The sequence below is a fragment of the Trichosurus vulpecula genome, chromosome 9, assembly GCF_011100635.1.
Source record: "Trichosurus vulpecula isolate mTriVul1 chromosome 9, mTriVul1.pri, whole genome shotgun sequence".
NCBI classification, from domain to species: Eukaryota; Metazoa; Chordata; class Mammalia; order Diprotodontia; family Phalangeridae; genus Trichosurus; species Trichosurus vulpecula.
Genome location: NC_050581.1, coordinates 203,940,583 through 204,082,667, shown reverse-complemented (window position 1 = coordinate 204,082,667; position 142,085 = coordinate 203,940,583). Strand labels below are relative to the sequence as shown.

The 142,085-nt window shown below is 47.7% G+C and overlaps 1 protein-coding gene across 6 annotated transcripts; it reads left to right on the top strand.

The window, feature by feature from the left end:
* Nucleotides 1–45,259: 45,259 nt before the first annotated feature.
* Nucleotides 45,260–138,855, top strand: CRHR2 (corticotropin releasing hormone receptor 2; the record flags this gene model as incomplete). 6 transcript variants are annotated; one of them, XM_036738354.1, is given in 12 exon segments in its annotated part: nucleotides 45,260–45,445; nucleotides 59,883–59,976; nucleotides 80,520–80,639; nucleotides 110,889–110,974; nucleotides 112,742–112,848; nucleotides 113,310–113,427; nucleotides 114,951–115,104; nucleotides 115,663–115,723; nucleotides 121,265–121,337; nucleotides 136,814–136,899; nucleotides 137,746–137,881; nucleotides 138,814–138,855. In XM_036738354.1, coding segments are annotated over 12 exon segments (1,179 nt in total), but the record flags the coding sequence as incomplete, so codon positions are not given.
* Nucleotides 138,856–142,085: the final 3,230 nt, after the last annotated feature.

Genomic DNA, 142,085 nt, shown 5'->3' with positions numbered 1-142,085 from the left:
AAAAAACAGAGCTGAAACATTTTAGCAGATTCTGGGATTTAATCATTAAAAAGTTTGAAAACTGATTAGTTGGAGTTTTGGGAGAGAGAACTCCTGAGACTATAGATCACTCCAGGACCTCTCACTCTTGCTGAAACACCCTCCCAATGCTGATCACTTAGGTGAAGTTTACTTGAGTTACAGTCATTGAGATCTTTCACCATTGTCTTGTCTCTGACCAAGCCAGAGCTGCAGTAAAAGTTAGAGCAGCTAAAACAAACCTCTCTCCTCCCAGATCAGATTAGGAGAAGAGAATGCAGGAGAACTGTAGGGAAAACTTAAATCACCCTTCCCCACCTGGTGAAAAGGAGGAGAAGGACAGAAATTTATGGACTGACAGTATTCTGACAGTCCTGTGCCCCTGGGTACCTTTGTAGCTCATCCTTTTTGGCAAAGTTTGGAATTGTCACCCAGGTCCTATGCATTCTGCCCACTCTGTCCCTAGCAGCTGCAAACCACCCTAGTCTCAGTAACTTCTGCAGTTGTGGGGGAAGGGTGAGGTAGATGGATTTGGACTTTCTGCCTCCCAGAATTGTCACCACTGGGATACTAGCTTCTGCTCTAGGTAACTTCCCTAGGTAACTTTACACTTCTTGTTCCAATTGCAAAACTGTATTTTAATCTCTGTTTGACCTGTTTCCTGATTTGTAAAGGGAAAGTAATAATGATGGTTGTTATGGGATCAAAATGATAATGATTGTAAAATGCTTAACATAAAGTCTGGTATATGTTAGATACAACATTATTATTATCTCTCTCTGATTTAATGTAATTGTTAACTTTTGAAGCGGTTTTTAAATACCAAAAGTAATAACCTGAATAATTTCTATATGTGGAAATCTGGAAATGCAATAGATGTCATCTGAAAATTATTGTTTCTGTATTTCTAAACTTGCACTGTGTTCCCAAAGATTCTCTTAGATTGTGAAATTTGAGAAGACCATTGTGTGGTAAGAAATGATATTATAGCAATTTTAATCTGATTTTGATATATGTAAATTGGGTTTCAAAGGGATGTGATAAAATTTGGAACTGTTATATGTGGTTATAACAAGTAAATAATTAATAATACTGATATTTAACCATGAGAACAAACTTTCTGTGTGAAAAAGTTTTCTATTATGAGAAGACATCTGGTGATTTAAAGTTATAGTTTCAAATAATGATATGAAAGATTCTCTGTACAAGGAGATTTAGAAATGTGTTCACCTAAATTGATAAATGGGTTGTTTCAAGTTTTAAAATGCATAATTATGTTTAGGGCACTGTTACATTTCTAAATCGTGTAATTTGACAAACAGGTGTATCAACAATATTGAAAAATGTGGTCATCTTTTACAATGCTAAGAGTATTGGGCCTTAGAAATTAAAATGTTACCATTAGTGATTATGAATTTAGATTTGATTTGCTCATCCAAGTAAGTTATAGTCTGTTTCAAGTTTTAAATACATGATAATTGCTTGTGGTACTTGTATTTCTAAACTTGTTATGTTATGCAACTTGGTTAACATTGCATTGCCTATGCTGTTAGAAAAATAATTCCTCTTATAAACTGGATGTTGTTAGATTAAGAATTGTAGTTAATTAAGAAATTGAGGTTATTAACTGAAACAAGAACTTTTGAAACCATCTAGTCATGAATTCTTATTAATCTTGTGTGGTTTTCTGTGTAGAGGAATTCTTATGGAAAAAGTTTTTAAAGTCCTGGTAAACATTATTATTGTGATAAGGCTAATTAATTGGGTATGTAATTATAGAAACTAAGTGTCCTCCACATTATAACACTTTTTGACTAAGGAACTTTGTAATATCTAGGAATTCTGGGCAATATTTGAGAATGAGGACATTTGGCACCAACTTAGTTAATGAATTCCAGCATTTAAGGGTTAATTTGCTTTAAGGAAAAAGAAGGAGCTGTCTATCATTTTAAAACCTTCTAAATAATTGTCTTCAGGAAAGTTTAGCGAGCATGCCTTTTAACATCAGGATAAAAATTTTTAAATTGTTTTTAAGAAAGGGAAATAATTCTAGAAATTCTGTAATAACGAAGAATTGAGTTGTTATAATACCTTGAAAAATATAGGGGTATGGTTTTCAAGCCTGTATCATCTAAAGATGTATTTATGTATGTTAATCTGGAGGTTTATGGACTAATTTGTGAATGAATCCAAATGTTTAAAGGTTATTTTGCTTTAAGAAGGGAAAATACTTTTGGAAAATGTTCTGTAAAATCTTTTTGTATAATTTTAGAAGGCCTGCTGAATTTCCACCTGTAAGCCAATTCGTTGCAGTTCAAACCTATTGTGAGTCCTTGGAGTTTCTGGGTGAGAAACGTATTAGAATTATTAGAATCTATAGAAGCCTTGGGAGGGAGGTTGAAGGCCATTCAATGTCTTATTCAAGGTTCTTTTTTTGAGAAAGGAGGTTTGAAACGACAGTCTGAATTCCTTACTCTTCCCCGCCCTTAGTTTAGATAAGAAGAAAAGAATTTCACCTTAGCCCACCTGTCAGAAGGGAAGGAAAGGGGAGGGGCAGCAATAAGAGGATGGTAGGGGCCAAGAAGGCTTCTTAAAAAAAAAACAGATAAGATTAGACGAAGACTGAGTAATGGGTTTGAAAGATTTCAAAAGGTACATTAAGGTTGAGGGAAAATAGGAAAGGCAGATAAGAAAGTTTGGGGACAAATGGGAGCTAGCTAAGCCTCTCCTGTCCTGAAAATGATAGTTTCAGAAGGTCAAAGTAAGTTGGAGATGAGTGTGAGGAAGTATTTAGAAGATGGAAAAGTTACGTAGCTTGATTTGATTTGATAATTATTAGCTCAATGAAATTTGGGACAGTCCTATCTGAAGGATATTTATTTGCTATTTAAGATTTATGGGACTACAACTTAATATTGTTTTAAGCTCTGATTACAGGTATAGGTCACATGAAGCCAGTAGTAGTATGGCAGGCATTACAGGCTGAGAAATTTTAAAAGTGGATATCTGTGCCTGGGAAAAAGTCTTGAAGATGACCTTGGACACAACCTAGGTAGGATCTTCCTGACTCTATTTCCCAATTTTGCTATTTCCTTTCTGAAAAGGAAAATCACCACCTGATTACTCTTAAGCCCTACCTTCAGCACCTGGTGACTATAAGATTGGCTATCAGATATGACTCATGCCTGGAATCAAACAGAGCTAAGGAAGTTCTTTCCTTCTGTTAAGATATATGACATGGTCCGTCTTTTCTTTCATAGCAAATTTATATTATCAAGAAGTTTTGTAAGCACAATGCTAAATCTATTAGGTAATAGATGAATATTGGAATATCTCTGAGTTATTATAATAGGATACAGGAATGAATAGCTTACAATTTTAACCTATGTTCATGACCAAATAAAGATTAGAAGAATATAGAGATAACATCCTCCAAAAGGAGGAAATGATTAGACAAAGTAATAAGGCAAAGATGTAATGTGATAAATGTCTAATTAGATAGGATAGCAAATTTTGAGAAAAAGCAATAGGATCAGATTGATTCCTCTAAGAATTATATACAGATGTGTATGATTGGCTCCAAAAATTTATCAATCATGGAAATTCAAGCTAATAAGTGTGTTTTGGTAATAAGATCTTAATTTTGGATTTTTGCACAAGGAAATTGTATAAGATATTGTTACAAGTGAAATTGTATCTCCTTTGTAAGGTATCTGTCTGATAATTTTAAAAGGAAAATGAGTTCAATTTATGGTTGGACCTTCACATTTTAAAGGATTCTTATACCAGGTATGAAATTTAGGTAAGGTTAGAAACAGTAGATGATATATGAACTGAAATACTCTGAAGTTAAAAAAAAGGAGAGCCAAATTTAAGTGATTGTACTAAGTTATATTAAGTCAGAATTGTTTGAGAATTTCTAGATCTGAACCAGAGAAGCAGAATTCTCTTTCACTATTTAGGAACCAGATAACTACAATCAGGCATCTGAAAAAAATTTGTTGCTTTAAATGGACATTGGAAATATGTAACTGGGATTTAAAGTTACTTTGTATAAAAATTGTGCAATTAATTGCTGGAATTAAATCAGAAACATTGTAAGTTTTGTTAAGAATGGTTTGTGGATTATTTTGTAAATGCCATCAAAGAGACATGGCATGACTAAAGGTTTATAACGATATATGTACTGTGCTACTGGGATACAAGGAAGTTTATGATGTTCAAAATTGTTAATAATGATTACATTACTTTGTATGGTTCATGTTTAAGTTTTCTTGGTTATCTAATGTGTAAATGTAAAACATGTGACATGCAAATTTCCCCCTCTATTGTGAACCAAGTGGTTTGGTCTGTACTTAATGTAATTGTGCAGTTTGTGAATTATGGGAAAAACTTTATTGTAATTGTTTGGACTCAGCCCTGTGTGGTTGGAATGCTGAACCATTTATTGTATTTGTTTGAACTTAGCCCTGCGTGGCTGGGACCTATGTTGTGCTGTTTTTCTCTCAATTATCAAATCATATGTGTTCTGGGATCTCCTGTCAGATCTGACTACTTCTAAAGCTGCCAACTTGTGGATATGGACTCCTTGATCCTTCTGTCACATCTGATGATTGCCTGTGCTCCTGAGTGGACATCTGAGCCCGTAGGGGACCTTGCCCTCCAGTTTCAAAGGAGCCTGAAGGGGACAGCATCAGACGCAGGCTGCCCCTCCCGAGACTCTGGACCAGAACCTGTACAAAGGACAGCTCCCTTTCTGAGTCCCTTGCATTCCCAAGACTGTTTACCCGTACTTTTGGTGTCTTTGGTTTATTGCCCATTGCAACTTGCTCCCCCTGCTTGTTTAACTTTACCCCTGAGGACGATAGAGGTTTTTCCATACCTTAATTCGTCTTCAGGTGAAGCTTTCAGCTTACCTTTGACCAAAAGGAGGAAGTGTGGAAAATATTATACTATTTTATATCATTTCTAATTTCAACCAGACCCAGAGCCTGAATTAATGAGTAACTGGATGAAGATCCAGGACCTGGGCTTCTTTGTTCTCTCTAAAAGTTTGCTCAGGAATTACCCTTACCACTGTCAACAAGGCCAGATACCTGTTAGCCATTAAGGACATTACCCTAACCCCAAGAGAGATTACCTTGCTTCATATTCTACAAGTATATACTATGTTATGGAATGTAATGAGACATAGAGATGCTGGGCTGTAGTTTCAACTGACTTTTGTCAACATCCTTTACAGCTCTATTCAATTAAGGAAAATCCTCTTGTTTTATCATGGTTAAACATACATGGGGGTCATAAAAAATGAGATAATACAGGCTTGCTAGCTCTGCTAAAATAACGTATATAAGTTTTCTCATTGCTTTGTTTAGGCAGTCAGAGTTTACACTCTGACTCCTTGTATGTACAAGTAAGCTAGCTCTGCTAGCTTTAAGGGAAAATAATAAACAACATGGATTTTTCTATCACCTAGCTCTGTTGTTTCCTTCAACCAAATTTTCAGGTTTAACATTGATAACTCTGGCTTCTCTCTGAGCTTGCATCTCCATTAGAAAGTTACCAAGTGGGACAGAATATTTATCCACAGGAAGAAGAAAAGCTATTTGGAGGCTTTGGTCATATTAATCATGATAGTGCCCAGAACTGATCATTTCCAGTATTCCAAGATGAGATTTAAATAGACCCGAATAGTTACAAATCACTGGAACAAACAGCTCTAGCATCTTGTTACAGTCGGTCCGGGGCTCCTCCGGATCCCTTTCTCCACCTTCCTGTTGGCCATAGCTCACATGGCTCCGTGGGTGGGTTGTGGCTGAGGTTATGGAGCCGCAGAATGGAGCCTTTTATTGTACTTTAGCTCCAAGTTTGAAGCTTGAGGTTTAAGCCTCTTCAAGGTGAAGCACTTTGCATGAGGTCACCGGGAATGTTCCCGGCAGAACTAGAGTTCAGACCCCATGAGTGCTTAGAGGCATGCAGCTCTTGCTCCCACCCCGCTTTGCAATTGGTGGTTCTCTCCTTCCCTCTACGCAGGACCCAGTGGGGGCTCCAGCCACACCGAGAGGGAAGCTCGCTTCTGAAGGGCACAGCACTCTCTGCATGGTACCTCCTGCGATGTTGGCTGTTGAGGCCGGCACGTAAAAGTTGTAATTTATCTGAAGAAAAAACTCATAATTTTAACTGCTTTTGGTGGGGATATTAAAACCCATATTGTTTTTCAAGCAGCCATTAGCCCAGGGACGATAGGGAAATGCAATAACACTCAGCCAAGGTGAGATGAATGAAACCTATCAATCTTCTCAGCTTGGCTGATAATCATTAATCATGGTTATTGTTCAGGAAACACTCTGTGCAGGCAGGCTCTCAGTAATGAGAACACAAGCAAAGAACAAGTGCTCCCACCCCCCTGCCTCCACCAGGGCTCTGTAATTACTATGGTAGTAACCCTCCCTCACATTTCCCTTGCAGGGTTGGAAGGTTGGCGTGAGGGAGGTAGGATCTGTATCATTTTCCTGATTTAAAGACGAGGAAACTGAGTCTCAGACAGGCTCAGCCATGGCCCCAGAGTTAATAAGCATCGAATACAGGATTTAAAGCCCTTTCTCTCCCCCAGCCCTTCATGCTGCATCGGGGCTAGCAAGAACAGGCTGCTGGGTGGGGACATGCCAAGGGGATCCCTCAGAGTTGCCCCAGGGATGCACACATATTGTTCCCACACACCCCCACTCACTTCATCACCAGCCTCCTTCTAAAGTCAATTCAATTCGGTTCTGTAACTGAATGGGAAAAGGTTGGGATGCTCCCCTCATTTAACTGTTCCCTTCAGAATGAAGTGAGCCAAGCCATGGCAGCCCCATGTCCTTGAAGGCACAGGGAACTTCCATCTCCTTAGAACAGCTCTCATCCCCTGGCCATCTGACCCTGCCCCATTATACATACACTTCATGCTTGTGGCCTCTCCTCAGGCTAAGCTAGTCTCTTCAATCCTGCCTCCAGGGCTTTGTTCACACTGTTCCCTCCTCCCTCCCTTCTAACTGTTCATCCTTCAAGACAGGGCTCCAGGACCACCTTCTCCAGGAAGCCTGCCGGACCACCCTGATGTCAGCCTTTTCTGAACTTCTGTTGAACTTAGGGCTTGGACCGCCTCCCCAATCAATAGACTAATAAATGCTGATTAAACGCCTCCAGGCAGAAAAAGCCCTGGGCTGGTTACACTTGAACCCCTACTGGCTGGGCTGTGCCTCCCTACGTCAGGACAGGGGACATGTCTTTGCCTCCTAATGCTCTCTGCCCCCTCAATCCCCCTCCCCCATCTTTGCCTCCCCACCCCATCCCCAGTACATAGTAGAAGCTGTGTAAATGCTTCATCATTAAACATCATTAAAAGTGACCCAGTGCATTTGCCATTTCAGTATGGTGTGGGCAGAAACTTTGAGACATCCAAGTCAAATGCTGTGGCCTTGGCATCCTCACATTCTAGCACAGTGCCTGGCACAGAGCAGGAGCTTGGGCAATGCTGATGGATTGGTGAGGAGGCAGCAGGCATAGTTCATTTGTACTAATGCTCTTATGCAAAGGAAGAGTCCAACTGTCTAGGAAAAGAAATAGCTTCCCTCCTTATCTGTGGCTGATCTGCTGTGAGGGCTTCAGGACTTTTGTGATTCACCTAGACCACTATGGGGTGGGGCCACCCTCACTTCTCCAAGTGATGATGACAGACTTTGAATGGCACCTTGGCATCTAGCAGCACCACCTTCCCCAATTGTATAATTCATCATCTCTTTCTTCCAAGAGTTTCCACACCTGATGGTGTAGACACATACATTAGTTCTTGGCACAAGGCACTGATAACCATGTGGAAAGGCCAAAGGTTCTGGAGGTGTAGAGGAATCAGTGAGCACCAGCCATGGTGATCAGCTGCTCCATGTCCTGGGGCAGTTTCTGCAGCAGGAGGAAGACCAAAGGTCTTTTGGCACTTGAGCCAGTGCATGTAAGGTCTTGTTAGGACAAAACTGTTTGATAGGAAGACAAGGCAGCAGCTAGTGCCCCAGCCTGACTTGATTTACCATGACCTTCCATAGTAGCCACAGGAAGCCTCTCAGAAAAATAACGTTCTGAAGATGGCAGAGAAAAGGCAAGGATTCACTTATGCTGTCCCAAATTCCCCTCCAAATACCTTTAAAATAATGCCTCAAAAGGGGCAGAGCCAAGATGGCCACATGAAAACAGCATCTTACCACAGCTCTCTCAAAAGGTCTGTGAGATTCCTATAAAAAAGTGAATTTGAGCAGATTTGAGAGAGTTAGAAATCACGAGCAGTCTGAGTGGGGCAAATTTCCAAGCTGGGTGAGTCTAAAAGGCTGAAGGCATGAATCTGTCGGCTTGGAGAGTGCTCGGCTTGCAGAACTGCTCCAGACCAAAGCAGAAGTGGCCGGCTGGGAAACCCACGTGGGAGACGGGCTGGGAGAAAGCTGGGCGCCCGAAACCAGCAGAGATCCCCAGGCTTCTGTAGCCAGAATGGACTTTGTTTTCTTTGAATGACTCAGCTTGCCTCGTTGAGCTTCCCTGGATGCTGGGGCTTGCTCTTCCGGGGCAGGACCAGAGCTTCCTGTGTGATGAGTCGTGGCGCTGGCTGAGGGGAGGTGTGTTAACGTGGTCTACGCTGGGGGAGGGGCCAAGTCAAGAACCAATCGGCCCTGGTCGTTCAGGCGGCGCTTGATGATGTCAAAAACTCTGTAAGACGGGAGAGGACAGCTTGAAGATCCTCCTTTCCTTTTCCGGTTGGAGCCAGAGATGCCTACAGCCGAAGCTGAGCTGCCGGTAGCAGAGCTGACTAGAGGCTAGTGGGTAATCTTCTTACCGTAGAGGGGAAGCATGTATACGATTTTGCCTTATACCATCTCGCTTCTCTGTGGCCTTTTGGTTACCCTTATAAGGCGGACTTATTGGGCCTGGAAGCTTTTGATGAAAATATCAAAATGGGGACACTGGTTTGTGGGCTTGTTATTGTGGAGTGTAAATACATGCTTTAGTTCTCCTGCCTTCTGCCTAGAGAATTCCTTATATCTTGCGGTTCCGGACCTTTTAGGCACATATGAGATTCTCTTTGAAATCATAAATTCTGCCTTCCTAATATAGCCTCCCAACACAGGACGGCAGTCTGTGGAAGCGACTAGAGGTAGCACAAGGCCACCAGCCATGAAACATCAACTCCTGAGCCTTGCAGCCCAAAGGTATGAAACTTGGCTTCTTGAACTTCCAGGAGACATAATGGCCAGGTAAACGGCTCTAATCCCTCCCCCCCTCACCCAGAGAATTCCTCAAAAAAAAAAAAAAGAACGCTGGAACAGAGGAGATAGAAGTGGGACTTCAGTGGCCAAATAGTAGAAGTTCATTAGTCCCAGAGGGGCAGAACAGGCAGGAGTCAACACCAGGAGCCCAGATGTAATCATGCTCCCCTAGGGGAAGTGCCAGACACCCAGCTCAAACAACAAAGAGCTGAGTCCATTGCTGAAGAACAACAGTGCTGGAGAGCACCCCTAGGGAAAGAGACATCAGGAAGTCAGACCCTTCCCCCATACCTCAGGAAACTGAAGGCTATAATTCACAAAGACAACAACTAGACTCACAATCCCCAGAATAAGAAAGCTTGGACAGAGAGCTCTGAGCCCCAAAGGCGGAAATTTGTCATAAAGTCAGGAAAAGGCTAACCAATATGAAGAAGAACACACAAAAAAGAAAAACCAGAGGACCATTGATTCTTCTTGTGGAAACAGGCATGATCAAAATACCAATCTGGAAGAGGACAGCAATGACACTATAGATACATCTGATACCTCAAAAGGTAATGTGAACTGGTCTCCAGCCCAAAAAGCATTGCTGGAAGAGCTAAAGGAGGACTTTAAAAACCAAATTAGGGAGCTAAAAGAAGATGAAATCAAGTGCCTAAAGAATAAGATTGGCGAAATGGCTACGGAGATTCAGAATCTAAAGAGAGAAAATGACACCTTGAGAGGTAAAATCAAACAATTGGAAAAGGAGACTCAAAAGCAAAATGAAAACACTAACTCATTAAAAATTAGAGTTGAGCAAGTGGAAGCTAATGAATCTATGAGGCACCAAGTAGTAGTAAAACAAAATGTAAAGAATGAAAAAATAGAAAAAACGTGAAATATCTGATTGGGAAAACAACTGACCTGGAAAATAGATCCAGGAGAGACAATTTAAGAGTTATTGGTCTACCAGAAATCCACGATGGAAAAAAGAGCCTTGACAGTATCTTCGAAGAAATTATCAAAGACAACTGCCCAGAGGTCCTAGAACCAGAGGGCAAAATAGTCATTTAAAGAATCCACCAATCACCCCCTGAAAGAGATCCCAAACTGAAAACACCAAGAAATATTATAGCCAAATTTCAGAACTACAAAGTCAAGGAGAAAATACTGCAAGCAGCCAAAAAGAAACAATTCAAATATCGTGGAACTACAGTCAGGATCACGCAGGATTTCTCAGCTTCCACATTAAAAGACAGGAGAAATTGGAATATGATATTCCAAAGGGCAAAGGAGCTAGGACTACAACCAAGGATCAACTACCCAGCAAAACTAAGCATAATTTTTCAGGCAAGGAGATGGACATTCAACGAAATAAGGGAATTCCAGACCTTCCTGATGAAAAGGCCAGAACTCAATGGAAAATTTGATCTCCAAATACAAAACTCAAGAGAGACATAGAAAGGTAAACAGGGGGAAAAACCCCCACAAACCTCATTAATCAATAAGGGCAAATTATTTGCATCTTTATATGATTATATCATCTTATGTATGTTTTATATATATATATATATGTGTGTGTGTGTGTGTGTGTGTGTGTCAGTCTTGAGAATAGTACAGCTATTATGACAATTGAAAGGGATACACATAGATTGTGAATGCCTGTATAAAATAACTGATATAAGGATAAAAAACATAAGGAAGAGATGTAAAGGGAGGGCTATGAGAGAAGAGGTAAGGAGGTAGTAGAAAAGGGCAAATTGCACCAAATGAAGAGGCACAAAAACATATTATAGTAGAGGGAAAGAAGGGAGGGAGAAGAGCAGTATTTGAGCTTTACTGTCATGTGATCTGGTTCCAGAAGGGAATAACATACCCTGATAAGTATATAAATCTAACTTGTCCTACAGGAAGTAGGAGGGGAAGGGGGTGAAAAAGGGAGGGGGGTGGTCAGAAGGGAGGGGAGAAGTAGCAAGTGGGAAATGGTAAGATAAGTGAGGGGAATAAAAAGGGAGGGTAAACTGAGGAAGGCAGCGGTCCAAAGCAAAACTTTGTTGAGGAGGGGAAAGGGAAAGGGAGAAATAAAAGCATAAACAGGGGGAAATAGGATGGAGAAAAAGACACAGATAGAAATCATAACTCTGAACGTGAATGGGATGAACTCTCCCATAAAACCGAAGCAGATAGGAGAATGGATTAAAAACAATAATCCTACAATATGCTGTTTACAAGAAACACATTTGAAACAGGCGGATACACACAGGGTAAAGGTAAAAGGCTGCAGTAAAATAAATTGTGCCTCAGCTAAAGTAAAAAAAAAAGCAGGTGTAGCAATCTTAACCTCAGACAAAGCAAAAGTAAAGATAGATTTAATTAAAAGAGATAAGGAAGGACATTACATCCTGCTAAAAGGCACCATAAACAATGAAGCAATATCATTGTTTAACATATATGCACCAAGTGGCATGGCATACAGATTCTTAGAGGAGAGGTTAAGGGAGTTATAGGAAGAAATAGACAGCAAAACTATAATATTGGGAGACCTCAACCTCCCCCTTTCTGAACTTGATAAATCTAACATCAGAATAAATAAGAAAGAAGTTAAGGAGGTAAACAGAATTTGAGAAAAGGCAGATATGATAGACCTCTGGAGAAAACTGAATGGGGATAAAAAGGAATATACTTTCTTCTCAGTGGTACATGGCACATACTCAAAAATTGACCATATACTAGGGCATAAAAACCTCACAATCTAGTGCAGAAAGGCAGAAGTAGTCAAAGCATACTTTTCAGATCATGATGCAATAAGAATTATTTGTGACAAGGAACCATGGAAAAATAAGCTAAAAATTAATTGGAAACTAAATAATCTAATTCTAAAGAATGAGTGGGCCAAAGAACAAATCAGAGAAACGATAACTTCATTCAAGAGAATGACAATAATGAAACAACATACCAAAACTTATGGGATACAGCAAAAGCAGTTCTTAGGGGAAGTTTTATATCCCTAAATGCTTACATGAATAAAATAGGGAAAAAGGAGATCAATGATCTGGGCATACAGCTGAAAAAGCTAGAAAAAGAGCAAATTGAAAATTCTCAATTAAATACCAAATTAGAAATACTGAAAATCAAAGGAGAGATTAATAAAATTGAAACCAAGAAAACTATTGAATTAATAAATAAAAAAAGAGCTGGTTTTATGAAAAAACCAATAAAATTGATAAACCCTTGGTCAATTTGATTAAAAAAAAGAAAGAAGAAAATCAAATTACTAGTATCAAAAATGAAAAGGGTGCATTCACCTCCAATGAAGAGGAAATCAAAACAATAATTAGAAATTATTTTGCCCAATTGTATGCCCATAAATTTGACAACCTTAGAGATATGGATGAATATCTACAAAAACATAAATTGCCCAGGTTAACAGAAAAGGAAGTAAAATTTCTAAATAACCCCATCTCAGAAAAAGAAATTGAGCAAGCCATCAATGAACTCCCTAGGAAAAAATCTCCAGGGCCAGATGGTTTTACATGTGAATTCTATCAAACATTTAAAGAACCACTAATTCCTACACTTTGTAGACTATTTGGGAAAATAGGTGAAGAAGGAGTCCTACCAAATTCTTTTTATGACACAAATATGGTACTAATACTCAAACCAGGTAGAGTCAAAACAGAGAAAGAAAATTATAGACCAATTTCCCTAATGAATATTGATGCAAAAATTTTAAATAAAATATTAGCAAAAAGATTGCAGCAACTTATGACGAGAATAATACTCTATGACCAGGTAGGATTTATTCCAAGAATGCAAGGCTGGTTCAATATTAGGAAAACTATTAGCATAATTGACCATATCAACAACAAAACCAGCAGAAACCATATGATCATCTCAATAGACGCAGAAAAAGCCTTTGACAAAATACAACACCCATTTCTATTAAAAACACTAGAAAGCATAGGAATAAATGGAGCCTTCCTTAAAATTATAAATAGCATCTACCTAAAACCATCAACAAGCATTATTTGTAATGGGGCTAAGCTAGATGCATTCCAATAAGACCAAGGGTGAAACAAGGATGTCCATTATCACCCCTACTATTCAATTTTGTACTAGAAACATTAGCTGTAGCAATAAGAGAAGAAAAAGAAATTGAAGGAATTAGAATAGGCAAAGAAGAAACTAAATTATCACTTTTTGCAGGTGATATGATGATTTACTTAGAGAATCCTAGAAAATCAAGTAAAAAATTACTTGAAATAATAAACAACTTTAGCAAAGTTGCAGGATATAAAATAAACCCACATAAATCCTCAGCATTTCTATACATTACTAACAAAGCCCAACAGCAAGAGATAGAAAGAGAAATTCCATTCAAAGTTACTGTAGACACTATAAAATAGTTGGGAGTCTATCTGCCAAGACAAAACCAGGGCCTATATGAACATAATTATGAAACAATTTTCACACGAATAAAGTCAGATCTAAATAAATGGAAAAATATCAGTTGCTCATGGTTAGGCCGAGCTAATATAATAAAAATGACAATTTTACCTAAATTAATCTATCTATTCTGTGCCATACCAATTGAACTACCAAAAATTATTTTACAGAGCTGGATAAAATAATAACAAATTCACCTGGAAGAACAAGAGGTCTAGAATATCTAGGATATTAATGAAAAGAAATGCTAGAGAAGGTGGCCTAGCCATACCAGATATTAAACTGTATTGTAGAGCAGCAGTCATCAAAACTACCTGGTACTGGCTAAGAAACAGAGTGGCGGATCAGTGGAATAGGATAGGTACACAAGATGGAGAAGTCAACGACTATAGCAATCTACTCTTTCATAAACCCAAAGAGGCCAGCTTCTGGGCTAAGAATTCACTATTTCACAAAAACTGCTGGGAAAATTGGAAAATGGTAGGGCAGAAACTGGGCATAGACCAACATCTTACACCACATACCAAAATAAAGTCAAAATGGGTTCATGATTTAGGAGTAAAGGCTGATACTATAAGTAATTTGGGAGAACAAGGAATAGTTTACTTATCAGATTTATGGAAAAGAAAAGAATTCATGACCCAACAAGAGATAGAGAGCATTACAAAATGCAAAATGGATAATTTTGATTATGTTAAATTGAAATGTTTTTGTACAAAAAAAGCCAATGCAACAAAAGTTAGGAGGGAAGCAAAAAATTGGGAGAAAATCTTTACAACTAGTATCTCTGATAAAGGCCTCATTTCTAAAATATACAGGGAACTGAGCCAAATATATAGGAATACAAGTCATTCCCCAATTGAGAAATGGTCAAAGGATATGAACAGGCAGTTTTCAGAGGAAGAAATTAAAGATATCTATAGGCATATGAAAAAATGCTCTAAATCACGACTGATTAGAGAAATGCAAATCAAAACAACTCTTAGATACCACATCTCTCCTGTCAGACTGGCTAAAATAACAAAATAGGAAAATGATAAATGCTGGAGAGGATGTGGGAAAATTGGAACATTGTTACATTGCTGGTGGAGTTATGAGCTGATCCAGCCATTTTGGAGAGCAATTTGGAACTATGCCCAAAGGGCCATAGAAATGTTCATACCCTTTGACCCAGCAATACCACTTCTAGGGTTGTAGCCCCAAGAGATCACACAAGTGGGAAAAGAACCCATATGTACAAACATATTTATAGCAGCTCTTTTTGTGGTAGCTAAGAATTGGAAATCAAAGGGATGTCCATCAATTGGGGAATGGCTGAACAAGTTGTGGTATATGAAGGTAATGGAATACTATTGTGCTATAAGAAATGGGGATGATACAGACTTCATAACAACCTGGAAAAACCTACACGACATAATGCTGAGTTAGTTGAACAGAGCCAGGAGAACATTATACACAACCACAGATATACGGATTCTGTGAGGACCAACCCTGACAGACTTTGCTCTTCTCAGCAACACAATTTGCAAAGACAACTCCAAAGGACTCATGATGGAGAATGCTATCTACATCCAGAGAAAGAGCTATGAAGTATGAATGCAGATTGAGGCACACTTCATGCTAGCCTTCCACCCCCCCCCCCCGCCTTTTTTTCTCTTTCTCTCTTTTGTTTTTGTTTTTGGGTTGGTTTTTTTTTTTTTCTGGTCCTGTTTCTTCTTTCACATGATTCATTTCATTGATCACAGTTCTTCTCCATAACTTGACTAGTGTGTAGATTAATTCAATGCGAAGTTATACGTGGAAGCTATATGGGACTCCATGCCATCTTGGGGAGGGAGGGGGGGAGGGAGGGAAGAAAATCTGGAACTCAAAATTATGTAGAACCGAATGTTATATACTAAAAATTAAAAAAAATTAATAAATTAAAAAAATAATGCCTCAAATAAAATTCTGGAGTGGTAGAATGCACAAAAGGACGGCATGAAACAATTTTCCAGCCCAAGACAACTTAGAAGGTCAGCAGGTGGGGGCAGCTAGGTGGCACAGTGAGTACAGCACCGGCCCTGGAGTCAGGAGGACCTGAGTTCAAATTTGACCTCAGACACTTGACACATGTACTAGCTGTGTGACCTTGGGCAAGTCACTTAACCCCAATTGCCCTGCCAAAAAACAAACAAAAGAAGGTCAGCAGAAAAGGTCTGTTGCACCAGGGTGAGAGTGAGTGCAGTCCAGTGCAAACCATGCCAGCACAAACCAGGCCCAAGCAAACCAGGAGCAGGCCTTGGTAGTGATGGGATCAGCAGCATCAGTGGCTGCTTCCAGGACTCTCAGCCCACAGATGGTAAGGGGGTCAGACAACTGGTCAGAAGGAAATTACGGGGGTCCCTTTGCTGGCAGCAGGGGCAGGACTCTGTAGCATTGCCCATACGTGCATGTGGCTCACAGCCACGGATCTAAGTCCCAGGGCAAGGGGAAACACTAGCATACAGTGGCCACAAAGGAGCAGGGACACTGGTCACAGCTCCAGGGCAGAAAAGAGTGCTTGAGATCACTCATAGACCAGAGCACAGGCCAGGGAAATAGTAAACACACCTCTCCTTAGATCACATCACCTTGGAAGAACCAAAAACTTACATGTCCTCAGAATTACCTCTGAAAATAGCTGCACAAAAAACCTGAAGCTTGGAGCATTGCCTCCTCAACTCGGGAAGCAGAATCCCACTTTAGCACAGAGTTAAAAATCAAGAAATAGTCTGGAAAAATGAGCAAATAACATAAGAAGATCCTGATGAAAGTTACTACGGTGACAGGGAAGATTAAAACAAAAACTCAGAAAAGACAACAAAGTCAAAACTGCTACATCCAAAACCTCAAAGAGATATGTGAATTGGTCTCAGGCCATGGAAGAGCTCAAAAAGAATTTTAAAAATTAAGTAAGAGAAGTAAAGAGAAGCAAAGAGAAATGAGAGTGATGAAAGAAAATCGTGTAAAAAGAGTCAACATCTTCATAAAGGAGGCACAAAAAATACTGAAGAAAATAACACCTTAAAAAACAGAATAGGCCACATGGAGAAAGAGGCACAAAAATCCACTGAGGGAAAGAACCCCTTAAAAAGAAGAATTGGCCAGATGGAAAATGAGGTACAAAAACTCACTGAAAAAAATTTCCTTAAAAATTAGAATGGGGCAAGTGGAAGCTAATGACTTTATGAGACATCAAGAAACAATAAAATCAAAACAAAAGAATGAAAATATAGAAGAAAATGGGGGAAAAAACTGACTTGGAAAACAGACTGAGGAGAGATAATCTAAAAATCATTGGACTACCTGAAAGCCATGATAAAAAAGAGCCTAGACATCATCTTTCAAGAAATCATCAAGGAAACCACCCCGATATTCTAGAACCAGAGGGGAAAATAGAAATTAAAAGAATCCACTGATCTCCTCCTGATGCAATCTCCCATGAATATTACAGCCAAATTCCAGAACTCCCAGGTCAAGGAGAAAATATTTCAATCAGCCCAAAAGAACCAATTCAAATAACGTGGAGCCACAGACACAAGACTCAATCTTACGCTAAAGGATAGAGGGCTAAGAATATGGTATTCTAGAAGACAAAGGAGCTGGATTGCGACCAACCATCACCTACCCAACAAAACTGAGTATAATCCTTCGGGGGGAAAATGGATATTCAATGAAATAGAGGACTTCCAAATATCCCCAGTGAAAAGGCCAGAGCTCAGTAGAAATATTGACTTTCAAATATAAAACTCTAGAGAAGCATAAAAAATGAAAAGGAAAGAGAAGTCATAATGATTTCAATAAGGTTAAACTGTTTACGTTCCTCCATGGGAAAAGGATATTTGTGACTCCTAAAAACTTTGTCATTACTAGGACAGTTAGAAGGAAAAAAATAGGATGGAGGGAAAAACCGAGTTTGTAATCATAACTGGATTCTGGTCTGGCCCTGTCCCCTGCCAAGGATGGGACCCATACTTTACCACATGCTGGGCCTGGGAGCTGGTCTGACTCTGGTCTGACTGCTGAGGATGGGGATTGGGGCCCCGGATCTCCCCTCACTCTGAACTAATCTGGCTCTGGTTCTCGTTCTGGCTGTGGAAGGGAATTGTTTGTCACTTCACCTGCTCAGCTTGCCCCAACTCCACCCTTCCACAGGATTCTGGCAGTCTTTTTGCTCAGGCCTGGACATGATGGAGGACTTTATAGCTATTTTGCTTTCATTCTCTGGGTCCTTGTTCCTTCTCATGCACATTTAGCACATTCCTGGAGTGAGGATGGGAGTTGGTGGGGATCTGAGCTCTTCTAGATCCTAACACACCACCTCTTCCCCAACTCTCCAGCATATCTTCTTTTCACAAACAGGATTGTAACCCTCCATGGCAGCAATAGAAAATTACAATGGCAGCAAACCTGGTGTGTGTTTGTTTTTCAATCTGTTCCCAACATTGAAAAATGAGGAACCTGAAAGCTTGTCTCACCACTCCGCGACTAAAATCTGTGCATTTTCTGAACATTGCCTGCCTCCTCGTCCCAACCCTCCCACCCATGCTTGGTTAGTGCAAGGATTTTCATTTTAAATTTCAAGGCAAAATCTGTTTGAATTGTCCGTGGTGTGAAGGTGATGAGAACACAGGAGGCAAAATCTGGAGGAAATTATTTGAGCCAATTTATTTCTCTTTTCCTTCCCCAAACCATTTCCCCAATGTCACTCCTCCACAACTCATAACTGGCAGATTAGAATCTATGCTCATTTTCTTCCAGTGAAAATTCTAACGAAAAATCTTATAACCAGAAAAGCAAGCTGCTTTTTTTAACATGGAATGGTGGAAGAGTCAGTAAGAGAAAGAATTGGAAAATAAGCCCCAAGCTTTATTCCAAGTCTTCCTCTTCTTTGGGATCTTAAGAGGAAACTAGTCCATGTCCTCCAAATCATGTCTTGTCTTTTCTTGGAAGGACTTCCTTCACTTCTGGGCCAAGGGTTCTTTCCTTGTTTGGGTCCTGGACCCCTTTGTACATTGTCTACTGAAGCCTATGGAGCTCTCCTCATAAGAAGGGTTTCAAACACATAAAATAAAATACATAGGAAAGTGTGCTATTGAAATGCAGTCATCAAAAAACATTTTAGACAAGGTCACAGATCTTAGGTGAAGAATCCTCAGCATCCATGTCTTCCTGTCCACCTGCCCACCTGCCCATGGCTTCCTCAAGGATCTTCCTGCTTCCTCAAACAACCTGTAAGGGAAAGAGATTTAGAGCTAAGATGAGTCACCTAACCCCTGTTTGTCTCTGTTTCCTCATCTACAGAATGGAGATAATAGCCCATGCCTCTCAGCATTGTTGTGAGGACCAAATAAGCTAATGTCTCCTCTCACCCCTTCTAGCCTGTCTTCCAGCCTTATCATGCCATTGGGACTGCTCTCTCCAAGGTCACCAAGGACCTCCAAGTTGCCTTCTCTCCATCCTCATTCTTCTTGACCTCTTTGCAGCCTTGGATCATGTGGTCACTCTCTCCTCCTGAGTCCTCTCATCTCTTCTATGTTCAAAGAATGAGCATTTCAGGACATGGGAGGGGGAGCAGGGAGGGCACAGTGGATGTAAGCCACTGCAGCAGAGGACCAAAGCGAGGACCTATGCATGGGAGGAGGTGAGAGGAGGGAGCTGGTCATGTAGAGAGAGCAAGGGATGTCCAGTGGGTGTGTGCCTCATCTTCATTCATGCAGTATCATGGAACCTAGAGGAAAGGCACCAGAATGTTGGGTGGACACCCAGTTTAATGGAAAAGCACGGACAATGGTCACATAGGATGTATGGAGGGCTGCAATGTGCGCTACTGGAGGAAGCGGCTGATGAGTCAGATATCTCACATGGGGAGAGCACAGATTGATTCAATATCAAGGTAGCACTTACCTTCCAGGGTGGTTGTGATGATCAATAAAACATTTATTAAGTGCCTACTATGTGTGACACACTGTGCTAACCACAATGGTTACAAAAAAAGGCAAAAGATAGTGCTTGCCCTTAGGAAGCTTATAATCCAATGGGGAAAACAAACAAACAAGTCTATACAGAGCAAGCTATGGACGGGATCAATAGGAAATAATTAAAAGTGGAAGATGGGGTTGGGAAAGGCTCCCTGTAAGAGATGGAATTTTATCAGGACTTAAAGAAAGCCAGGGAGGTCAGCAGGCAGAGGGGAGGAGGAGAGCGTTCCAGGCCTGGGGGATGCCGAGAGACTGAGGGCCTTGTTTGTGGACCAACCAGGAGGCCAGGGTCTCCGGGTCCAAGAGTAAGTGAAGGACCAACTGAGATAATGTACAAAAGAACTTTGTAGGCTGTGTTGCCACCATTAGAATCTGTGTTATTATTGGGTTGTATTCAGGTATCAGAGATCATCAAATGACATTTAACTCCATGTTTATTTGTTAAGCTCCTACTATGTCAGTCAACAAGCATTTATTAAGTGCCTACTATGTGTCCAGTGCTCCCTTTAACCGTGGGCATACAAAGAAAGCTGAAAACAGTCCCTGCCCTCAAGGAGCTCACAGTCTAATGAGGGAGACACCATGGAAAGAAGTGTGTACACATGGGCTTGGAGAAGAGAAAGGCTGATGCTGGGAGAAGTGGAGGGACAGAGGGTGGGGGCCCAAGCTAGGGCATGGCTTTGTGATAGAGACCAGGGGACACAGGTGAGAGGTTGTGAAGACAGAATCAACTGCCAATGGGCCCTGGGAGGGATGGAAGGTTGGGGGTTGGTGACCTGCACAGAATTAAGAGAGGAAGGGAAGAGCCAGGCTGGTCCTTCTCATCCAGCAAGAGGCAGAGCCCAAGGGCAGCTAGGTGGTGCAGAGAGTAGAGCAACCAGTCCTGGAGTCAGGAGGACCTGAGTTCAAATCCGGCCTCAGACACTTGACACATTTACTAGCTGTGTGACCTCGGGCAAGTCACTTAATCCCAATTGCCCTCAAAAAACAATCAAAAAAAAGAGGCAGAGCACAGAGCCCCGGGAAGAGATTGCTGAGGAGCTGGTGCAGCCTGGATGTCAGGAAGGGTCTCAGCTTCCCCCACCCCTTCATGCCCCTTCTCAATGGAGGGTGTTAGCTGAACAGTCACCTTTGGGAGATACTGTGGAGAGGATTCCTGTTCAGGTCTGGGTTAGATCAGGGGCTCTGGAGGCCCCTTCAAGGCCTGAGCCTGGGGCTCAATATCCCCCCCAGAGGGAGATGTTATCTACCATTCAGGGAACCTGGAAGACCAAGCCTGTCTCTCCTTTCAGTGAGACTGAGGGCATCAAACCCCCCCAGCCACCCCCAGTCCTGGACCCAGGCCCGCCCCATGGAACCACCAGCTATTCTCTGGTCCCCCTCTCTCCTACACTCTGGTGCTTGTGGGGGGAGGGAGAAACCAGGAGGACAATGTGGAGGCAGGGAAAGAGCACATTTCTTCCTGGATATCATTGTCTCCCCTATGAGAGAGGTGGGCTTCTTCTCTGCCTTCCAGAACATCCCACAAGATCTCTGGGCTTGTGTGTAAGCTGGTGGCAGGAGGGACTGACAGCACTAAGGGCATGGGCACCTTGGGAGCTGCCCCTTCAGCAGTGGGGGGCCCTCCAGAGCCTTCACTTCCCCAGCAGCACCCATCCTTCCAATGTCCTGAACACATGTGGAAAGAGGGACCATGCTCCCTTCTAGGATGTCCTGTGACCCAGAAAGCCCCCAAAGAGCAGGGCTTTCTGAACCTGGTGGGCTCCACCCTTGTGCCTTTCCCTGGGACTTGATGCAGAGGGATGATCCAGCCCACTAGTGTCAGGGATGCCTGGATCCTGAGGGCTGCTGAGGGAGGGGCACAGAGTCACTGAGGGCTGCTGGGGGGGCACGGGGATGCTGGGGGGTTCTGGGAGGTGCAGGGATGCTGAGGGCTGCTGGGGGGCACAGAGTCACTGGGGGCTTCTGGGATCCTAAGGGCTGCTAGAGGGAGGCACAGAGTCATTAAGGGCTGCTGGGGGGGTACAAGTATGGTGAGAGCTGTTGGTTGGGGCACAGGGATGCTGGGGGGGGCACAGGGTCACTGAGGGCTGCTGGGGGGCACAAAGGTGGTGAGGGCCGCTGGGGAGGCACAGGGATCCTGAGGGCTACTGGGCAGGAGGTTGAAGGTATGCAGGGCTGCAAGAATTCTGGCCCAGCACCTCCCCTGATTTAGCACAAAACAGGGCCCAGGTAGCAGCCACCTGAAGAAGTGACCCTGGCCACATTCTGGCCAGCTGCCCCAGACCCTCAGCCTTCTCCTCAGCATCCCTTCCTGGGGCATTTGGGGCAAATCTTTCCCAGACGAGGACAGGTGTCCTCTATGGGACCGATTCCCCCCATGTTCATTGTCCAAGGGCAGTCACGGTCATCTTCTAGGCCATCCCTGTGAGCTGATCCATGGGGTCTCAGAGCAGCTTCTTAAAATATCTCCTCAGAACCCTGTGCTCCAGTCCCAGGGGCTGCTCTCCTGCTGGCTTCTCAAGACCAGGAACATGGGAGCAGGGGGGGAAGGAACAAGCACCATTTCCTATGTCTGAAGAGTTGCTCCCCTGGGAAACACTGACCCTGATGTCCGGTGAAGCCCTTTCCTCAGTGCCGCTCCTCCATGTTCTCAAGACTCCCGCAGAGTTTCCCACAATACCATAGTTCCTTGGAGTAGGGACCACATACCATGCATGCTCCATCCCAGGGCTTCTGTTGAAGTTGGTAATGAGATCTTGGTGTCCCACCCTCCAGATGAGTGTCCCTGGGACTTTGGGTGGTAGATTTAAATCATGCAAGATTGAATTCTGGGCTTAGGGGATCATCCCAGAGATAAGCATCCCTTGTTCGGAGAGTGAGGAACTCCAGAGGAACAAAATGATGTCTGCTGACCACTGAGTGTCCTTGGAAGGAGAACGGGAGCAGGTCCAGAGTGGGGTGACCAGGATGAACAGGAAACAAAGTGACTCCTTTCCTCCCACAAATAACTTCGTATTTATTTATTTTATAGTCAATCAACAAACATAAGCACTTGCTATGTGCCAGGTACTGCCGGGAATCAAATATAAGCAAAAAGGTAGTCCCCTTCTTGCCTTCAAGGAGCTTACATTCTAAGAGAGAAGGCAACACATAAAAGAAAACTGAAAAAGGATGGGAAGGGGAGGTTGGGGGGAGGTACCCAGGGCAGGAGCATGATAGAGATGTCCAGAGGAGGAGAGCAACCTGAGGGGAAACCTGGGAAGACTTACATAAACTGATGCAAAGTGAAGTGATCAGAACCAGGAGAACATGGCACACAGTACCAGCAACATTGTAACAACTATGAACTGTGAAAGATTTCACTCCTCTGGTTAACACAATGATCCAAGACAATGCCAAAGGACCTACAATCCCCTCCCCCTCCAGAGAGAGAGCAAGAGTTGACAGATGTTGAAACAGACTTCTTTCACTTTCTTTATTTTTCTTGCTTTTTGTGACATGGCTGATATGGAAATACATTTTTGCATAATTTCATGTGTATAATTGATATCATGTTGCTTGCCTTCTTAGTGGGAGGGAGGGGCTGGAGATAGAGGGTGAATTAGGAGCTCAAAAATTTGAAAAATGAATGTTAAAATAAATAAAATGCAATTGTTTTTGAGAAAGTTGGCAGACCTATAGAAGGTCCTGTAGTTCAATGGAGGATCAGAGGAGCAGCAAGAGGCGGCCTCTCCTATCTTGTCTTTGGGGCCAGGCTTGTTCTTTGAGATTTAGCAGCGTTGGCTTTGGCTTGCTTTGTGGGCCTTGCTTTTCCTATGGACATTGTTAAGGTCATAGAATATACTGTTTCCATGGGAGAAGAGCTCCTTAACAGTGAGCTCTGTCTACAGAAGATTGGACTTTCAAGGGAGACAAAGTGGAACCATCTCCTTAGAAGTGTCCCAGCCGGGTTGGGAGAAGCGCCAATCAGGGATTCTGTAGAAGGGAAGGTTTGATGGGTCATCTAGTGCTTTCCAACTCTAAAATTCTGGGATCTCAAAGCACTGCCTTGGGGTTTCCTGTCAAGCTGTGCTGCCCAGAAGATCAGAGAAGCTACACTGTGATCTCATCCAGGGACAGTTATTACAGGTCTGATATGACCAGCACATCTGTCCAAACCCACCAGCTGGGCTCCTTTGTCACGGAGGCAGAGTTGGACTGAATGCCAAGATTATAATAAACTTTTATGATTGTAATGAATCCAATCAGATGAAACTGAAAAGGGGCAAATATAAAGCCTCGTGGTTGGGACTTCCCAAGTCCAAGATGGCAGATGAGAGGCCAGACAACAAGCAGTCTGTCTGAACCTCTCCCCTCCCCTGAGCCTTCTGTTCCCCCTGCCCCTTAAACCGTCTGGCCCCCATCCTACGGACACACATTCATGGGCACCTGTCCTACACTGTTGTGTCCAGCAGTGAACACAGGGCTCCAAACGGGCTCTGCGCAGGGCGGAGGACTCTGTCGCCTCCTCACCCCCGGGTGCCACGCAGCTCTCGGTATGGGCTGAGGTCGTACTGGCGTGGGCTTGTTTGTTTGTCTGTTGCTATAACCTAGCAGACTCAATTCAACGACCGCCTTCATGCGCCTACTACGGGCCAGCCGCTGTTCTGGGTTACAGAGGCAGCTAGGGGGCACCACAGTGTGTGGTGTGCTTGGCCTGGAGTCGGGAAGACCGAGTTCAAATCCAGCCTCAGACTCTTCCTTGCTTAGTGGCCCTGGGCAAGTCACTTAGCCTCTGATTGCCTCAGTTTCCTCATCTGTAAAAAGGGGGTTATAATAACAACTTCCCAGGGTTGTTGTATAATCGTAAAGCACTAAGAACAGTGCCTGACACATAGTAGGTGATTTATTCATGCCCACTATCATCATCATCATCATCATCGTCGTCATCATGATGCGTCAGATACAAAGATGAAAGCCAAATGCACCACCCCTGTTCTCAGAGAGTTCACCTCCGACCGTGTGGGTACAGAGCATCCTCAGGTAAGGAGACAGCAGAAATCCACAAAGTGCGAGAACTGTCCAAAGTCACCAGGCACAGGCCCCCGAGAGCCCGGGGAGGCAGGAAACACTCCATGAAGGCGGAGGTGCTCGGGTTGAGCCTCGAAGGGATCTAAGCATTCTCAGAGAGGACATTGCAGGCATGGGGCACAGCATGGGCAAAGGCACAGAGGTGGGGGAACTAGGTGCTCCTTTGGTAATGTCAGGCCATCCTCTCTCTTCTTCAGGGACTAGATCGATCATTGTAATTACAGGATGTTCCATTTAGGGGTGAGTGCAGATCTCTGGGGCATTCCACTGGAGACCTCCTTTGGGGTCGACTCATGAAGTTCCACGTCCAGATCTGCTCCTTGGAACAAGGTGGATGAAAAGCACAGCTCAGAGAAGGGGCTGATGGGACAGTGAAGATGAAGGGCGAGGATCCAAAGGCCAAAGGACCCTTCCTTAGCCATGTGGCTGAGCTGAGAGAATCAGAGAAAGGAACTAGCTGAGGAGCAAGGAACAGCCTTTCTCTGCCGACCTCAGGCTCATCTGGTCCTGGGGTGAGGCCAGGCCAGGCCAGGTAGCTGAGGGGGCAGCCCTTGACTGTGCCCTTCCTCCTCCTCCTCCTCTTCCTCCCCCTCCTCTCTCTCCTCCCTCCCTCCCCTCCTCTCCCTGACTTTGTGTCCCTGCCCTGCTGGTACTGCAACCTGTTTGCTCTTTCTCAATCACTTTTATTGGATATCATCCATCTTCTGCCCAGTTAAATGCTACTGTCTGTGTGTCTCTCTGTCTCTATCACTTTCTGCCTCTGTGTCTCTCTGTCTCTTTCTCCGCCCCACCCTCTCTCTCTGTCTCTGTCTCTCTGTTTCTGTCTGTGTCTCTTTGCCTTTCTCTCTCTCCTCTCTCCCACTCTCCCTCTCTCTCTGTCTCTCTCTTTCTCTTCTCTCTCCATCTCTCTGTGTCTCTGTTTCTGTCTCTCTCTGTCTCTGCCTCTTTTCTCTCTCCCTCCTCCCTCTCTGTCTCTTTCTTCTCTCCCTCTTCTCTTTCTGTGTGTCTGTCTCTGTGTCTATCTGTCTCTCTGCCTCTCTGTCTGTCTCTGTCTCTGTTTCTGTCTGTCTCTTCTCTTCTTTCTTTCTCTCTCTCTCTGTCTCTCTCTGTCTCTGTCTCTCTGTCTCTGTCTCTCTCTCTCTCTCTCTCTCTCTCTCTCTCTCTCTCTCCTCTTCAAATACCTGAAACTAGCCAGTGTGTTTCCCTCTCCCCTCCGGGTTCCTCTCCAGCTTAAACATCCCCCCTCCTCCTCAGTGGGCCTCACAAGGCACTGTTCACTGCTGGGAGCCATTTGTGGCCATCCTGTTCTGGGGAGCCTCCTGCCCTGACCCCAGGATCTTCCCTGGGAAAGAGGAAGCGGGAGCTCCTAGTAGGAGCCCTTGGGTTTCCAGGACAAGGGACCCAAAGATGCCCCCGCTGGAGGTGAAGGGGAAGGAACGTTGCCCAGTGGAGGCACCTGGCCTCAGACAGAATGGAGCTCCCTGAGGCCTGGAAGTGCTTCACTTGTCTTTGGGTGCCTAGCACCTAGGGCGGTGGCTGGAACATAGTAGGGTCTCCATTATGGTCAGTCTTGTTAAACTCCTTGATTTTACAGAGGGGGAGACTGAGGTTCCATTGGAAAGTGACTTGCCAAGGAAGGTTCATTCTCCTCTTACTGAAGTTGAGGCTGAGCTGAGGGAGAGCCCAGGAGAGCCCCAATCTCCTCCACTCCCAGACCTCAGAGCGCACCCAGTCAAGCCCCTCACGGTAAGGTCGTAACAAGGGCCGCCATTTCTGCAACACTCTCAGGTGCTCTCCCCGGGAGCCTCACAACAGCCCGGAGAGGTAGATGCCGTGATCGTTTCCATTTCGTACATGAGGAACTGAGACTGGAGTTCCTGTCAGATCTCAGGGACTAGAATCCAGGTCTCCAGACTCCCAACCCAGCCACAGTCATTGGGGTGACTGAGAAATAGCCTCCCTACCCTGCCCCACCCCACCTTCCCCAGTAGCAGCCCCAATTCCACGACTCAGAACAAGCACCTGAGTAAGCAGAGGGGCCTCTCAGCCCTCCAGATTCACCCTGGCCCACCCTGAGCTCACCCCACTCCTCACTTCACTCCCACTCAGCAGGAAAATCAGAGCAGATTAGAAACACAAGGGGACAGGCAAGTGCCAGAGATAAGGAAGACCAAGCATCCCCGGAAAGGGATGATCAATCTTCCAGCAGGGGCTCGGGGACTGGCCTCCTTCCCTTCACTGGCCTGCCTGAAGGACCCCCTCCCCACTGCCCCTCTCCTGGGCCTGAAAGAGCTTGCCCCATCCCCCACCCCCAGGAGCATCCATGTGGGTGCTGTGTCATTTAAGCACTCCGGTGGGGTGGGGGCATAGCTCACCCTTCATTTAGGACATAACACTGAACAACTCATTTCTTTTTCATAGGGATGGATGCTCTTGTCCCCACTCAGCCGTTGCTTTGTCTGCTGAAGAGATGATTTATCTAGAGCTGGGGGTGGGTTTTAGCTGCTGGGCTGGGAGGTCAGAGTGGGTGGGTAGTTTCAAGGGCTGTATTGAGGGCAAGATGAGAGGGCCAGAAAGAACACTGCCAGCTCTCAGTCCCTCGCTACCCTTAGCTCTACCCTCCCCCTCACAATTCCTGCTTCATCCAGTCAGTGGATGAGCTATGCCTCAACGTTCAACCACCTTCAACAAGCAGCCCCTGTGTCCCTATTGTGTGCAAGGGCTGGCCCCAGGCTGGTTACAGAGATGGACAAAAGGAGGGTCCTGCCTAGGGGTTGGGGCAGAGAGGCACACAAATGGAGGTTCAGGTGGTGGATGAGGAGAGCTCAGAAGGATTGGACCAGAGATCATGGAAGGCAAATGATGATGAAGAAAGAACTGAAGAAGCCTCTGGTTGAGCCTGACCTTGACCTCAGTCTCCAATGCTCCATGTTGCTGACATACCCAGGCCATGATCAATCAGTGCTGGCTGGGCCAGAGTCCAGAGGTGGCACCATGTTAGACACTGGCTGATGTTCAGACCATAGACTAATTGGGAAGGACCCTTTGGAGTGGATGAGTCCAAACTTCTCCATGATCCTCCTCTAAGGCATCCCTGAGTGGCCATCCAGACCCTACTATCCCTGAGAGTCCTTAAGCTTTGGAAGCCTTGCCAGTTATCATTGGAAGCCTTGGTATCTTCCCCACTTCGGAATGGGAGGTGTTCCTCCTCTTTATGCCTCCCAGGTCTGTCTTCTCCTCACTGGATTTGGGAAGTCTTCGTGGTCCTCTCTTTAGATAAGCCCAACAGGGCTGAAGATTGTTCTTAGGAATTATATGCTCAGTTTAGAGAATTTACTTTTGATGGATTTGTATGCACTGAGTTAGAAGTTTCCCGTAAAGTCCACTTGCCTCTAGCAAAGTTGTCGGTTTTATTGGGATTTAGCCAAACAAGCATCCTGTTTTCCATTTCCTTAAGGCCATGAGTTACTAGGCGGAAGGGGAAAGGAGGTTCAGTTGTATTCTACCCCCCAACCCCTTCCTAGAGGGAGTGGCTTTAACCCTTAGGACCTCCAGTGTTGAAGAAACATCTCCTAAGTCAGCCATCTATGACTGGGCAGCTCTAACTGTTCCTTCCTATTAAGCTGAAGTATCATTTCCCCTCCTCCCCTCCCCGGTGCCAAGCAGGATGATTCTTTGGTCTCTGCCCCAGAACTTACTTCAGTCATTCCCAAGACCCATGATTTCATTAGGGTGAGAGCTCTTCTCAAAACGAACACAACCAATCCTGCCACGGTGCTGGTCCAGATCTTCTCGGCGCTGGTCCAGATCCTTGAACACTGTGTCCATCCACCGAATGCCACACAGGAAAGGAAAGGAAGAGACCAAAGGGGGCGCTATGACACTGTGCATTAAGAAGATACGTTCACATGCCGAGATGGAGCAACCACAGAGCTGCTGCTGCTGGGGAAGGAGGAATAAGCATTTAATAAGCACTTACTGTGTACCAGGAACTGTGCTAAGCACTTTACTAACATCATCTCGCTCGAGCCTCACAACAACCCTGGGACATAGCTGCTATCATTATCCTCTTTTACATTTGAGGAAACTGAGGCAGGCAGCGATGAAGTGACTTGGCCAGGGTCACACAGTTAGTGTTAGAAGCCAGATTTGAACTTGAGTCTTCTGACTGACTCACCCAGCCATGGTAGAACATGTGGGTCAGTGTCAACAGAGGGAGAAACAGGAGCTATGTTGTCGTCAGGGTAGAGTACAGACCCTTGAACAGAAAGAAGGAATAGATAAGGAGCTTGGGAAATAGACCCCAGTCCTAGCCCAGAGGGTGATCAAATGGTGGTGGGTGCCCCCATTATCTGGAAATCTTCTGGAGCTTCTTCTTGCTGGCCAAAGCAGTGCAGTTAATAACTTATTACTTTGTCCTAAAGATTTGTTACCTCATCTTAAACGACGGGCAGAACTGCTGTTCTGGACTCTATTCTGACCAACGAGGAGGAAGCGATTGGGCCAGAAATGATGGGAACCTTGGGGGGAAGTGCTATTGCTGTTCAGTCAGCTCTGACTCTTCACAACCCCATTTTGAGGGTTTTTTGGCAGAGATACTTAAGCGGTTTGCCATTTCCTTCTCCAGCTCATTTGACAGATGAGGAAACTGAGGTAAACAGGGCTCAGTGACTGTATTGGGAATCAACATGGGCTCTTAGCACTTATTCAACCAAGTGCCCTTTAAGAGTTTGGCCTTTGTTTCCTTGATTAAATTAGGAGTCTTTGATGGCCTCCTTGCCTCAAGGGAAAGCCTAGTTTACATGGGTTTGAGTGACATGTTTGTAATATCAGAGGCTTTTAGATCACATGGGTTTAAGTCGCATTTTTGTGACAATTTTAGGTCACATGGGTGAGTCACCTGTGTAACTCACCCTTGTCCCTGAACAAGATATATAAAACCAGAGGTTGGCTTTCTTTTTTTGGAGCTCTGAGCCACAGCAGTAGTGACATGTGACTCTGAGCCAGCCGTTGTCAAACTCCCGGCTGAACTCAGATGTTGCTAACTATGATTTGTATTTGGTCTGTTTATGAATGTATGTTTGTAATTTGTTTGTGTTTGCTCTGAAGTTCAGGGTGCTGGCTTTTTCCCCTGAACTAAGTGAATGATATTTGAATGCTGGATTAAAGTGAGATTTTTAACACCTTAATGTTGCTTTCCTTAGTAAAGCAGATCAAAAGGACCTGGGCTTGCAGCATTCTGTGAGCTGGTTGTTGTTGGTTTTACACCCTCACAGCAGCTGTTAGCCGGATTGTTGAAACGGTGACTTCCCCTGGGTCACACAGCTATTAAGTGTTTGAGGTGATATTTGAACTCAGAAAGATGAGTCATCCTGATTCCAAGCCCAGTGTTCTGTCTACTGCACCATCTAGCTGCCCTGCAGGGAATTGACCACTTAGGTTAGAATGGGGAACAGATGAAGTGGGATGTAGGTGCACAGGGAGTTCGTTGGCGAGCTGACCCCTTAAAAACCATGGTTAAAAATAGAAGCAGTGATAGGTAATAGAGAAGGAATCCAAAAAAGGGTCACAATATACAATGATGAGGGAGGGGAAGCCAGCATGACAAGCCTTAGCCAACACAGACAACTTGTTTAAATTCTTTGAACCTCATTGTCTTCATCTGGAAAATGGAGCTGACCCTCCTAGGGTCTGTGTTCACGGGGCTCCAGGGTGCTAGTGGCATGAGGGTATGCCATCCTCAAAGTCAGCCCTTAGTATTCATGGGGAGTCATGAAACTGTTCATCTCTGTCAGCCCTGGGTCCCACCACAAAGGCTCTACCCTAAGGATGAAGGGAAAAGAGGCTTCTCAGCACCAAAATCACCCCTGAAGCTTCATTTACAACAGCAAAAAAACCAAATCCTCCAACTCTGGCACCAGCCGACAGACCCAGCCCAATATGCTACAATGTGCAGATGCCAAGGGATGTAATGGCACCAGAAGGAGTAACAAATGCAAAGTATATGGAGGAAGGCAGGAAGACCTATCTTTGGGAGGAAAGCAGAGCTAAGCTATACACCCTTTACAGCTCAGTACCAGTAACCTCAGCAGCCACAAAGTCCCTGAGAATGACCCTGAAGGGGAGCTGGGAGCAGAATGTCTCGTTACCACACAGGTCATGCAGAATCAGGAGCTACCAGAGGGGGAGATGATCCTGCTTTGTCGTGGCTGATGTGAATGTTTGTCTGTGGATAGCCACCGAGTTTAGAAGAACAGAAATCGCTCCTAGGAGGTCATATTTTTGCTGAGTATTCCAAGGTGCACCTGGAGCCAAGGCAAGTGTTCCTGCTCTCCAAAGCCTGGAGCAGACCTAGCCCCTGATTGCTCTTTGCTGCCATGTTCACTCTGCTGAGACTCAGAGCTGCTGGACAGGGTTCTTGACTGCCCAGGGTTCCCACAGGGCTGGCCTGCATGCTAACTTCCTAGACTCATTGTGCTCACTGGCGCCTCTCTCTGATTGCCCCCCATTACTGACCTGCTGCCTCAGCTTGGCCTCTGGTACCTGGAGATCCCCTCATTCCTGGCCATTCCTCCTTTTTTGCCCTACCATATATTTTAATAATATTTTTCTAATTACATGTAAAAATAATTTTTAACTTTGATTTTTTAAAGTGCTGAGTTCCGAATTCTTTCCTCCCTGAAATGGTAAGCAATCTGATATAGGTTAAACATATGTAGTCATGTAAAACATTTCCATATTAGTCATTTTGTACAAGAAAACTCAAACAAGAAGGAAGGGAGGGAGGGAGGGAAGGAGGGAAGAAAGAAAGAAAGAAAGAAAGAAAGAAAGAAAGAAAGAAAGAAAGAAAGAAAGGAAGGAAGGAAGGAAGGAAGGAAGGAAGGAAGGAAGGAAGGAAGGAAGGAAGGAAGGAAGAAAGGAAGAAAGGAAGAAAGAAAGAAAGAAAGAAAGAAAGAAAGAAAGGGAGGGAGGGAGGGAGGAAGGAAGAGAGAGAGAGAGAGAGAGAGAGAGAGAGAGAGAGAGAGAGAGAGAGAAGGAAGGAAAGAAAGGAACAAAGAAAGAAAATAATATGTTCCAGTATATATTCAAACAACATCAGCTCTTTCTCTAGAGGTGGGTAGCATTTTTCTTCATGAGTCTTTCGGGATTATCTTGGATCATCGTATTACAGAGAATCATCCACAGTTGTTCATTGTACAATACTACTGTTACTGTGTAGAAGGTTCTCCTGGTTCTGTTCACTTCACTCTGTATTGTTATATGACTATAGATAGCCCTGGTTTCTTCATCTGAAAACTTACCTGTTCATATTCCTTGACCATTTATCAATTGGGTGTTGACTCATATTCTTATAAATTTGGCTCAGTTCTCTATATATTTGAGAAATGAGGCCTTCATCAGAGATACTTGCTGTAAAATTTTTTCCCCAGTTTTCTGCCTTCCTTCCAATTTCAGTTGCATTGCTTTTGTTTGTGCAAAACCTTTTAAGTGTTATATAATCAAAATTATCCATCTTACATTTGGTAATGCTTTCCATATCTTGTTTGGTCTAAATTCTTCCCTTATCCATAGATCTGACAGGTAAACTATCCCATGCTTTCCTCATTTGCTTATGGTATCACCCTTTAAGTGTAAATCATGAGCCCATTTTGACCTTATCTTGGTATGTGGTGTGAGATGTTTGCTCCTCCACATGTGTCTGGACTTTCTGGACCTACGTTCTGGACCTGTGGACCCTTGCTCCAATCAAAACAGATTCTTCCCTGTTCCTCAGACTTGCCCTGTGTTTCCTACCTCTGTGACCTTGCTCATTTCATTCCTTGTGTGGGGAATGCCTCCCCTCATCTCCATCTATCAAAAGCCTCTCCGTCCCTCAAGGCCCAGCTCAACTGACGCCTTCAGGGGCTGTCTCCTCCCTCCTAGCCAATGCTTCCTCATGCCACTCATCCTGGTCCCCAAAGCCAAAGCCTAGGGCAGGAAAGCCCCACCTGACAACTGCAAGAATATGGATCGCTACCCCTCCCTAGGAATCCCTGACACTGAGGGGAGGGAGGTGGTCACTGGGGAGGTAGCATGGAAAGAGATGAGGGGAGAAGAGCTGGCTTTGGATTCAGACCACCTGGGTTTGAATCCTTACTTAGCCCCTCCCTCCCTGGGTGACTTTGTACTAGATGCTTTGCCTCTCTTGGTCTCAGTATCCTCATTTGTGAAATGAGGAAATTGGACTAAAATGAGCAAAAACGTCTGGGATCTCCTGCCCTGCAATGATTCAGATATGAAGAAAAGGGAGAAAGCCCTTCCTTTGGTGACCACCAGCCTTCCTGACTCTGCTCCATCCCCTAAGGGGAGGGTTCCAGTCTAACCAGACCCATCAGCCAAGCAGAAGAGAAAGGGAGATTTGGAGAATGACGATGAGATTGGGCATTCTAGGCCCCAGCTTGAAGTATGGAAATGTTACACAGACCATCAAAAGGACTGACAAACAAAGAAGTGTGTGTGTGGCACCAAGAGCTGCCCAGTAAGACAGAGGGAGACTGGACCAGCCATTCTCAGGCCACGAGGAGGGTTCCCTCCTCTAGAAGGTTCTCACTAACACCATGTAGAGGAGCAGCGTCGGATCATGAGGAGCTGCTATTTATCACAGGAGTGCACACTGGCAGCCATCCCCAGGCAGTGCACAGGCATGAGTCATGCAGACACTAGATTTGATTTTAATTTATTTGTAGATGAATAAACCTGGAAGCGATTGTAATCTGTTTTTAATTATTCGAGAGGTTATTTACTAAGCCATCAGTGCCATGGAGCCACATAGTATTTGAGCTGGGAATAGAAATTCTTCCCTAGTTGTTTTTCTGAAATAACAGAACTGAGTGGCCGTTTGCAGTGGGCAGTGATGCTCTTGGGGAGGTCAGTGCCTGGCTTGCTGTCTTCCTCACTACCTTGACCCTGCTTTTCTACCTGGAGAGCCCCATGCATATTGATGCCCCTCCAACCTTGGCTGCTCATTTCATGTGCATCCACACCTCCCTCGAGCCACCCTTTCACCCGGGCTTGGTCATTCATACCCCTGACCATCAATCAGCCTTCAGCACCATTTCCACAGCTCTGAACCTTCCATTCCCTCCCCATCCAATGACAACAGCATTTCCTTCCCTCTCTTCCTGTGCTTCCCTCCTCTGAAGCTCACTCTTGTACCCAGGGCCTCTGCCCCTGCTGGAGGCTCCCTTTCTTTCTTTTCCATCCTGCCCAGTAGTGAGCCACTTCAATGAAACACCTTCCTCCGGTCCTGCCTTGCCCACCTCGTCCTGATGTAGTTCTTGCCTGGCCACTGAACAGCCTTATTCCCTCCATAGGGTGAAAGGCAGAGCTGTGGAAAACTTGGATCTAAGGAAGCTGGAGTTTCAATAGCCTGGGAAGCAGAAAGCCACAGTAACTAGACCAGCCAGAATTGCAGAAAAGCCCCTCCCTCATTCGGTCAGAGCCATTTCCTGGGGAGGATGAATCAGCCAAGAGAAGAAGCTGGTGGGCCCAGAATGCAGAAGGCAGAAGAGAAGAGGGGCTTTGGGGGTGGCCATTGTCCCCTGACAGGAAGGAACAAACCCTGAGCCCACTCTTCTTGCCAGTGTCCCATCTGGGTTAGTATTAGAAGTCGAGAGGATGGCCCATATCTGTCATGCTTGGAGCCCATGTGCCAAAGCCAGTAGCTCCCAGGTCCTAGTTCATGGTTTGTGGGGGGATGCATCAAGTTCCTCTTAGGGAGAGTGGAGCTTTGCTGTGCTCATTAGGGGCATGCCTTTCCTCATCATGTCCAACCTGGCTCTGGGACTTTCCTGTTAGAAGCCCAGAGGACCACCATTGCTTTTGTTTAAATATGTTCTCTGTTCAGGTTCTCACATTGCCTGACATTGGGTAGATTATTGGACTATGTGACCTTTGAGTCTTGTCTTTCTCCCTGGTCCTCCCCGGGGTGGGAAGAGAGCTAGCTGACTTCTAATCTTCCTCCCCAGCTAACCTTCCATGGCTCCCCAGAGCCTCTGGCCCCCAGCCAACCTGCACAGGGGCTGAATTTAGCTTCCTCCAGGCCACTGAGGCTCTAGGCCTTCCTTGAAGGCTGTATTTTTCCTTTTGTGAATTCCCATTTTCCTCGCTATTTTGAGCCTCACTGATGGTCTTTGGTGTAACAGAGACCTCTGTCCTCCTCTCCAGGATACATCAGCCTCCAAAGGATGCATGAGCATGCATGTGCTTACCCATGATCTGGAGAAGACAGGCACAAGCCTCCAGGGGAGGTGCTCCTCCGGGCAGCTGGAGGAGGGGGCGGCACAGTCCCCACCAAGGGCAGAGCCGTTCAAACCAGGGATGTGAGCGACACTGCAGTGGGCCGCAGGTGATGCCAAGAGCGTCCAGGTCCCAGGCTTGGTAAAGGAGACCTGCCCACAGAGCTCTGTTCTTGACTGTCCTTGACATTCGGAAGCTCATCTCAGCACAGGATTGATAAATGAGAGCGGGGTAGCAGAGCCAGAGGGAGCTGGCCGGCTGCGGCTGGCAGGGCAGGAGGAGCAGAGGGTGGGGGCAGGGAGTGAAAAGAGACAAAATTAGAACTAGGCTGAGATAGGAATCAAGAAGCACTTTAGATTTAGATCCCAAAAGGATCTTAGGGTGCTATGTGGTCCAACCCCTCCAAAAGACAGTAAAGGAAACTGAGGCTGAGACAAGCAAAGTGATGCCCAAGTAGCTAGAAATCTAGCACATAGTAGGTTCCCACCTCTGCATTGGTGAAGGGAGTTTCCGCACTGTGAGCTCCTCAAAACGATGACAGCCCAAACCCAAAGAAGCCATGATGAGGACAGAACTGCTCTTCCAGGACCCCCACTTACCACCCCCACCCCCACAGCTCCATCTCCCTCCTCTCCCTCACAGCCTGGTCTGACCACATGCTCTGCCTCCCCCTTGGAGACAGTGATAAAACCAGGACTACCTGCCCTGTAGTGGAGCTGTCCAGCTAGGTGGAACTCCAGTGGCCAAGGGCTTCACTCTACAGCCAAAGGAGTTTGTGTTTGATCTTGGAGGAGACCTGGCTGCTGACTGAGCAGAGCAGACGAGGAGATGACCTAGAATGGAGCCTGGCACAGGTGACCCATGAGGCACACAGGAGGGACCCAGGTCCAATGTGAGGAGACAGTTTGGTGGCACTGAAGGCACACCACTTGTCAGGCCCTGGTGGCCTTTGGCAGGTGCCTTGGGCTAGAGGCTCTCTGGAGCCCCTCCCAGGTCTGGAAGTCTATTCCTGTGGTGCCCATTTACTCATCACTGCCTGGGGCTCCTCTCGGTCAATGAATGTTGGGGGCCCGGGATGGACCATCGATCTGTGTATGGAGAGGGAAGATGGAGAATGAATTTTGGAAAGATGGCACACATTATCTTCTGGGTGGGGCTGTCAATACCAAAATAATTTTGAATTTGCCAGAAAAATCACCTAAATTGTTCCTACCCAGAGATCCCACTCCTGAGCACAAAGTCCAAGGAGATCAAAGACAAAAGAAAGGTCCTGTAAGCACCAAGACACTCATAGCCATGCCTCAGGAGTCTGGCCTTAGCTTGGGCTTCTTCCTGCCTGCTCTAGGGTGGGGGTGCAGGGGGGGGGACTGAAGAGACAGTACCCAACCCACCTTAGAACCTTGGAGGGCCCACTGTCCCAGCCACATGCAAGTGTTCCAATCAGTATAATGCCATGGATGGGTGTGCTCTTGAAAGGCATGGCAGCTGGTGAGGAGGAGGTGGAGGGGGAAGATCTTTGATTTCAGCAAATCACTCTCTGAGAGCTGCCTGGGGCTGTAAGAAGTAATGTGACTGGCCCAGGGTCACCCAGCCAGGATGAGTCAGGTCTTCCTGGCTCTGAGGCCAGTCTCCTATCCAGGACACCATGCTTCAGTGGGATATCTTGTATGAAAATGACATGTGCCTGGCATGAGTCCTAATTTGACTTGGGTCAGGAGAACTGGTCAGATGAAGGAGCCCACCAAGGGGGATATCCTTGCACCCTGCCTTACTCTGTGACTGGCTGGCCCATTTTGATCATTTGAAGCAGGAGAGAGCACCAAGGGAATCAAGAAAGACTTCCTGTAAGACAGCATGTGAGCTGAAAACGATGTGGAAGGATGGCATTCCAGCCATGGGACACAGCCTGGGCAAAGATGTGGACTTGGGAGCTGAGTGCTGGGTTTAGGGGGCAACATGTAAGCTGTCATAGCTAGGGCAGAGTGCGTGAAGAGGAACAATTCCGTGAAAAGCTACGCTTGGAGGCAGACTGTGCAGGGCTCTTAGACGTTCAGCTAAGGACTTGGTATTTTATCCCATGGGTAACAGGGAGCCATTGAAGACTCCTGACCAGGGGAGTGACAGAGGCAGGTTGTTCTGGTGGGCAGAATGTCCTCTTTCACCTTCCAGAAGACCCCCAGGGCTTAGTCCCCCACATGAGAGATGTTCAGAGGCTCTCCTCATTTCTGACCTGGCCCTCTGGGCCCGTCCAACAAACCAAGGCAATAAAAGAACACTTGGAAGGTCCCCCTGCTTGTGAACTTTCTTGCTGTAGAATTTCTTCTGGCCCGCCTGGCTGAGCCCCAATCTCTGCACAGGGAATGAGATTTCCCCAAAAGGTCGCCACTCTCATGGGACAGAAAGTTGGACATGTAGCCGTCTCGGATATTTGTCGCACTGGGCAAGTCCTGGCTCCTCTGAGAGCCTGCTTCCTCATTCAAATGGAGCTCTCAATGCCAGAAGAGCCTCTTCTTACCAGCGGGGGGTGGAGGGAGAGCAGGGCATGAGGATCCAGGGGGCTGATGTATGTCATGAGCCTCTCAAGCCTTAAGTGTCTCCAGGCGTCAGCTGCCACCCCTTCAATCCTTGGAGCGGGAGGAAAGATTCCACAGACACATCATTCATGGATGCCTTCAGCACTGGAAGGGCTGATGTGCCAAAGAGGGATTGGCTTTCTTCTTTGTGGCCCCAGGAGGCAGAGCCAGGAATAGCAGGAAGAAGACACTGAGGGGAGGATTTAGTCACCAAAGGTGTCAGAAAGGGGCTGTCCAGTGTCCTTCCTCCTCCTGTCTCAGGAAGTGCTCTACCGGAGGCGAAGAGGTGGGACTGAGGACCCATGAGGGGGTCCTGAGGGCAGGATGGGCACTCAGATACCCATTTTACAGGTAGGGAAGTTGTGGTTCACCCAATTACATAGGAATACACTGAATAAGATGGTTTCTGGGGAGAAGACAGTGCTGTCTCTAACACAGAGCCAGGGATGCAGGAGGTGCTTTCTCGGGGCTTCTTGAATGGTTAAATGAAAGACAGGGAGCCGCCATGGAAAGAGTAAATGACCAGGAATCTGGAGACACTGCTTAGCTGTGTGACCTTGGTTGAGTTATGAACGCTTCTGAGCCTTGGTTACCCCTCTGTAAAATGAGGGGTTTGGAGTAGACAATTTCTCAGGTCCAATCTAGCTGTAGAAATCTAAGACTGAATGAATGAATGAATGAGTGAATGAATGAATAAGTGAATGAGTGAGTGAGTGAATGAGTGAGTGAGTGAGTGAATGAGTGAGTGAGTTAGTGAATGAATGGGTGAGTGAATGAATGAGTGAGTGAGTAAGTGAATGAGTGAGTGAATAAGTGAATGAGTGAGTGAATAAGTGAATGAGTGAGTGAATAAGTGAATGAGTGAGTGAATAAGTGAATGAGGGAGTGAAGTCGATCCAGGGGAAGCTGTGATTTCCATTAAGCAATGAGATGAAGCTATGTGAAAATGGATTCCTCACCGAGGCTTGATTCTCTCTGCACTTCCTTCCTTCTCTCTCCTGTCCTAGCCACGTGTGCCAGACAGCTGCTCCAGCCCAGGGAAGGCTTGGATGCTCCTGCCAAGTGAAATCTGATGAGGCCAGGAGCTCAAAGGGCACCAGGGCATGCCTGGAACATCCAAAGGGCTTCATTAATGCCTATTGACTGACTGACTGATTACCCAGTTGGCCAAGGAGATCACATGCATTCTATTGACCTGATGTGTCGGCACAGTGTCCTCTCTCCCATATCTGGGGGCTGGGAGCCTCCTGGGAGAGCTCCCAGATGACCCTTTAAGCAGAGGAGGTATTGGAGGAGGTGTTATGGGAGCAATTTTCCCTGGAGAGGCAGGGGTTAGGAAGTCCCGAAAAGATACATTCTCTGCTCACTTAGAACAATTTCCGGTGATGATCCTGATAGTTTCCATATGAACAAAACAGCTTTGAGGAGGGGAGGGGAGTCATACAGGGTCACACAGTGAGTAAATGTTGGTGCTGGGATTTGAACCAGAATCCTCTCATTCCTCAAGGAAAGGAAGGGCAAGAGATGAGTGTCCAAGTAAGGGTAGCCTTAACAACATTGCCACCAGACCTTGGTTTGGACCCAACCCTGCTTCCTCCTGCGGAACCTTAGACAAGTCACACCTAGGTCCCCTCTGAGCCTCAGTGTCCTAATTTGTAAAATGGGAGAGTTGGTTCATTATGGTCCCTTCCAGTTGCAGGGACCTGAGGAGTGAAGAAAGATTTCAGAAGGAAACTAGAACCCTAAGCACAGAACCCTAAGGTGAAGAGGGGCGAGATAGTCCTAGAACCATAGACTGTCCAAGCTTGAAGTGACCACAGAGGTCATTCCAACCCACCCCTGAACAAGAATCTTCTCTACAAACCCCCTCACACACAAGAGGTCATTTAGGCTCTGCTTAACGACCTCTAATGATAGGGAACTCTCTACCAATGGAAGCAGCCTTCTCACTTTGGGGTAGCTCTGATTTATAAGAAGGTTTTCCTTACACATAGCATGAATCAGCTTCTCTACACCCTCTACCCATTGCTCCTGGCCCTGCCCTCTGGGACCAAACAGAACAAGACCAATTCCTCTTGAACACGGCAGCCTTTCCAATGCTTTCAGATCTGTCCCCACTAGGGCTTCTCTTCCCTAGCCCAGATCAGTGACCTGGTTGTCTTCCTCTGGGCATTCTCCAGTATTCCTCTTAAAATGAGTTTCGCAGAACTAAGCACAAAGCTCCAGGTATATGTGGTCTGTTCAGGGCAGAGGAGTGTCCCTTTCCATGTCCTGGATACTCATTATGTCCTTGAACCTCCTCTTCTTGTTTATTGAAGGAAGGCCTCTGTCCCAAAAATCTATCTGATTTAGGATTAGAAAGTGCTTGTTGTTGTTGAGTTGTGTCCAATTCTTTGTGATCCCATTTTGGAGTTTTGTTGGCAAAGATACCAGAGTAGCTTGCCATTTCCTTTTCCATCTCATTTTACAGATGAGGAAACTGAGGCCAAAGGGTTATGAAACTTGCCCAGGGTCACACAGCTTGGAAGTGTCTGAGGCCGGATTTGAACTCAAGAAGATGAGTCTTCTTGACTCCAGGCCCAGTACTATATCCATTGCACCACCTAGCTGCCCAAAAGTCCTTGTACTTTCTGCTTCATTCTGTTACAGGGGTCCTGTACCCCCAAGTATACTTTGGTGAAAGTTCTGCCAAAGAAATCCCATAAAAGATACATAGGACTGAGGCACCTCAGTTCTCCTTTAACTCAAGATTCTTTGGGTCTTGTATAAATTTTAAAAAGGAGGAAAAAATAAAAGCTGGGTGGAAAGAAATCTGGCATAAACTAGGTTCAGACCAAGATCTCAGACCATATACCAAGATAAGCTTAGACATAAAGAGTATGATCATAAACCAAGTAGAGGAGCAAGGAAGAAATTGCATTGCAGATTTATGGATAGGGGAAGAAATCAGGACCAAACAAGGGCCAAACAGAAAAGATTACAAGAAAATCAAATGGACAACTTTGATTATATAAAATTTAAAAGATTTTACACAAGCAAAACTAATGCAGCTAAAATTAGAAGGGAAGCAGGTAACCGGAGGGGAATCTTTATAGAAAATCTAAATATCAAGTTTCTCTGATAAACTTCTTATTTCTAAGAAATATAAGAAATGAATTCAAATTTGTAAGAACAAGAATCATTCCTCAATGATAAATGTTCAAAGGATAAGAAAAGATAGTTCTCAAGGTAAGAAACTCAAGATATCTATAGCTATAGGAAAACATACTCCTTATAGCTACTAATTAGACAAATTCAAATTAAAGCAATTCTGTGATTTCACCTCATACCCAGTAGATTGGCAAAAGCTAACAAAAAATGGCAAATGTTGGAGGGACTGTGGGAAAACAGGCACATTGATACACTGTTGGGGGAACTTAAATTGGTCCAGCCATACTGAAAAACATTTTGGAATCATACACTAAACAATGCATGTCCTTTGATCTAGCTATAGGACCATGCTCCAAGGAAATCAAAGAAAGAGAGAAAGGACTCGTATATAAACAAACATTTATAGTATCTCTTTTTGTAGTGGCAAAGAACTGGAAACCAAAGAGGTGCCATCAATAGGTTAATGGCTGAACAAATTATGGAATATGAATGTGATAGAATACTATTGTGATATGAGAAATGATCAAAGGGATGGTTTCAGAGAAATCTGTGTGAACTGTATGAATTGATGCAGAGTGAAGTGAGCAGAACAAGAGAATAATTTGTATAGTAACACTGAAAGAAGGATCAGTTTTGAAAGATGGAAGAAATCCGATCAACACAATCGCCAACCATGACTCCAGAGGACCAGTAGAACCGGTGGTGCTACTTACCTTCTGACAGAAAGGGATGGACTTGAGCTGCAGATTCAGACATATATATGTGATCAATTCAGGAATGTCTTGTTTATCTATGTGTTGTACCAGAAGCGAGAGCGAGACATGCCACAGAGTATAAGTTTTAAGTGGAGAATGTATTAGCCGGTGGCCATTGATTTGTGGTTCCAGTACCCCAATGGCCGCCGGCTAATAAATTCTCCACTTAAAACTCATACTCTGTGGTGTGTCTCACTTGCTTCTGGTACAACATATGCATATTTGTTACAAAGGTTTCATTTTTCTTTTCAAATGGCGATGGATAGAAGAGAGAAAAACGAATTTTTGTTAATCGATAAAAATAAATTTTAATTAAAAAAAGCCCTAGGTGGATCTGAGTGGAGGCATACTCCTCCACACACAGACACAGACATAGACACACACATATGTATGTATGTATACATATATACATATATTGCCTACTATATATGTGTACATATTACAGCTGACAACCAGCTTTCCATGTCTTGAACGGCTCTAAAATAGAATTAGGTAGATTTGGAGTTGAATGGATGGTTAGACCCAAAGATTACTCATGAATGTTCTGTCAACTTGGAAGGGGATCTCCAGTGTCCCTAAGAATGTTCTTGTTTTATACTGCTTACTGTCTTTATCAGTGACTTGGATAAAGACCTATATGGCATCCAATTTTCAGATGGAAAAAAGCTGGGATGGATAGCTAACCCACTGGATTCCAGTCAGCATTCCACCCAAAGTCAAATTAATCAAAGATCTTGGACTGAATCTCATTATATGAAACTTTATGGGGATAAATGTAAAATCTTATACTTGGGTTCAAAGAACGGACTTCACAAGTACAGGATGGAGGAGGCATGGTTAAATGGAAGTTTATCTGTAAAAGATCTGGGGGTTTGAGTGGACTGTATGCTCAGTAGGAGACAATAGTGTGGTGTGGCAGCCAGGTCACTCGAGGTGACTTGAGTCTACATTAAGAAAGATGCATTTTCCAGGAATAAGGAGCCCATGGTGCCTCTGTGTGCAGCCTTAATAAGACCACACCTAGAGGATGTAGTTCTGGCTCCACCATTTTAGGAAGGATATTGAAAAGATGGGCAGCATTCAAGGGAGGGCAACCAAGTTGGTGAAGGGTCTTGAGATCATGCCACATGAAGATCAGATGATGGAACTGGGGAAAAGCTTCCGAGTCAATGTGGTACCTGTCATCCAGTCTCTTAAGGGCTGTGGAAGAGAGATTAGCCTCACCTCTGCTTGGCTCCAGATGACAGAACCAGTAGCCATAGAGAGAAGTTGTAAAGAACAGATGCAGGCTTGAGGTCAGGAATCTCTCCCTGACCGTTCACACTCAGCTGCCCTGGCCCCAGGAAGTGGGCCATGAAGTCTTCGCCGGAAGACTGTGTGACCATTTGCTGGGAAGGATGGTGTGGTGGGCCTGCCTGCCTTCTTGTTCAGAAACTCAATGGACTCTTGTCTCTCCCCTGCCCCAACTCTACCATGTCCCTATTCTGTGAGCAAGGAAGGCATCCTTGACTGGTTAGGGCTTGGGCAGGACTTTACAGGCCAAACAGAAGAGGCGAGGCAAGGGGGATTCCAGACATGGAAAAGAGATGTTTGAGTCTCCTTCTGAGGAACACCTTTCTCCCAGCCTTCTCCTGAGGCCATTTCTTGCTGGTCTTCATTCCTAGGGGTGCCCAGGATGAAGTTGGCCCATGGGGCCTCTCAGGGCATAGACCCAAGTCAAATTAATTACATTCTTCAAATGTTTTCCATGTCGAGACCTAACAACAGCCTGCTGTGCTCTAGTCCTCTCCACATTAAGCCCAGGCAGAGCTGCAGGGCCTCTCCTAACCAGTTCTTTTCTTTCTCTCTCTCTCTCTCTCTCTCTCTCTCTCTCTCTCTCTCTCTCTCTCTCTCTCTCTCTCTCCTTTTCCCTCTCCCTCCCCCTCTCCTTCTCCCTTCCCTCCCTCCTCACCACCCCTCTCTTTCTCTCTCTCTGTCTCTCTCTGTCTCTCTCAATCTCTCTCTCTCTCTCTCTCTCTCTGTCTCTCTCTCTCTCTGTCTCTGTCTCTCTCTCTCTCTCTCTCTCTCTCTCTCTCTCTCTCTCTCTCTCTCTCTCTCTCTCTCTGTCTCTCTCTCTCTCTCTCTCTCTCTCTCTCTCTCTCTGTCTCTCTCTCTCGTTCCACCTCTTCTCTAAGTCTGCTAAGATTTCTGTCTCTGTGTCTTTGACTGTCTCTCTCTCCTTCCCTCCCCTATTTCTACGTCTCAAAGCAATGCCTCAATATCGAAGTGAACAAAATGAGATTAATTCTCTTCCTCCCAGATATTCCCCTTTCCCTCTTCCTCTTTTCCCCTCCACCTATACCTCCCTCACCTCCTCCCTTTCTCTTCTTTCACCTTTTCTTCTTCCCTTCCTGCCCTCCTCCTGCCTTTTCTCTTACTCTTCCCCTCCTTTCCCCTTCTCCCCTTCTTCTGCCTCCTCTCCTCCCTTCCTGGATCATCCCCTCTTCATCTCCTCCCCCCCTTCTTTCTCTCCTTTTCCTTTTTCTTTCTTCCCCTTCTCCTCCCCTCCTCTTCTCTCCTTGGTCCTTCTCTCCTCTCCTCTCTCTGTATCAGGGGCCCCACCCTTTTTTAAACCTGCTGTACCTCAGGCTGATCCCTAGACCACCACCTGGCCATTCCATCTGGGCACTCACTGAGCCCCACCCTCCAGAACCTCCACACTTTCAGCCTTCTAGCTTCTCTCCCTTGGGTCTCCCGGCTTCTCCTTTGCTTCCTCCAGGCCACAATGTACAGGTGGCCTCTTGAAACTTCCTTGTGCAGGGCTCTGATAGTGCTTCTGCTCCAGAGCCTTCCTGGCTCCCCAATCTGGACCCACAGCATTTAACCTGGCATTCGAAGCCCTTGACAAACTAGCACCTTCTTATCTTTTCAGCCTCACTTATCAACACTCCCCTTCATCGGCATTTTACTCCAGCCAGAGGATACCCCACCACTGGCCCTTAAAAAAATCCTGTACTTCCCCACCTCCCCACTTTTGCTTCTACCATTGCCCTCTTCCCATCTCTAACTAATGAAATCCCACTCATTGCAATAGGCCCAGCTGAAATGTTCCCTCCTCCTGGAAACCTTCTCTGAATTCCCTCCTTTAACGCCCCCCTTTGGACTTGTTCAGTCTAAGTGATCTGGGCTGTCTCACCGTGGACCGAATTCATTTGGGGATCACTGTTATTTTGGTTATCACTGCTAGCAGCTTCTGTGTCCTGCCCCTCGCCACTCCCTGGAAGCTGCAAGCTCCCTGCCCTGCTTAACCAGCCCAAGGTTGGGGCCCTTAATAAAGTTAGGGTCCACTGAATCCACACCCAGACCTGGCCCCAAAATGACTCCTGACTGCTGAACCAGACTGATCCAGAGCTGCCTTCCCCGCGCCCTTGGGTTTGGGGCCACGCTCCCCAAAGGCCCGCGGGAGGGGAAGGCAGAATCGGACCGAGGGTGGCACAGGCAGGGTCCCTGGCGGCAGGAGGGCGGCCTGGGGAGGGATGGCCACGGCCAGGGACAGAGCCAGGCCAGGCTCCGGCTATAAATAACTGGCTCCGGGATGGGGCAGAAGGGACGTGGGGCACGCTACCCTTGTTTCTGCCAGCCGGGCTGCTGGGGCGGGGGGAGCACTCCCTGGACACGCCCATCCCCCATATGGGTCCAGTCCCCGCAGAGGGGATGGGGGGGATCTCGGGGCGGGGCAGGGCTCGAGGAGCGGGGGAAGGGGACCGGCTCCCGCCGGGGTCCAGGCGGACGGAGCTATGGCTGCGGCCAGGGCACTGGGGCCCCCCCGACCGAACCTCCATTCTGCCCTCTGGGTCCTGATTCTGAAGCCCCTGGCACTGCCTCTGCTGCTGCCCCAAGTAAGTGACCCGAGGGAGCTGGTGGGACATCTTAGAGCGCAGTGAGACTGGCCGGCCTGGGGAAAAGAACAGGCCAGTCGGGCTGGGTTTCTCAGAGCTCAAAGCAGCTCAGGGGAAGGGAATGTGAGCTGGGGTCTCAGCGCTGTGTAGGTCCCGGCCGAGGGACTGAACACACTCGAGCTGTGGCTCTCAGAGAGCGGTGCGTCCCGGAGGAAAGGGAGCAGGAGAGCGTGGGCATCTCCGAGCGCTATGCGGAGACGAGGGAAAGTCGGGGTGCAGCCGGGGGAAGGGGACATGCGGGGGCTGGGGGAGGCCCGAAGGGAGGGGCACTGCGCCCTAGGGGTCTCGGAGCGCGCTGGAGTTGAGGCGAGGCGGCGCGGTAGCGAGGAAGGGTAGATGGGGTGGGAAGGCGATCTCAGAGGAACTCGCCCGGGGGCAGACAGCCTTCCCTTCGGATTTTCAGAGGTCCCAAAACGTTCTTTCCTTTTCGTGGAGGATGTGCTGTTCTCAAGGAGCTGGGAGCTGCCTTCCCTCTTCCCCTCCAATCCCCAGAGCACCTGGACTCTTCCCATACTCCTGTTGTCTCTGCCTCAGCATCTCCTGCCCCCCTCAAAGCTTCTGGCCTCAGACCCCCAACCACGCCAAAGCTCCAGGTCCCAGGCCCCTCACTACGCCAGTGCTAATGGGTCTGGCCCCTCAGCACCACTCGAGAGATGGGAGGACTCAGATGTACAGATTCAGACTAAAAGAGACACTTGAGTCAAGTATTTCCTTTTCTGAAAATCATGTCTCCCTCTTCTATTTAGAAGGAGCATAGGGGAAGGTCTGTGATATCAAAGGGAGAGGGACTGGACCTGTGATTTCCTGCCCACAGGGAACTCCCAAGTAAGGAAGTCCCGCCACTAGGGCAAGTTAGCTTCTGCTTGGCAACCTAGTCTCAGAGTTACCCCTAGAGCAGTGAAAAATAAAGTGACTTGCCCAGGGCCCCACGGTAAGAAGTGTTAGACTCCAGCCTTCCTCCAGGACTTTCCTGCCTTTGAGGCAGCTCTCTACTGGACCAGGCTGTTGTCATACAGGCTGGAAAGGCAGATATGGAGCCTTGTCTGGAAGCCCAGATGCTGCTGCAGGAGGAGCAGAAGCAGCTCCTGTAGGAGAATTGAGGAAGCTGGAATCATATTGTTTGACTCAATCCAACTGGACATACAAGCAGCCCTTCCCGTGTATCAGGCACTGTGAGTGGGGGGATGAAACATCAAGGCAGAAAGAAAGAAAAAAGCCCCAAACAGGCGCCACCCTCAAGGAAGACCCAATGTTTAGATGATGAGTAAGTGCAGGCAGAACAATCAAGCAGCAAAAGCTAACTGGGGAGTATGTGGGGGTCTCCATTGCAAAGCCTCAGACTCTGTGCTGGGCTTGCTTTTGTTCCGGTGAACATTTTTTGATAAAAGCAGAGACGGAATCTGTGACGGCTGCAGATGATAGAAAGCAGGGGGGATGACAGTCTGACTCCCAGAAGATCTTAACGGAGTGATCGAGATTAGGCTGAATCTGATGAGGTGCCATTTAACAGCGATCAATGTAAATAAAGTCTTACATTTGGATCCAAGAAATCAACCCCCAAGTACAAGTTGGGGAAGGCCTGGCCTTAAAAAGACCTGGGGGCTCTAGTGGGCCTCAAGCTCAGTGGCTGTCAGCAGTGGGATGTGACTCCAAAGAAGCCAGCGTGGTCTTAGGCTGCATTAAGAGGGCCAAACTTCAGAAATAGGGAGGGGAATCACTCCCCTGAACTTTGCCCTTGTTACACTGCATGGGGAATGTTTGCTTCAGTTCTGGGGGCTACAGTCTAGGAAGTACATTGATAAGAGGAAGAGTGCCCAGACAAGGGCAATGAGAATAGAGAAGAGCTTAGAGCTCATGATCTAGCAAAACTACTTGAAGGAACTGGCTATGTTTGAAGGGGACTGGAGTGGTGGGCACAGTAGCTGGCTTCAAGGGTCTGAAGGCTTGTGCTTGGGAAGAAGGGTCAGACTTGTGTTTATTGGCTCAGAGGGCAGAACCGGGAGCACTTGGGGGAGGGGGGAGCTGCAGGGAGGCAAATATAAGTTAAACATCAGGAATGATTTCCTGACACATAGAGCAGTCAAAACGTGGAAGGGGCTGCCTGGGGAAGTAGTGGGTTCCCTCCCCTTGGAGGTGTAGTGTCTGCAGGTGTTAGTGTCTGTCTTCACCCTCCTCTTGCTCTCAGGGATGTACACTTCATCCTAAACCTCTATCTGGCTTTGGATTAGAAAATCATTTTAACTCCTTAATCTCTGATTGCTAAACTGAACCCTATAGAGAGTCATTTCAGGGGATCACTTGTGTCTGACGTCTCAGGTTTTCCCAAACCTAAGCTTTCTTTCTTGCTTTCTTTCTTTCTTCCTTCCTTCCTTTCTTTCTTTCTGTCTGTCTTTTTTTCTTTCTCTCTTTCTTCCTCTCTTCTTTCTCCCTTTCTTCTTTCTCCCATAGAGCATAGTACAGTTTTAAAAGTCCAAAGGATTTGAAGTCTGAGGAACTAGATTCAAATCCAGCCTCCGCCACTCAAGTCAGTGCCTGTATACTTGGGAAATACAAATCACTTCACTCATTGGGCCTCAGTTTCCTCAACCCTAAAAAGAGGGGAAGGACAAGAGGGCCTTGAATGCCTCTTTCACTTCCAAAGTTATGATCCCATGGTTCAAATGAAAAGGAGGGGAAAAGGCAAAGGACAAAACTCCCTTCTACCTCAGTCCTTTGTTCCAAAGGATTCCTGCCTTCAGTTTACTTGCCGCAAAGCTTGGCTTGCCCGGCCTCCCCCCCCCCCCCCCCGTGGTCTTCAGGCAAAGACTGGGCAGCTCCTTGCCCAGTGCCTTGGAGCGAGGGTTCTTGTTTAGGTATAGGCTGGATGAGATGGTCCAGCGTCCCTTCCAGCTCTGAGATTCTGGTACTCTCTGCTTCACTGTTGGAAGGCTTCCTATAAGAGATGGCATCATGACAGATACTTGAAGGAAATTAAGGATATTAAGAGTCAGCTAGGTGGTGCAGTGGATAGTGTGCCAGCCTCGGAATCAGGAGGACTTGACCCCCAGTCTCAGACACTTATTAGCTGTGTGACTCTGGGTAAGTCACTTAACTCTGTTTGCCTCAGTTTCCTCATCTGTAAAATGAGCTAGAGAAGGAAATGGCAAACCACTCCAGTATCTTTGCCCAGAAACCCCCAAATGGGGTCACAGAGAGTCAGACACAACTCTGTGTGTCTCTGTGACAAGAATAATAATTTTAGGATATGGAAGAGAAGGGAGGGTGTGAGGGTCAGTCTATGCAAAGTCATGGAGTGAGAGGAGATATGTGGAATTCAGAGACCAGGTGGGAGGCCGGTTTGGAAACATAAAGGGAGAATTAAGTCTAGAAAGGCCAGCTGGAGGTAGACTGGGAAGGGCTTCAAATCCTGGAATGGGGGCATAGAATGAATGGATCAGGGATCAGGGAACATAAGAATAGAATGCCAAGATAGGGGGGAACCCTCATTTCACAGAAGCTGGTGGGGAGTGGGCTTCATGAAGATCCCACTGTTATCTTCACTGAAGAGCTATTGAATGGTGTGTCAATCCCAGAAGGCTGCCTGGAAGAGGCAGTTCCAACGGCTTGTACCAGCTGCAAGTTGATGAGAATTTCTCTCCTCTCTTCAGAGAAGCTCGGCCGGACTTTACTCTCAGAACGAGGGTGTCTTAAGGCTGGCAAAGTTGTCCTGTAATATGGATAGCCTAACTATCATGTCCCTCATTTTCCAGATGGGAAGCCTGAATCTCAGAGAAGTTAAGGCACTTGCCTGCAGTTAATAGAACCAGTAAGGAGAATGGAGATGGGATTCGACCCCAGATTTTTTTGTGCTTTCTCTACTATGCTAAGCTGTCTCTCATACTGAAGCCAAGCTAAGGAAGTAGGGGAGGGTTCTGAAGCCCTCTGCTTGCCAAGCATGGGTGAGATTGTCTAAAAGACTTGGGTCTGAGTCCTGGTACTGTGAACGCTTGGACAAGTCTCTCTCTGGGGGTCAGTTTCCTCCTTTGTGAAGTGGGGAGGGGTGGATGGGGGGAAGGGATTGCTCGGGCCCCTTCCAGGTCCATTGCCCTCTGTACTTACAGACAGGCATTTCATGATCCTTGTCCTCCTGACATGTTCCCAGATGCCCCCTCCTTCCCCACCCCCACCATCACTCCAAGCAGCATATGTGGTACACGCTGGTAGTGCCGTGGAGACAAAATGGAGACCTATGGAGAGGTCACTTCTGAGCTTCCGACTGCACCGAAAAGCTTGGAGGGTCAATGCAGCCTCTAAGTGAAGGGAGGAAACAGCCATTAAGCGGAAAGACAAGGAGACCCATCATAGCAGATACATTGGAAAGGGGACAGAATCCAAGGCATGGGGGACAGGGTTACCTCACCTCCCCGGGCTCCAGCTTCCTCACCTGTGAAAGAGAATGAGCCTTGAGCCTCCCACCACACAATGGGGGAGGGAGGTGTTATGGCAGCATTGGGTGGAAGGGACCACAGGTCATCAGAATCCTAAGGGACCTTGATGGCTCCTAATCCAACCAACTTTTGGCTGAGCAAAAATCTTCTAGATGAGTGCACATCCATCCTCTGCTCAGAGACCCCTGGGGAGGAGTCAGCCCAGGCCACTCTGGGGCATCTCTTTACAGCTTCCCCCCTCCCCTTGCTCCATGGTCTGTCCTCCATGTGACCAACCTCAAGATACCTTAACTTAGCTCTCAGGTCCCCACCTAGCCTCCCCTTCTCCAAGCTAAGGGGACTTCTCCAGTTCCTTCTTCTCACCCTCACAGAGACTGATCTCAGGCCCTTCTCCAGACTGTTGACTCCTTCTAGATGCTCCCCAAACTAGGTCCTTCCAGAAATGTGGCACCCGGAACTGAGCCTATGGCTCAAATGGGATCAGTAGCAGGATCAGGAGTGCTTTGCAGAGAATAATGTATCACCAGGAGTACTCACAAGGTGCTTGGAGGTTCTGTCCTTTCCCAGGATGTCTCAGGTTTCTAGGAGAGTTCCCATTGGGCTAGGGGTTGGAGGTGGCACAATGCCACCTGCTCCATTTACAGCCTCAGCATTTCTCACCCAGACACTCTCCTTTGAAATTCATCTGCATCCTTGTGAGCAGAAACTTGGTGCTAAGCACGTTTCTTCTCAGGAAGACAGCAGGGGTGGGGGCCCAGGGCCTAACCTGAGCATCGGGAGATCCCAGTTCTCAGTCTGACTCCATTTAATGAAAGATCAGGCTTGGGTCAGCCTGGCTAGGATTCTCAATTTAGAACTGAGACTTCAAGGTCACCTCCTCCAGGGGCCTCACTTTACACATAAGGAACAGAGACCCAGAGAAGGGAAGCAGTCTGCCCAGCAGCCTGGTGAAGACCTGAGTTCAGATCCTACATCTGGTGATTACCAAACATGTGGGCAAATCCATATCCTCACAGGGTCTCAATTTTCTCATCTGTAAAATGAGAAGGGTGCCCTTGATGAGGGCCCTTCTGGTTCTGAACCTAGCATCCTTTATCTCAGGACGCCTCTTCCAGATCTAGCTCTATAATCAAGCCAATAAACACATGGATGGATAGAAGAATGGATGTGTGGACATATGGAGGGAGAGAGGAAGAGATGGGTACATAGGCAGATAGATGGATGGATGGAGGGATGGATGGATGGATGGATGCATGAAGGAAGGGATGTGTGGACATGTGGAGGGAGGGAGGGATAGCTGGGTACGTAGGCAGATAGTTGGATGTATGGAGGGATGGATGGATGGATGAAGGGATGTATGGACATATGGAGAGAGAGAGGGAGAGATGGGTACATAGATGGATGTATGGAGGGATGAATGGATAGATGGATGGATGGATGGATGGATGGATGGATGGATGGATGGATGAAGGAAGGAATGTGTGGACATGTGGAGGGAGGGAGAGATAGCTGGGTACGTAGGCAGATAGATGGATGTATGGAGGGATGGATGGATGGATGGATGAAGGGATGTATGGACATATGGAGGGAGGGAGGAAGAGATGGGTACATAGGCAGATAGATGGATGTATGGAGGGAGGGAGGGATGGATGGATGGATGGATGAGTGGATAAATGGGTCAATCGATAAATGGGTGAATGGATAGATGGATGGGTACATAGGCAGATAGATGAATGTCTGGAAGGAGGGAGGGATATATGAACATGGAGGGAGGGAGGGATGGATGAATGGATGGTTGGATAGATAGATAGGTGCATAGGTGGATAGATGGATGGATGAAGGTCATGGAGGGCACACGAATAGATGAACCAGAGGAATGTGTTAACCTTGTATGCAGACAAAAGGTTAAATATGTTTTGTGGGGCTGGAGCAAGTCTTCTCCCTTTCTTCTATTAGTCTAAGAAGATCTCGTGGAAAAGTTGGCTCCTCAGAGCTGCTTGAAGGGAGGGTGTGACAAACTGAGGAAGGAAAGAAAGTGATAAAAATTTGGTGAACTACTCTAACGCTAAGTAGGTTCAAACACAGAATGTCTGAGTTAGGGGTGCCCAAAGCAGCCTGCTGGCCCAACATGTGCCTGACAAAAATCCCCCATCAGCATTCTCAGTGAGCGGCTGTCCAGCCTCTGCTTGGAGATTTTCAAGGAGGGAAAGCCTCCTCCTCCTCCTCCCCATATGGCCTAATCCAATTCTAGTGGGCAGCATTCACCTTGTTACCCGAGTGCTCATGCATCATCCACACGACAGCATTCCAGATCCTTGAAACCAGCTATCATGGCCCTCTTGAGACTTCCTTCTCCAGGCTGGACATCCTCCATTCCCTCAGGTGTTTTGTGAGGAGGGCATGAGCTCTGGACATCTCTTCAGCATGGTCGCCCTTGCCTAGGCACTCGAGAACTCATCCATGTGCTTTCTCAAACGCCTTGTTCTGGGCCCTCTTCTCTTCTCTCTCTACACTCTCTCCCTTGGTGAGCTCATCAGCTGCCATGGGCTCCATTCCCGTCTCTGGGTCAGTGATTCCCAGATCTCTAGACCAGCCCTGCTCTCCCTTCTGCCCTCCAGCTGCTGCAGCTCAGATGTACCATATGGAAAGAAGAACTCATGGCCTCCTTTCTTACCCCATTCCCCACTGGGGAGAGAGGAGAGAGCATCCTGCTCATATGGGTGTGCCTCACCTGATGCTTTGGTTTTCCTGGTTTCTTTTCCTGGCTTTTGACTTAGATGAGGTTGGTCCTGACCCACAACAGAGAGAAGCCATGTATGGATTAATTATCATTTGAAAGACCCGACCCACAATTACTCTGCCCCCTGCCCCTGCCACAAAGACTTGGCTCATTAAATACCAGCAGAGGTCTCTGAGCCCATTAATTCTTCCAGGTGGGCACTGGGGGTGATGAACTCTCATCTTCATTAATCCTGGCACCAAGGCTGCCATCTCCCTTTCCATGGCACTTCCTAGACCGCTCAGACACAGACTCACACAGACAAGGGCAGAATCAGAGCTGGCTGGACAGGACCTCTGAGGCAGCTGATCTAAATTGTACTGACCAGGAAGCCCCTCTCCAGCCCTGCCCCCCCCCCAGGGCTCATCCAGTCTTCCGGAAGAGTCCTCTGACTTTTAAGCTGTGGGAGGCCACAGAGCCCTTTCTTTGAGCAGGGGCCTCTCCAATCTGGAGTCAGCTGAAGACTATTTCCCTCACTCAAACAACCAGTCACTAAATCTTCTCTGAGCACCTCCCCAGCTTCCCAGAGTGGCCAGCCTTGTGTTGGGCAACACAGTGGAGAAATGTAGAAAAAGTCAGAGAGAGAGGAAGCTTTGGGTCAGTCAACAAACATTTATTAAGCACCTACTATGTATCAGGCACTGTGCTAAGTGCTGGGGATAGCTTTAAGGGGGCTCATTGAGAACATAGAATCATCAAATCGTTTGTGTGACTTTGCCTTTAGACAGAGAAGGAAGCTGGGCACTGAGGATGGGGGAACAGAAGAGACCATTGAAGCCATCTCAGACTGGAGCAAGGACCTCCAGTGTAACACAGCCACCAGGTGGTCTTGGAGACCTCTGGGGAGGAGAGCCCACTATCCCCCAGCCCCGGCCACTGTGCTCTCTGTGATGCCGGACTGGCCCCTGCCTCACTCCATCCAAGGGATGCGCTGAAGCTTAGGTGAACTCATGCCATGGAACCATCCAGAACAATGCCATTTCATTCACTTCACAAGAGCCCTGAGCACCACCTGTTGGGTGGCAGCCCTGGAATGACTGGGTCACCACCCTGCCCGGGAAGAAACCAAGACCTTTGCAGGGAAAGGAAAGTAAACATGTTTCCCCAGAAAAGTTTCTCAGTTTCACCCTTCTCTCAGATCACATGATTCAGGGGCAAGAGCTGACAACCTAGATAAGACAAGGTTCAGAGGGTTGGGTCATGTGGAGGAGGGATTGGCCTGTCTGCTTGGCCCTGAGCGGGGGAAGCACAAAGAGGTCCACTGAGGCCTGGGGTCAGGAGATTCTTCCTGACAGTTGGAGCTATGCACACATGGAGATGGCTGCTCTGAGAGCTCCCCCTCAATCAAAGTCTTCAAGGGAGGCTGGGCCACCACTTACTGGGCATGAGAGGGATGCATTTCATGCATGGATTGGGCTTCATCTTGTATGTGTTTCGGTTATCCCTCCGGCGATCCAGGAAAGCCTCTGGCCCCCTCCTCAGAATCCTGCTTTAAATGTATAAAGTAAAATACACAGGCTCACAAAGCATCCCAAAAAGGGGAGGCCTTTTAGGGGAGGGACCCCAGGGAGCTGGAGCAGGAGGGGGGATTATAGGGAGATACAGTCACTGAGGTATTTTTTTAAAACAAGTTCATGGGCTCCAGGTTAGGAATCCCTGGATGACGTTGTTTCTGAGACTCCTTCCAACTCTCAAAATCTGTGGCTCTGTTTTCCTTTGATATAATCTTAGAAACCTCCCTCCTCCTGACCCCAGCCTGTAAATACGGAGCCAGACTTGAACCTAATGTCCACAGGCACTTATCTCTTTGCAGGGCCCCAGTGATGGCCCAGCATGCACCGCTGACTTTTCACAGATTAATGAAGCTACCGCATCTCCTCTCTGGCTCTGGCTTATGTAACTATCTAAAACCCCAGGGGCTTTGGAAAACGATCCCCTGCTGCTACAGCCCCAGCTGCTGAGGAGAGCTCAGCTCCCAGGGGCCCTCCCCTAAAAGGCCTCCCCCTAAAGGGGACGGTTCCCTTCTTCCCCATGAGCTCAGAGTCGTCATTGTATGCACTGACTTTGGGCACAGAGGGACCACACAGACCCACACAGAACCGGGGAATGACAGATTCTCTGAGTTCAAAAGAGATCTCTAAAGCCACACCGACCCGGACAAGTGTCATCGGGCCTCCACCTCAAGACCATCGATGACTTTGGAAAACCACCAGCATTAGGAAGTCTTCCCTAACATCAAATCAAAACATGCGTCTCATTAACTCAAGCCTTGTCGCTGACCCATCAGCTCAGACTGAGCATTGCCTAGGGACCCTCTGGGTCAATAACCTCATTTTACAGAGAGGGAAACTGAGGCTAGAGATGTCTAATGACTCTCTCAAGGCCACATGGGCACCCTCTGTCCTAGTTTTTCTTCTGGGGCAGAATCAGCTTGGTTCCTCTTACGTAATCGAGCCATTCAAGTGCTTGGAGATCTGCCCCTGTTCACCTCGGTCCTCCCATGCTTCTCTGTCACCCTTTATAACCCATGGCGTCAGTTTGTCGGTAGGAAGCCACCCAAGTTTTCAGCCCTTCCAGATGACATCCTTTCTCCCACTTTTCTTTCCTGGTCCTTCTCCGTTGGGGTCCACCATGATCTTGTTACTGCTTCCCTCCAGGACTCAGCAGTCGCTCCAGTAGAATGTCGGGGGGATCTTCGTTTCTGGGGGAAGTTGAGGGTCATTTGAAGAGGTCGGCCGTTTCCTGAAGGCAACCATTTATCCTTAATAGAGGACGATGAGGACGATGAGGATGAGGATGAGGATGAAGATGATGCTGCTTTAAAGTCTCCCGGGTGTTCCCTAGATCTTCTCTCACTTGACTCCCTGTTTTGCGTTTCCGCAGAGGGCGGGCTTGGGCTTCCCAATGGGTAGGTAGTTGATGGACAAGAACAGACAAAGCCCTCACTCAGAGGGAGAGAGGAGGTGGGGATTCCGCCCCACCCCACTCCCCCTACCTCCCCACCCCTTCTGCCCCCCTTGCCCCCCACCTGCTCCGACCCCCTTGCCCCCCACCCCCGCTCGGGCTGCTGGGGACCGTGGGGGAAGAGTGTGGTGTGGTGAGGCTGCCTCCCTCCAGCCCCTCTCTAATGCTGTTCCGCAGCCCACGTGCATGCCCAGGGTGCCCAGGAGAGCAGCCCTATCACAGAGGGGGATGAGACGGAGGGACAGTCAGTCAGCATTGGTCAGGCACTTCTTGTATGCTGAGTGCCAAGGATACAGGGAAAGGCAAAGACTTGGTTGCCGCCCTCAAGAGGCTTACGCTCTAATGGGAGAGACAACAGTTACTCCTCCTCCTTGGCCTGGGAATGGAGGAATGCTCTCCTGCCCAGCTGCCCCGCCCTGGTTTGGTCTACATCTCTGTCCTCACACGGGAGGGGAGGGAGCAAACATTGACCTACTATGTGCACGGCACTGTGCTAAGCACTTTACCACATTTTCTCACGTGACAGCCCTGTGAGGTAGGGGCTATTCTTCTCCCCATTTTAGAGATGAGAACATTGAGGCAGACATGCCCAGGGTCCCACAGCTGGATTTGAACACAGGTCGTTCTGACTCCAGGCCCAGGCCACTCTGAGGCCTTGCTATCCTCACAGCGCCTGGGCTGGAGGAGAAGGAAGGGCTGACAATCTCTGCTTTTGCCTGTTGCTGGGTCCCAGCATTTCTGAGCTTTCTCCTATGACTCTGAGACCAAGAGCCAGCAGTGAGCAGAAGGTGCAGCCACAGGTTCACCCTCCGAGGCCACCATGGTCTTTGCATATTTGTTGCAGCTTATTCTCGAGCCTCAACTCTTCCAGGAAGCCCTCCCTGACTCCCCCCACACCTCTCTTACCACTCCCCTTGTACTCCTGAGCCCCAGTCACAGTGGCCCCAGAGCCCACATGGCCTCTGCCTGGAAGTCCCCACACTGGGGGAGCCCCCCACCTCCAGAGGCAGACCATTTCACTTGGGGACAGCTCTGACCATTAGCTAGTCTCTCCTGACCCCTCCTCCTTCCCTCCCCCACTCCGAGCCAGGCTCATTTTGCTTCCCTCTGACAGCCCATTACGTGGTCATCCTTCGGTCACCGACACGGCAGGAGAAGTGTTTGTTGTTGTCCATTCGGTGCTTTTTTCCACCCTCTGCCTTCCCTTCTCATCCCAGGCTCCCTCCTCCCACCCTTTGATTATGCTATTCTTGGTGCCCCAAAAGCCCTCCTCTATCCCACTCCCCCCTGCCACGATGGATCCTCTCCTCTGCTAGGGTCTGGTCTTAGCTGCCTCCTCCAGGAAGCCCCCCCCCACCCCCACCCCCACTTCCCTACTCTGGATGCTCATGAGATCTCAGGTTTAGAGCTGGAAAGGAACTCAGAAGCCATTGTAACCCAGCTTGGCAAGTTACAGATGAGGAAACTGAGGCCCATGGAGGGACAGTGACTTGTCCAAGGTCACACAGTTCTTCCTACCGATGCCCAGCTGGGCCTATGGTGGCTTGTTTTCCTCCTCCAGTGGTCTGGAGCTGAGCTCAGAGCAGGGCACCAGGGAGGTGTGTGTTTGTGTGTATCTATGAGTGTGTGTGTGTGTCTGTGTATGTCTATGAGTGTGTATCTTTCTGTGTGTCTGTGTATCTATGAATGTGTGTGTGTGTGTGTGTGTGTGTGTGTGTGTGTAGGGCAGAGGACACTCAGGAAATGTCAGGTAAATGAAACAAAACTGCTCAGTACAAAACAAAGACTCCAAGCAGGCCTGGCCTGGCTTCCTCCAGCCAGGACCTTGGCCAACCTTGGCCAGGCAGGGAGCAGGCCTTGTCCTGTCCTTGTCCCTCCCTCTGTCCATCTGCCTTGGAGGGCAGGAGCCGGTAAACCTCTGAGGCTTAGAGCAGAGCTAAATTTAGAAGTGGGCCTGAGCCAGGCCTTCCCGGGCACCTGCAGCCAGCGGGGCCTGGGAGGGCAGGGAGGAGCCTGGGGTGGTCAGGTTGGGCACTGTCTCTTCCCAGGCAGTCCCTTGATCTGTCTCCTTCTCCAAGGTGGGAAAGAAATCCAGGGTCACCACCACAGGAAGACCCAAGAGGGCTTCCAGGGTGCACACGCATGTGTTTATATGGGAGTGTATGGTGTGTGTATGTGTGTACGTGCATGTGAGTGAATGTGCACAAGTGCAGTGTGTGTGTGTGTATCTGTGTCTGTGTGTGTGTGTGTCCCTTCATCGCTGAAGGGGCATTTCCAGGCTATTTTCAAGCTGCTCTAAGGCACCATATTTCCCACACTCTTCGTGCTGACTTCTACTCTCTCACATACAAACCTCCCAGGTTTGGGGCCCTCTGTGGGTCAAACCCATTCAAGACCGTAGCTTCTGAGCCCCCATTGGTGTGTTCTCTTTCACTGACAGGAAATGCTGATTGACTCCTAGTTGAACCACGTGTGAATGAAGCTGAACAGACACAAAAGCTCAGTAAAGAAGTCACAGTTGTTCTCCCTCCATCATCCCGGATCCTTTCCTTGCCTGTATTATCTGTATCTCTCAGTAAGGAAAACCCAAACCTGGCTGCCTCCCAACCTAAGAATTGAAAGGTTTGCAAAGCACTTTTTGACATTATCCCGGACCTCACAAAAGCCCTGTAGAGTATGTTATACGGGTATTAGTTCTGTTTTATAGTTGAGGAAACTAATGCTCAGTGTCAATGAGAGGCCCAGGATCCCCTGGCTTGTCATTTAGACACAGGGTTCTAACCCAAATCTTCTGACCACTTCTAGCTGTTTCTATAAAAAGATTCTGTCCTGGGTCTTGTCCTCTAGTACATTGGAAAGAGGACTGCCTTCTTTAATCAGAGCACCCACAGTCAAATCCTGACTCGGCTACTTCCTACCTGAATGACTTTGGACAAGTTACTTAGCTTCCTGGGTCCCTGATTCCTCATCAGCAAAATGACAGGGCTGGACTAGGTCATCTCTCAGGTCCCTTCCAGATCTAAATGACTGGGCCTCGGAGCCTTCTCAGCTGCTATCCCATTGCAAAGTATCAGACAAACTAAAGCACGAGAAGATGTTAGGGAGGAAATGCCCTCCCTGGACGGGAATCCCACCCCAGCAGCCCCACAGCCTGCTACTGCCACAGCCCCCTCCCTCCTCCGGCTCCATAGCAATCATCTGAGCCACCCTGATTCTCCTGACCTAAGCACAGGAGCCAGGGTGTCATGGTAGAAAGAACCCCCTGCCTCTGAAACCAGAGGAGTTGGGTTCACATTCTGGCACTTCCCAGGGGACTCTGGGCCATGAAATGAGGGTTGGATAGAAAACTTCCAAGTCCCCTCAGCCATCTTGGCAGGGTCAGGATGAAGGAACAACCAGAAGACTTAAAAGAAAAGCTCCAGGAGAGGTGATCTAAAGAATGGGAGGGAGAGGAGGGAAGTGGGGAGGCCCAGGAACAGAAGAAAACCCCATCTGGGGCTCTCCTGCTTGACCACACGCTCCCCCAGGCCACAGAGCTTGGTGCTCCCCATTCTTCATGGCCACAAGCCTGAATAACAGGAACTCACAGCAAGTAAGTTCAAGAATTGGACACTCTTCTCAGCTGAGCTAGAACCAGGAGTTCTCTTTCCTTTGGTTCCAGGCCTTGAAGGTCATCTGAGATCCCAGAAGTATCTATTTGTGTTGTGGAAGTGAGCAAGCCGTCTGACTCTGCCATTTCATCTTTGGGTGGCCTCAAGCAAAGAAGTCCTCTCTCTGGGCCCAAATCTCTACCTCCATCAAATGAGGTGATTGGACAGCCCTGAATTCCTTTCCTGCTCTATGTTCTCAGAGTCCTGAAGATCAAAGCATGAAGCTAGATCGAGGAGCTGGGGAGGAGCCCTGAGTCAGGGCCTGGTGGTCAGGTGGGAGCAGCCAGCCCGGGCTGGAGCCCTCTCCGGTCTCCCTACCTTTGTAACCCACTTTGATGAGCCACCAGGACTTCTAACAGGATCCAAGCAGGCTCTACCTCTTACGGAGTCCAGGGAATGGTGGTTTATTGGGGTGGGAGGAGGATAAGGGGAAGAGCAGGGACAGCTCCTGCCCCTGGGGCTGGGCCAAGTGGGGTGATCTGGCCAGGCCAAGGAACAGCTGCAGTCTCTGTGGCCCTGCATCCACACCTGACAAGCCCTCCCCCTCCTTCCACCAGGTAACCCCCCTGGGTGACGCCTCCACAGACTTGCCCCTCTTGGAGCTGCTGGGTCACTACTGCCACCTGCTCTCCACCTTCTCCAATCTCACAGGTAAGGTTCAGCAGTGTCTCGGGTGTGGTGGGGGGGGGGGTGACAGGTGAGATGTGGAGGGCACCTGGGCTGGCCATGCAGCCTTGGGAAGTGTCTGGCAAGCTTTGGGTTGGAGTCAGAGGCACATCCTTTGTGGCCTGGAGACCTGCTGCGAGGCTTCTGCTTGAAACGTTTTTTTCCTCCATTTCCTCACCAACCCTGAGCTCCTGGCTCAGGGTGGGGGGGTGGGGGGCAGGGAGGCTGGTGCCAAATGCCCACACAGACAACAAACCTGGGGTTCGGGGAAGGTGGGGGAGGTCCTTGAAGCTTACATTCAAAGCCAGGCTCCTCTTTAATTATGACATGGTAAAGACGAGCCCTCTGTGTCAGGACAGGGTGGCCAGGCCTTGTCCCTGCTTCTCTGGGCTGCTTGTAGCTGCTGCTGCTGTCATCATCAGCATTGTCGGTGCTAGTTATGGTCATTCTCCAGCTGTGACCAGGAAGGGCATTCTGGGTTTTCTGGTGCCTGCTTTCTGTACCAGCCATGCTCAGATCAGGAGAGCTGGCAGTATGTGGCCATCCGTCCTCCTATGACCGTGGAGAGAGGTCTTGAGGAGGGCTGCTGAGGCTCAGTGAAAATTGAGGGTGTGGTCAGCAGGGGCTAACTGACCTTGGATTTGGAACAAGGGCACGTGGGTTCAAGGCTTCATTCTTCTACCTACTGTGTGTGCCCTTGGGAAACCCACTCATCTTTCTGTCAGTCAGTCAGTAAACATTTAGTAAGTACCTACTACATGCCAGGCACTATACCAAGTTCTAAGAATACAAAAAGAGGCAAAAATGGTCTGTGCCCTCAAGGGGCTCATGGTCTAATGGGGGAGACAACGGACAAATATTTACAAACAAGTCACACAAAATAAATAGAAAATAATGAAGAGGGAAGTCATCGGAGCTAATAAAGCCTTCCTGTAGAAGCTGGGATCACTGAGCTGAAGTGTCTCAGTCTGTGAAAGGGCATTGATATAACTTTCACTGCTTACTGCCTTGGGTTGCCATGTGGATGAAGGGGTAGAGTCTGCGTCCCCAGACACTGCACAGTCAGGGGATCTGGCATGATCCCCACACCCTCCATTGCGCTGGCAGGCACCCCGAACTGTGGAGGGGTCTCTGTCATTGGCCCAGGCTCAGTGCTGTGTGGTCCTCCTTGCTTTCTCTAAGTGTAGCCAAGGCAGGAAGGGCTGGAGGGAGGGCGAGCTTCAGAGATTTTTCCTAGTGTTACCTGAGTGTCTATCAAGGACAGGTGGATTCGATTCAGTCTTGGAGACTTACCAATACTGTACTTAGCGATTATGGCTTGGCCAGTCCCATACCCCACCCCCATCCTGAGATTCTTTCTGAGACTCTCTCCTTTATTTCTCTCCTTAGGGTCTGAGACTCTACCCCTGTCAACTACCCAAGGCTTCTAATCAGCATTTAGGCAGAGAATTCAGGACTATAAGGAACATGGAAGGAGTGACTATCCCACCCTTAATCTCTGCTGCTTTAGTGAGGCAGCAGGAAATATATCTCAGCCCAGGTTAGCGGCACTTGTACCCACCCATCCCAGAATGCTGTGGGCTCAGTCCCTAGAGCATTCTGGCCCCAAAAGGGGAAGCTTAAGGCAGTCTCCAGAAGCCTGGCTGTGCCATGACTGCTGGCAGCATGACAGGTCCCACGGTCTTGGTTTCCATGTACCAGCTGTCCCTCCTGCTCCTTGACCCCACTGCCATTCAAATGGCAGCTCCCGTTCTGGCTCAGCCACCACTCCCCCCTTCCGGCTTGCTCCCAGAAGCCTGTTTGTGCACTCCTGTTCTCTCTTCAAGCACATGTTGCTGGGCCTTTCTGGAGCATTTGCCCTCAGCCAGCAGCTCTCATGGCTTCAACAGCAGGCTCCCAGAGGCTGAGGGTTGGGGTGATTAAGACCCAGAGAGAAGGCAGGAAGATGGATGTTCCGGGAAGAGGAGACTTGGGAGCCAGGACACAAGAGGAGAGGGTGGGCAGTGGAAGCCAAGTGAGAGGGAGCCTGTGGTCAAGAAGGAAATGGGGGAACAGAAGAAAGAGGGGAAGGAAGCCAGGAAAGGTGGCAGGAAAGGAGAAGGCCATGGAGGCTAACCTTGCGGCTCACTCCATCGATGTTTCTGCTCCTGACTTTGGTTAGATGGGTATTAAGAAGAGGCACATCTGTTCTCCAGGTGTGTAGGCCCTGGAGCCAATGGTGATGTCATTAACTGGTGCATTGAGGGCCTCAGTTTAACCTGTTAGTGCCTACCCTTGAGTGTAGGTGCTCAGGACTCTCCTACCTTCCTCCATCCTTTATCCCTCTTCCCAAACTTTGTCCCTGAAAAGCCACTGGGAGCCACCGTGCTCTCTGGGGCTTCAGAACCTGCCTGGTTTATGATCAGAAACTTAAGGTTGCCAGGGACCTTAGGGGACCTCTGGTAGCCATTTTACAGGTGGGCAAATTAAGGCCCAGAGAACGTAAAGGTTTGCCCCAAATCACAAGGGTCAGAGCTGAGGCTCTTCTTTGCCCAGCATGTTGCGAAGCTGATGGGTATGAGGCAGATCTTCAAAACTTCGTTATTTTACATTTCCCTAATTCTTAGTGATTTGGAGAATTTCTATGTGGCTGTTAATAGCTTTGCTTTCTTCCTTCCTTATCACAGACCCAGGGAGTGTCTAAGGCTAGATTCAGACCCAATCCCCCACTCCCCCAACCCCCACCCCTCCACCCCACTCCTACCCCTCCCCCACCCCCTTCTTGCTGACCCAAGCTCCGGATTCCTCACCTCTAGTCACCGCCCGTCCCCCCTCAATACACCCTGGGGATTTTGCCATCCTTTCTTTCTGTTAATTATTCCAGGGCTGCATGAGGATGGAGGCTGCTATCTTCCCCCCATCAGCCTCCTTGGGAGATTGTCTCTCAATCAGGATCCTTTAGTGGGGGGGGGGGACGGGGGGAAGTCTGCATTCCACGGTCCCTGGCTCAGCAGAAGTGAGGGCTTTTCCTTTAATTGGACAAATGTTTGTTCTCTCTTGTTGACCTCATCTTTATTTGCATCTCCCTCTGGAGGACAGTAGGGCACACTGTGAAATTGTTTCATTACCAAGCAGTGGCCTTTTCTAACAAATTGTCAGACATCTCTCCGCCTCTCCCATGTCTCATGTACTAGGAAGTCACCCCAAAGACAACCCCACAGCCTGTGCTGACGTCTGCAGCTCTGGATGACACCAAAGAGGCCCATACCCCTCCCTTCGGCCCCCAGGGACTAAGCTGCTTCACATCGTGTCCTACTCATGGGCTGAAGGACTGGGAATTGGGACTGGTTGGGAGAAAGGGAAGTTGTTGGGTAGAGCCAGCCCCAGCATAGAAGGAGTGAGTGCCTTCACTGGCAGATCTAGGGGAAGACCCCATTACACACACATACACACACACACACTCACATGCACATGCACACACCCCCAGATTTCTCCCTTAGCTCTATCACAATGCCTAAGTGGACACTATTGGAGCTTCATCCCTTGGGATTAAGGTCCTAGTGGCTGATTAGGTCAAAATGGCCCTAGGAGGCATCCCACTGTGCATTATGGATGTGGCCCTAAAGCAAGAGATTATTCATCAGATCGCTTTGGGTGGGTTGGGATGAGGGACCACTCTGATGGAGGAAGGCTGGATGGTGATTCTGGGAGGAGCTGTTCTGCCTAAGGGAGGCAGGGCCTGAGCATCTTAGGGTAACCTAAATAGAAGGAGGTACCAAGAAAAGGGGCAGAAGGGCCAAAGGAGTGTTGGGAGGTAAAGGTAATGAGGCAGGGGGAGAGTGGAGTGCTCCTAGCATCACCACTTTGTTGGAGGAAGATCTGAGTCCAGCTTGGATGTCCAGTCATCTGAGCCCATGAGAGTCTGAAGGCTTCTGGGTCCCCACTCAATAATGCCCCAACATCTTCCCTCTACCAAGTGCCTAGTCCTACATTACTTCCTGCAGGAGGCTGAAGGAGATGATGCTGTGTTTGCCTTCTGTTTTCAGAGGGTGCCAGGTTGGTTGGGGACTAGAATCATGCCCCCCGCACACACACAGACAGACATGTGGTCAATATCTAAAACATGGCTAGAACATGAACTGAGCTCAGTCGAAGCAGAATGGCCTAAGGCAACATCAAAGGCTTCCCCTCCTATGCTTAGTACCTGTGACCTTGGATAAGTCTCTGACTCTCTCTGGGTCTCTATTTTCTTAGCTATAAAATGAGAAGGGGTCACTCCATGACCTCCAAGATCTCTCTCGACTTGAGATCTGATTACTATCACATGGCAGGGCAGAAGATAATGGCTCCATAGCCTATGCACTCCAGTGACATTCCCAAGATGGGAGAGGAAGCTGGGTGGCAAACGTGCCCTGTGGATGACCACAAGGGTGGGTGAAGACAAGTGTCACACTGGAGGCATATTCTACAGTCCCTATAACCCGGGGGAACCTCGTCAACGTGGTTGCAGATCCCTGCACGTACCCAAGTAAGGAAAAACTTCCAAACCAAGAATACTGGAGCAGGCTGCCCCTAGAGGAAAGGGCTTCCCATCCTCGGCGGGATTCAGGCTGAGGATGGGATGGAGAGTCTGACTGAGCTCCCTTACAGCACCAGGATGCTGTCACACCCACTGAGGGTGGTGTTCAGGGGTCAGGGGAAGAAGACCAGTGTGGGCTGGAGGAGTCCAGGAAGGCTCCCTGACGGAGGTGGCATGTGAGGCTTGCTGCCTCCTCTTCTCCCCACTTCCCCGCCTGCTCCTGCTTCCTCTCTTGCTTTTCCTTTCAAGCCTGGGCTTCATATCTATCACCTTCCTTCCTTCCTCTACCCACAGTATGTCTCCCCTGGTCCTGCCTCCTGCAGGATGCTTTCTGGGGTTCAGACTTCTTTTCTCATTGCCGCAGTCCCACCTTGGTGAGGTAAGCTTTCCCTGCCTGGGGCATCTCATTTTGGCTGTGCTTCACCCCTCTGGCATGTAGTGCCCGTTGAGTCTGCAAAGGAGAATTCATAAGAGTTCCTTTATTGACTTTGAGTTGATTATTTTCCATCAGCCCAGAATCACAGTGAGTGAGAATTGGAAGGCTTGTTGGTAGCCTCTAGTCCACTCTATATGGACCCCCACCAAAACTTTTCTGATGAGTGTTCAACCCACCTCTTCTTGAAGATGTCCATGGAGAGGTGCTACCTTCCCAGGCAGCCCATGCTACTTGGGGACCCCTCTAAAGTTAGGAAGTTTCTCCTGACCTCAAGCCTCAATCTGTCTCACTGCACAAGGTATCTAGACTCCAAAATCATCTGGGCTTCCAAGGTCCATGGTTAGTGATCGGTCTATTGGTTTCCTTGTTAGAATTGATATAGGGGATACCAGGCCTATGACCCTCAAAGCCTAACCTGGCTTGGCAGGATCCATGGCTTCTCTGTACATACTCCCTACATCCCAGAGCAAGTCGCTGAGAAGCAAAAGAATGAAATGAGTTTCTCATGCCTCCTGTATCTTTCTCTTATATTCCTGATTCCTCACTCTCTGTCTCTGCTTCAGATTACCCAGGGACACATTGGGCATAAGCCTAGGGTCCCTAGGGTATAGTGCTTTAAGTGATACCTTTGGCAAGCAGAAATTAAACTGAATTTAATCAAAAGCTCACCATAGGGCGGGGCATAAGCTTCAGGTAAAGTCCCCTCTGCCACCAGCAGATTGACTCTTCTAAGCCCCAGCCTGGCAATAGACATGCTTCAAGCATGAATGACACTGAGAAGTTGCACAGTTCTCTGGTTTGTCTGAATTCTATCACTACTGAGACAAATCTCCTACTGTTTTTCCTGCCCCCAAATGTTGAGACTGGAAATGAAGCTGAACTTGTCTCAGGTGCCAGCTGAGGCTTCAGGCCCTGGAGAACAGGGAGAAGCTGAGAGCAGAACCACCTTTGTGAGAAAGTCAGCAGCCCCATAGCAGTCATGGAGGGTCAGGGATGGCTGCCAGGGACAAAGGACACCCCCAAAAGGGGCCAGAGGCTGGAGGCAGAACGACAGGGTATAGATCTGAAATGTGAGTGACCCCCACACAAGCAACAGAATTCATGGAGCAGGAGAGGGAGGACACATGACCTAGTTTCAGCAAAATGGTTGGATGCTGGATGAAGGAGGAGGGTCCAAGTTTAGCAAAGACTCCAAGACAATTGTCACACTCACAATCTGTTGCCTGAGATGGAGCCCACCTTCCAGCTTCCTCCAATGGTTTCCAGCTGGCCAGCTCCCCAGAGCTCTCTGACACTGCCCACTGAGGGAAGCTGGCCAGCTCCAAGCAGAGGCAGGTAGATGCTCCTTGCTCAGCCCCAACCAAGCTCACCACCTACCACAGATCAGCAGGCTGCCCCACTCCCTCCAGCAACAGCTTCCAGTGGAGCCATATGAGAAACTCTTCATGTGTGATTTGGAGAAAACACATTCTTTTTGTCCTACTTTGAGAGGGTCGTGATTTCATTGGTGTAGGAACTCCCCACACAGTGAAGCTCATCACCTCCCCATGGCTTCTCATGCTCAGAGAAACACTCACTTTCCAAGTTGGAAAGCCTCCAAGGCCATCTTCGCCGACCCACAGCTGACTCCCATTCCCAACAATTCAGCCTTTGCTCAAATGAGAGAGAACTCACTGCCCCTAGAGGCAGCCTGCTTTCTTCTCGCAGCTTTAGTGTTAGGAAATGTCTCCTTGCATCCAGCCTAAATCTGCCTCTGTGTGGCCAAATGAAATAAACCTCATTTCAAATGTTTGGAGACAATGATCATAATCTCTTCAGCCCAAACATACCCAGGTTCCTTATCCTGATTGACTTCCTCTGGACACTCTTTAACTCATCAGTGTCTTTCTTTCCTTCCTAAACTTCAGTGCCCAGAACTGAACACAGTCCTCCACGTGATGGGATCAACCAAGGCAGAGTATACAGGGACTCTCACCTCCCCACTCCTGGAGACTGCTTTTCAAGGAAGCCTTGTTGACTCACTTGGGACTTGTGGTCCACTATAAAAGCCCACCTATCATTTTAACAGGAATGGCTTTCTAGCCATGCCTCCCCTATTTGTGAGGTTGGTTTTTCTGAACCCGAGTAAAGGAGTTTGCATTTATCCTATCATATTTCATTGTATTAGATTTAGCACTTGTTCAGTCATTTCAGTTATGTCCCTCTTTATGACCCCATTTGGGGTTTTCCTGGCAAAAATACTGGAGTGGTTTGCCATTGCCTTCTCCAGCTCATTTTTACAATGAGGAACTGAGGCAAATAGGGTTAAGTGACTTGCCCAGCGTCACACAGCCAGTAAGTGTCTGAGGCTGGATTTGAACTCAGGACTCCAGGCCTGGCACTCCATCCATTGCACCAGCACTTTCCACTAAATGGATCATGAGAGGGCTCTTGAAGGAGGTGGCCCTTGAAAGGAATAAGAGTTCCAAGATGTAAAAGTGAACACCTTCCAGGCATAGTGGACAGCTTGTACAAAGACATGGAGAGTGGGAAAGGAATTCCTACATAGAGAGCCTTGCATAGGTCAGTTTGGCAGGACCATGGGGTGGACAAGGAATCAACCTGGAGAAACAGACCAAAGACAAATTGAAAAGGACTTTAAACAGCAAACAGAGGAATCTGCGTCTTATCTTAGAAGGGATAGGGAGCCACTGAAGATGCTTGAGGAATACAAGTTTGACATCTGTGCAGAGAATGGACTGGAGAGAGGAGAGACCAATTGGGGGCCACTAACTTGGTCTCTAGTTCCTCACTTCCAAAAAAGTAATGGGATCTCTGGGTCCAAGAGCCAACTATTAAGAATAATTTAGTCACTTTTCCCCACATGATTCCAAATTGTTTTCCATAATGGTTGGACTGCCTTGCAGCTCCACCAATCATGTATCCCTGTACCTGTCTTCCTGAAGTCTTTCCACCATTAGCACTTTTATCTGATTTTTTTAATCATCCTAGATAATCTGATAGATGAGACATGGAAGTCAAGTAATTATTTTAGTTGTGGTTTTGTTGTTATTAGAGAATTGGGCTGTTTTTTTCAAATGGTTACTTGTGTTGAACCTGGAGTCAGTAAGATATGAATTCAAATCCTGCCTCAGATACTAGCTGAGTGACCATGAACAAGCCTCTTATGACTCTTCTCAGCCTCAGTTTCCTCATCTGCAACATGAGGGTAATAATAGACCCTGCCTCACAGGGTTCCCTCTAATGGGGTGATAGAAGTAAAGTGCTTTGCAAACCCTTAATCGCCACCGAGATGTCGGCTGAAGTCGTTACCATCATCGCTCTCCTTTCTGAAGCCCGTCCTGTCTCACTCCTTTCATTCTTTGAAGAAGTGTTTTCTTCTGCTGGCTCACGTTACTCGGCCCTTGTGCATTCGCCGATGCTGCTTGGTGCTAGAATGAGCACGCGCAGAGCCCCTGCCCTGCCCCATCGCACCGTGGGAGTGGGCTTGCTTACTCCAGATTGGCTGCCTTTAGCTTCCCTTTGCTGGCCGTCCTGACTAAAGCTTGTGGCTGACTACCGCGGCAAGCTGGTGCTGTGTCCATCTTGGGCAATGTTCTCAGGGCTCAGTCCCATGACCCCTGAACAAAGTCTTTGGTCAATGATCTCCTCCATTAGATAATGAGCTCCTTGAGGAAAGGAGCTGTCTTTTGCCTTTCTTTGTATCTCTGCTGTTTAGCACAGTGTCTGGCACTTAGTAGGCACTGAATAAATATTTATTGACTGACTGAGTGACTGACCCTGAAGACCTGATTGTCTTCAAAATTCTAATTTTCTTTAATGGCGATTAGGCTTTTTTCCTCAAATTTATTTTTAAAATTATAGTTTTGCTCTAATGTCATTCAGTTATAGCAAACTGACATAATTGTATTTTCTGAATCTAGCTTTTGTTTTACAGCTTTACAAGCTCAGGTTACATTCTCAAAATGAGAGTCATGCTGCATTGATGGCTTACTTTTATAGCCTAATTTTAAAATGTAAATTAAAATGCTAAAAGCAACAACTTGCAAACTAATAGAGTTTTCGGTTTTTTAATGTAAAATTTAAAATGTTTTTCTTTCTGATTTTGTTTTTTAATTACAAACTACAAGGGAAGCCCCAAATGTCTTGGTGCCCAGGAGGAGGTCATATAATTTAGAGCTGGAAAGGACCTCAGAGACCATCTAGTCCAACTCATTCATTTTAGAGATGAAGAAACTGCCTGAATGCACACTTAAGCCCCACCCCCTGCCAGTGAGAACAGAAAATATTTGAAGGTTTGGGGAGGAAACACTTGGGTTCCCATCAAAGTCAGAGGAGGTGGCTGAGGGAGGGATTGCATCACCAGACTCTCTAGCCAATTGGGAACATGCTTTAAAAGGCCTGACCCCCTTTTCAGAGGCTTCTCCTTTGCTTGTCATAGCTTCTGGTCCAGGCCCCAAGGGGAAAGTGCACTCTCTCTCTCTCTCTCCCTCCCCCCTCCTTTCCTCCCTCTAGAGAATATCAGATCCTTCTGATACCTTGGAAAATCCTCACCACCCGGCTTTTTACTGGGGGGGAGCCTTGTCCCTCCATCGTCAAATTTGACCCTCACATCCTCCCTGGTAGGTAGCAACAATGAGAGTGATGATGATGCTGCAGCCAATGATGATGGATGGCTCTGTGGCACTGGGAGGTTTTCTAATGCATTCCCCCTTTGAACTCCCTGGGGTACATACTATTCCCATTTTCCAAATGAGGAAACTGAGGTCCAAAGAGGTTAAGGGACACTGCACTCACACAACGGGATTTGTCCCTGAGTCCTCCTGCCCTCATATCCAGCAGCTCTGTCCACTGGGTCATGATGCCTTTGGGACATTTTGCAGAGGAGCCCAGTGAGACCAGGGCACAAAGAAAGCTTGCTGTTCCTGGCACAGCCTATGGCAGGTCTCATGACACTGGCTGAAGTCACCCCAGCCTAGAAGTTTAGATGACAGAAACTCTGAGCACAGCTAACTCTGGGCACCGGGAAAACCCCTCCTGGAGCCAAAGGCCCAGCCCTGGGCAGCAGCAGGATGCTGGCAGGGCCAGAAGAGGCTGACAAAGGGGAGGGTGGCTGCTTGAAACTCCACAGGGGTCTTCCTCATTTCCCACTCCTACATTCTGGCTATTCCTCTGCCTCAGCTCCAGCCAAGCCTGCTGGGCTGGGACCTGGGGCTTTCTCTGAATTCCTTTGAGCCATTTGCTGCTATGCCTTGTTGTTCCTCAGGTCAATGGCTGACTCTAAGTGGTAGCAGCAGGGTGAATAGGCAGTTCGACTCAAAGTCCCATGTCTGGAGTCAGGGTAGCCATAGGGAAGCCAAAAAAGAGGTGGCCATTGAAACTTTTTTAAATAGAAAGGAGCAAAAGGAAGTTCAGAAAGATGCCCAGACAAGCATATCAGTCTGGAAAGTACTGCGTAATATTTATTATATACTTTTGTATTTAAAAAAAGCCAGTGGTAAGAAATGGAGGTGGGAGGCTTCATAGTCAATCGTCTCTTTGGGTTCTGTTGGAAGTGACCTTTTGGGCAGGGTATCTTACATTAGAATAAAACAAAATAGAAGAAGAATTCAGGGTCCTGACTTCCTTGGAGGCTGAGGAGGGAGAGGAGGAGGAGGGAGAGGAGAGGAGGAGGTGGAAGAGGAGGGGGTAGAGGGAGAGGAGGAGGAAGAGGTAGAGGAGGAGAAGGTAGAGGAAGAGAAGGGAGAGGAAGAGGAGGATGAAGGGTGTTAAACCTGGCAGTTTGGTTGAAGAAGGCAAACAAGCTAGGTGATAGAAAAATCCGTGTTGTTTATAATTTTCCCTTAAATCATAGCTAAGCTAGCGTACTTGTACGTACAAGGAGTCAGAGCATAAGCTCTGGCTGTCTGAACAAAGGAATGAGAATACTTATATACATTATTTTAGCAGACCCAGCAAGCCTGTGTTACCTTACCTCCACGACCCCCATGTATGTTTAACCATGATACAAGAAGAGGATTTTCCTTAATGGAATAGGGTTGTAAAGGATGTTGACAAAGGTCAGTTAACATTCTCCCTTGGGGTTAGGGTCTCATCCTTCAATGGCTAACAGGGGTAAGAACGTCCCTAGGTCAGTCTAATCCGGCCTTGTTGACAGAGGTAGGGGTGTTTCCTGAGCAAACTCTAGAGAACAAAGGAGCCCAGGTCCTGGATCTTCTTCCAGTTACTCATTAATTCAGGCTCTGGGTCTGGTTGAAATTAAAAATGATATGAAATGGTATAAAATGTTCCACAAGGGGAAGAGGGAGAAGAGGAGAAGGAGGAGGAGGGAGTGGAGAGGGAGGAGGTGGAGGAGGAGGAAGTTGAGGAGGAGGAAGAGGAGGAGGGGGAGGAGATGCCGAGCCAGAGTGTGCGGCCCCGTGGGCACCTGGACAAAGTCTGTGCTGATCTGCCTCTCCCTGCCCTGCCTGCCCTGGTTTTTAACTTGAATCACTTCAGGATCTGTGATTCCCCGGGGCTCTACTCAGTAGGCCTGTACCTTTCCAAACCAGAATCGCCCCTCCAGGCCTCAGCTCCCGGGGTAGAATGGAAGCTTCTTGAGGGCAGGGCCTGTCTTTGATCTTGCAGTTCTATCTCCTATGCTCAGCCCAGTGGCCGGCGAGTACTTAATTAATGCTTTTTCACTCATTTGGTTCTCCCTCTGCTCATCCTCTCCATTCAACCTGTCACAAAGCCCTATTGGCTCAGTCTCCCTTATCTATCTCTTCCTTTCATTACCATAGATACCATTCCAGTGGTATTCAAACCTGCGGTACTTCATGCCTGGACTATGGTAACAGCCTCTTAGCTGGGCTCTGTGCCACATGCTACCTCCTTTCTGCGTCCTCCAAACATTTGCTAGGCTAATCCCAGTAAAATAAAGCTTTTCTAAGGTTCTTTCTCATATACCCTCCACGATTCCCCAGTGACCTTCTGAAAAAAAGTGTAGACTTGAGACTGCCCTCCAAGGCCTTCATGGCTCAATATGAACCTGGCTTTTCCTTCTCATCTCTTTTTCCTTCCCAGTAAGTACGATATGGCCCAACCAGTCTGGTGTCCTGCCAGTCTCAGCCTCCTCCTTTCCACCCTAGAGCTGGGGGTGTGCTGCCCTATTCCCCCAAACCTCCATGCTTGCTGTCATGCCGCTCCACCTCCTCTCCTTCCTCGGAGGCCCAGCTCCAACCCTGTTTCCTCTAGGCAGCTTTCCCGACTGCTCAGGCCCATCCTCATCAGCCTTTCTGTACTCATTGCCTCAGCTACACTCTCATCCTGGGTTACATGCTGTCCTGTTGCAGCGTCAGAGTCTCATCTCCCTTGCCAGAGTGGGAGTTTCCTGAGGGCAGGTGATAGAAACACTGTAAAAAGGAGCTTCCTAAACATGATATGTGAGTGCCCTTAATTCTCCCTTTCTCCTCTCTTCCTCCCCCCACCCCATACCCAGTCACCAACATAAGCCAGCAGAAGACTGCCCAGTAAACACTTACTGAGGTAGGTCCACTCATGTCCTTCTGATAAAGGAAAGACTAGTATGACCCCAACTGATGGTTCCCTGGCCCCCTTCACTGCCACCTCCAAAGGACAGAAGACAGGACCACCTACTGACACTCAAACTCTATACCTCAGCTTCTTTAGCCCCCCCTTGGCCATCCAGAATCCTCAGTCAGTAGTATAGTGCCAAAGTACCCTTGCTATAAGTATACAGAGCCTCAGGGTCCAGACCAGAGCCAGAGGAGGAGGAGAGGGGAAATGCTGCTTAGTGCTGAAGAGTTAGAGTAGGGTTGTGGAAAGACCACTGCACAGTAGGTCATGAGTCTCCTAGGTCTGGCTCTATCTCTGTCTCAGGCTCACTGAGTAGCTTCCTCTGTAAAATGAGGGGTCAAGCAAGATCATCAAGTCCTAAGATCATAGATTTTACAGCTGGAAGAGACCCCAAAGGCCACCAAGTCCAACCCCCACATTTTACAGGGAGGCTAAGTGATTTGTCCAAGGTCACGCAGATAGTCAATCACAAAACCAGGATTGGAACCCGGATCCCTTGACTCCAGATTCCATGTTTTCCTTGCTTTACCACTGATAATCTCAAAAGTCCCTTCCAAAATTGACATGCTGTGCCTCTAAGTTGTATCTTGTGGAAAGTGCTCCTTCCAGGTACTATTCTACTCAGTGTTCTAGGGAGTGAGCCTGAGGGGCTAGGACTCACTCAAGAGTCACCACCAGTGCGCTTCTCATTGATTATTAGCCAGTAGCTTCAATCAGCTTTTAGAAAAGGTATTTACTAAGGTGTTATAAAGACACTTGGTACTAAACATCTCAACCAAAACAGGGGTATGCTCTCCTCCTGCACATACGAAGTTCTTGTGAATAGTTGGTTCAGCCTTAATGTACAAAGGTCATGAGGCACACATGGGAGGAGTATATGTGGCAAAGGGGCACTTCAGTAGTCCTGGCACTAAGAGTATTTATCTCCTTTTGTGGAGTCTTCAAGGTTCCCAGCTCTCTGCTGGGTTCTGAGGATATGTCCCTTTCTGAAGTCCATAGCCACCATTCTCTCCACCCTGGGGGGTAGGGTGGAAGTGGCAGTGGCACACTCTGTGAAACTACTTCCCCATCCCTTAGGTGGCTATCTTGTTGTATGTGTGTGTGTCTGTATATTTTTGTCCTTTGTGTGTCTCCCTCTTCTCTGTGTGAGATGCATTGTCTCCTAATGGTCCCCTCTGTCCAGTGACATGGTCAATGAAAGTGGATGAGAGGAGAGGGAAGAAACTGCACAAGAGTGGATCTCCCTGAGTGGTTTAGCTGGAACTATAATCTTCCATTCTGTCTCTCTGTCATGTCTAGAATCAAATATAAATTCCTGTGTTCGGCATTTAAATCTCTTCACCAGTTGGCTCCAATATACCTTTCTAGGTTTATTAATTGCATTCCCTTTCATGGACTCTCTGGTCTGGGCAAATTAACCTTCTTGCTATTCCTCCCAATTGACATCTCACCTCCCATCTGCAGGCCTTTGCACAGGTTTTTCCCTATGTATGGGAAACTCTCCCTCCCTCCTCTACCTCTTAGAACCTTCAGCTCTTTAAGAATCAGCTCAGTTACTCTCCCCATCCAGTCACTGATCCTCCCAGTTGGCAATGTACTCTCAATCACTGCATTTATGTTTTGTAGATCTCCTGAATATGCTTATCTGTGAGCATTCATCCCACTAGTGAATGTGAGCTACTTGAAGGCAAAGGCTTCTGTATTTATAGTCCCAGTGTCCAGCACAGTGCCTGGCACAGAGTAAATGCTTAATGAATGCTTGCTAATGGACTGATTTATGAAGGTCATGAAGCTTGGAGGAATAATTAATATGTTGGATGAAAAAATAGAATTCCCCCCCAAATCTCAACAAGCCAGAACAATGGTCCAAATATAGCAGCAAGGAATTTGGGGGTTAATAGGGTTAAATTTGAAGTCCTGAATTTAGTTTTTTTTAATCAATTGCACAAATTGAGAAGATTGGGGGAGAGGGGAATGGAGTGTGAGTATGGCAAGACAACAATTATATGAAAAAGACCTGAGGGGGTGGAATTAAGTGACTTTGAGCTCAATAGGGATCAACAGTTTGAATATGTGAATGGCACTGTCCCCTCCCCCAAGCTAACAGCATCTTAGAACACATAAATAATAATATGGCATCCAGAACAGATTCTGTAAGGGAGGCGATCAGCACCGTGGCCAGAGGTAGGGAGGGAGAGACTGATACCCTCAGCTGAATCAGCACTATGGCCAGGGGCGGGAGCAATGCTGAGTCCACTCTGTAGCTACACAGAGAAAGTGCATTGTGCTGCAATTGTAGACATGGGGTAGAGAGGGGATGGGGATGTGCAGTGGGATTATTCAAGAGGAAGGGCTGTTATCAACGCTGGCAAATCTAACTGGGCTGGCTGGCTGGCTTTGGTGCCTCAAAATGGTTTGTCTTATTCAAAATGAGAGTTGGATCCAAATAAACCTTGGAGTTAGGGAAGGGCCCTGTTGCTTGGTCTGAATGTCCCAAGGAGAAATGTCCTTGGTGTGAGTGTGTTTCTGAGACTCTTACCTTGTATACAGGGAAGCAGTCAGGTGTGTGTGTGTGTGTGTCTAGGTGTTCTTTCCTAGGAGTCTGATGTCTTGTGGGTGTTGCTTAATAACAATAATAATAGCTAACGTTTATATAATGCCTTAAGATTGGTGAATCATTTTACATATATTATCTCATTTGATTCACGCAACAAGTCTTGGGATAGGTGCCTGGCTAACAAGTGTCTGAGACAGGATTCAAACTCAGGTCTTCCTGACCCAAGTCCAATGTCTTGTCCGCTATACCATGCTGTCTCTGGGCACTTGGGACTCTCATTCATTAGCAATGGTCATTTTTCAAGTAAGCCTATCCCTCTGGCTGCTATGATAGCAGGCAGCAGGATCAAACAATGACTTTCTGTGTCACAGTGACATAAATTTTACAACACAAACTCCGACCTTTGCAAAACATCAGCCTCAGAAGGCACTTATGCTGGGAATATGGAGAAGTAATGGTCTGTAATGAATAGTTCTTTTGGTGGAAAAGAGCTCCCTGCTGAGCAACTTTCAGCCAGGTAAATCAGGAAAGGACTATGTTAGTTTAGCTATAGAAGTGGTCAGCACCATGGCCAGGGGTAAGAACCATCTGAGGACTGGAACTAAGTCTCCACTACTGTATAACAAAGGGTGGTTTGCAGACATCAGTTTTTCTGACGGCCACATGTTCCATGTGCCGTTTATAGTGTGCTAATGGGCTGTGTTACACCTGTGGCCAAAGTGAAAGTGTGCCAAGGTGGTCCTTACTTGGCTGTCCCTTCCCTGGCTGTCTCTTCTCTGGTGGTCCATTCTTTCACAGCTTTGAGTGCATGTCCTAAGTGACGCTTGTTCTGAGACCATCTCCACAGGGGACTGCACTGAGAGCAGGTATAACAAAGCAGTAATTCTCCTACTGGTCAACTCACATACGGAGCACTCTCCAGCACTTTTCACATTGCATTTCAAAAGGGACCTGAGGAATATTTACAGAAAAAGGAACAAGATGATATGTAGGGAATTTGAAGCCATGTCATATGAGAGCTGAGATTGTTTGGTCTGGAGAAGAAAAAGCTTGGGAGGGACATGATAAGTGTCTTCAAATGTGTGAAGGGGATGCCATTGTCCAGCTTTGCCTTGCCAGGGACTAAGACCAACAGCTAGAAGTCATGGGGAAGCATATTCTAGCACTGCATGCCAAAGAATTTCCTAAGCATTGCTGTTCTCCAATAGTGTGGTGGGCTTCTTCAAGTGGAAGTTAGTAACCACTAGTAGGAGATGTTATGTATGGAATCTGTATTAGGGCTGGATGCAGCTCTATGGCCACTGGGACCAATTTGAGTTCAAAATCTATGGTCCTTACCCTCCCTGGCCTTCGATTTCCTCAGGTGGTTGGTCAGGGCCCCTGAGGCCCCTTTCAGCTCTAAATTTATAATCCTTGACCTCCTCAAGCCTCAGTTTCTCCTTCTGTGAGATAAGGGGGTTGGCCTAGATAAAGGGTCTTAACCTGGGTTCTCTGGATTCCCAGTGGGTCCATGGATAGATTTCAAGGAGTCAATGAACTTGGATGGGAAAACATTTATCTTTCTTTTCATTGATCTCTTAGTGAAATGTAGCCTTTCTTTCCATTATAAATCTAGGCAACATTCTTCTGAGAAGAGGTCCATAGGCTTCAACGGTCTATCAATGAGGTCTCCAGCACAAGAACTCCTGGCCTAGATGGTCCCTATGGCCCATTTCAGGTTCAACTGTATGGTCTTTGATCTCCCGGGGCCTTGGTTTCCCCACCTGGGGCATTCTGCCATGTGATGATTCCTATTAGAGAGCCCTTTGTGCACTGAACCCATGCTCCACAGGGCAGATGCATCAGGTACCTGGGGTTTTTTCCATATGGTACCAGGTGAGGTTTGCTGCCCCTGGGGACAGAGTCAGCATGAGTGGCAATGGCAAAACTGAATGAAACAAAACAAACAAAATGCCTCGAATTTCATGATGGGGCGAACAAGCCTCTAGGGAGGAGCCTTCCCAAAATCCTTTAGCTAGTTCTCAGGTAACTGTATGTCTGTCTTGTGCCTGTCTCAAAACCTCTCCAGTTGTATAGAGCCTTTCAGAGCTTGGACTCTGAGATCAGGAAGCACCAGAGTTGGATCTTAGTGCAGAGAAAGATAATTAAGTCTTATTCCCATTCTGAATATGATGTAACTGAGGCTTAGCAAGGTTAAATTGTATGATTTCTCTCTGTGGTCATATGCCTAGCAACTGTTGGAGGTGAGATGCATTTCCAGGGCTCTCCTGACTAAGCCCCAGCACTCTTTCCATGACCCCACCTTGTCAGTGACTGAGAGAGCACGAAAGAGAGACAGACAGACAGAGAGAGAGAGAAAGAGAGAGAGACAGAGACAGAGACAGACAGAGACACAGAGACAGAGACAGACAGAGAGAGTCCCAAGAGCCATTTACAAGGAGCTGGAATGCTGTTGTGCTGAAGAGAAATGGGAATTCTCCTGTGGAACTCTGGAGGGCAAAGTTAGAATGGACAACATCCCTGATGCAACAGGTTTTGACTCAGGAAGAAAGGGCAGTTGGGGACAACCAGCAATGGAAGGGGTTACTTCATGTGTTAGTGAACTCTCAATCACTGGAGGTATCCAATCATAATCATAGTGTTTTCTTTCTAGCATTGGCCATCATTTGATCATTCCCTCAATCCTGTGAAGGAAGCATGTATGCCTCTACATTTCAGAGCTTTAGGGTCCCACTGGTTGGTGTGGGGTTCCCTTTATCACTCAGGAAGAGCCTAGCTTCAGAGGTGATTGGGGCCCAAATATTCACCCATCCCCCTGCCCAAAGTCAGCCAGGATGGTCCTTGGCCAACAGACACACTGTCCATCCCTGGGCCTGAATTCCAGCCTTGCCCACTGGGCAAGACGTGTCAGAACTTAACTTCCATTTGCTTGGCCTTTGAGCAGCCAAGACCACCTCCCTGGCACAATGCCACACCAGGAGGTAGGTACTAGAGGTTACTGTGATCCCCATTTCACAGATGAAGAAACAGAAGCTCAGAGAAATGGAGTGGTCTTCTTTGGTTGCTTCATCACTTCTAGGCAAAACTCTCCAGCTCCAGTATTCCTTCGAGTGTTAGCCTCTGCTCTTCGAAGCTTGCTCTCCAAGCAAAAGTCAAGACCCTGTGTCTGGGCTGGCATCTAGGAGACTCCTGCATTGGGTGTGATGTCAGACCAGACCACTCCATAGAATCTTTGAGCCAGAGTGGACCTTAGAAGGAATCTAGCTTGAAGTCTGAATCCCCTTACTAAGATCCTCATCAATCCATCATTTAACCTCTGCTAAAATGCTTCCAGCACTGTGGAAAATACTCCCTCCCCAGGCAGCTCATTCCATTTTTAGACAACTTTAATTGTCAGGAAGTGTTTCCTTACATGGAATCCAAACCTGCCTCTGCCACTTACACCCACTGGTCCTGATTCTGCCCTCTGGGCCAACACCAAGAGCCAAGTCTGATCCATCTTCCAAATGACTGCCTTCCAAGATCTCAGGGGAGGGCAATTATCAGATTCCCCTAGGTCTTAGCCTCCTCTTCTCCCCTCCCCTCCCATCCCCTCCTCCCCTCCCCTTCTCCCCTCCCCTTTTCCTCTCTCTTCCCCTCCTCCACTCCCCTTCCCTCCACTGCCCTCTCCTCCTCTTCTCTTCTCTCCTCTTCTTTTCTCTTCCCTTCTCTCCTCTTCTCCTCTCCTCTCTTCTGTTCTCAGTGACTCCTAGCCCCCAATGTATGCTCCTACTTCCTTCCACTAGTCCTCTTATGGCTTGGCTTTGAAACCCACCCTCACCCAGCATCCCTTCCTCTTGCCATGCTCCAATTTGGCAATGGAATGCCAAAATTTTACGGTTCCTTCTTCCAGGGTCGAAGTCAAAGATCATTCCATCCCCCGATCCCACCAAGGGCAGCTTTGGGCAGGACCAGTTCCTTTCTGCTCTTAGCACTCAAGCCAAAGACAGGAAAACACCTGGGAGCTGAAGCTGGCTGGCTTTACCCTGCCTCCCAAAGGTCTCTTGGTCCAGGCCTTCCTTTCTCATCTCCCACGTCTCAGGTTAAGAGAGATCTTAGGGGGAATCTGCAAAGGAGGGCAAGACTGCTGGATCTCCAGAAGCTGGGGGCAGGGTGGAAGAGAAGGGAGCCGTCAGGAGAGACCGGGGATCTCCAGACAAGTTGGAGCCCCAGATACCTGGCCCTGCCCATGACTGGCCCTAGCCTGGTCCTCATACCATGCCCTCCTGCCAGGGCGATTGTCCCTTTCACCCTATCGTTCCTCCCTCTTTCCCCTGCATCCGTGGCAGACACACACACACACACACACACACACACACACACACACACACACACACACACACTGAGCATTGAGGCCCCACAATCAGGAAAGGCGGGGAGGAGGAGGTGGAGCGGAAAGAGAGGGGCGGAGTGAGAGGCTGCAGAGGCGGGGGAAGCGCCGGCTACGGACCTGGGCACCGGAGACTGGGAACCAGACACTGGGCTCCTAGAGGAGCCCCAATCCTGCCCTCCTCCTCTCAAGGTCCCCCCTTCTCTTCTCCCGGTCCCGCCCTCTCTCCTCCCGCCACCCCCAGCCCAGCCCAGCCCAACCCTGCCTGCAATTGGCAGCCGGGGCACCGCCGCTTACATCCAGGAGTGCAGTGGACTCCCAGACTCCCAGCCCAGCCAGCAGCCCGAGTCGGGACTCCAGCCCAGCCCAGCGCTCGGTGCGCACTGACTTCCCTGCAGGCTGTGCCCTCAGAGCTGCAGGAACAGGCAGGAGCCTGGGAAGGAGGACAGGGAAGGAAAGCAGGAGGCGAGAGGGGCAGACACAGCCACAGCGGGGCCGGCTCACCGAGGCAGAGACGCACACACCCACACGCACGAAGTCACCTGCGCACACACCACCCCGCACCGACACCCACACACACCCACACTCTTTCTGAGTCTCTCTGTCTGTGTGTCTCTTTCTCCCTCCTTCTCTTTCTCCCTCTCCTCCTTCTCCCTCACCCTCTCCCTCTCCCTCCCCCCCCCCCCTCTCTCTCTCTCTGTCTCTGTCTCTCTCCCCCTCACACACACACACACACGCTCTAGCCCCTAGTCCCCCACTCCTCCACTATGGACTTCCCTCTTTTCCCTCGGTGGCCGGACGATGTGGATACCAACTGCAGTGAGCTGCTGCTGCTGCTGCGGGGCCCGCTGCCGGACAGCTGGGGACCGCCCCTCTTGGACTCGCAGGGTAGGTGCTCCCGCTGTTGTCCTGGGCCGGCCGGGAGGCAGGGGCCCCGGGACGGGGCAGCCCTGGGATACGGAACCCCAGCTTTGCTGTGGGTTCGGCGGCCCCAGTGCTCCTCATCCAGCCCTCCTCTGTCCCGCACCAGGTCCCTACTGCAATGCCACCACTGACCAGATTGGGACGTGCTGGCCCCGCAGCGCTGCCGGGGCCTACGTGGAGAGACCCTGTCCCGAGTTCTTCAACGGTATCAAGTACAACACCACGAGTGAGTATCCCCCCTCCTTTCCTTCCTCTTCTTCCCTTGGCACCCCGGATCTCAGGGCCAGGAGCCAAACAGCCTGAGGGAAGGGGGTGATGGATTGGGTGTCAGAGGCCATCCGGTTTACTAGTTCTGGGACTCTGGGCCAATCACTTTTGCCCTATGAGCCTCAGTTTCCTCATCTGTACGGTGATGGGGATGGAGCTGAGGGGCTTCCATCATCGCCTCAGCTCTAAATCTTGACATCCTATGATCCACACTGCGCCCCCCCCCCGTTATCCCAAGGGAGACTCTTCCCGCTGGATTCAGGCACCCAGAGCTGGGATGGGGGACAGGGAATCAGTTTCCAGATGGGAGAAAGAGCAGGATATCGACTCCTGGAGCCCGCTAAGGGGATCTCTTTATAAAGGGAGGGATGGGAGTAAGGAGTGTTTAAGCATGGGCTGGTGTAAAAGTTCCACTGATGATGGGTAAGGGGGAGCCAGGTGCCTTTTAGAACCAGAAGTTGGAGACCCTCGATATCCGGGGAAGCCTGGGAGAGGGAGGTCACTTTCCCTGGTATCCCACCTCACACAATGGCTGTCTGGCTGTCTGGGAATGAATGAGTGAGTGAGGGTAGCAAAGGCCCCTCAGCCTACCCCACTACTAAAGCATTTCCATTCCTTCAAGGCAAGCTTTACCTTCTCCTGACTCCCCTAAACCCCCACCACCACCACATATTCAACCCCCAATGCCAGAATCGGGAAAGAGATGTTTTTTCCTAGGGAATGGAAAGACTGAAAGGCCAGGGCTCCTAGGCTTTGTGGAAGGGAAAGGGAGAGACCACAAGCTGAGGGAAATAGGACAGGGCTCAGGAATCCCAGGCTCCTTCCCATCCCTCCTTCTCACCTCAGACACCTAGGCCAGAGGGCTTCAGTTTCCTCCTCAGTCAAATCAGTGGGTTGGACTCCAAGAGCTCTAAGACCCTCCACATATGCTCTGGATGCAGCTGGGGAGAAAGAGGGGGCCTGGATTGCAGAGCAGAGAACTGCCAAATTGAGAGCTCGGTCCCACCAGTCCAGAGTCTGCACTAGCTCCCCCTCAGAGGCAGCCATTAATGAGGGATTGGGGCTATCTCTTTCCCTCTGAATCAGGGGTCAGGGTTATCTCTTTCCTTCTGAGTCAGGCAGTGGGGGCTATCTCTCTCCTTCTGAATCAGGGGCTCTGAGTCAGATGCTAGGGGCTATCTCTCTCCCTCTGAGTCAGGGACTGGAGGCTGTGTCCCTCTGAGTCAGGGGCTTCTACACTCCAATGTCTTCCTAGCAGGAAACTATCACAGCGAGTCCTTCCAGCCGCAGGATTCAGAAATCTGATAGGGAATGCAATGAGTCCGTGTGCACAGCACTTCCACGCACCTCAGTGTGTTGTTGACCCATTCTCCCTGGTTCCCTTCTTCCCACTATCTTCCTCACCATTGCCTCCTGCCTCTCTGAGTCCTGGGGAGCTGGTGACATGGCCTGAGCTGCTCCTCCACATCTTGGGGCAGCAAGGCTGCTAGAGGAAGGGACACAGCCAGCTCTTGGTCTTACTGCTCACAATTTGGGCCATTATTTAGATCTTGGAAGGGCTGGTACGAACAAGTGGGATTGGACCGGTTCTCAGCAGCACAGCAAGGGAACATGGGCACTAAAGGGTAGTTATAAGGAGGCAGATCTGAACTCCCCAGAAAGGCTGGCTGAGGTGGAGCACAAAGAGCCCTGAATTTCTGGATTTCAAGGAAGGAGATGTGGGTTTAGATCCTGGTCTTGCTGTGTAAGAGCTCTGGTTCCCCCAGGCACTTCGCTTTCCCTGGGGGGGGTCTCTGCTTTCCATTTTTTAATTATTTTTTATTCTCATATGAAAAAACACCCAGTAAAATTAGCATTTCCATATATGTGGCAGAAGAGAAAGAGAGAGTTGACGTGAAGCTGTAGGTGTCTATTAGGTCCAGGGGGAATTTTCTTTGTAAAAGAATTATTCTTATTCTGTCTCCTCATCTTTCAAAAGAGGGAGCTGGATTGAACTCTGTGATTTCTAACCTCCCTCCTAACTCTGGCTCCTAGAGCTTCCTGAGCAATGAGAATTTCCCCAAAGGGCTGTTCTACCTTGGGAGCCCCAGAGATCTACTGGAGTGTCCAAGCCCTAGCTGGATAACCTGTTGGGGAGGCTGTGAAGGGGAGACCCATTGGGCTCCATGGTTTCTAAGGTCTCATATGTAATAAGATGCCCCCCTAACAGTATGATATTCTCAAGCAGTCAATCAAAAAGCATTAATGATGTGCCTCCTAGGTGCCAGGTGCTGTCCTAGGTTCTGGGATCCAAAGGCAGAAAGGAAAGTTTCTGCTGCCTTCGAGGAGTTAGGATTCTACCAGGCATTCTTAGAGCAATTAGATGAGGATTGTTTCAGGGCACCGAGGCACCAAGTGCTGGGACTTGGGGGTCTTGAAAATAAGAGTTTCAGGTTTGGTCAGGAGACAGTATGATTTAACACTCGACCTCAGAGATCATTTTGTTCAAACCCTTCATTTACAGAAGAGGAAATTAAGGATCAGAGAGACTTGCCCAGAGTCATACACCTAAGAAATGGAACAGTTAACTAGAATTTGAACTCTGATCTAGAGCCAGTGCTCTGGATGGCACATCACCCTTCAAAGCACATCATTCAATTGTATTCTCCAGGCCCCATTGCTCAAACCTTTGGATGTGAGGGAGAAGTACAGGAGAAGGCAACTCTCCTTGGAAAGATTCCCAAAAGGTTCCCTTGAGGCCCCTGCACTGGAAGGGGAAGCAGGGTGCCCAGGGAATGATATGTCCACCCTAGAGGATTGGGACAGCTTCTGTGCATCACCACCATCCTCAGCCTTCCACATGACAGATACACAAAACCCAAGTCTGATCCCTTGTCCCTGTGTCAACTGTTCTAGAACTTGGGCTTGGACACACCAGTGACTCAGGGTGGCTATCCACAAAAGAGGAACTGCCTGCATGGGGCTTATTCCAGCTGAGGAAGGAAAAACCGTGTTATTCCATTGTATACAAGGAGTTTCTATTTCCAAATGCATGACGAAGGGAAAATGGATGAGATGGAAACTGCCCCTGTGGTGAGAGGCACCTGAGGCAGCCTCAGTGCAGTGTGTGTGCCTGGGCCTTTGGGCTTCTCTTTGGCAGCCTAGGTCATCCCAAGGATATAAAGTGAAAAACTCTAAGGCCTTTGCAGTCATAGGAGTAGGAGGAAGACAGTGTTGAGTCTGCCTTCCATACTGGAGGGTGGGGCTTGGTGTGGGTGCCATGTTGGAAGAAGGACATTGACCAGGTGGGGAGTACTCAGAGGCAGGCCATCAGTGAGGACCCAAAGGACTGGCTACACACGGAGGAGGAGCCATGCTGGACCAGGGAAGAGAACAATTAGGGGATCATGACAGCTATTATCAGGGTCAGAGCAATTCATCAGAAAAGGCATCGCCTGGCCAAGCAAGGTAAGAGGCTTTTTGTCACTGAAAATGTTCCCATAAAGGCTGAATCACCTTTCAGCAGTGTGGTAGAAGGACTTTATGTACCAGGCAGGAAATTAGGCTGCAAGACCCCTGGGGTCCCTTCTAGCCTATGAATCTGTATATTTATACTGCATCACATATGAGATTAGGTTCATGGGAAATTCACTCAGTTGTTCTAAGCCTCAGTTTGCACATCTATAAATGGGAATGATAATGTGCACTTTCAACTTCACAGGGTCCTTTGTGAGGAAAGTTCTTTGTGAACCATAGAAGGAACACAGAAATCAAAGAGATGATGGTGATGCTGAGGAGAAAGGTGATGCTGGTGGTGACGAATGGGCTGAAAAGCGTTTGTTTAGTGTTTCTATGTGCCAAGCACTGTGCTAAGTTGTAGGGATGCAAATAGAGGAGCTCAATCTAATTGGGCAGAGACGACATCTAAAAGAAAGTTCTGGTGCAGAGCAGAGGAAAGGGCCAGAGGTTCTCGGTCAGATGTCAGTGCTGAAGGCATGCAGGATGGAAAGGGCTGGGCCTTCCCTCTCATCAGAAAGAGAAGAGCCGGTGATGTCCACTTCATTCAGACAACCCAGAAAGGCTGAGAGAAGTGGGAGGGTAGGGCTCTCCGGTGGCAGAGGGGAGAGGGCCCTATTGAACTGTACAGGGATGACGATGGTGGTGGTGATAGTGACGATGGCGTTGATGGTGATGATGGCGAGGACGGTGACAATGGCGAAGATGGTGACAATGGCGATGATGGTGACTGTGACAATGAGGAAGAAGAGGCTGACCCTGCTCAGGCTCCTCTTTAGAAAGATGTCTCTGTTATGCAATGTGCTCATGCTGGAGCTCAGGCTCTTAACTGGGGTAGTGAATTTGTTTTCTATCTGATATTTTGATAACTGTCTTATAATTGGTTTCCTTTATATTTTGTTTATTTGTATTTTGATTTATACATTTAAAAACACAATTCTGAGAGAGTCCATATGCTGCCCCTGACCATCTGTCCAAGGGGTCCAGGACATACAAAAATGGTTAAGAGCCCCCTGTGCAGGGGGGTGGTTTGGTCTGGGACCTGCATTTTTAGCCATTTAGGGAATTCCTGGTATGGAAACTCCCTTCATCCATGCAGAACAGCAGCTTGTCTATAATAATCAGGAATTGCCTGGAGCAAGTATGCAGGCAAGAAGATGCCTCTACAGGCAAGTCCAAAAAAATTAAGTAACCTGCCTAAGGCCACACAGCTGGGGTGTGTGTGTGTGTGTGTGTGTGTGTGTGTGTGTGAGAGAGAGAGAGAGAGAGAGAGAGAGAGAGAGAGAGAGAGAGAGAAATCCAGGCCCACAGACTTCATGTCTAGTTCTTTTCCACTCTCACCATTTATTTGGCTTCTCTCTCTCCTCCCCCTTGAGTTAGCTGACCTCCCAGCTCCTTTGCAGACAGATAACAGAGCTCTCCACCTGACCCAGAGGCATGGGGCCAACTTCCACCACCCAAAGTGGCCCCTTAACTGATATTGAGGGAACTGGCTATGTTTGGACTAGAGAAGACTTAGGGGAGTGTGATAAGTGTCCCCAACTCCCCCAAGACCCAGGGATTTGAATTAGCAGACTGTTAAGGTCCTGGATGTCCTTTAACCTTGGGAGACATGAGATACCAGTGCTCCCTTTGACAGAGGGGGAAACTGAGGCTATCCCTGATAACTTGTGACTTGTCCATGGTCACAACTAACATGTGATAAAATGGAGGGTGTGTCAGAGTGAGCTAGGAGGGACCTCAGAGGTCACCGGGATGACCCCAGCATGTTACAGAGAGGGACCCAGGCTCCCAGAGATTACCAGAGCCTTGCACAGGGTCCCGCTGCTACTAAGTGACAGAGCCACAATTCAAACCTGGGGCTTCTGACTCCAGACCCAAAGGTCTTTTCCACTGTTACATCCTGTGACTAGGACTGGAACTTGGGTCTGAAGTCCAGTACTCCTCCCCCCTTCCTCCCCTTTGCCTCTTCTCTCCTTTATGAAGGGAGAAATTCATCTTTACTCTCAATTCCTGGACCAATGTTTAAAATTCAGCCCATCCCTGGTGCCTCTGGCCTCAGGCCCAGAGCTGCTGCTACTTCCCATAGATAGAGAAAGAGCCCAGGGGCCACTGAGGGCATCAGAGTCAGGCAACTCCTGCTCCTACTTAACAGTATTTGCAGTGAATGGCTCTATCAGCCACTGAAGCCCACCCTACACTCAACCCCACCAGGAACCAATGGCATTTCTTCCCAGGGGAGACATTGAGTCATTCTTACCTTTTCTTAGGACATCGAGGATACCTCCCATGATCTGAGCCATTCTGGAGAGGTTCATTAATAAGAACAATTGCTAATATTTATATAGCACCTACTATGTGCTAAGCATTTTACAGAGATGATCTCGCTTGACCCTCACAACAACCCCGGGAGGTAGGTGCTGTTACTATATACATTTTAGAGTTGAGGAAACTGAGGCAGACAGTTGAAGTGACTTGCCCAGGTTTGCACAGCTAGAAGGGTCTGAGGCTGGATTTGAAGTCTGGTTTTCCTGACTCACTGTTCTGGGCACTGTGGCACCCCCTAGCTGTCCCAGTGTACAGGGATAGGCACTGGAACTGAGGAGATTTCTCTCCAAGGAGCTAGCTCCCAGATGAGAAGACTCTGTCTCCCAAGACAGGGCAGCACCTTCTCAGTGACTTCCAGTCTTGGGGTGCTGCTTAGAGCATTGAGTGTGCGTTAGAGGCAAGGCTGGACCCCGGGTCTTCCTGGCTTCAAGAGCAGCTCTGCATTCACTATGCCACGTTGCTTCTCTTTCTGATACATCTCAAAATCTTAATTAATCCCACATGGTATTCAACAAGCTGATAATGAGTCTGGAGAAGTGTGATTCCCCTATATAAATACCCCTTCCTCTACATCCGTCTGCTCTCCTGTCTGCTTGCCAGGCTTTTTGAGATGGTTGAGGAAGGTGAGGCAGACACAGCTCTCTCTCAGCCCAGTGTCTTGATCTAATAAATGTGCCTGAAGTATCATTATTCATCGGTGATGGCAGGGGTGCAGACCCTGAGTCAGTGGGGCACTAAAGCCTCTAGAAGTGGGAATGGGAAGCACTGAGTCACCCCTACCCTCTTGCCTGACTTCTCTTGTGACCCTGGTATATGCTTGTGAAATTTAATTTAATTCAATCCAACCCAATCCAATGAGCATTTATTAAGCATCCACTATGTGCCCTGGATGGGGTCAGTCTTCAGCCCTTAGGCAGACAAAGGAATCATGTCTCCCATGCCCAGGAAGCCCTGGTCTAATAAGGGAGGCAATGTCCCTCCCTGAGGAAACTCCTATGTCTGTTGACTTGATTACTGCTTTGGAAAGGCTCCCCTCCTCTGGCTCAGAAAATGCCAGAGGACCTAGTTTGGGGTCCTGCCTCTGATTCTTACTGCCTTTGGGCCCCAGGCAAATCAGCTTAACCCCCTGGGACCTTCCCACATTACTCTTTTCTAAGTTAGTGATGTCTAAGTTCCTTCTTGCTCTAAGCTCTATGATCTTGTGCCTTTCCTTGGAGATACACCAGTCCAACAGCAGATCAACCCGACTATTCCATCATTGCTGTTTAGTAAGGATCATTCACAGGTGGAGTGAGGCAGCAGTCACCTGCTAGAATTAGGATGAGAATAATCAGAACAGACATCCATGGAGGGCTTTGCCCACAGCATTTCCTGGGATTCTCCCAACCATCCTTGGAGGGAAATGCCATTCCTACTTGTATTTTACAAAGAGGAGGGAATGATAGGGAAGGGAAAGAGCTTGGCTATGGGGACACATCAAGCATGTGGAGATGTGATTGGTGCCCTGGTATCTCCTGAATCCCACTTAATCCTGCTGGACTTATCACAAAGAGCGTCCTGAAGGAAGTCGGAGCATCGGCTCTGCAGACACGAGTGGAAGGCAGCACTGCCAGCAGGTAGGATTGCAAAGAGCCCAACGCCTGTTTACTGGAGATGCTGAAGCCCAGGAGGCAACTCACCAAACAACAACGCACAGCACATCAACTAATGACTCGGTGTTAAACAATAGGGAGGGTTTTCAAGGGGAGCCACAGGGATCACTCGGAGCTTCGTTCTCATCAACGTTTTATTACTTGAAAGAAGGAATACACATTGTGCTTATGGATTTTCACAAACAGTTGGAATGGGTTATTAATAGACTATGTCAAAATCAATATCCAAAAAAATAGTCATGTGATGGAACAATTCACCTGATCTAATAAAGTGAAATTGAACGTGGATAAAGATCGAGCCCCAGAGCTGAGAGGGACTCTAGAAATCAATTAGTCCAACATCCCCATTTCACATGGGGGGAAACTGAGGTCCAGAGAGTTTAAGTGATTTGCCTGAGGTCAGAGTAAGTAGCTAAGCTCAGAATCCAGCCTAGGTCTTCTGAATACAAACTCAGTTTTCATTCCACAATGTCACCCTTGGGTTCAAAAAAACCAACCATCCGAGTGCAGAGTGTCCCCAAAGTCTTAGTACAACGTTAAGTGTATTAAGGCTTATCAAGGCTTTCCATCACCATAAGACTTGGGACATCCTGTCTGAGATGAGGATGATAAGAGCTTCCAAGGAAAAGGCCTGGGTGAGGTGTTGCCTCGGGCTACAAGATCAATTACACCAGAAGGATTTTGTCCATGTGGACAGCTCCCTCCATGACCAGCAGAGCGCAGCCTGGCTGTGACTTGGGCAAGTCTTGAGGAGTTTCCTGAGGCATAAAGAGGTTAAGTGACTTACCCAGGATCATGTAATTAGTGTCAGAAGTGGGTTTTGCCCCAAGATGTTCTTGGCTCTGAGCCCAGCACTCAGTCTACTGTATGACGGTGCTCCAATGCAAGCCTAGTAGGAGTCGATAATATGACGTGCATTAATAGAGACAGAATGTCCAGGACGGGTAAACAGTTCCTATGTCCTCCACCCCCTCTGCTCATACCCTGATCCAGAGGATCGTGTTCAGTTCTGAGAAACAAAGTGCATCAGTGAAAGTCTCCAACCAAAATCACAGCGCATGAGCATTGTTCAAAGGAACTGGAGATGTTGAATCTGGAGAAGAGAAGACTGGGAGAGGGAGGGAGAGACATGAGAGCTATCTCAAGTATCTAAAGGACTATCCCATGGAAAAGGGATTAGCCTGGCTCTGCTTGATCCAGAGGGAAGAATCAGGAGTAGCTGGGGTGATGGATGGGGTAGGGAAGAGAGAAGATTGCAAAGAGGCAGATTTGGGTTAGAAAAGGGGGAAATCTTCCTAGCAATGAGAGCTGTACAAGGCTGAATGGGCTGCCTCAAGATGTTCCTCCCTCCCTGGAGACCTCTAAGCAGTCTGGCCACTTGTCCACTTGGCTGTAAGAGAGATTCTTCCTCAGGTGGAGATGGACCAAAAGCTCCAGAGTCCCTTCTACTCGAGGACTCTGAGATCTTTGCCTTTAGGACAAAGGAGTTGGGTGAGGAAGGCTCTGGGGAAGGGGGAGAGAGGCAGGGTGCCTGCTGCAGGAAGGTCTCAGAGCAGTGACCAGTGGACAGCACAGAACTGAAAAGGAACACAAAGGATCGAGATGGCAAAAAAGATTGAGAAGGCTCCACCCAAAATAGCCGAAGTGGGCAGTGAATGCCGATAACAAAAAGGTTTACTCCTGTTGTTTGGGCCAGATTGTTGGGAGGGGGCAGGGAGAACAGGAAGGGGATTGGGCCCTGCCTGGCTCCAGTGGCATGTAGGATAAAAGCCAGGGAGACAGTGACCCTGCTTTTAGTTTGCTTTTCTTCCCTCTGTTAATGAGAACGATTTTCAGAGCTGCAAGTCTTTCTAAATTATTAACAGGAAAGTGAAGCCCAAGATCAATGAGGAAACAGAGATCACCTTGATGCCCTCTATGAGCTGTAGTCCCTTGGCCCAGATAAATTACATCCTTCGAGATGGGGGGAAACTGGCAGGTGGAATTGCTGAGTCAGGGATCTTTGTGGCTCCTCAAGAACAGGAGATGTACTTCAGGACTAAAGTAAATGCCCTGGGATGTGGGGGAAGAAAGCGGATTCTGCAAACCAAAGACCACAGAGCCTGATTTTGATTCCTGGCAAAATTCTAGAACACATTATTAAAGGGATGGCTTATGAGTTCTCAGAAAGGGAAGCAGTGATGCTAAAAGTCAAACTGGCTTCATCAAGCATAGGTTGTGTCTGTGTAACTCTAAGCACAGCTCCTGGTACACCAGACTAATCTCATTTCCTTTTCTGACAGCATAACTAGACTGGTAGATCAAGGTAATGCTGTAATTGTAGCACAAGTCAAGATGGTTGACTCGACAAAGTATGTTTGTAGAATGATGAAGAGATGGGAAATGGGTGATAGGACAGTTTGGTGAATTTAGAATTTAGATCACTGTCAATCCCCAAGGTGATCTAGAGTGGAGGACTGACTTTAATGGAGTCATTGGTGGTATATTTATCAAATTTATGGATGATAGAAATCCTGGAGGGAACCCTTCCCAATACATTGAATGGAAGACTGAGAATGCGAACATACCTGAACAGATGGAATTTTGTCGTTGACTCATTTCAGTTGTGTCCTACTTTTTGTGACCCCATTTGGGGTTTTCTTGGCAGAGATACAAGAGGGGTTTGCCATTTTCTTCTCCAGTTCATTTTACAGATGAGGAAACTGAGGCAAACGGGTTTAAGTGACTTGCTCAGGGTCACACAGCTAGTGAGTGTCTGAGGCCAGATTTGAACTCAGGAAGATGAGTCTTCCTGACTCTGGCCCAGTGCTCTATATACTATGGCACCACCTAGCTGCACTGCAGATGGCATGCCTGAGTTGAATCTAATAAGCATTTTATTAAGGGAAAATGTCCTGTATGAACTGGTATTCAGAAATTGATATATGGCTCTACTTTTTCTCCTCTCACTCTCTTCTTTACCTCTTACAATCTGGCTTCTGGCCTCATCACTCTGCTCTCTAAAGAAACCAAGGATCTCTTAGTTGCCAAATCCAATGGCCTTTTCTCAGTCCTCATTCTCCTTGGCCTCTGCAGCATCTGACACTGTTGATCACTCTCCCCTCCTTGATCCTCTCTTTTCTCTAGGCTTTCAGGACATTCCCTCTCTCCTGGTTCTCCTCCTCCCTCTCTCACCACTACTCCTCTGTCTCCTTTGCTGGTTCCTCCTCCAGATCACACCCTCTAACCACAGGTGTTCCTCTGTCCAGGGTCTTCTTCTCTTCTACTGCTGTATTGCTTCACTTAGAGATCTCATTGGTTCCTATGGATTGAATGACCATCTCTGTGCCGAGAATTCTCAAAACTACCTTTCCTGCCTCAATGTCTCTACTACCCTCCCATCTCACTTCTCCATCCACCTTTCAGAGAGCTCAAGCTGGATGTACTGTAAACATCTTAAAGGCAGTATGTCCAAAACTGAATTCATTATCATTCCTCCTAAACTCGATCCAACTCCAGTCTTTCCATTCATTGTAGCTAGAAATGCCATTTTCCCAGGCCCCAAACATCATCCTTGACTCTGCATCTTCTGTCAGCCCTCTTATCAAATGCCAAGGTCTATCGATTTCGCCTTGTCAATACCCCTTTCCCTCCTTTGCCACTGCCCTCATCCTGGTACAGCCTGCATCACCTCCCTCCTGGCCTATTACAATGGTCTGCTGCTGCATCTGCCTGCCTCAAGTATTTCTCTGCTGTATCCATTCGGCCCCAAAATTGTTTTCCTAAATCTCAGGTCTGACACTCTGTCTCTCTGTCTCTGTCTGTCTCTGCTTGTCTGCCTCTAACTGACCCTGGACCCTAGCTGTTCCTCAAACAAGACCTTCCACCTCTTGGTTCTGGAATTCTGGCTGTCTATCTCCCATGCCCAGAAAGCTCTGCCTCCCCATCTCTGCCTCCCAGGTTACCTGGTTTCTACCACATCTCACATAAAATCCTGCCTTCCACAGGAAGCCATTCCTTAATTCTAGTAGCCTTCCCTCTGTTATTTCCCACTTACCTTGTATATGACTTACTTGTGAAACTTTGTTTTCTGTCTCCCCCGTTAGACTGTGAGCTTCTTGAGGGCAGGGACCATCTTTTGCCCTTTTTTGTATCCCCAGTGCTTAGCTCAATGCCTGGCATTTCCAGCCAGGGACCAGAGGATGGAGTGTGAGGTTGTCTCTAATAATAAATGTTTATTGACTGGAAACAAGTATAACTACATTTATAATATAACTATAACGGATGGTATGGCTGTTTTGTGACAAAGATCTGGAGGTGTCAGTGGCCTGCAAGTTCCATATGGATTCTGAGTGTGGCATGGTTTCCAAATGCCAATGTGCTTTTAGGATGAATTAGCTGAAGTATTAGAAGAAAAGAGGAGGAGGTGGATCTGTTGTGATATGTTTTATTCAGACCATGCCCAGAAGTCATGTGTTGTGTTTTGTGTATCACCTTTGGCTGAGGGCTACAAGTGAATCCATGAGGAGAGCTGTGTCTAGTTCTGGGCCCTACATTTGAGGCAGGTCATTCATTGATAAGCTGTTGAGCATCCAGAGGAGGATGGCCATGCTGAAAGATGGCCTTGGGGCCACATCATGGATGAGAATTGACAGAAGGCGAGAAGATTCACAGCAAGGAGCCGAGAGCTATAAGTGCTTAAAAGGCTGTCACATTCTAGGTGGGTCCGGGAGCAAAACTAGTAGTGATGAGTAGAAGTCATAAGCAAGCATCTTGTGGCCTGGGTAGGGAGAGATTTCTTTATGACTAAAGTTGCCCAGATAGTAAATAGGCTGCTTCAAGGGGTGGTGAGTTCCCCATCACTGGGGGTACCCAAGCAGTTTTTGTGTGCCCACTTTTGTGGGGTGTTGTAGAGAGAATTCTTGCTCCAGGTGCTGGTCAGACTAGCCAGCTCTGAGATTCTGTAGGGAAGACTTTCTGGAGGAAGCAGATACTGATGGGTAGGCACAGTGGGAAGCAGACATTTGAGAGAGCAGTCACTGAGCACGGCTGCAGTCCTAGCCTAGCCTGGGAAGAGGCAGCACCATGGTGTACACCAGGAAGGGGCTTTGGGGCTCGGGGAGCTCATGAGTCAGGGACACTGGGGACATTGTGGGCACACCAAGTCCATGGCCCTTTGCCTCACCATTGCTTTTCCCTCCAAGCAGCTGTGGCTCTGTTCCTGTGGCAAGCAGCATCTCTTTGTGCTAATTGCCCCCAGCCCCTGCTCCCCATGTTCAGGCAGGGATCAATCAACAATTCTTCCTGACACTTCAGAAGGGATCTGGCTTCAGCTCCACTGGAGGAGGAAGGGGAGGCCACCTCCCTTCAGAGGTCCACCAGGACACAGGGAGTGAGGTCGGGGAGGGTCAGGATTCGAGAGAAAACAGAGCAAAAAGACACTTCTAAGATTTGAGATGATGTTCAACTGTAAAGGGCCCTTCTCGACCATCTGAGGCCAGGCTCTCCCTGGGCCTGTTCCTCTTAGTCCAGTGTCTGAGCCAAGATTCAACCCTCTGCTACTGGTGTGAGGACAGAACAGACCATTGAAAATGAGGAAACTGAAGCCTGGTTTGGAAGAGGATGGATAGCCCAGGGAAGCAGGTGGAAACAACAGAAATGTCAGTCTTGCAATGAGACAGGAGCCCCTGAATCTCCCCCACCCAACAGATCCACAAGGCAGAGGAATATGGTGGACAGATGAGCCTCATGGTCACACAGGGCTCCTGGGCACATTTCAATATTGACAGAGACCAAAGAAGGGTCCTTCCTACTTGCAAGATGCTGCTTGATCCTCAAAACACACTGTGAAGCTGGCCAGGAAAAGACTATCCAAAAGGGTGTTTCCACAATCTGGCTAGAAGCTTCTGTGGGGGTGTAAGATCCACGCACAGCCAGCACCCAGAAAGCTGCCAACAGCACAGGTTCTTTTGATCTGCCTTAACAAGGAAAGTAAGGTTAAGGGGTTGACAAGCTTACTTTAATTCAGCATACAAATATCAGTCACTTAGTTCAGGGGAAAAAGCCAGCACACTGAACTTCAGAGCAAAATACAAACAAATTACAAACATCAACAGACAGACCCAATACAATTCATGGTTACCAACATCTAGGTTCAGCCCCAGAGCTCAGAACAAGGGCTGGCCCAGAGTCACACGCCACCACTGCTGTGGGTAAGAGAGCACCAAAGAAAAGACAGCCAACCCCTGGTTATATCTTTTTCAGGGTCAGGGGTGAGTCACACATGCAACTCACCCACGTGACCTAGAATCGTCACAAAGAGGCCACTTAAACCCACGTGGTCTAAGAGCCTCTGCTCTCCCAGACCTCCCTGGAGTTAGCCCCACCTTGGACCCCACCTTAGTTGCCAATCCACACACACTAAGGTTTTACACCTAATAGGGGTTTGGGCCTGGAGCTTAGCACCTAGGAAGGCTCAATGAAATACACTGAATTACTCAAAGCAAACAAAATCCAAACCCTTCAAGGACACTTGTTGAACTAAGTGCTAAGGAGCCCATTTTGCTTACCAACACAAAGGGTAAACTGAGGCCCTGAGAGAGAATCATACACTGAGTTGTACAGAACTACAGTTAGAACCTAGTTCTTCTGTGCCAAGGGAGGAGCCCTAGAAGATCAAAGTTCTGGGAAGCCGATGTTTGTTGAAGCTGCCTCAAGGGTCCTGCCTTGAGGATAAAATACAGACCTCCACTTTCAGTTAAAGCCCTTTCTAGTCCAGCTCCAATCCACCCTTACCAGCCCAGTGCCCATGGCCCAGCAGCTCAAAAGGGGCCAGTGGCTTCTCCTTTCCCTACAGCCCAGTCTGTAGCTATCAGTCTGCAGGTACTTATTTGTAGCTATCAGTCAGCAGGTACTTATTATTAAATGGAGAGACAGAGAGAGGATGGAGGGGGGAGAGACAAAGAGAGTGTATGGGGGAGGGAGAGACAGAGACAGAGAGAGGGAGAGAGCTGGGCAGACAGAGAGAGAGACAAAGAGACAGAGACAGACAGAGAAACAGAGACAAAGGCAGAGAGAGAACATTTCCTATGATCTCACCATGTGCTAAGCACCGGGGGTACAAAGACAGAGAGATGAAAAGCGGGGTGGGGGTAGAAAAGTCTAGGGATCGAGATGCTGAGCTGGAGGAAGCCCTCCCTTTCATAATTAAATCTCACCCTTCTTTGGAGGCTTAGCCTGAGAGCCGACAGCACCCCCCCTGCCCCCACCCCCCACCACTACCTCCCCACCCCCCTCGCCACTTCCACTCCCAAGCACTCCTGCCTCTGGTGAAGGGGCCTGCCCAGATCGACCACTGAAGTCCTTACTAGGTGCATGACCATGGGCAAGACACTTAAATTCTTTTTCCGGGAGAAGAGGTCTTTTAAATTTTATTTTAAAATTTTTTTCTTATTTAATATTTAATTTTTCCCAATTACTTGTAAAAAATTTTAGCATTCTTTTTTTTTCAAATTTTGAGTTCCAAATTCTCTCCCCACCATATTGAGAAGGCAACAATTTGACAAAGGTTATACATGTGCAGTCATGCCAAACACATTTCCATGTAAGTCATTCAGTGAAAGAAAACACAGACCAAAAAAAAAAAAAACACAAGGAAAAAGGAAAGAAAAAGTTTCTTTGATCAGCATTCAGACTCCACCAGGTCTTTCTCTCAATGTGGACAGCACCTTTCGGCACAAACCCTCCAGAATTGTCTTGGATCACTGTGTTGCTGAGATTAGCCAAGTTATTCCCATTTGATCATCACACAATGTTGCTGTGACTGTGTACAATGTTCTCCTGGTTCTGCTCATTTCACTTTGCATCAGTTCATGCCAGGCTTTCCAGGTTTTTTCCTGAGTGCATCCTGCTCATCATTTCTTACAGCACAATAGAATTCCATCACAATCATATCCAACTTGTTCAGCCATTCCCCAATTGATGGACATCCCCTCCATTTCCAATTCTTTGACTCCACTAAAAAAAAACTGCTATAAACATTTTTGTACACATAGGTCCTTTTCCTTTTTGCTTTTTTTTTATCTCTTTGTGATACAGACCTCATAGTGGTATTGCTGAGTCAAAGAGTATGAATGTTTTATAGCCTTTGGGCATACTTCCAAATTGCTCTCCAGAATGGTTGAATCAGTATAGAACTGCACCAATAGGACATTAGTGCTTTAATCTTTCCACATCCTCTCCAATATTTGTCGTTTTCCTTTTCTGTCACATTAGCCAATCTGACATGTGTGAAGTAGTAGCTCAGAGTTTTAATTCGCATTTCTCTTACCAATAGTGATTTGTAGCATTTTTATATGACTATAGATAGCTTCGATTACTTTGTCCGAAAATTGCCTGTTTGTATCTTTTGACTATTTATCAACTGAGGAATGGCTCTTATTTCTATAAATTTGACTCAGCTTTCTTCTATATATTTGAGAAATGAAGTCTTTATCAGAGAAACTCATTTAAAATTTTTTTCACAGTAATGATTACCAACTATGTATTTCCCTCCATCTTATTTTCCCCCTGTTCATCCTACTCTGTCTTTCCTTTTACCCTGTCTATTCTCCAACGTGTTTTGCCTCTGACTTTTACCTCCCCCAAACTGCCCTCCCTTCTATCAGCTCCCCACCTCCACTTCTCTTATCCCCTTCCCTTCCTACTTTCCTTTATGGTAAGATAGATTTCCAATGAGAGTAAGGGTCATGTGCTCCCCTCCCCACTTTCCCCATTTCCCCCTCCACTGTAAAATCTCTTTCAGGCCTCTTTTATGTCAGATAACTTATCCCATTCTACCTCTCCCTTTCCCCTTCTCCCAGTGCATTCTTCTTCTCATCCCTTAATTTTATTTTTCAGATAATCATACCATCACATTCAATTCACACTTCTACTTTCTTTCTATGTATACTCCTTCTAATTGTCCTAAAAATGAGAAAGTTTTAGGAGTTATAAATGTAATTTTCCCATATAGAAATATAAACAGTTTAACCCTATCAAATCCCTTATGATTTTTCTTTCCTGTTTACCTTGTTATGTTTCTCTTGAATCTTGTGTTTGAAAATCAAATTTTCTATTCAGCTCTGGTCTTTTAATCAGGAATTCTCGAAAGTCCTCCATCTCACTAAATGTCCATTTTTCTCCTGAGGGATTATACTCAGTTTTGCTGAGTAGGTGATTCTTGGTTGTAATCTTAGCTCTTTGACCCTCCAGAATATCATATTCCAACTCCTCTGATCCTTTAATGTAGAAGCTGCTAAATCTTGTGCTATCCTGACTGTGGCTTCATGATATTTGAATTGTTTCTTTTTGGCTGCTTGCAGTATTTTCTCCTTAATCTGGAAGGTGTGAAATTTGACTATAATATTCCTGGGAGTTTACATTTGGGGATCCTTTTCAGGAGATGGTCAGTGGATTCTTCAATTTCTACTTTACCTTCTGGTTCTAGAATATCAGGGCAGCTTTCCTTGATAATTTCTAAAAAGATGATGTCTAGGCTCTTTTTTATTGTAACTTTCAGGTAGTCCAATAATTCTTAAATTATCTCTCTTGGATCTATCTTCCAGGTCAGTTGTTTTTCCAATGAGATATTTCACATTTCCTTCTATTTTTTTCCATTCTTTTGATTTTGTTTGATTGTTTCTTGATATGTCTCATACAGTCCACTTGCCCAATTCTAACTTTTGAGGAATTATTTTCTTCAGTGGGCTTTTGTACCTCCTTTTCCATTTGGCCAATTTTGCTTTTCAAAGCATTCTTCCAGTCTTCAGATTTTTGTGCCTCTTTTACCATTTGGCCTAGTCTATTTTCAAGGTGCTATTTTCTTCATTACTTTTTGTGTCTCCTTTACACCAAGCTTCTGAGTCTTTTTTTATCATTTTCTTGCATCATTCTCATTTCTCTTCCCAATTTTTCCTCTACCTCTCTTACTTGACTTTTAAAACCCTTTTCGAGTTCTTCCATGGTCTAAGACCAATCCATATTTTTCTTGGAGGCTTTGGATGTTGGAGTTTTGACTTTCTTGTCTTCTGAGTGTAAGTTTTGATCTTTCTCATCACCACAGTAACTTTTTATGGTCAGATTTTTTTCTGTTGTTTGCCCATTTTTCCAGCCATTTCTTGATTTTTAATTCTATGCTCAAGTGGGGCTCTGCTTCCCAAGCAAAGAGGTCACTGTCCCAAGCTTTACTGTGCAGGTGTTTTCAGAGGAAATTCTGGGGACCTGTAAGTTTTTGGCTCTTCCAAGGTGGTATGATCTAGGGAGAGGTGTGTTAACTGCCCTCCTGCACTGTGCACCTGTTTGTGAGTGACCACAAGCACTGGAACTGTGAGCACAAGCTCTATTGTGCTATTGCTCTTCCTCACATTGAGACTAAGACCCAGGACTTGGACCCAGATCCAAGTATAGGCAGTGCAACAGAGTCCAGCAAAGAGACCCCTGGAAATCTCCTTCTGACCCATTGTCCAATCCCCTTACTATCTGTGGGCTGAGAGGTCTGGAAATCTCCACTGCTGCCACTGATTCAGTAGCCCTGAGGCTGTTCCTGGTTTGTTGAGGCTTGGTCTGCACCAGCACAGCCTGCACTGAACTGTACTACTCTCTCACCCTGGTGCAACAGACATTTCTTGCCAACCTTCTAAGTTGTTTTGGGCTGGAAATTTGTTTCACTCGGTCTTTTGTGGGTTCTGCCACTCCAGAATTTGTTTTAAGTCATTATTTAAAGGTCTTTGGAGAGTTTGGGGAAGAGCTCAGGGGAGTCCCTGCCTTTACTTCCACTTCTGTGGGGCTCAGTTTCAGTTTCCTTCTCTATAAAATAGGTTAATAATCGACACGCACTTCAGAGAACTGTGAGAATCAAATGAGACAGTGAACATGAAATGCTTTGTAAACCTTAAAACTCCTTCCCCTGCAGCAATCCTGTGATTCAAGCCCCATTTTATAGATGAGCAAACTGAGGTTAAAAACAACTTGTCTCCACCAGAAGCCTCAGCTTCCTCTCTTCTCGCTTCTTCATTCTCTGCAATTCCATCTCTGACGTCATCATTCTGCTGAAGCTGTCCTCTCCAAAATTATCCATCACCTTCTGGTATCAGATCCAGTGGCCTTTCCTCTGTCCTCAGTCTCCTCAGCCTCTCTGCAGCCTTGGATGCTGCGGGTCACTCTCTTCTCCTGGATCTCCTCCTCTCTCCAGGTTTTCAGGACATTCTCCCTCCTAGTTCTCTCCTCCCTCTCTGACTGCTCCTTTTCTGTCTCCTTTGCTAAATCTTCTCTTAGGTCCCTGAGCATCTCACAAGGCTCTGGCCTGGGCTCTCTTCTTTCTCTCTCCCATTTCACTTTGTGATCTCATCAGCTTTCATGGATTTAATTGGTCCAATGACCAGTCTCAGGTCTATTTATCTAGCCCTAACCTCTCTACTAACCCACAGTCTAGCATCTCCAGCTGCCTGTAGTTGGATGCAGAATATGGTTTGACATCCTCAAACTAAATATTCCATAGATCTCTTAAACTCAAAATGCCCCAAAACAGAACCATTCAGTTCCACCCCTCCCCCATACTTTTCTCTCTTCTAGCTTAATGCCAAAGGTACTACTATCCTCCCAGCCCCCCCCCAGGCTTGCAAACTAAGTAACATCCTCCATGACCCATTGTCTCTCCTCTACCATATCCAATCTGTTGCCAAGGCCTGTTGATTTTACCTCCATGACATCTCTCCAAGGTGCCCCCTTCTCTTCCTCTGACCCTTCCCCTGCCCTGACGCACACCCTCATCATCTCACATTGGATTACTTTGAAGGGTGCTGGGGGTCTGCCTGCCTCTGATCTCTTCCCACTCCAGTCCATCCTCCATTCAGCTGTCAAAGTGTTCTTCCTATGGGGGCAGATCCAACCCTATCACTCCCTACTCAATAAATTCAGTGATTCTCTATCACTTCCAGGATCAAATATCCACTGCTCTGTTTGGCCTTCAGAGCCCTTCATGACCAGCCCGAGTCCATTTCCAGTTTTCTCTCCTCCAGGGACACTGGCCTCCTAGCTGTGCCCTAACTCTGGACATTCTCATAGGCTGTCCCTCACTCCTAGAATGTTTGCCCTTCTCATCTCTGCCTCCCAGAGAGCTTCCCTGGCTTCTTCCAAGTCCCAGTTAAAGTCCTACCTTCTCCAGGAAGCCTTTCCTGATCCCCTTCATTCTAGGCTTTCCCTCTGCACTCATCTTCAGTTTATTCCGACCATAGCTCGTTTGTCTGTAGGTGTTTGCATATCGTCTGCCCCACTAGACTGTGAATTCCTGGAGATCAGGGACTGCCTTTTGCCTTCCTGCACACCTGCAGCACTTGGCACAGTGTCTGGCATAGAATAGGACACTAATACCTGTTCATTGACTGACTGACTGTGTAAGAGTTGGGATTCAAACCCAGCTTTCCCAAGTTGGCATCACCTGTAACAGTGCAAAGTTTTCTGGCTCTGAAATCAGAGGACATGGGTTCAAATCCTGTCCTTGGTGCTTATGGGCAAGTCACTCCTCCCTGAGCATCAGTTTTGTCATTTGTAAAATGAGAGCATTGGGTCAGATGGCCATCGAGGTCCCTTCCGGCTTTTCGTGGCCTCTGGCCTGGCGCTCACTTTGTTCTGCCTCTACCTGAAGCCTCTGCAGAACCAGTGTTTTCCTTCTGTTCAAGTTAGGGAGAGGAGGACTTATTATGGTCCCCAGTTTGGAGATAGGGAGCCACTCCTGAGACCCCCTTCTTGTGTCAGAAGCAGGGATGAATTTGCATCTTGGCTTGAATGCATGGGGGAGAGTGAGCCTCTGAGACAGACTCTTGAAATGCAAGCTCAGGGGTTGGGTCTGGGTCTGACCGCTGTGAGGTGCATGCATGCTGAGATAGGATGGCCCTGCAGACCCCGAGCACCCTCCCCATCTCTGTTACAGCATCTGGGCCATCATCATCATCATGGACTTCTTTCCAGTCCACTCTTGCTCTTCTTTTGAGGTACAGACATCCCTAGAGGGCTCACACACACACACACACACACACACACACACACACACACCTCACATGCACACATACACACACACACCCCTCACATGCACACATACACATACACACACATACACATCTCACATGCACACACACATACCTCACATGCACACATGCATACACACACACCTCACATGCACACATACATACACATCCCTCACATGCACACATACACATACACACACACCTCACATGCACACATACACAATACACACACATACACATACACACACATACACATCTCACATGCACACACACATACCTCACATGCACACATACACACATACACACATGCACATACACATGAGCCTTAGGGGGAATCAGATCTTCAGAAATAGCCTCTTAACCCAGAGTTTCAAAGGCTTTCATCCAAATTGGTCACCTGAGTCTAGGAGGCAGTAGGGCTAGGCTCATAGCTCCAATTTTGTAGGTGAGGAGACTGAAGCTCATAGAGATTTAGTGACCCATGTAAGGTCACAAAGCTAGTGGATGACCCAGTAGGGACTGAGTCCAGATCTTCTGAGCCAGCATCCATGCCACCATTTTGTCTTGCCTCTGAGAGGAGTGATTTGAGTATCCATCTGTCATAGGCCAGATGCTGAGATGTGGAGGGAATTTCCCAGCAAGTAGGAAGGGCTAGGAGATCTCACAGATGATTCCAAGGTGTCTACTTTCCTGAGGGCCTGTACCCTACCTCCTGGCAACCAGAGGCAGGTGTTCCTGCTGAATGGCTGTTCCCAAGCCCCTCCGAGTGTCTCTGAGGATGAAGACACAGATCTGGGTGTCTGTCTATGATTGCCCACACACACACTTCTCCACTCACTCCCCCCCTCTCCCCAGCATCATGGTGATGAGAGCCTCGGCTGCCCTTGATGATTGCTAGGGGCAATGTTATACAAAGGAGACCCTTCAGACTAGAAAATGGAAAAGCAGTGGGACCTCCTCCTACCTGCACTGTTTGCTTCACACAATGGCTGGGGAATGAAGCCCTGGCACCCACGCTGGATTCAAGTCATGCCTTTCCTCCTTGCCCGCAGCATGTTTCCCTGGAGTGGACCTCATTTATCCATACAGTATCTCCATGGGGACTGGGAGGACCAAGGTAGCCTTCCCACTGAATCAGTGATGTACCTGGGCCCCGGGGAGGCTAAGGAAGCTGACCAAATCCACATCGCAGGACAAGAGACTCAGGGCTCCTCTACTGAGTCCCACTGGCCAGAGGATTTCCTGTGGAATGTTGGTAAAAGGATCCCATTACCTGACTGAGGCATCCCTCACATAGATGCAGTCTGGTATGACCAAGGCCCGGAAGGTTTTATACAGAGGATGATATTCTGACAATCCAATCCAATGTGTGTGAGCACATCTGTCTGGAAGATCCCCAAGGGAATGCTGACTGAAGCCCATTCCTACCTGCCCAGTCTGTGAGACTCTTGTCCATGTCCTTCCATGGGGTCCATGGGCTCTACCCAAAGTGCCAGAGGTCCTGCTTGCTTCCCATTTACCTTCTGAGGACTTCAGTGGAGGATCCCTTCTTCCTGCCTGTGGCCAGCCCTTCCTCCCTGCCTACCATCACTCCTTGATGACACCTCATACTCCTGCTCATCATCAGAACTCTTCATGGGCTGTATACCACAGCCTGCTCCCAGCCATCCCATGGCTCTGTTGCTCTCTAGGGGACCGCCATCTTTAGTGCTTTGGAAGCAGCCATATTCCATGCCTGCTGTCACACAGCCACACTTACAAAATGCTGGCATCCCAAAGATGAGCCTTTCCTTGCTCATCAAAGGAGCCTTCTTAATTTCCTGATAGGAATACATCCTGTCCTCTTCCTCCTTTTCAACCCTGGCTTCAAACCTTTGGCACTAGATGAGTTTCATAGGGTGCCCATACAAAGGTCTGTGGTCATCCTTTCTTCATCCACTTGGGCTTTCCAATAGAGATGGTCAGCAAGGGCTACAAAACTCTGGGGCTGCTGTGATCTGTTCAATGGCATCCACAACCAGAAACCTCTGAGGAGGCCTCACCATGCACAGGGGAATGGGGTCCTCTTTGACCAGGAGCTCTTCCACTATCACCAGGAGTGTACATCTCTCTGACAATGCTTCCTCAGCTGGTGTGCATGATCAGCGGATCATGGATGGGGGAGTTCTGTTGTTGTCTTCCGATGAATAGTGAATAATTACAATGTATAGAGAGGAGGCTAGCCTGTTGCTAGCCTGGGAGTTGGCATTTTGCTGCATACAGAAAATCCTGAAGCATTAAAGCTCTTGGATCTCAGAATCACTGACTGTTGTAGAAACTTAGAGTTGAGAGGGACCTGAGGGCTCCCTCTGTTCCCTCTCTCACCTCAACATGATCCGTGATGTATGTGGCCACCCACTATCCCCAAAGCAGATGGCTCCAATGATTCACAAGTCCATCTTTGCCTGAGCTGAGCTATCTCCCTGCAGCTCTCACCCAGGGTCCTTGTTATGGCCTTGAGACCACACAGAGCAAGCCTGCCCCCCTTCCATTAGGTCATCCATTACAGAATCTCAGGAGCCCAGAGTTGGAAGCAAGTTTAGTGGCCATCCAATCCGATCCCCACTTGAACACGAGTCATGTCGACTGCCCACGACAAGTGGTTGTCCAGCATCTATATGCCAAGGATGGGTGCCCACCACTTCTCAAGGCAACCCAGTACATTCTGAGACTACTCCCATGGGTAGGAGCCTAGATCAGCCTCTTTGGAACTTAGCCTCATTGCCCTCTTAAGCCAAGCCGGACAAGGCTAATCTCTTCTCCATTTGATGGCTTTTGGCCAACGGTGGAGCCAAACTTGACCTTTGTTCACCTCTAATATGGCTGATAGACCTTCAGATGAAAGACAAAACCCACTGGGCTTCTCTGTGGATATCAGCTAATGCCGATTGATTAGGGACGTCATTCATTCAGCGGCCCAATGTCTGGGCTTTGCTGGGAAGGGCTTTCTCATGTTGAGCATTTTGTCCTATCTTTGTCCTTCCATTTCCTGATGACTGAGAAATTAGAACACTCCAGACCAGGAGAGGAGGAGAGAGACCAAGGCAGAAGGCTGCCCTGGTCTCCAAGGGGCTGAGAAAAAGGAAGCAGGTGAGACATTCAGAGAAGCAGAGAGGGATGATCTTCCCTAGCTCTTCCCCCTACATGCCGTTTCCTCTTCCTTCTTGGATTGTCCCCCAAGCCCAGAAGCCCCTTCTTCTTGGATGTGTGACCCTGGACAAGGCTCTTAAACTCTCCATGCCCCCAAGCCCCTCCCTCAGCCTGTAAGTTGAAGAAGGGTGTTTCCCTGCATTGGTAAAGTGAATTTCCTCACCTGGGAGCTCCCATTAGCCATTAAATCACAGCTCCAGTCCATACCCATATCTTATCTGTACAGGAGGAAGGAAGCCCCTTGAACTCAGGCAGGGGCTAGTTTGTTTCTGTCTTTTTACCCCCAGCACTTGTTGAATTGGATTGACATGAGCAGCGCCACTCCTGGGGGTCCATAAAGGAGAAAGACGAGGTGGACAGAAAAATGTTTCTGGCATCCAGAAGCAGGACGCTCTGTTCCCAGGCACCATGACTGCCCTGGGTGGGCAGCTACTGATTCTGCCTGCATGTGTAAACAGCCAGAAAGACCATGAACCTGGGATGCACAGGAGTCTGCAGCTCCCTCCTGCCCTAATGCTCACAGCTGTCCTGGTGGCACACAAGCCACACAGATCCTTTGTAAGGTTCATGGGCATTTCCATGGTAACTAATGCAGCCCTTGACAGAAATAGCCCCTGTTTGTGCTCTCAGCCCCACGGACTCTCCAAGCTATAACGGAGCTCCTTGGCCATCTGGGGTGACATACCTGAACAACATTCAACATCCCTCTGGTCAGCCTGGGGAGAGGGTAAGATATAAAGGGAGGGAGTGGAGGCCAGAGCAGGGCTGATGGATTAGGGGGAAGGGGGAGGGGTAGGACTGGAGATCATCATGTTAACTAGGGTTAGGAGAGGGGAGACAGGAAAGGGGTAAAAGAGTAGGAGGCTGTGTCCAGAGATAACTTTGGAGTTCTGGAGCCTGGAAGCAGAATTGTTCTTGTGGATGGTCAGACCAAGGATGGAACCATCCCTGCACTGGCTGAGAGGGAGCAAAGGGGAAGGTGGTGGGAGTTCCAAATGCTGGTGCCTTTGGAGGTCGGGATGTTGGCAGGATCTTTTGCACTGAGCGATGATAGAGGAAGGCATTTGGTGGAGAAAGAGGTTGGGAGGAGAGGAGAGGAGAAGACTCCCAGGATAAAGCCTTGAAGGACAAGCAACATTTAAAGGGCAAGGATGGACCATGGAGGCTGGGGAGGAGCAGTGAGGGAAGTAGGAGGAGAATAGGGCCCGGGATAAGGGCAGTGTCCTGAATAAGGGCCAAGGGAAAAGAGAGAACTAGGTGGTCATTAGTGTCAAGAGCTACAGACAAGCCAGAGAGGATGAAGAATGAGAAAAGGACTTAGTGTTGGCAATTAGGAGGTCATTTTCCTGGCTCTTTCAGTGGATGGGACTAAAGCCAGATTTCAGGGGGCCGAGGAAGAAGCCGGTGGTGAGAAAGTAGTGGGAGCAAGTGCCGATTCTTCCCTTTAAGAGTTTGACATGGAATCGTCTTCTTTGCAGAAGTGGGGGACCATGGGAATGGAATATCGAGTGTGCAGTCAGACACGATGTATTGGTTGGTTCTGCCAACTGTTTTCTTCTTTCTTTTTAATTTTTGTTAATAAATCAATAAATATTTATTAAGTGTGTCTACTATGTGCCAGGCATTGTGCCAAGGGCTGGAGATATAAAAAAGGCAAAAGACAATGCCTGTCCTCATGGAGCTTGTCATCTAATGAGGCAGAAGAGCTTTCTGCATAAGGGAGGAGAAGGACATATTCAAAAAGGAATGAAGTTTAAAGCAAAATGGTGGTTTTTTAAAGAACTATAGTTTGGTGTGGCAGGGAAAGAGAAAGGGAAAATGGCCATTTCAGGGTCTAACAGGGCTAAGGGAAGGTGTGGGGGGCTTTTTCGTAAGCACAGGGAAAGGAGCCAACAGAGAGGTAGCAGGAATAGCTACACTCATATGACACCTACTATGCGCCAGGCTCTGAGCCAAGTGCTTTACAATCATCTCATCAGATCATGTGAGGCAGGTGCTATAATTATCTTCATTTGACAGATTAGGAAACTGAGGAAGAGGTGAGATGGCTTGCCTAAGGTCACACAGCTAGCACATGTCTGAGGCTGAATTTGAACTCAGATCTTCCTGACTCCAGGTTCTACCCACTGCCTCTGTAGGCTGGAGGTTTAAAGAAAACATGGATGTAATCATTGATGAGTGTCCCAGAGAAGAGGGGAGCCAGGCACAGCTGAGGGAGAGCTGAGGAGCTCAGTGAGGACAAGGTTATAAGAGGAAAGACCCCATAGGCTTACTGGGATCTCTGAGGATGATGGCAGGGGAAGAGGGGGGAGGGGAGCACTCCACCACGTGCCAAGGGGGTTAATGAAGGTAGGAAAATGCCCTCGAGACCAGTAGATGATGGCGACGAGGATTGTGGGGAGGTTGAGGATCAATCAGTATCAGAAAAAAGACGCTTACTGGATTGTTAATAGATTTCCATGATTAAAAGGAAAAAACAACCCTAGGACCAGATGGATCCCAGGTGAATTCCAGCCAACGTTTAGTTGGTTGTTGTCTTTCGCTCTTGAGAAGGACCAAAATGGTGCGGCTGTGTTAGAGTCAAGGTCCAGTGTGTCTGGCTGGGGTTGGTCAGAGCAGTGTGGGCTCAGAATGCTCGGCCGCAGGTCAGGCTCAAATAGCCCATGTGAACATTCAGGGGGATTCTTTAAATTTATGTAGCTTGTGTTAGAACAAATAGCCCTATGTTATAGCAATAATAGTTGAATCAACTAAGGCCCCTCCCTTTTGGGGTTCCAGGTAGCTACTTGAGGTTCTAGGTATTTTGTTGGTCAGAGTCTTCTCCAAATCCCGTGTCACGAGCCCCGATCAGTGTGTTTTACTTTTACTAGTCGGTCATGGAACACAACCCCTTCCTTTCTTCTGCATGTGGAGATCAAATCCCAGAAAGGCTCTGTGCAAGCCCAGGATCACACTTGGGGTGAGTTTCAAAGCCAAGATTCACATGCAGGCCCTTTGACTCTGAATCCCCTGCTCCTCACCCTATTCAGAAGAGGTCCAACTGGGACCTGGTACCAGAAAACTGGGTTAGGCTAATTAACCCGTGTACTTTCAGAAAGACACCCCCAAGTGAGGATAGAAGCCATTTGGGGCAATGGGGGGGGGACGTCATAAAATCTTTATGTTCAAAAGAAAGTTGCTAATTTTGCAGGGGATGGTTAGTCAAGCCTGAAGGCTGTGTCTCTCTTAACATCCATAAAAAGTGTGAATGGCTCCATGGAGACATCCTTTGAGCCTCCGCCTTCAACTGAACTGACTTTTCAACTATGTTTATTTGAGAAAGATGAGTTTATTGAGGCTACTGAAGAAACACTCCAGAAAATCTACTTCAGAGAGTTAAGGGACTGCTAGACACACTATGCACTTTCCTTTGTTTATGGAATTTAATTTAATTTAAGTAGGCTTAAGCCCTAAAGTCCACTCAGCTGGCAGGGGAGCTGAGCAGCCAGTGAATAACTCAATTTAGTGTTGATTAAGCACCAATGGCACACACTGCCCTCTGTTAGCACTCTTCATAATGGTGACAGAGAAGCTGGCATCCACCTGTTTGAGGCTGGTGTCATGGAGGACAATCACGTTCTACTGCCTAGTGTCTCTTGGGGCCAGTGTTGTCAACAGAATGCCAGGATGGAAGGACTCCATATTGTGGTGGGACCCAGTTTGGCAAATCCAATATGGTTCCAGTCTCTCCCTTCTCTCCTTCCTATACTCAGTTTCCAGAATGATACTCCCATCCTCAGAGGCCATTCTGTCTGACCCTCTTATTTTACAGGTGGGGAAAATGAGGCCCAGAAAGGAAGTGACTTGTCTAAGGTCACATAGCTAGGGTGCAGCAGAGTTCCAATTCAAACCAAAGTCTTCTCATGCCAGGCCCATGCTCTATCACACCATGCACCACCAACCTTTTACTTACCTAGGTCTAGTTGGTCACACCCCCCCCCCTTAGCTGTCCTGGGAGGACACTGGAAAGACTTTTGGAGGGCTCTTCCTTCCTAGAGCATCAGGCAGACGCAGGGTGTGGGGGATGAATGCTGCCCCAACACCTCTCTCTGGCCTAAGTCTCCTTTCCTGTGACTCAGTGTGGTTAGACCAAGTGATGCCCAAGGACCCTTCCTGCTATGAACTGCTACAGTTCTATATCCGGCAGTCAGAGCCCATCAATACCAGTTCCCTGACACCAAGGACCATCCCTAGGCCTGGGTTCAGATCCACAAATGGGACGGGTGGGCTCTCTGGTAGAAATGGTCTGGACTCGGGCCTCAAAGAGCAGACACACCAACGGTCAGACAACTAGACCTGACTTTGTCCTTCCACCAGTCTGCCAGCACAGATCACAGCCCCTGGCACTAGCAGAGAGCCTGAGATTGTGGACGTTTCCCTGCAGCTTCTCAGGAGGAGCTGCTCCCCACCTCCATCAGCTGCGCCTTGGGTGGCAGACATGTGCAATCAGACACGCAGTCTCTGGGCCATGCTCGAAGCCTTCCTAGCTTGGAAGCCACAGCCAGAACCAGCTCTCCTTGGCAGAGCTACCAAATGATCATTATTTTTTAATGACTGAGTCCCAAAGCAGTTATTAAAAACCAATTCCTTTAATAAAGTACTCTGCTCTGGAAGCCCCACGAGTATGAATTGAATTTTTTTTTAATTCAGTGTCTGTCAAATAAGTGAAGGTGACTTTTTAAATTAACTTGGTTCGGGGCTTCCTGGCTTCTGCCACAGTCTCAGCCCTCTTCTGTCTGCATCTGTGCTCTCTACCAGCATTTCCATGTGAGTTTTTTACTTATTAGCTATTTACTTATTTAGTTAACAAAGGCACAAGCCACCACAGAGCCTGGCTCCTTCTCTGCCGTGGGTGTGACAGAGCCAGCCCCTCCCTGCACCATCTCAATGCCTGCTCAGCTCCGGAGAGTAAAAACACAGCCTCGTGCTGCTCAGAGCAGACAACTGGGCACAGCCACGCTCCTTCCCTGCCGTCTGCACAGCGTGTTCCACGGGGGCTGAGAGTTTAGAGGGATTGGGCTGAAGGGATCATGTGACTTTGGTTTTGATAGGGCTAGAGTCGTTTATGACCCACAACCACTGGGGTCCCAGAGGTGTACGTAGAAAATAACCAATACAGAGGCAGCTTGGTGGTGCAGTGGATTGTACTCTGGTCCTGGAGTCAGGAGGACCTGAGTTCAAATATAGCCATAGACACTTCCTAGCTGTGTGACCCTGGGCAAGTCACTTCACCCCAATTACCTCCTAAATAAATAACTGATGTCTCAATTTGCATGGGCAGTGGCAGGGAGAATATTTGTGTTTTAAGCCATAACTGGATTAAATTGAGAGGAAATATGAAAGAGTGAACATTAATAATCAAGAACCCAACAGAGAAACGAATATGAGGGTCAGGATCACACAGGGGAAGATCCCCTGACTCTTGGAATGAAACGAGCTGAGTCCAGGCACCAGCTTTGCTATTTCCTGCCTATGTGACCCTGGGTAAGTCACTACATATTCCTGGTCTTGGTTTCCCACTCTGTAAAAGAGGAGCCTGGACTAGAAGGTCTCTAAAGCCCTTTCCAGTTCAAAATCTCTGCTCCTGTGATCCAGTCCCTAGTGTGAAGCCCAAGCATGCAGAGCCAAATGCATACACCTTCACACAGGTTCTCTAGGTGGGGGAGTGGGGAGAGGGCGGCCTGAGGAGCTCTCCACGTGTGCTCCATTACCAGGTGTCTCAGAGGATCTCTGAATGTATGATAAAATGACCAAAGCAGTTATCAATCAGTCAACCAGCATGCACTTATTAAGGGCCTACTATATAACCAGTGTATACCTACACAATGCAGTGAATTTAAAAACAAAATCTCAAATTCTTTGCCCCTAAAAAAAAGAAAGAAAAAAGAGAGGAAGGAAGGAAGGAAGGGAGGAAGGGAGGGAGAAAAGAAAAAGAAAGAAAGAAAGAAAGAAAGAAAGAAAGAAAGAAAGAAAGAAAGAAAGAAAGAAAGAAAGAAAGGAAGGAAAGGAAGAAAGAAAGAAAGAAGAGAGGGAGGGAGGGAGGGAGGGAGGGAGAAAAGAAAAAGAAAGAAAGAAAGAAACAAACAAACAAACAAACAAAGGAAAGAAAGAAAGAAGAGAGGGAGGGAGGGAGGGAAGGAGGGGAGGAAGGAGGGAGGGAGGAGGGGGAAGGAGAGAGGGAGGTCAGGAGGGAGGGAAGGAGGAAGGAAGGAAGGGACTGATCAACAACTGCTGAGTGTCTAGCACTGTGCTTAGGACTGGATACTGAGAAAGCAAAAAGCCCAGTCCCTGCCCTCAAAGGGCTTCCCTTCTAACGGAGGAGATGAAAAAGGCAGCAAGTCAATGGTGACATCAAGACACCCTCCAAACCTTGTGTAAGGGCCACTGTGACAGCCCAGTGTTCTGCCTCCCCCATCCCACTCCCAACTGCCCTCCTTCTGACCGCCCACTGCGGTTTTGTTGCAGGGAATGCCTACCGAGAATGCACAGGCAATGGGACCTGGGCCTCGAGGATCAATTACTCCCAGTGTGAACCTATCTTGGACGACAAGGTGAGTGTGCCCTCCCCCAAATATGAGGGATGACCAGAAGCTTTGTTGGCAGATGTTTCTGTCATAGCACTCACAAGGATTTTAGGGAGGGGTGTTCATTCTAAAGCTTTTCCTTGGCCCCCTAGGGTGGCAGTCCTGCGCTGTGCTCAAACATGGAGGAGATGAGAGGGAGCGTCCCAGATTGCTTGGGGAGATGGGGTGTACTGGAAGTCCCAGGGAGGAGCTGGAGTGCTAACAGAACAGAGCCCCCTCCCCTCACACCCAGTGGTCCCAGGGAGGTGGGCAACAAGCAGACAGAGGCGTCCAGGAGGCCTTCTTCTGGGCAAAGGGTATTCAGTCATGTCCAGCACACAAGGAAATTCACTTCAGTATTTTATACAGACTCTTCCCTCCCATTTCTCACCACAGATAAAAAAAAAAGGGAAAGACTTGGAACTCTTTCCAGTAATTTAGTCCACCCTCACATAATATCCTTCAAGGCCAGAGATCTTTTACCACTGAAGTATAGTGTGGTAGGGAAAAGAGGAGACTTCAAAGCCAGAGCCCTGGATTCAAATCTCCCCTTGCTTCTTCCTCATGTCTGCCCCGCCCCCATCCCTCCCTTCCTCCCCAGCAGCCAGACGGTGAGCGGTCTCTTAACTTGGCTGTGCCTCAATCTCCTCATTCATTAAAGATGGATAATAATCCTGACACTCTGCATAGCTATTTCAAAGCACTCACTAAAGCCTTAGAGAAATATGGGTTATTTATTATCACGATTCCCTGCCTCGAAGGTTCCCAGAGAAAGCACTTTGTCAACCTCATGGTGCCATGGAGTCCTGTGCTGGTAAACATAGAACAACTGACAATCAACGAAACAATAAATCGAGCCCTGATTTGCATTTTCTGTTCTCCCTCCGGCCTTGTGACCTTGGCCAGGACATTGAACATCTCTGAGATCCTCAGCTTCCTCACCCATATGGGGGAGGAGGAGGCGCTGCACAAGACAATCTCAGAGGTTTCTTCCAGGTCTCAGTCTTGTGAGTCTCTATCGGTCAGCTGAGCGGTTATGGGCCTGAAGTATGGTCAGGGCAGGAGCTCTTTAAATGTCCCTGGACCATTCCAGTGAGTATTGAGTCAGGTACTTGGGGGACCAGGGGATGTTTCATTGAGAAGAGAGCACTTGAGCTAAGGCTTCAAGCTTAGGTAGGCAAGGATAGAGAGAGGGAGAAAGTATCCCAAGGGGTGAGAACAGTATAAACAAACCCAAGATGGCTGCAGGGCCAAGGACATTAGGAGAGACTTCTATCACTCAAAAGCCTTTCTCATCCATGATCTCACTATTTCATCACAGTACCTGTGAGATAGGCAGAGAGGGTAAACTGAGGCCCAGAGTAGTCAAGTAACTTCACCAAGGTGGCACAGCATATTAATGTCACAGCCTTGATTCAAGGTTTGGCCTCTGGCGCCCAGCCTAGTGACAGAAAACAAGGAAACTCTCCAATGTCCCCCCACCAGCAGGCTGCTCTGGGTCCAGAGGTTGGAGGGGTCCCTGCCTTGCATCAGAAAGACTCCAGAGGGAAACTGTTTGGGAGCCAGGCCTATGGCCCAGGCTCCTCACTGAGAGGGAACCTTGTGTCTGGGCCTGAGAGGGTCTCTGGGGAATTGGGAGCAGGGAAGGCAGCTTCCTCCCTGGCCCCTGCTTCCCCGAGGACCAGACCATCTCTCCTTCCCCAGTCTCTGCATCCATCTGTCTGTCTGTGTGTTTGTCTGTGTGTCTTCCCACAGAGGAAGTATGACGTGCACTACAAGATAGCACTCGTCGTCAACTACCTGGGTCACTGCGTGTCCATGGGGGCTCTCCTGGCTGCCTTCCTGCTCTTCCTTGGCCTGCAGTGAGTCACGGCTCCTCTCCTGCTCATGACAACCTTTGCTCTCAGGCTCTCTCTGTCTCCGACGGTCTCTACTCCTGCCATCTCTGTCCCTGTATTTCTCTGTGTCGAGCTGTCTCTGTCTCTTTCTCTAGCCTGTTCTGCCTTTCTGTCTGTCTTTGACTGTCTCTGTCTCTCTCTTTCTCAGCCTCTTTCTCCCTTTGTCCCTCCCCGCCCCCATGTCCCTTCTCTTCTGGCTCCTTCCCTCCTCTGACCTCTATTCTCCTCCCCTCCCTCTCCATTTCTCTCCGCTAGGCTTTTGATCCTGGAGGGAATAGGGAGCCACTGGAGTTTCCTCAGGGGCAGGGGAGGGGTGACGTGGCCAGACTTGGGCTTTAGGAAGATCCCTTTGGCGGCTCAGTGGAGGATGCACACACTGGGCTGTGATGAGCCCCCACCCTCACTGCCTTTGCCTCCCTGCACAGGAGCATTCGCTGCCTCCGGAATATCATTCACTGGAATCTCATCACGACTTTCATCCTCCGGAACATCCTCTGGTTCCTCCTGCAGCTGATCGACCACACGGTCCATGAGAACAACGAGGTACTGGGGTGGTGGCCAGCTTCCAAGAGTCTTGTGGGATGCAGTGAGAGAGGTTCAGCACAAAGGCCAGTGACCTTTGGTGGAAGCCAGTGAACTCAACTCTGATTCCTGGCCTAACTCTAGAACAGTATGCACGGGATGGCTTGGGAACATTTAGAAGGAGAAGCAGGGATATCAGTCCATGAAGTAGCCTAGATACTCTCTTCACGAGGTACAAACTAAGCCCAAACTTTGGCCACAGGTGGACCCCTAACCTGAGCCGGACAAAACCCTTCTCTGCCCCAGAAGATCAGTGTTCCCAGAAGGCACATGTGGCTTCTCTCGTGGCTTATCCCAGTCATAGAGATCTAGGGCTGAAGGGACCCCAGAGGGCATCTAGCTTGGCCCCCTCATTTCCCAGAAGAGGAAACTGGCCCCCAGATAGGTTAAGGTGCTTTGTCCAAAATCACATGGGCAGCGAGCATTGGAGATGGGGAGGAGCCCCAGCTGGACCCTGTTACTCTGCTGTTTTAGTATATGAAGAACAAAAAACGCAGCTTCTTATGTAAAACTGTGAATCCCTTGGAGTTTTGTTAAAGCATATATTAAAAATTGTGCCGATACTGCCCCGCTTGACTGTCCCCTCCTGAGTTTCCTTTTGTTCTCATCTGTGTATTTGGTTAATGTTTTATTGACACCTTTCTTTTCCTTCTTTTTGTATCATTATCACAGTCACACATGAAACACACACACACACTGCATCTCTCCCCTCCCCTCCAATCTGCATTGTCCCTTGTACCCTGATGGGCCACAGCCCCAAACAGAAGCCATCCCTCCCTGTCAGGAGGGAAGATGCTCTTCCTTGGACCCTTTGGAAGCCTGACTGGTCTTTGTGTTGATCATAATTCTTGGTGTTTACAGTATTGTTGTTATTGTAAGTTGTTGCCCTGGTTCTGCTCACTTCACTCTGCATCAGTTCATACAAGATAATCGATCGAGTGAGGTCCTGGAGGGGATGGGAGGGGAGGGGCTCCAAGGCATAGCTAAAGAGGTTACCCTTAACAAGAAGGAACATTTCCCTCTTAAAATGGGGAGGAGAACGTGGGAAGGCACTGAAAATTGTGGGGTGTGGAGGGCTGGATTTGAGGGTTGGAATTCCTACCACATAATCTCCATTTTAGTTAAGAAGGGCAGTCAAAGATCTACATTAAGTTTGGGGGGGGATGGTAAGGCAGGAGGCCCGGGCAGAGAAGAAAAAGGTTTGGAACACTTGCTGTATAACGTGAAATCGGGAATGAATCATTGTAGACCAGGATTGCTGAGATACAGGACTGAGACTGAGGTGATGAAGCAATTGACATGAATGAAAGTTGAGTCCTTGAAATCCAAGACATTTGTTAAGCACCTACTAAGGGTCAAGCACTGAAGGCCCAATGATGAAAGTGATATCTAAGGTCTCTTCCAGCTTGAAGATTCCATTAAGAGATAGCTCCAAGTATTCACTGCAGCCCCTCCACTGACCCTCTCTCCCCACCTTGTCTCAGGCTTGGTGTCGATGCATCACCACCATCTTCAACTACTTTGTGGTGACCAATTTCTTCTGGATGTTTGTTGAAGGCTGCTACCTACATACAGCTATTGTCATGACCTACTCTACAGACAAGTTGAGGAAGTGGGTCTTCCTGTTCATTGGATGGTGTAAGTTGTGGTTTTGCATTGTTGGGGGAGGGGAGTTGTCCTGGGCCACCCCCAAGGCTTAGGGGAAGGTTCTTTACCATCATCTTCTCTGTATTATGCAACTTACCTCAATCCAGGCCAAGAGCCCCAAGCTCAGGACATCTTTTCACTGGATAGTTCCACTTGATAATTTGTGCTGAGTTGGGGAGCAGAGGCAAGGACAATCTAAACACAAGACATATGCCCCCAAATCATGGATAATCCAAAAAATTCCTGCTTGGCTTGAGAATGCTACCAGAGGCCCCTACACATGCGCGCGCGTGTGCACACACACACACTCCAACACTGAAATATCTCCTCTCCCTCCATGCCCACTTGTGACCCCATTTTACTTCAAACCCATATTGGTCTGGAGTCTGACCAAATGGAAGAGAAAATTCAGGGGTATAGTCATGTGCCCCATTCATGGGGTGGCTCAGTGTAAAAGTGAAAGATGTGCTTGCCTGCTGTGATGGTATCTCCCCTAGTCATTCATCACATAGATGCCCATCATAGTCCTAATGCCTGTCTCTCTTTCAGTCATCCCCTGCCCCATCATCATCGCCTGGGCCATCGGCAAACTCTACTATGAAGACGAGCAGTGAGTGAAAATACTCATATTTGCGTGTGTGCATGTGTGCCTTGAGTCCTCTGCTATTTACCTGTGTGAACAGAGGGAAGCAGTAGGAGAGAAAGATCAAACACTCGTTAATCCGGACCTGATCTCTGCTTGGTTCTGGAAGGCAGAGTATTACATAGGATCATGGAGCTGGCATTAGTGGGGACCTTAGAGGCCGCACAGTCCAATCCCTTCATTTTACCAATGAGGAGGCCAAGGTACAAAAGGATGAAGATGCTGCTGGAGGTCTCAAAGGCAGTAAGCAGCTTCCTCCTCTAGGATTTCACTTATTGGCCTGCCTTGGCTGGGGGCCAGTGAGGCAGGACTGACACCCTTTTCTGACTCCATTTTTCAAACAGGTGCTAGAATGGCATTGTTCAGAGACTTTGCACTCGAATTATCAGGAGACAAGGCTGAGATGTGAAGCAAGGTCCTGCCTCTGTGGGATTTGGGGAAAATGTCCACAGATAATTCATATTGTAGCTAATTGGGAGCTAGCTGGAGAGACTCCTTTTATACATCACATATATTACGGGGGATAGGGTGTGGTTAAAATTGTTGGTGCCAGAACAAACCAAAGCCAGAACCAGAACCAAACCCAAACCTAATCCAGAAATAACAGCACCTGCTTTATAGGATCGTTGTGAAGATTGAATGAGGTAATGCGTAGTAAGTGCTTTGCAAACTTTAAAGAATTGTAGAAACATTAGCCATCATCAGCAATCAGAAATCTCGTGAATGAATGGCGGTGTGTCTGTGAGGAGTGGAATTTCTTTTGCACGTTAAGTCCACCTAATGTCATGGTCAGGGAGGTGCCCCTGAGGGGATGAAAAGAAAAGTTCCAGTACTTTTCTAGAGTTCTCCATGCCTTGTCATCAGCCCTGGTCATGAACTTAACTCCAGATGTGCTATGCCCACTCAAGTCACCAAAGGCACCAACAGGTTGAGTTCTTGGTCTTTGGCTCCAGGAGATGTCCAGTACATGGGGCATCACGGTGAGTCAGCAAGTCCTCCTTTCTGTAGTGAGGACCTATGACACTCCAGGATGGCCTGCAGTTGCATGGATACCACTTCCTTATGAGTTCCAGCTGGGCCCCAGGGGTGGCAATGTGTCCACATCCTCAGGCTCCAAATGTGCTGAAAGTGCATCTAGGACAGTGCTCATCATTCCAGGTACATGCATCCCCTACGTAGAGATGGAAAGTGACGGAAAGTAACAACACCTTCATTGGGACCTGACAACTTGATAATATCTGGGTCTCCCTAAAGTCAATTCAATTCTTTCAGCACATTAATACTACAGCAGGCAGCTTAGGGGCCTCTAGGCAGTGGTGGTAACTGCCTGTCTCCAGGGCAGCCCTCATGGTGAACCCAGTGAACCAATGAACCCAGTCAGTTTCTTGTATGGAAGTTACTGGGCTTGTCATCTACCATGGGTCCTGGTGGGGATGCTCTTCCCAAGGGCCTTCAAACTGTAAAATCACCAATGGAAATCCCCAAGACTTCTGTCTCCACAAAGGACCCCCTAGCAAGAAGCTGGAGCTGAAGAGTCCTTGTCTACACTCTTGAGTCTGAGATAGAGAAAGATAGAGCATTCATTAAGCACTTACTGTGTACTGAATCCTAAGCAAATCTCTGGAGATGCTAAAACAAGAAAACAAAGTGGCCCCTACACCAAGGAGCTTCCACTCTAATAGGGAAAGACAAAACTGAAAGGGGAGCTGGGAAACAGAGGAGAGGATGTGGCAGCCAGTGTGGAGATGGAGCAGGCTGACAAGTGAGCTGGAAGAGGAGAGGGACACCAAAATAGAACCAAAGACTCTAGTGCTCTCCCAATGGGGGATGCCCTGAAGCTTCATTTGTCCCAGCTGCTTTGGTTTGGAACTCTCTTGCCCCCACGTGTTTATTTCCTACACTCCAGAGCAGTCTGCCCCAGCCCCTCATCCTCCAAGTTACGGAGCTGCAGAGTAAGATCTATTCATCTGACCCAGTCTCCTTATCAATCAATCTCTCAATCAGCAAGCATTTATTAAGTTCTTCTATGCTGAGCATTGGTGACAATGCCAAAGAGAGCCTCCTGCCCTCAGGGAGCTTACTCTGTAATGGGGAGACAACACATACACATATGAGAACAGGTCTCCACCAGAACAAAACCTGCCATATTTGCCTACCCATGCCCTACTTTACATTCACTACCCAGGGATCCAGCCCACATGCTGGAGCCTTCCTTGTGTCCTCATGATGTCAGAAATGATCCCATGGAGCCCTTGCTCTTGTCACATGACCAGCCCATCTTCTTTGGGGATAAGATATTTCTGTGATGCCACTCACCCTTCCTTCCCTCCTTCCAGTTCTTTTAGCTAATTCTTTATCTATTCGGGCTCCTCCCCATTGGCCTTTGAAAACTCCTCAACCTAAATTCTTCTGAGACTCTGATATTCTGTGACTCACAGCCAAATAGCATCACTGGAAGAATATTGGTATTAAGAAAATGGGCCTTTGTTTCCAGGAGAGAGATCATTACAAGAACTTTATAATTTCCCAAAGGCCACCAAGCCTGCTCACCTCCTGCTATTCAGTTCTGGGCCCAGCCTGCCCATTTGCAGGGTTTATTCCGGGCATATTGGCTCAACTGGAGAATACACTGTCCCTGTCCATCCTGGGTTCATAAGCACTTATCAAGTACCTGCTAAGTGCCAGGTACAAGGGGTATGGAAACAAAAGTAGGAGCCTTCCTGGACCTCGAATTCTTCCACTGCCTTCATTCCTGATCACCATGACTTGGCCTCCCTTATGTGCAGGGCTTTCAAGTTCACAAGGTATTTTCAGATACATTTATCTCATCAGATCCTCAGGACAGCAGCTATGAGAAAGGCAGAGGAAGGAACATTATTCTAGCTTAACAAACAAGGAAACTGAGGCTCATAGAGGTTAAGTGACCTGCCCAAGGTCACACAGACAGTGGGTGGCAAATTCGGAACTCTTAGTGGTCCCGGGTTTCCTTCTCTGCCCACAAGTAACTCTGAAACCTTGGGAGGATGAAGTAGAGGACCTTCCCGAGACCCTCAGTCTTACCTGCCTAGATATCTACTTCTCTGAGCCAAACAGAGAGAAATTCTGCCCTTGGCCCAGGGTTTCTTTTTGGTTTTCCAACCCTAATCAGGATCATAGAATCATACTTGTAGAAGTGGAAGGGACCTCAGCTTCTTCATTTTACAGATAAGGAAACTGATGCCCATGAAGGCAAAAATGACCCAGCTGAGGTCATAAAGGTAGGAAAACCTTTGGTCAATGCTTCTTCACATGGAAGCACCATCCTTGTGGCTACAAGCTGTTGTGGTTGTCTGGATCTTCATCTGGCTCTTGGGATTGCTTGGATCTTTGGCCAGACAGACAGATCAGTCCCTTCATCCTGCAGAGGATGCCTCTAATGCAGCCCAAGATGGCATTAGCTTTTATGACAACCGAGTCACACACTGCTGTCTCCTATGGAGCTCAAAGAACTCTAAAACACCCCCAGATCTTTTTCACATGGTCTTTTGTACAACCTTGTCTCCCTCATCCTGTGCTTGAAGGGAGGTGATTTTTTATGTCAACCATAGGGTGGAGACATGATGTGGGCTAAGCGTCAAAAGCCCCTAGTTCAAGTCTTCATTCCCACTAACTAGTTATGTGATCATCGGCAAGTTCTTTCTGTCATCTGGGTCTGAGTTCTTTTTCAGTACAGTGATGAGGCTAGAGTATCTAGCTCATACTTCTACCATCCCTGACCTCCTATGACATCAACAGAGCCTTGATGGATTTGGCAGGAAGGAGCACTCATCCCATAGATGCCACCCATAGCCCACCCACCCCTTCTCCTCCACATAGTTCTTGTCCCAGTTTTCCCATAAAGCCTCCATAGAGCACCCTCCCAACATGGTGGAGGTCTTCCTCTGATTCTCTCAATATTTCAGAATTACACAAAAGCTCCAAACCTAATCAACAGAAGAGACTTGGGCAAACGTGTAATCCACACCATATGGAACACAAGGTTTCCCCTCCATGGCACACCTGGCAAATGGTCATCCAGCCTGTGCCCCAACAACAACAGCCACAAGCACAAACTCATAACGATGATAGCTACCATTTATATAGCCCTGCTTTCCAATTAGCTTGATATGCATCATCTGACTGGGAAATCTCCAGTGAAGGAGAGCGCACCACATCTTGGCAGCCCATTCCCTGTGAGACAGCATTCAGAGTTAGGAGGCTTTCCCAGGCAGCAAGCCTAAATCTCCCTCTTTGCCACTCCCCCCAACTCTTCTCATCCTTCAGTCTGAGGCCAAAGAAAACGAGTCTAATCTCTTCTCCAGAGGGCAGCCCTTCAAATATTTGGGAACAGTCTTTTCTTCTCCAGGCTGAATATTTCAGTTTCTTCAACTGATCACTCACAAGGTATGGACTTGAGGCCCTGTCCCCACCCTGGTCTTCCTCCTCATGGATGCCGGTATGTCACTAAAATGTCCTAAGCTGGAAGTGATCTCAGAGACCATCCAGTCCAGCACCTTCACTTTGCAGATGAGGAAAGTGAAGCTTAGTTAAGTGGCTTGCCAATGCCTCACAAGTAGTATAGAGCAGAGCTGAGATTTGAACCTGGCTCTTCTGACCTCACAGCCAACACTATTCCCAATGAATTATAATGCCTAGCTGACCATTATCACTAGACAATGTCAGGGAAGTAGTGTCATGATTGAAATTAAAGTAAACTGAGGCACAAAATTCACTTAATTTATTGGAAAGGCTAGCAATTATGAATACAATGGGTCTCTCAGCTCATCATCCAGCCAAAATACCGTGAGATTGGGCTTACTAGCCTTCATATAGTTTGGGGAAGTACAAGAGAACAAAGGGCAGGAAGCAGATGGAAAATAGTATGGTGGGCTACAAAGTCTGAAGTATCATTGGTGATGGAAAGCAATCCGATTGAATGGAAGTCTGGAGCTCAGGGCTAGCAACAGCCCCTCCCTTCCATCTTGTTACTATGGAAAGCTCATTGGTGGTGTCCACTTGCATGGCTTGTTAGTGTCACCTCGGTAACAGAGCAGACTTTCTTGAAAGACAACCAGCATGGCAGAAAGAATAGACCAGACTCCCTGGCATCCACCTTCATCTTGCAAGACTTGTTAGTGAGATATCAGATCTCCCCTAATTGTACATGGGCAATAAGATGTGGAGAGATATTTCTTTGGTGATGCATGAAACAACTTAGCTCAGAGAGGAAGGCAGAACTTCCAACCTTAACTCAGAGACAAAGAAGTGTGGCTTGGGCAGTTGCAGAGTACTCAACTACAGAAAGGAATTAAATGTAAAGTACCAAATCAAGATCTGATTTTCTCCATAGTCAAGGCTTGGGATTTGTGTTTGCACAGGATCCAACCTTGTCTTGAGCACAAATGGCAGCCAAGGAGAGCCTTGCTCTGGTCTGTGCTGATGGAAGCCTCCATCTGCAGGCACATTCATACATGACTCTTTTCTTTACAGATGCTGGTTTGGCAAAGAACCCGGGAACTATGTTGACTACATCTACCAAGGCCCAGTGATTCTGGTGCTCCTGGTAGGTCCTTAAGAAGAATATACTAAACATGAACGTCTAAGTGATGTCCCATGGTATCTGACATCTCAACAAAAGGGGGTGAGGAATCAGTGGAGAGAGCTTTCCACTCAGGTTAGGTTTTCCTAAGGGCTGAAATCATGGGCTCAGACATTGTGCTCCCTGACTTGGGTTCTGAGTGGGAGGCTGATCAATCAGTATGTCAAAGATATATTGAACCCCTCGAGGAGTGTGCTGAAGTAGATTATTAACCAGGCTGACTCTGTCTCTGTGTCTCCCCTCTACCCTCTCCCTCCTTCCCCCTCTCTTCATCTCTCCATCTCTCCCTGCCCCCAACTCTCTCTGTGTCTTTCTCTCTATGTCTCTCTCTCTCTATCTCCTCCAAGACACTCCACTAGAATTGTCTTTAGCTCACTTAACATTGGTCCATGAATCAGTGCTCTCTAGATCCTATAATCCAACCAGTTCCTTAATCACTAAATTGTCCTCTCTATATGTATCTTGTCCACAAGGATGCCATGATAGACTTCATCCAATGCTTTGCTAAAATCTATGTAAATTGTATTTATACTCATCTGCCAATCTAGTCCTCCCTGCTAAAAGTGAAACTGAGGTTTGTCTCGCTTGATTGTTCTTTGTGAACTCGTGCTCACAATTCCTTCATTGACACCATGTTCTAGTATTTTGCCGGAATTAGAGCTGAGCTCCTGACCTTGGGTTTGCTCAGGACATCTTCTCCTTTTTGAAACTTGAGATATTTGCCCACATCCAGGTCTTTTCTACCTCCGTGGTTCTCCAGAATTCCTCCAAGATCACTGACAGTGACTCAGAAATCCTCTCTGCTAGTTCTCTCCATGCCCTAGGATGTGGTTCATCTGGGCCAGGTGACTTGAAGAGTTTTAGGGCAGCCAGGTATTCTCTTACCGTCTCCTCACTGATCCTGGCCTCATTTCATAGAATCACAGGATGCCTTGGAGAGGGACCTCAGAGGTCAGGTCTTCTAGTCCAATCTGTACCTGAGCAGGTATCTCCACTGCAACATACCTGACACATCATCATCCAGCCTCAGTTTGAATACCTTCAATGACAGGGAGCTCACCATCTCCTAAACCATTCTGGGTTTGGCCAGCTCTCACACTGAGCCTAAAATGTGCTCTTCCCACTTTCCCTCTCCTCCTGTCTCTTAACTTCATCACCACTTTTGTTCTATGATTTCCCGTTTGAAAGTCATTGTTCTTCATTGAGAAAACAGAAGAAATAGTGCCTTTTTGCACCATCGCTGAATTTGGGACTGGAAGGAACCTGAGAAATCATCTCACCCAATTCCCTTTTAATATTGGAAGGAAAGCTGACACCCAGAGAGGTCAAACTAACTGCCAGGCATCACGCAGCTGAAAAGCGGCCCAACTGGGGTTGGATGCCAGTTATCCCACACCAAGGCTAATACTCATCCCACTGCTCCCTGCACTATGCCAAGCCCCAGGCCTGCACCTCAGCCCCAGGTGAGCTAAGCAGTGTTTATCTCCAAAGCTGATGCCAGCCCAGCACTTCCTGGGCTGTCAGGGCAGTCCCTGAAGCCATCTGGTCCCTCCTTTCTTCCTCGGACTCTCTTGTGATGGCCCTGCCAGACTTTCCCCAGAGAGCACCTCCTTTTGTTCTGGGCTCTCTTGCTTCCCTGTTGTCGTTCCCATCTGGCATTTGCCTCTTTGCCTCATGAATGTCCAGGCAATGCAGCCGCCTGCCTCCCCTCTCCATCTCATCATTACCATTTCATGTGCAAGGTTGATGGACTCAGTTAAGTTCAGAGCAGTGCCCCTCATCTCTGACTCTACCTCATCTGATTGGTAAGGCAGGCAGGAACTTCTCATGTTCTCTGCTCCCAGCAGAGAGAATCTTTGGATGGATGATGTTGGGCAAAGCATTCGACCTGTAAACCTCAGTCCTTGCATTTACAAAATGGCCGTGAAAATATCCATGCTACTGGCTTCAGTAGGTTGTTATGGTAAATGGGAGCCATTGCCCCCTGTCTGCTTGGAGTATCCTCCCCTCTTGCCCCACATAACTCTTACCCTTCTGCTTTTCCCTCCTGGAATCTACACACACTCACCTTCACCATACTCCTCCAAGGGTTGGGTGGCATCAGATGGATGGAACTAACAGGTAGTGGGGTGTGATGGAAGGGGAAGGCAGAGCTGCCCTCCAAAATAGCATTCAAAGTCCCACCATCCAAGCTCATTCATCTGCTATGATGTCTGTCCGCTAAGGTGACAATAGGCTAATGTGATAAACTCTTGCAGAATCATAGACATCAGGGTTATGAGACCATATATTCCTATTCACACCTGTCTCAGAAACCTCTATAAGAGCCCCAACAAGTGGCCATCCAACCTTTGCCTGAAGATGCCCAGCGATGGGGAACTTGGCACCTGGAAAGGCAGCCCATTGCACTTGAGTATGTTTCTAATTTTTAGACAGTTTTTCCTGACATCAAGTCTAAATTTGCCTTTATGGCTTTTGTCCCCTGGGGCCAAGCAAAACAAGTCTGTCCCCATGTCTACAAGGCAGTTCTTCAAACACATGAAGAGAATGTTCCTGTTCCTCCTCACCCATCCATCCCCACCCCAAGGCTTCTCTCTTCCAGACTAGCCATGTTCAGTTTCTTCAACCAATGATTTTCCAGCATGATCTCTAGGCTTGTCGCCATCTTTGTCACCCTCCAGCTGATCAATTTCCTATTAGCCATTTTTTTTCCAGTCCAAAGGCCATCTTTCTTGGTAGAGGAAACAGAAGGAATATCAGAATGAACTGGCTCTGTCTTCTTTCCATCATCAATTCTTACCATCCTGTCTTCTCAGAGCATCAGCCCTGTCCCTTCTTTGATCCTTTTACTTTTCCCAGTTTCTCTTAAATATGTCTTATTTGTTGTTCTCATTCTTCCTTTCCAGCCTCAGTCCATTCTGAGCAGTGGTACTTCCATGATTCTGACAGGTCATATTCATCCGCCACTACCTGTCACTGCTTTCACCTTCTGTTTTTAAAATCTAAGTAGGTTGATGAATGTCCTGTTTATACACATTGGTCTTAGTCACAACTTTCCTTATTCTTCCCTATCATAATCCTTTCTGTTCATGTCTGGAGAAATTAGTTCTTGAGAAAACTGGGACCAGCTTCCCTTGTAGAGCTTTAAGCCAGGGCATTCAATTCAACAAATATTTATTGAGCACCTACTATGTTCTAGATGCTAGGAATACAAAAGCAAACCAAAAAGACCCTGCCATTTCTCTAAATTCTTTGAATTCTGATCTTCCAAAGTCTAAAGTGCATTTTAGACTGTTCGTGGCTTGCTTCTCCTTTATTCTCACAGATTCTAAAATGGAATCATTTCTAACTCAACTCTGAGTTCCTCCTTATTGGTCAGAATCAGATCCAGAATAGCAGTTTCCATTAGAATCTCCTCCACCTTTTAAAACATGAAAATGTTGTTAAGCCAAACCAAGAATTTGTTAGACAGTCTGATTTTGGAAGAGAGAGAACTCTAACAAATAATGGAGAATTGAAGTCTTCCAAATCTGTCATCAGGGCTCTATGCCAGATTTATGTCTGTTTCCAGACATCTCATCTATTTACTCCTTCTGTTCAGATGGTCTCTAGTATGCCCCGATGACAATATTGCTTCTGTTTTTCCTTTTGCTAAGTCAATAAGTTAAGTGAACAAGTATTTATTAAGTACCTATTTTCTTAAGTACCAAGAATTGACTAAACAAGGCAGTTAGATGGCTCAATGGATAGAGCAGTGGACCTGGAGTCAGGAAGACTTATCTTCATGAATTCAAATCTGGCCTCAGATGCTTACTAACTTTGTGACCCTGGGCAAGCCACTTCACCCTGTTTGGCTCAGTTTCCTCATTGTAAAAATGAACTGGAGAAGGAAATGGCCAACTGCTTCAGTATCTCTGCCAAGAAGACCCCGTATGAGGTCATGAAGAGTCAGACATGATTGAAAATGACTCAACAACAACAACTCATTGAACACTGCGACTATAAAGAAAAGCACAAAACAAGTCCCTGTTTTTAAGAAGCTCATAGTCTAATGAAGGAGATGATGTGTAAATAACTATGTACAAACAAGACATGTACAGGGTAAGTTGAGGGTAACCACTGAGGGCAGGCACTAGCAATGAGGGAGAGCAGGAAAGGCATCTAACAGAGAGTGTGGGGCATTACACCTAGGTTGTGAGCCTGCGTAATTAGGAGGATAGTGGTACCCTCAACAAAAATAGGCAATAGACCAAATGGGGAAGAGAAGATAATCAGTTCAGTTTTAGATGTGTACAAGACATCAAGTTTGAGGTGTCTAATAGGCAGTTGCAGATACTATATTGAAGGTTAGGAGAGGGGTCAGAGCTTGATAAGTAGATCTGAGAGTCATTGGTAGAGAAATTACAATTGGAGCCACAGGAGCTAACGAAATCACCAGGTAAAATAGTAATAGAGGGAAAAGAAGAGGGTGTGACACATAGCGTTGGAGGTCACCCAGGGTTAGTTAGCATGACCCGACTGAAGACCTAGAAAAGGAGTCTGAGAAATGGTCAGACAGGTAGGAGGAGAATCAGGAGAGAACCATGCTACAAAAACCTAGACAGAAGAGCAGTATTCAGGAGAAGAGGGGGATGGACAGTATCAACAGCAGTAGAAAGGTCAAGAAGGATGAGGATTCAAAATGACCGTTGGATTTGGTAATTAATGATTGGAAAGTGTAGTTTCAGTTGAATGATGAGGTCAGAAGCCAGATTACAGAGTTAATAGAGTGAGAGGACAGGAAGTAAAGGAACCCATTATAGATGGCCTTCCCAAGGGGTTTAGCCAGGAAAGGCAGGAGAGCTACAAGACGATAGCTGGTGGAGATGGATGGACCAAGCTACCTTTACCCCAGCGCTCTTCACTATTTGCCTGATCCTGGTTCATGGATTTCCTCACATAAATATACATATATATATATATATATATATATATATATATATATATATATGTGTGTGTGTGTGTGTGTGTGTGTGTGTGTGTGTGTATGTATGTATGTATATATATACATACGTATATATATATACATATATATACGTATGTATGTATATGTATATGTGTGTGTGACGACACTAGTGACCTTCCTCATTTTTCTGTTCTGTTCCTTTAAGATAAATAATAGAGTCTATATGAGAGTCTTGAGTGGCCTCCCAAAAGCCTCAGTGACTCCTGTGTGTTCCAGTTTTCCTCCTTACATTAGACTCTTTTCTTTACCTTGCTTGTTACCCACACTTTGAGCATTTGCAAAAACGATGCCCGAGGGCCAGAGCTCACAGTATTGTAAAAACTGTAAGGAGCCAGTGTGATAATGGATCTAATGCATTCTGCAAACGTTAAAGGGCTCTATAAATGCCAGCCATTGGCATGATCCAAGCCAACTCCTTTCTTGGATGTTGACTACGTTGAAATTTTGTCCATCTTCGTGGTTGTCTGTCTTCCTACATTGTAGTTACTCATTATGGTATCATAGGTACTGGGTGACACAGTCAGTTTCTCCCTCCATCTTCCTTTTCCCTTTAAACCCCTTCTCCTTATATTCACCAGACTCCATGAAAATGTGTTTTAACAACTTCGTCAAGTGTCCAAGAAAGAAGCTGTATTTTGAGTCTTGATCCAGACATCAAAGTCCCATTCCCAGACACCATCTTCTTCACCAACAGCCCAAGTCTCTCCAAGCTCTTGTTTTTTTTATTTTCAGCAGCAGCAGGGATGACAACAGAACCTGTATGCTTACCCTTGCTGTTGTTTGCCAAAGTCATTGTCATCATGAGCAGCACTTTCCAGTTTCCCTCTGGTCCTATCATTTATCTGTGTGAATCACCTGAGGTGGACAGTGTCCCGTCTCAGGAGATACTCAGTAACCCCCTGATAGGTGATCTGGAAAGCAGCAGACCTCTCTTCTCCTAAAGCGAAGTCAATAAACTGCTAAGTTGGTGTCTTTCAGTGAGGAATCACCAGCTACCACTGCTTGCCTCTCCTTCTCCTCTTCCTTACTAGATGACCTTTCCTCAGCATGGCACCTGTGAAGATGTCTCAGTGGGCCAGTAGAATTCGAGCTTCTTGACTGCATGAACTGTTTGCCTTTGCATTTCCAACACCTAACACAAGACCTTGCATTGGGGAAGTGCTTCATGTAAGCTTGTTGACTTGAATGGTTCCTTGGAGCATAAGCAGCTTCTGCCTCAGGTGGTCCAGCTCTCTACCCCTCTATGGGAAGAGCCTCCAATCTGATACTTAGTTTCAGGGGTTTAGCTATCAGACTCCTTCACTTTCTCCTTTGTGCCATATTTTTTATTCTCCAACCTCCTGATATAGATCACAATGCCTCTCTCTTTCTTCAGACCCTCATCTTTTGATTTCTTATTGAAGTCCTTCCTTCTATTTTCAAGGAACACTTCAGTCTCTTTCATAATCTAGAGAGTGGGGGAGGGCTAAAGGGGGGAGGTTCACTGAGCCTATTCACTTTCTCCTCTTGGAGTGAGACCAGTCAGAACTTTGAATTATGGAGGGCCATCATTTGGCTGTGACAGAAATCCAACCAGGGCACACTCTATGCATATCACTGCACACCCCCTTCTATTCTCCATACTTGGTGGAAATAAGATGCACAACCCTCCCATAGTACTGTGCTGTTTGGTTTTTTGATTGGGCTAGGAAGGTTAGCTTCTGCATTCTTCCTCCCTTTCCAGGTACCAGATGCACTTCCCAAGTGCTGTCTGAAGACAGCAACCCTGCTTTTATCTGACCCAGGGGATTGCTTCTGGTGGTGGGAATGTCAGGCCATGGTGTAGCATGAAATACAGAGCTGGAAAGAATCTTAGGGATCATTTAGTTCAATCCTATCATTTTATTTATGAGGAAACTGAGGCACCAAGAAAGTCAGTCACCTGCCCAAGGTAATGTAGGTAGTGACAGAGTTGGAATCTGAACACACGTCCTGTGCCTCTAGCTCCAGTACACTCTCCTTTGCCCCCTGCTATGTCCATCAAGGAGGGAGGTGTTGGTGCCTCCACCTTGTGCAGTTCCTCCTCTGTCCATGCACACGGTGAGGCCTAATTGCTCAACAAAATGGTAGGATCAGGTGAAGGGGGTGGTATATGTGGCTGTGTGTGAGAAGGTGAGTCAGACAAACAGCTAACAAGAAGTGATTCAGTGTATTGAGAGCAAGGTGGAATCAGACAGGTAGCAGAGTCCTGATGCAGGAGAGATTCTATGGTGGTGGCAATGTTGATGCTGGTGACAGGTGAAGAGGATGGCCATAAGGACAGTGGTGACAGGGATGTGATGGTGACCATCAGAGTGAAGGGGATGGCCACAAGGACAGTGGTGACAGGGATGTGATGGTGACCATCAGAGTGAAGGGGACGGCCACAAGGACAGTAGTGACAGGGATGTGATGGTGACCATCAGAGTGAAGGGGATCACCATGGGGACAGTGGTGACAGGGATGTGATGGTGACCATCAGAGTGAAGGGGATGGCCACAAGGACAGTGGTGACAGGGATGTGATGGTGACCATCAGAGTGAAGGGGATCACCATGGGGACAGTGGTGACAGGGATGTGATGGTGACCATCAGAGTGAAGGGGACAGCTATGAGAACAGTGGTGACAGGGATGTGATGGTGACCATCAGAGTGAAGGGGACAGCCACAAGGACAGTGGTGACAGGGATGTGATGGTGACCATCAGAGTGAAGGGGATCACCATGGGGACAGTGGTGACAGGGATGTGATGGTGACCATCAGAGTGAAGGGGACAGCCACAAGGACAGTGGTGACAGGGATGTGATGGTGACCATCAGAGTGAAGGGGATCACCATGGGGACAGTGGTGACAGGGATGTGATGGTGACCATCAGAGTGAAGGGGACAGCTACGAGGACAGTGGTGACAGGGATGTGATGGTGACCATCAGAGTGAAGAGGACAGCTACGAGGACAGTGGTGACAGGGATGTGATGGTGACCATCAGAGTGAAGGGGACAGCTACGAGGACAGTGGTGACAGGGATGTGATGGTGACCATCAGAGTGAAGGGGATCACCATGGGGACAGTGGTGACAGGGATGTGATGGTGACCATCAGAGTGAAGGGGATCACCATGGGGACAGTGGTGACAGGGATGTGATGGTGACCATCAGAGTGAAGGGGATGGCCACAAGGACAGTGGTGACAGGGATGTGATGGTGACCATCAGAGTGAAGGGGACAGCCACGAGGACAGTGGTGACAGGGATGTGATGGTGACCATCAGAGTGAAGGGGACAGCCACGAGGACTGTAGGGACAAGGGTAAAGATCATGGAGATTTAGATCGCCCACATCATAATATTGATTAATGAACATTTTGATGCGTTGTAATGATGAGGATGGTAATGGTGGTGATGGGCGTGGGAGTGAGGTGATTAAGAGGGTAATGGGGCTGGGGGCGAAGATGGAAATAATGGCCATAGGGGCAGTAAGAGGGATGTTGGGGCGATGATGATGATGATGGTGATGAAGAAGGTAATGGAGATGGGAATGAGAAAAGGATGACAGAGATGGGGAGCTATTGCAATGATGAGGATGAAGGGGGTTGGAAGAAAGGAAACAATATTTTAAAGTGCCTACTGTGTGCCAGGCCCTGTAAAGTGTTGACCTCATTAATTCCCCCAACAAGCCTTCAAGGTAAGGGCCATTATAGCCCCCATTTTACAGATGAGCAAAGTGAGGCAATCAGAGGGTAAGTGACTTGCCCAGGGTCACCCAGTATATGTCGAAGGCTGGGTTTAAATTCAGGTCTTCCTAACTCTCAGCCCTGCACTTTACCCACTATACCACCTAGCTTCCAGAATGGGATGGCGGTGACTGGGATATGATGGGGATGATGGCTGTGAAGGCAATCCAGGGGAAAAATTGTTCGTTTTAGTTCTACTTTTGTGTAAACTACTCTAGCCTAGGAAGGGTAGCTTGGGGGCATCAGGGAAATGGTCCCCAAGGAAGGAGGAAAGGGTTTCCCCACCCAACAGGTGTGGCAAACATTGGCCATCAGAAATCTCCTGACTTGCATTCTGGTTCCAGCTTTGTCACTTACTGTCAGGGGCTAGGCCCTTTCTGTGCCTCAGTTTCCCCTTCTGAAAATGAGATTAAAGGAAATGACCTCTGCAGTCTCTTCCACCTTTCAAAGTCTCTCATCTGCAAACAAGAGCAGAAGTAACAGCAGCCGGCAGATAAGGAGGGGTTCAAAACTGCTTGGCTGCCGTGACAGGCCTGAGCCCCTCATCCCTTCCTTCCCGAGGCTGGACCAGGTCCCAAGTGCCCACAGTGTGCCCTCCTCCCCCTTCCCCACTGGAGGAGCTGATGCCAGAATGAGGCGATAATGAGCAGATTCTGCCCGCCGCCGCTTCCCACGATTTGCCCAACGCATTCACATCAGAAACATAATTGCTGCTATGTGGTTAATTCACACGGGAGCTTTAATTAAGGTAGAGTTTAAGTAAAAGCCGCATTTTGCCAAATGAATACATTATGTAGACTATCCCCCAAATTACCCCAAAAAGCCCTGTAAGCAATCGGCATTGACGTCATCCTTATTTCTGGCTCTGTAATTTCAAGGCTCTCACAGATACCAATTTTCTTAAAGAGTCATGTCTCTTCACAGGGGCTTTGAGAATGGCCCGCATCTAGATGGAGCCACGCCAACACCCACGGAGGGGGTGCTTGGTACATGAGTCACGTGGCCACCCCAGGAACACATAGCGCCTTCCTCCCTTGCTTTTCCTCACCTCCCACTTCATGACTTTTAAACAAACTACCTTGGAATCAGTATTAACAGAATTCAGAGCTGGAAGAGCCCCCAGAGGCCAAACAGTCCCATGAGTACACTGCATAGGGATACAGGAATTCTCTAATTTCCCCAAGAAATGATCATCCCACCTCTCCATGGAGATCTCTAATGGGGAGGCACACCTGCCACCTCTCAGGACACCCCAACCCTCTCTGGGACCACCCAAAACATGAGGAAGCTTCCTGACATCGAGCATAACTTTCACCTGTTACTCCTAGTTCTGCTCTTTGGAGGAGAGAAGGAAGCAAGCATTTGCGAAGCTCCTCCCATCTGCCAAGCACAGAGCTAAGTTCTGTACAACCATTATCTCATGTGATTCTCATAACAACCCCAGGGGGTAGCAACTATTACTATCCCCATTTTACAAGTAAAGGAACTGAGACAGAGGGTAAGTGACTTTCCCAGGGTCACCTGTGACCAAATTTGAACTTAGATCTTCTTGACTCCAAGTCCAGAACTCTGTGCCCTGTGGCACCCCCTAGTGGAGCCAGGCTACTCCTTCCATATAACAACCTTTCTAACACTTGGAGACATGTGTCATGTTCTTCCTAAGTTTTCCCTTTTCCTGCCTCAGTTCCTTCACCTGGAATCCCATGCTTCTGCATCCCCAGCCCCAGTCCCTTCTTCTCCAAGCTGAACATCCCCTGTGCCATCCATCAGTCCCCATAAGACATGACTTGGAGGACCATCACCCTCCTGGATGTCCTCTAGGTACAATCCAGCTTACAAACTCTTTCACTAAACTGTGGTGCCCAGAATGGGACAAAGTATTTCAGAAGAGGCTTGATCAGGGCTGAGGCTGAGAGGATGTCTCCTTGCTAGTCTTGAAAGCCATGCCCCTTGGATGCAGCTTTGGTTCTTGTTAGCTCTTTTGGCTGCCTGGTCACACTGCTGGCTCACACTGAGCTAAAAGCTCCCCGTGTGGCTTGGAAGTCCCCAAAACACATTCTTCTCTACACCCTGAGGAATCCCTTGTTTTGCAGATGAGAAAATTGCTGATGTTTCTCCCCAGGAACAGATGAGAGCTCCCATGCTTTGGCCCAGGTTGTCCAGCTAGCAAGGGCTGTAGCCAGGACCCAGAGTATTTGGGCTTTTGGACTCCAGGTGCCCTTTCTGCTTCCTCAAGATGCCAACACCCAGTCCAGTGAATTCATAGAGGATGGGATGGCCACTCATGCATAGCACTGGTGGAGCCTGGATGCTCACTGTGTGTGCTGGCACATCTAGGCACCTTGGGCCACTGGAACAAGAATTATATTTATTGATTCCAAGTGGCTGTAATATGTCCATAGACTCACAGGGTGCTGTGACCACAGGCTCCTGGGAACTCTGAATTAGCTGATTTGAATTGAGATCAAAGAAGAGAAGCTCAGGCTGGGGTGGGGGAGGAATGATCATAATGAGCATCTGAAAGCAGAAGTATTTCTGGACCCTCATTTAAGAAATAAGAGTGACTGGCTTTGAGCCAGAGATGGAGTGCATTTACAAGGGCTGGAGTCCTCTGAATGTGATCAAGAGGGTTTTCAACTGAAAATGAAGGGGGAGGAAGAAAATGTCCATACTGATGTGCCAGGCTCTGGTGTACTGAGAGCAGCAGGTGTAATCAAAGGGACAAAACTATTCTAGATGACCAGTAACTGGCAGGAGACCAAAATCCAAGAAGAGAGCCAGACAGAAAGCCTACAGATTTGTGGTTTGCTCAAATGCAAAGAGGACAGGGACTCAGCACAGTGAACTAGAGATCTGAATGCAAGGATGCAAATCTAGGCTCTTAGATATCATTGAGACTTATTCATGGTTGGAAAGGTATGATTTTATTCCAAAGAAATTCAAAAGACATTTGGGGAAGGGGAAGTAGCATTGCACATTAAGTAAGAACATAAATGCACGTGGAGCAATCCAGGCACCCGAGTGGAGAGAGAGGGGGGAGACTGACCAAATAGTCAATGGAGCAAATGGGACATTGTTGTGGATGAATACTACAGACCACTTGGTTCTAAAGAAGAAAATAGGCAAGGATGGTGGTCAATAGATCCCAAGACTGGTGTGGAGGGCACTGTGTCCCAGGCACGGACAACCTCAATTTTCCCAGCATCTCCTGGGTACTCTCTCTCTCTCTCCCCAGAGCACAGTCACTTCACTTTTTATAAAATGATTTATTTGGTGTTTGTGCTTTGACACTGTCACATCCCAATGGCCACAGCACCCTCCATCCTGGACCCGGCAGAGGTCATAGTCTCTTCCTAGTCACAGCCACTCCGCTTGAAGCCGCGGATCCTTCCTCCCATTGGGGATCCTTGTCACCCGCCCCCACCCTGGTAGACCATCGGCTCCTTGAGCTCAGAAACTATCGAGCTTTCGCCTTCATATCCAAGCACCTGGAAATTGCTCTTGAACACAATAGACTTGTCTGAACTGAATTATTTGAAGGAGAAAGAACAAAGAGTCAGAAAGGTCAGAACCAATGGGCAGTAAAGTGCATCACTCTCCTCCCTCCAAGTGTCACATTGGCCCCTGAGATGGTCCTCCCCCCATCACCACATCACCTTCCACCTCTGTGCCTTTGTAAACTGCCTCCCCACCCCCACCCCATGGCTGGACGCTGCCTCCCTTGTCAGGAGGGAACAAGAGCCACTGCTGGCCTCTGACTTAGAGGTGCCCTTGGCAGTGAGCTCTCCATGCTCCTGAGGCATTCCTTCTTGGGCTTTCAGTCATTCAGCAAGTGCTTATTAAGTTCCTACTATGTGTTTGGGATACAAAACACAGTGCCTGCTCTTGAGGAGCTCCCAGTCTGATGGGGGAGACAACCCACAAGCAACTGTATAAAAAGATGAGACAGAGAGAGAACAGTCCACCCCAGAGGCAAGGCACTAGCAGCTGGCAGGTAGGGAAGAGGGGACAGAAAGGCTTCAGCCCAGAGCACTTTTCCATCCCTGAAGTTTGAGTTTCTGGGAAGGCTTGAGAGTTTGGGTTAGAGCCTCCCAGGAGGTCTCCTAGACCACTGCAGGGGGATGGGAGACATTAGAGAGAGTAGAGGGGCTGCTGTCATCCCTGTACCATCTGCAAATTGCACACCAGCCCTCCTTGTCCATGATCCTCTCATACTGTACATGCTGGGTACCAGTCAAGTAGTGAGATCCCCACACACTTGTTAACTTACAGACATGTGTATTGAGTGGAGATTGTATGATGTCAGCGATCTCAAAGCTGGCTGTTTTTTTCATCCCCACTGAGAGAACTTTAAGGTGGTTTGAAGAGGAAACCCAGGAGGGCCAATCATCAGGAGGCTCAGGCAAGGATTTTCAGGGGAGATGACCACACAACTGAGCTTTGAAGAAAACTAGGGATTCTGAAAGGTGGAGGTAAAGAGGAAAGGCATTCCAGGCAGGACCATGGCAGCAGCCTATGAAAAGGGGGAGAGAGAAATGCTCGGTTCAAAAAGAGACTAGTGGTTCCATTTGGTTGGAACCATGCCATGCGGAACAAGCCTGGAAAGCTAGGTTCCAGCCAAGTTGTGAAATGTTATAAATTTCATGCCAAGAAGTTTCTATCTTATGCTAGAGGCAAGCAATAGGGAGCCAGTGAAGACTCGAGCTGAAACATTACAGAGTTAGGCTTGTGCTTCAGAAATACCATTTTGGCAGTCTTTGGTAGGGGAAGAATTGGAGAGGGGAGAACCAGAAGCAGAGGGGGAAATTAGAAGGTTGTTGCAAAGTCTTAGTGAGACTCATTAGGGCCTGGGCCATGGTGGGAGTGGAGGCAAAGGGACAAACCCTGGAGATGAGTTGGAGGAAGGATTGTTGGCATTTGTCAGCTGATTGGATTGTAAAAGAACTTACCAACTACCAGCCTAGGTCAGAGCATCAAGGATGGCTGAGGAATCTGTGTTCCCAGAGGTGGTGAGAGTCTTGATAGTGCATCTGTCTGTGATCAGTGCAGTCTCTCTGGGTCTCATCTGTCTGTGTGGCTCCAGGAGTCCATAGATAGGAGGCAAAGGAAGGTACCTTTGAATGGGCTTTCTTTCCATATCTTTGGTTATTCCAGGGGGTCATGGTCCATACTGGAGGATGGAAAGGGTTGAGAAAATTATGATTAAAAATTTATTTCCTTCCCCTCCTGCTCCCCCCTCACGCTAAGAATTCCTGCCCACATCATCCTGGGTCAAAGCTCTCCCTAAATGAGCTGACCTTCTCATTTGGGCCCAAGCTACAACACCAGGTGCTGCTTTCTTAAATGTTAAGCTGATTCTCCAGGAAAGGGAGAGAGAGAGAAAGAGACACTCAACTCTAAATGCCATCTGAGAAGGTCACAGTGACTGTAAGGTCCTTTGTTAAAAGACCAGGTTAGGCCTGGACTGTGTTTGTGTTCAGATCTGACTCTTTGGTACCTGGCTTGGAGCCAGCAGCTGAAATAGTCATTCTTCCAGGAGTGGCTCCAAGAGTCCTTTCCCTATGGAGGGTCTGGAGAAAGTTCTAAGAGGGCTGAAGGGTGGAGAAAAGGTTGAGGAGGCAGAGAGAGGCTAGGAGCATCAAGAAGTAGTCAGAGAACAGTAATCAACAAACATTTTAGGTGACAGGCACTGAGAACAGGACAAGATGGCAGCCAAGCAGAAGGTAATAGTTAATAATCCTTATGGAGACCCTTAGAATTCTCCCCCTTGCATGCCCACCCCTGAAAAGGTACCTCAAATTCAAGATAATCTGTGGGTTCCCATCCACTCAAACCACAGCCCATGGGCCCCTACCAGTATTTTACTAGTCAGCCGGAGGATACAATTAATTCAAACTAAAGACATTTAAAGAAATAGCATACTGAGAAAAGTAGCAATAAAACATTCCCCCACAATTCTTTCTGTCTCTCTCTCTGACTGTGTGTTTCTGCATCTTAGTTTCTGTGGGTCTCTGTCTCTCTGTCTCTGTCTTTCTGTCTCTGTCTCTCTCTGTCTCTCTCTCTCTCTCTCTCTCTCTCTCTCCTCTCTCTCATCTCTCTCTCTCTCTCTCTGTGTGTGTGTGTGTGTGTGTGTGTGTGTCCCCCCACCTCAGAGCCTTAGCTACAGTTCTCAGCTAAGATACTAATTAATGGGACTCTGTCCTCTTTACCTTAGCACATAGAGCCAAAGCTTCAGCTCTTTTGCTAAGAAAAGCATGCATTTAATATAGTCACTGGACTAGGAAAAAATTCTAAGCTGCTTTCTCTCCATAATTAAGAAAGTCCATCCACTCCAAGAGACTTAGTCATACACAGATTTTCTCATCATAAGGACAGGGAAGTCTTCCTGCTTCTTGGGGTAATCAGGGAGGGCTTCATGGGACAGGTGACATTTGAGCTGTGCCTTGAGAGAGGAATGAAAGTGTCCTGCCAAAGGGCAGAGGCCAGAGGAGGAGCAGAGAAGATGGAGGAGGGAGGGAAAGAGGGAGAGAGAGACACAGAGACAAAGATACAGAAAGACAGAGAAAGAAAGAGAGAGAGAGAGAGAGAGAGAGAGAGAGAGCTGTGGAGTTCAACACATTGTTGCTTGTGCAGGAACTGTCTCCCAGCTCATCCCAGGGTCACTGCTAGTCTCTGTCTATCTCCCCCCAGATCAATTTTGTTTTCCTGTTCAACATTGTTAGAATTTTGATGACGAAGCTTCGAGCATCTACCACTTCAGAGACGATGCAATACAGGTAAGCAGCCACCCTGTGGGCAGCCAGTACTCCTGACTCTATTCATCTGTCCCCTGCCCTGTTGCCAAGTAGTGATGGCTGATCTGAAGCCACTGACAGAGGGGGAAAGTGATCTGCCAGCGTTGAAGAAGAGGAGACTCCTTCTCAGTCACCTGATCTTTGTCAGGGAGTTATTTCTCATGGCTAACTTGAATCTCACACTAGAGCTTGTGTTCACTCAGTTCTTGGTGGAAATAGAGCTATGAAATAGGAAGAAGGGGGCTAGACTGGAGGTAAATGACTTTTGGTCCAGATGATGTGACCTTGTGCCATTAACTGAACTTATTTGTGACTCATCTCCTAATTCTGTACAAGGACAATAACAATGCCTACACTGCCTACCTACCCAACAAATGAGAAAAAATGGCCTTGGCAAACCTGCCAAAGTGTCCACTTGGACCAAGGAGGTTCACATGTGCTTTGCTCCATCCCTTCCTTTCCTTTTTCCCTCAGTTTGTGACATGGTGCCCCACCCTTTGCCAGGGCTGCTCCTCATTCTGACCCTCCCCCATGGCTGCTCAGTGCCCGCCCTCATTCACTTCCTCTCTTTTGTGTTTAAGAATCCCTTGTTCCAAGGGGGCAGATATGGTCAATCAAATGAGTCACAGAGTGATTTTCTGTGACCATTCCTTCTCCCCTGGGGCTCTCCTGGCCCCTAGATCTCCCTGCTGTTGAATTGCTGCTTGATCCAGGGGGCCTGCACACTCCTCAGCTTGGTAGCTTCACCTCCTCATCAGGGAGGAGAAGTGCCCACAGCGCCCCTGCCCCAATGACCTTTGGCCTCTCTCCTCTCCTCTCCCCACCTAGGAAGGCAGTAAAGGCAACTCTGGTCCTCTTGCCCCTCCTGGGCATCACCTACATGCTCTTTTTCGTCAACCCGGGTGATGACGATGTGTCCCAGATTGTGTTCATTTACTTCAATTCCTTCCTGCAGTCCTTCCAGGTCAGAGTCTTGGCATCTGGGGGCAGGAGGGAACGGAAGAGGGTTGGGGCACTTGTACTTTCACATACATGCCCACTGGGTGCCTATTCAGAGGAGGTGCCAGCATGGGGGTGGATATCTGTGTGAATAGGTGTTATTGAAGGTTGCTATAAAAAGGAATCTGAGACCCCATTTGTGATAGCAGGGAGTCAGAGGTGAAGTTCAGACTGTTAGGGCAGGAGAAAACTGGCCTGAGATTGACTGTTGACATGAGAGAGAAGGTAATCTGTGGAGAGATGACCAAGAGCTGACTGTGTGCTTCATCCAGCCTATGGATGTGTGAACTGAACCTGCACACAGCCATATATGTGCATATGCATACACACGTGGACTGATGCCCACTCAGGTGCTATTGCCCAGGCACACTGTAGACATGCACAGTACAGACTTACACGCATATGCAAGTTCAGCACCAAAGATATACATGAGCAGATGCCCACAGACACACATACCTGCCCACAAGTACCCACATGTGGACACAAACTGACCCCTCACCCCAGTAAAGATGGACCCTCTCCTTAATCCCCACCTCAGAATGACTCCCTAGCCCTAGCCAATCCTAGCACAGGGAATGGGCCTAAGCCTGGGGTAATATAATAGTAAGTTCTCCGTATGAATGGAACTACCTCAGGGGACTGAGCTCAGTACCTTGGACAGCACCCCACCAGCGTCTGCAGATGCTATGGATGCTACTTTTCCTTCCCCACTGTTCGCCTTGAACTATGGTCTGGTGGACTTGCATTGTCTAGTCTGTGGGGAGCCAGGCAAAGTCATTAAAAAGGTGTCGCCCTCCTCCCTTCCCATAATCCCTTTCTGCCCCTTGGTTCGGAGGAGGGTCTGGCAGATGGTTGCCTAGGAATGTGGCACTGATGGGCTCCCACCTTCCTCACCAGGGCTTCTTCGTTTCTGTGTTCTACTGCTTCCTGAATGGAGAGGTGAGTGACCAGAGCTTTCGAGGCATCTCCAAAGCTCTTAGCAGGGAACCCTGAGCTGAGGGGGAGAAAGGCACTAGACCCTTGGCAAACCAGATGGACAGGCTTGAAATAGCCAAATCCCAGATGACCAAGCATGCAAAGACAGAAGCAGAGAAGGTCCGTGGTGCCCCCTTTCTGAGGTCATGGCCAAGATGGGAGAGAGGAGAGCAGAACGGGGTTCACTGGAGAAGGTGTCATGGGAGAAGGGAACACTGAAACAAGTCTTTCCTGGTTTGGGAAAGAGGCTAAAGGACATTCCAGAGGAGTGAGTCTGAGAACCTTCAAGCTAGAAGGACCTTTAGTGACCGGCAGATCACCAAGGAAGGTTGAAGCCTCTCCCAGAGGTCTCCCCAAATCCCCTCTTTTGATAAGTAGGGAAAGTGAAACCCCAAAAGATGACTCACCCAGGCTGACATAAGCAGTGATTGAATCAGGGTTGGATTCAGGAACTAGGTCCATGCCTCTGATGTTAAATGGCCCTGGGGGAACTTCCTACTTAAGGAGCCTTGTGGAGAATGCTTCTATGAAATGATGAATCATTCTGTCAACAGCACTCAGCCCCTTAGAATGCCAAAGCTGGTGGTGACTGCAGAGATCCCATCCAAACCTCTCATTTTACATGTGAAGAAACTGAGGCCCAGGGGAGGGCAAGGAATGCAGGCACCAAGTCAGTAGGAAGGCTGGGAAGAGGCACTCCAGTACTGCTTCCCTTGGCTCTATCTCCTTCCCTCAAACCTGACCCTACAAATGAGGACCCCCCAAATTCCCTAAGCATCTGTGAGCACCTAGCAGGAGAGCCAGGACCTTCAGAAATCAGCCTCAAGCCTTCTTAGTGAGTCTGGCTCAGGCAAGGCCACTGAAGGAGGGGACACGAGGGAAGGCTCCAGAGGGCAAATGTAGGAAGGAATGTGACCCCAAGGTGTTGGCAACAAAAGGAGCAGATGAGGCAAATTGCATTAAATTGGCGTCTGGTAGAACTTTACCAAAAGCTCCAGTTGCTCCCAAGTGTTCCAAGTTTGAAAATTCTCCCCTGAGGCCTCAGCAGCGCAGATAATAGACTCCCCAGAGGTCTGGAGCCGAGGAAAGGGGGATGGTTAATTCTAGAAAACCTCAGTAAAAGAAAACAGGACGTTTCAGTGAATCTGTGACCTCACTTATGGGGACATTCCCTCTAACAGTACAGACTTCAGCCTGTCTATAGTCTGAGCATCCCATAAATCCTCCCCAGGAGATAGACCCAGTGCCTCCGGCCTCCCTTAAGCCCACTTGGCATTGCTTGGCTGTCAACACGGCATACAGGCTGTCGATCATCAGTTACCTTTAGTTCTATCACGTGACAGGCTCATAGATTTCTCCACTGTTAGCCTTTGCGGCACTTCTCCTATGTGTCTGTCTGTGAGCCAAGGAAGACCCCACTTCCCAAAGTATACAAAGTGAGGGTGATCCCCAGGGCAATGGAGAGGTGCAGGGTGGGCACAAGCAGGCAGCAGTCCATGACCAAACAAGGATCACATGAAAGAAGGATGTAAGCATCATCTGCAAAAATCTTTCTTCTCTGATTTTAACAAACCATTTATTTCTCTTTTATGTAAATTGGATGGTCAACAAATAGCCCATAGGATGCTAGAAAGGCAGTTAATCAGCCCCATGGGGATCAAAAGACTGGGCTCCTGGTCCCTTTTCTGCTGCTCATTTGCTGTGTGCCTTTGCAGTGACGTAAGGTGCTGTGGGACAGGAGGATTCTGCATTAAGGAGAATTTTCCACAAAGCCCTTCAAATACTGTTTTTCTCCAGGGCCATCTGGGGTGGGATTAACTTAATTTATCTGTCAGTCAGTCACTAATCAGACAATATCTTAGAAATGGGAAGGGAAGGGAAAGGAAAAGACACTTCCAATTCAGTTGAATTACCAAGGTCCCTGCTACGTGAGAGGCCTTCTGAGGAGCACAGGGAGCACCATGCCTGCCCAGGGTGGGGGGAGGTGAGGGGGACAGAGACACATGCATAGCTAAGTCTATACTGAGTGAATGCAAAGTAATTATAGGGTGTCACTAATAACTGAGGACATTAGGAAAGGCCTCACGTAGATGGGACTGGAAGCTTGGGATTCCCAGAGGGAGTAAGCAATGAGGCAGGGGCAGGGATTGCCAGGGCTAAGGCCCAGAGGCAAGAAATGAGCTCGCGTGGAAGGCTACCACAAAGGAAGCCCGTTTGGCATCTTAAGGACAACCTTCCTCTGATTTCAGACAGTTATATCTCGATCCTGAATCACTATCCTAACATTCTTTCTACAGGCAAATCTAGAGAGCTTGTCCATGTATGTGGCTAAGACTTCTTGGTCAGCATATTGTTAACCTAGTACCTGTGGGTGTGCTCACCCATGGGCATACCTACCTCTGGACCTACTCACCTGTGGATCTGCTTACCTGTGGGCCTGCTCACCTGTGGGTGAGCCTTTTGCTCCCAATCTTGTAGCTTAGCTGCATCATACCCTCCATACAGACAAAAACCACTCCAGGTTACATGAGAGAAGTCTGGTGGCCTGTACATTGCCAATCTTGACTCCTGTCTGGAGAAAGGCTCATTCCAACAGCATTTCTGTTGGCTTTTGATTTGTTTATTACGTGCCCTGAGAAAGCCTTTTGGCAAAGAGTGAGCACCTCTCCACAGCTGCTCAGGGTCAGGAGCCCTGGCTTTGGTTAATATTGTCAGGTCCAGCGACTCGCCAGATTGCTATGGTTCATTTCACAGCTATTCTTGTTCTGGTCATTATGATCATCATTAGAGATGTTCCTCAACCCAGCCATGGATTCTCTTTGGGCACATTTTGAAAGCTATCCCACTTCATTCACTAAATGTCCCACTTAGAGACGCATTGAGGAAGGGTTAGAGCTGACACCAGGAAGACTCACCTTCAGACACCAGATGCGCAGATACTCCCTCTCAGTCCTGGTTTCCTTGTCTGCAAAATGGGCATCATAATTCTTAGACCCCCTTCCTCCCCTGGTTGCTGTGACAATGTCTGTCAGACACTTGGTGAATCCAACAGAAAGGCAGCCACTACGCTTATCACTATTTACACGATGGGGAAGAAATCCAATTCAGTCATTCCCCTGAAAGTTGGCCCAGTGGATGGGCTCAAGCCGTAGCCTTGCCCACCGAAGACCCAATGGCAAAGTCAGGTTAGCCCC